The following is a 144,179-nucleotide window of genomic DNA, read 5'->3' on the forward strand; positions in this document are numbered from 1 at the left end:
TAACTTTTATTTAGTCTGAGTAAAGGATTAATCCTTTTAGATAGATTAAATAAAAGTTATATCTTAGTTTATTTCCACACTTTTTTCTGATACCTGGGAAAGCTGGGTATTTTGTGTGCTCCTGCACAGTTGTCCTTTGTAGGTAGTACCACACAGCCCCCCTATAGATCGCAACCCCTCCCCCTTCCAGTATAGATAGCGCCACTGTAGCTCCCTGAAGGAGCGGAATCCCTGTGTGGCCGGGGATTTCACTCCTGGAGCGCTGCTTGATGCCTCTGTCCATATATGGACAGTGACATCAGGGAAAACTCCTGAAGCGGAATCCCCGGTCACAGCGTTGCAGACGCTATGACCGTCGCTTCCACTCCAGGAGAAGCTCCTGTCGTCTGTGTCCATGACGTCATTGGCTTCTCCTGGAGTGGAATCCCCGGTCATAGTCTGCAATGCTGTGACCGGGGATTCCGCTTCAGGAGTTTCCCCTGATGTCACTGTCCATATATGGACAGAAACATCAAGCAGCGCTCCAGGAGCGGAATCCCCGGCCACACGGGGATCAGGGAGCTCCTTCAGGGAGCTACAGTGGCGCTAGTAGACGGCAGAGCAGGGAGCTATCTCCCTGCTCTGCTATAGTGCCGTCGCTACCGCTATAGCAGCGGCTGCTAGCGGCGCCACCGCCCTCATGCTCGGTGTCACCGCTAGCAGCCGCTATGGCTGCTACAGCGGTAGCGACTGCCACTAAGTGAAGAAGCGCCCTGGTGGAAAGGCAGTTAGTGTGTGTATCCCCGCTGGTAGTTGCAACGGCGCGGGGATACACACCCGCTGGCGCCCCTCTTGCCGTGTGGTAGCTGGCGCCCTGTGCGACCGCACTGGTCGAACATAGCTAAGGCCGGCCATGAAAGCCGGCACCATTATGAAGACCGGCCGCACTGCAGGAAAGGTCTCTCTTATAGGCCGGGGCCTCCCCTCGCACAGAGTGTGCGTGCGTCCGCGCAGTGTGTGTGTGTAGAAGAGCAGTGTCCTATTTTTGTGCAGCGGAGTGCAAAGGGCGCCGCTGATCCTTCATAGCTGCTTATCAGCTGTTTTGAAGAATTAGCGGCGAGCAACACACAAATCCCCCCCAAACACGCAACTGCGCCACACACAATCCCTCGTTTTTTTTACGCAAAACGTGTAAAACTAACTGCTCACTTTCCCATTGATGTAAATGTGAAGCTTAATCAAGCGTTTGACGTGTTAGACACATTTTGTGTGCGCTTTTTGGCGCATAATTAGGACTCACATTGACTATGGGAACATTTGGCACGTTTTACGTGCAAAGGAATTGACTCGACACTTCTTACACAATGCGTTTTTTAAAACGCGTGTGTAAAAATGTATGTTATATGTACTAACAGCGCACTTTACCAATTATGTAAATAAAGCGTGATCAAGAGTTTTTTGATGCGCCCAAAAAAAACACGTCAAATACACGTGGTGTGAACCTGTCAATTGAAAAGTCATTCACTTCACTTTCATCATTCTTGGGGTATGTGCACACGTAGTTTTCAGCCATTTTTCAGGCCGTGAACGCCTCGAAAAGCAGCTAAAAAAAAAAGCCTACAAATATCTGCCCATTGATTTCAATGGGAAATATGGCGTTCTGTTCCAATGGGGCATTTCTTTGCCTCATTTCCAAAAAACGTCACGTAAAAAGACGCCCGCGAAGAAGTCCATGTCACTTCTTGAGCCGTTTTTGAAGCCTTTTTCATGGACTATAGAAAGATGCCAGAGTTTGATTAAACAGCTGAAAATCAGGAGCGGTTTTCCCTTGAAAAGAGCTCCATATTTTCAGACTTTTTAGTAAGCGTGTGAACATACCCTTAGCTTTTTGCTGTGTCCTATAGCATCTACAAGCTGCATTGTACAATCACTCCCAAAATGGCAGCCAGACAATGCTTAGCAATTTGAAGCCTTTTCCTGGCTTGTAGCCAAAAAGAGTGAGGGGGGCATTTACAGCAGCTGTGAGTCAGCTTGCTTTACCTGGTTCACCTTGCTGTAATTCTGAGAAGTGCTCCCTCTGGCGGCCAACATAGGAAAACATGTCAAATTATTTTTTAATTTTTAATACATCCTACCATGTGGAGGAAAAAAAAACCCTTAAATAAAAATAGGTAACTTACTTAAAAAAATAATAATTTCTCATTCTCGACACAATCCCTTTAATTCCTGTGAAACGCCTAAAGGGTTCAAATAATTTCTGAATGCAGTTTTGAATACTTTGAGGGGTGCAATTTTCAAAATGGGGTGATTTATGGGGACTTTCTAATATATAAGGCCCTCGAAGACACTTCACAACTGAACTGGTCCCTGAAAAAATAGCCTTTTGTGAAATTTTCTTGAAAATGTGAGAAATTACTGCTAAAGTTCTAAGACTTGTAACGTCCTAGAAAAATGAAACTATGCAAACATAGACATATGGGAAATGTTAACCAGTATCTATTTTGTGCGGTATTACTGTTTTACAAGTAGATACATTTAAATTTAGAAAAATGCCAAGTCTTGCAAATTATCGAAAATGTGAATTTTTTTCACAAATATTGCATTTTTTCACTAACAAAGTACATTAAGTCACGAGAAACCAGTCTCAGAATCGCTTGGATAGGTTAGAGCAATCCAGATTTGAAAAAAATCGTGTCCAAGGCCAAAAACAGGCCGGGTCCTAAGGCCTCGTGCACACTTTCGACACGGTTTTCATGGCCGTTTTTGACGGATCCGTGTGTTCGTTTTATCGGCCGTGCGCACTCAGTGTTTGTTTCCGTGCGCCGAGCATGGTACTGTCCAGGGTGCTGAAAGAGTTAATGGGCTGCACTAATCGGCGGTAACCCTTTCAGCACCCTGGACAGTACCACGGTCGGCACTTGGAAAATACAATTTTAACGTAATAAAAAAAAAATTCACTTACTTTCCTCCTGTCCGGCCTCCAGCGATGACGTTTCATCCATGTCGCCGCTGCAGCCAATCACAGGCTGTAGTGGCGGTCACACGTCAGGATGAGGTCAGAAGGCCGGCCTCCAGGGATGACGCTTCATCCCACGTGACCGCATCTGCAGTCAATCACAGGCTGCCGCATCATTCTGGAAGGTCAGACTGGAGGAAGAAGAGGGACTCGTCACCAAGACAACGACCGGGTAAGTATGAACGGATTTTAATTTTATTTTTAATCAGCAGCCCCTTTTCTCTATCAGTGATTGATAGAGACAAGTGGCTGCCGATTAGTGTAATATTGGTTATGTTTTACTGCCCGCCCGGCCGTTGCTAGGCAACGGCTCAGTCACACACGGTCGGCACACGAATGCCGTCCGTGTGCCTTCAATTTTTTTTGATGGTCCCATTGACTTGCCTGGGCTTCACGGTCACGGAATCCAGGACCAAAGTAGGACATGCGCTACTTTGTATCGGAACGGAGCAACGGCCCGTCAAACTGAAGTGTGCATGGCCCCATTGAAATGAATGGGTCAGTGTGCTAGCCATCAGAAAAACAGCTAGCACCCTGAAGGAAAAAACTGAAGTGGGCATGGGGCCTAAAGGGGTTAATGCTCATGACCGGTTCCCTGTAAACATGTCGTCATGCAGCAGCCCAGTCACATTCTGCCAAAGGATCTAGAAATTATCCAGGAAGGCAATATGTGACATTCACAATTCGAAGCGCTCAGACAAAACTATTTTAATGTCCAGGAGGTGATGTTCTAATGTAGAACGGACAGACCCCAGATACATTAGGGTACGATCACACTGCTTATTTTCGGGCCGTAAAATGCCTAAAAATAAGCAGAACGCCTCCAAACATCTGCCCCTTGATTTCAATGGGAAAACGGCGTTCTGTTCCGACGGGCTGTTTTTCAAAACGGCCACGAAAGAGTGCAGGTCACTTCTTGGGATGTGTTTGGAGCAGTTTTTCATAAACTATTGAAAACCGCTCCACAAACGCTGCGAAAAATGCCACGGCTCAAATAAAGTCTGAAAATCAGGAGCTGTTTTCCCTTGAAAACTGCTCAGTGTTTTCAGACTAAGGCCTCATGCACACGACCGTAGCCGTGTGCACGGCCGTGATTTTCGGGTCAGCCGCGGGCCGCCCGCAAATCGTACGACATGTACATGGCCGCCGTCATTGTTTTCAATGAGCCCCGGCCGCAGAAGATGTCCGTAATAGGACATGCCCGTTCTTTCTGCAGCGCGGGTTCCCGGGCCATGCACGGACCGTAAAAACTACGGCCATGTGCATGGCCCCATAGAAAAGAATGGGGCCGCAATTCTCCCGTGGATTTTCGGGGGAATTGCGGCCGTAAAAACACGTTCGTGCGCATGGGGCCTTTGAGTTTGCGTGTGAACATACCCTTAGAGGTAATGGACCCATTCTGACATGCGGTTTTTTCCCCCACAAACCATCAGTCAGTGATTTAAAAAAAGAAAATCGTAGCATTTTTGTCTGCAGGAATGGCCCATAGCCAATGGGTCTATCTTAAAAGCCGACCATATGAATGGTTACATGGAGACACTTGAGAAGTGAAACCAGGAAGTAGAGCCAGAGCAGTGTGAGATTATATATATATATATATATAAACAAAAAACCCACAACATTGACATTGCAACACCAAGGACAGGCCGTAAGGTTATGCAAATTGGGGAAGCAGCAGGTATTGCCAAGAACTGCAAATTTTCAAGCACCTCGTTCGAACCTGGCATGTGGGAGGAGCATAAAATCCAGATTGAAAGCGTTTTTTGGTCACACAAAACATTAAAGAGAATGGATCAAGTGGTGTGAGATGATTGTGTGATGCCCCCATGATTGTGGACATGCCAGTTACTACCACTTCTTGCAAATTGAGAGGGACAGAATCCTTACTGAGAACTTTGTTTATCACTCCAGCAAAAATAGCTACGCACCTAGGCCTAGATGTCCGCAGTGTTCAATGTGGTGTCCTGGAGGCAGGGAGAACAAGAGGTCTGCGGAGCTGAACCTCTGCAGAGACAGATAGTCTGGTTGGAAGAATGGTGTACTGCAAGTGAAATTGGACTTCACATCAAAAGCCTAGGGCGGCAACCAGTGTCAAACACAAATCAGAAGGCGTTTGCACAATATTGGGCTACGAGCCAGACATCCAGCTACAGGTTTTCCATAGACCACACTCCACGATTCTCAAAAGGATATCATGGTGCACAGCAAGACTGCAATGGCGGTCTATCCTTCTCAGCGTTAAGTCATGCTTAGGTCTTGGACATGATAGCCGGAGACTGGTCTGGAGACCACAGGCAACGTCATGAAGGGGCCTTCAACAGGGAATGTCACACTGGTACTACTCATGGGATTATGGAGTCTGGTGGCATAGAGGATGGATTTAGGGTACTGTGGATTAAGGGTACCATGGGCCACAGGCACTTAAAGTAGAAGCACCTGTCGCAATGCCCCCTGTGGATATTGCCCCAACACTGTCAACTGGAAAAAAAAAAAAAAAAGTTCCTGTGCCGTCCTCCTGCGACGCCAGACTAATCAGAGACCATTTGACATCATCCAGCGTAACTGTGCAGTCAGCATGATGTCATCACTGAGTCATTACTAGAGCCCCGAATAGGGAGGGGGACAGAGTTAGTCTCGACAGCGCTACAGTAAGCAAATGTATCTGCATCCTAAGCACTTGGGACCTCTCACCCAATTGTATCCACTTCACCCCGATTCTCTGAACTGGCCGAGACCAATAGCCAGTTCGGGAGAACTCTACCCGTGTGGCATAATGTACGGTAGCCAGACCCCTCTAGTCTGTTTGCAGTACACCAACAGCTCATGTTACATTTGGTTGTGGCACCAGTGGTACGGCCATTTCCCCAAAGTGCCCCAGAAGCAGGTTTTTCTACAGGGACAACGCCAGGCCGCGTGTTGCTTGTGCTCTGAGCAGCCTGAACGTTTGACCATGGCATGAATCACTGGACTTGTCTCCATCGAGCAGGTCATTGGTTGGCAATTGCAAAAGTAGCTGCCAGCAGCCAATCTTGATGGGAAGACTGGCATGTGGTGCATCTGAGTAATGTTATGCCACGATAGACAACCATTAATAATCGGATAGATCGCACATCAAGACTTGTATTTCTGCATGTGGCGCTCTATACGCAATAAACCAAAATGTTTGGAAGATTTTCCATTTTTTTTTCATTATTTGCATATCATCGACAGGTCTTGATCCTGTGATTTCCACAATTCCAAAAAGTTTCCTTTGTGGTGTTGCAATTTCAACATTGAAGAGTTCATATGGTCTAAGACAGCATGACGACATCTATTCAACTACAGCTGTTAAGTCAACCAAGCCTTGCCCAGATATGTAGTTACCCGAGCAACCGGAGGCAGACTGGTTTCTAGTCAAGATGGGAAGACGGAAGCTGGACTATTGTCTTTAGACCACCATTTTTTTTCTGGAGGGGGGAGGTGGGGGTTGGGAAGGTGAAGTTTTCACGCACGCACACACGTGTGTGAGTGGTGTGTCCCTGTATCATTCATCAGGTGCCATTTCTTCAGACAGGGAAGTTCTCACTAGTGAGAGGTATGGGGTTCAGACCAGACTCTGATGGCGATGACTGCAGCTGCTCCTCGCGGCAGGATCTCACACACCGTTCTAAAGCCGTCAGGTTGCAAATCACTTCTCTACAGCCGACACTATGGCGGGCTCATGCAGGCTCAGAACAAACACTTTGAAAGGAACAAGGTTCAGTATGAGTTTTTTTTATTGGAAATATTACAACATATAAAACCTACTTATTAGATTTCCACAAATACAAAGTGGATAAAACGCAGTACAGTGAATAAAAGTTGATGGTCTGTAATAAAAACATTTTATCAAAACCGCTCCAGTTCAGTTAAAAAGCCAGACAAGGCCACAAGAGGCGCCGAACCGAGCGGATGTCTGCAGTGCACAGATGTAAAATAAAATAAAGGATGGACTTAGAAGTGCGGTAGAGGTAGCAATCCGGAGGAGTTAATCCATCTCCATCTTCTCCTGCTTTACAGATTCTGCAACAGGAAACAAATGGTTAAGTCTGTACAAGTTGTGTAGTCTTGATTAGGCTTCACATTGTGTTCACAGCTCCTATGCAGAGCGATGTCTCCCACGTTCAGAGTCCAACTCTGCATTTATATCTCCTATATATGTAGATCTTAGTACATACCCGTTTCTTTCTCTTTGAGCCTTGCCAAGACGCACGCCTTGAGCTCCAAACCAATTGCCTTGGACAGCGGCGGTGGTACAGCATTACCAACCTGAAAATCCACAATAAAAAGCGGAGGATTATTTATTTATTTTTTTTAAACAGTTTGTTATGCGATTAAGAACAAGTAGATGATTGTAGACTTACCTGTCTGTGTTTGTCCAAGACGTTGCCAAACAGTCTGTAGGTGTCTGGGAAGCCCTGGGACCGGGCACACTCTCGTACACTTACCACACGATGCTGCTCTGGGTGAAGGACACGGCCCTGAGGGAAGTGGATCAGAGTTTATTGATTTGCACAGAACTCTGGGGTCAACCCACTGAAGCCAGAATGAACAATGACCCCAAGTTATATACTGTCTTATGCAACTTTCAAATATACTCTGTGCATCAATGCCTCATTCTAAAACCTCTGCTTGCCATTAGTGAATGGGAACATTTCGGTTGAGCCCAATTATAGAATTGCCTAGACTTGATACAAGTGTAAGAATAAACTGGGTCTAGGTTTTCAGGCTCTAAATTTAAACTGAAGCGTTCTAGCCGCCTGACCGCAAAAAGAGCTAGAAGCCAAAGCAGCACTCCCATCAGTCACACAGAACCGTGAAGCATTGCTGTGCAGGGAAGTAAACAGCTCTATTGACCTGTATAGGGCTGTTGTAGTTCTGGCTGGGGCTCTGCTGTGCAGGGGAAAAAAAAAATAAAAAAATCAGAACTGGTTAAGCTCTGCGGGAGGCACTTAAAACACATACCTGTTTACCCATGGGCTCAGGGTTAGTGACTGTTGTGCTGAAGAAGCCGTCCCATTCCAGCCTGCCATACAAGCCTGCCCAGTGATTGTGCCTGTTTCCAGTGTGTGGCAGGCACCAGGGAATGAGTGTGTTGAACTGGCGGTCCGCAGGGTCACATTGTTTACCTGAAAAGAGCGCACGTCAGTCAAGAGTTAAAAATAAATATTGTGGAAAGGCTGACTGGGCACGTGAATACCTTCAGCACAGGAGCAGACACCCCTCAGAGCTCCAGTACTGCTGCGTCCATTCTTCTTGTCACTGTGAGAATACCGTAGCTTGCGGGTGTTTGTGCCATCAGATAAGCGAACCTCAAAATTAGGTAGATCTCGCCAATCTGAGCCGGGTGCGAGGGGTATGTGTCTCATTCTGGCAGCTACCAGGGCGCTCATATCCTGAAAAAAAACCAAGAAACTGACTAAGTGTCCTGCTACAGAAGGTTTAGCTCAAATCGCTTACACTATAGAATAAAGGAGTCAGCAGTTCATTAGCTCGGAGGAGTAAAATTTTGAAGTCAGACTGGCAGAGAAGTCTAACCCAGTGGCCCATCCATAAGAGATGTTCAGGATGGCAAATAGTTCCGAATTCTGACTTAGAAGACTGGTTAGCAAAACCGTTGAGGCTTCAGGGGGTATTTGGAAGTGCTCAGGTTTTGGCTGGAGGTACTGTATGCTTTAAAGAGAAAATCACTCACCTTACATATGTGATCCCTGAGAATTGGCTGATATTGTGAGCCACGAATCTGCCTCTGGAACCACGACTGAGGCTCGCCATTATAGGAAATCTCAAGTGCAGCCGCACCATTGCGGATCTCAGGCAGGTCAGACATTGTATCCCGCACGGTGATTGTTCTGAAGAGGCTGACGTTTGTCCTGTATATCAAAATGCATTATGTATATATGTAGTTACAGGAGGGTAAAAAGAGAGACTTAAAGCCTTTATGTAAACCTTACCAGACACCATATATTCACCTTGTGATATTGCTCACATATTTCTTCTCATCCACCACGACACTCAGCTGGCAGGCGCGGGGTGCAAACACATGCAAGGGCTCAGGGAACATGGGTAACTTCTCTCCTGGGGCAGCGGCAAGGACGATGGCTCTTCTACGAGTCTGCGCCACACCGTACTGACCAGCCTGTAGAAACAAGACGCAGATATATTTAAGGTGGAAATTCTCAAAGCTCCAGAGTCAACTCATTTGTTAATATATTGAAGATGCCAGCATATTTTTAATTGCAGCCTCAAGAGCCCCTTGTGGCAGCATAACCAGACACCAACGCAGTAATGATCGCTCATCCCCCATACTTTACTGATCATAGCTCCTTGTGAAAGGAGTAAGGCTATGTTCACACTGCTTGTTTCCAGCAGTTTTTGGGCTGTAAACGCTCCGAAAAACAGAAGCTGGATGCCTCCAAGCGTCTGCCCATTGAAAGGTCTGCACGTAAAAAGGGCATGTCACTTGAGCGGTTTTTCATTGTGTCCATAGATCGCTTCAATAACAGCTGCAAAAAAAGATTTGATGCTTAAATTAAAACTGCTGAAAATCAGAGGCCGTTTTCCCTTGAAATCCACTCTGTACTTTACAGCAGTTTCATTTAGCGTGTGAACATACCCTTAGTGTTGATCAATGAGCCGTATGGTTGATCAGCGCACGGTTACAGCCAAAATTGGCCGGTCTAAAAGGACTCTTGGTCTGTAACTGTCCATTCATGAGTAACGGAGTTTGTGAAAACGGTATACAAATTCTATCAAGTTACTACTATATCAGCTCTACATGACAAGCCATGTATAATTAAGCAGAGCACTAGATCTGAAAGCTTTGTAAATAAGCTACACCAAAGTGGATTTTACCTGAAGCACGCCAAAGGTACACTGGTATCCCATGCGGACAAGACAGCGCAAGGTTAGTTTCAGCACCATAGAACTCTTGAATGACACAAAGTTCCTCACATTTTCCAGCAGAAAGTATTTGGGCCGGTAATAGTCACAGTAACTGAAACAAAAAATAAATAGGCTTATGCTAAAGGTAAAAGAGGCAGGTGTTCAATGGCCGGGTGCATGAATCCGATCCCGTGTACCATTACGGACTGCACAAGTCAACTAGAGTACGCAGCACTGATGCAAAAAGCTACATTCACCCGCTGTCAAAAGGCTACGTGTATGCAGCTTCCTGCCAGTAGAGGGCACAATGCTTACCTGAGATAAGAAACCACCAGAGAGTTCTTGAACTTGGAGTAAGTTCTGGAGTTAAACCGGTTCATCCCACTGAAGCCTTGACAGGGTGGGCCGCCGCACAACATTTCTACATCGCCCTTCTGAGGCAGCCGCTGGCCCAGAGAGTTGGTCTTCTCCCCCGACATGACCAGCTTCAGCAGAACGTTACAGTCTTCTGTAAACACGGTTGTCCCTGGATTGTTCAGCCTGAAGGCTTGTGCAGCCGGGTCCCACATCTCTATGGCCCATTTAGTCTCACATATTCCTGAGATTACAAGTGAAGTGTTAATACAAGTCAGAATGGAGACAGTCGAGCGGTAAAATCTAAGGGGACATTCTGGGGTCTTTACCTGCTTGATGGAAGCCTTCAGAGAGACCACCGCAGCCCGAGAACACATCCAGAGTGTGAAGTTTAGGTACATGATCCCCTGGCTGTCTGTCATCTTCAGACCGTGCAGAGGACTTTCCCTTTCCTGCATTATAAGAGGTGGGTTTATTAGACAGAAGTAACTATTTTAGTTATGCCACATACCATGTGTCGGGTCTTACCTTTCCCTTTGCCTTTCCCCTTTCCTTTGTTCATAGAACTACGGGCATGGTTGGGTGGATCTTCAAAGCTTTTCGTTTTTGCATTATATGCCTGAAACAAGAATGAAATAAAAAGGGTCAGTCCAGCACTATTTCTACAGGTTACCTTCAGATAAGCTACATTTTTAGTGCAATTCTCTAGAAGGCTCCAACTTTGGTGAATATCTAGTTTGTTGTGCAACTACAACTCCCAGCATGCAGATAGTACTAGTTACACAACAGCTGGGGAGACATTATATGCGACTGGCATGCGTTTCATGCACTTGCAAAGCATTCTTTTTTTTTTTTTAAAGTGAAATGGATGCCCAAAATCACACGGATGTGCATCCGTGTATTGTTTTTAACACGCCTATTGACTTCAATGGGTCACCAATAGGACATGCAGTGAGTGTCACGCAACGGACTCTCGCTGCGTGAAAACTCCTGCATGTGTGAATAGCCCCATGAATACAAACTGGGCTGTGTGTGATTTCCATGCACAGCACATTGACAAGATTCACGTTCGTGTGAGTGGGCCCTAAAGGCAGAGTTCACACACAACCACCACTGCTGTTTTATCAGGGAGGTAAAGCCTGCAACAAATAGCGATTCAATCACACAAATTTTTTTAAAATATTATTAAAAAAAAAAATTAATTACCCCTGGGCGTTGTCAGACGACTTCCCCTGCCCTCCACCTAGGCCGGCCTCTCGGCAGGTTTCATCCCATGCGTCTGCTGCAGCCAATCGCAGGCCGCAGTCATCTCAGGAGGCCATACTGCACTCAGAGGTGTGCATTGTCATGACACCCAGGGGTGATTAGCTTTTTTTCCAAGCCCTTTTTCAATGGTTAAAACCACTTGAAAACATGACCCACAATTCAGTATTTTGGCGGTATTCCCTGCAGGCTCTAGGTCAGATACGTGGCACACTGTCACAGCATATCTGACCCATGGGAACGCTGCCCAAGTCCTCTCCAAGTAGTGTTTAGTTTCCTGGTATAAATACATCGAATGTCAGTGCCGTGTGTAAAGCCCCTGTGACTTTCCTACACACAGGTACGGGTCTGAGGCACTGCGTGCAACCACTTTCATGGCCTAATTAGTAAAACCTAGACCAGGCCTAAAGGAACATTAAGCAGGAGTCTGCACCACCACTTGTCTGGCCTAGTTTCCATCTACAGAGCCCAGAAAGTGCACACAAGAATATTCATTTACCTCCAGGAAGTAGAACCTGTCCGCAGCCCCAGAAGAATATTCCGGAATAGGCTCATTCAGATCTTCACCATATTCCACGGTACATCGTCCCTGAACGTCTTTGAATTCCACCGATGCCTCCTCATCACTCCAGTACAATAAGTTGATGTCTGCATGGTAACTTGCCTTCAGGCCCCTATGAGTATTTTCAGGCCTACAATAGACATTGATGAAATTGCTTTAGGCATAGGATAGAAAATACAATTGGCCTCAACTGTCCAAAGCGACCAAACCAAGCTCTGCTGTCATTCCTTAAACTGAAAGCCGAGCTCTGGGCCAGAAAGCCAGCTCTCCCATTAGCCCTTTCCAATTAGAGCCACCTGAGCCTTATAAAACACCAGTATGTCATACCTGTAGAACTTGTACACCCGCAGCTTGATATCCGCTTCATTGGGTTTGCCATTACTTCTTTTGTTGCAGTAGATTTCCTTGATGCGGCCTAGTCGGTATGGTTCTGGGGCATCCAAATTGCTGCCCTTGATGTAGTCCGAGGATTTACGGTAATTCTCAGGGTAGAGATCTTCATCCACGTCATCTCTCTTGTGAGATCTTTTCACAGGACTGCTCAGTTTGACACTAGAAAGGATGGAAGTGAACATTAAAAAAGGTGTTGCCATGACAGCACTAGAGAAAAAAATAAATTCTCCATGTAAAAGAATTCTAATTATTTTTAATGCTTCTAGTTAAAAGGATTCCCATGTTAACCAAGTTTGTTTATTTTTAGGAAAATTTTAAAGCCCAATTCCCTCAGATCATGAGCATTTTGGCTCCACGTTGAGATTACTGCAGGACATACATCATTTTGACATCCATATTACCTCAGTTGAGCCAAAATGTTGAACAAATCCCAATGTGCCCCCATACAAATGCTGCACGATTTACATTTTACCTTTATAGCACCATCATATGCCACAGCACGGTAAGGAAGTCACTCTAAATTACCCATATTTTAGGAGCGTGGAAGCCAACAGGGAGAAAATACAAACTCCATGCAGACCTGGTCCTTGGTTGGATTTTTAACCCAGGACCCCTGCAAGGCAACCCAAATTATAGGCATTGCAAACAGTTTGTTATTGTCCCAATGTAGGCGATGTAGCAAGCAGAGCTGTGGACTGAAAGTCCCCCTAAAGTGCTCCATGAGAATGGTGCCCATGTACAAAAAGTACCCCATTCATTTCTATGGAGCTGTAATAGCTGTCCCAGAAGTCCCATGGAAATCAATAGCACACTGATTGAGCACGTGCTCCATGAAAATGGAGTGCTTTGGGCCCAGCCCCCATCGCTGGGGGTCCTGGTCGTTGAACCCCCAGAAAGCAAACATGAATCCCATAGAAAACCCGTTTAAGATTGTATTTCCTATACAGACCTATGGGTCTCCATGGTAACACTAGCCTTATCCAAAAGCCATACTTCCTTCTGCCCCTACATTTGCTAGGTTAAGTAAGTAACTGACAAATAGAAGGAAATAAGACTGGTGACAATGGAGCTGGTCCAATACAGCAGACCGGTCTGCATAGGAACGAGACAATTACTAGATGTCCAAATATACATTTTAAAAAGTTGTTTTTTTTATGACCCATTTGTGAATGACTGGTAACATTAGTACTTGGAGTCTCATACCTAAAGTTGAAAGCATCCGGGAGGAGTAGGACTCCGTCACCAATCTTGTATTGCACCCCGTTCTTTGTGGCCAGGCTGTAGCAAACTTTTCCATCAAAATCTTCAGCAATGTCAAAAACCCTGGGCATCTCCCTCTGCCTTATTTCTGCCAGCCTGGCACAGCTGGTGCAGAACCTGTGAAAATGTACAGAAATAAAAAATGAGTAGCTTGAAGTATCGGATGCGGATTTATCAAAGGAACTTTAACCGATTTAAAACAAACTTACTTGTACTTATTGTCCTCGGTGGGTTGCACCTTCGGAGGAGTCTCAAAACGAGCGTACTCTGGATCATACCACAACTGGTAGAAGTAGGACTTGCCATCATCTTCCACCACTTTGTCATCCTTTTCCAGACCACCCTAAGTGGACGAGAAAACAAGAGTTAAATACATACATGCAGCCGTCTATAAAGTCTATGCACAGTAGATTGTGTTCTGTCCATTGCTCACCTCCATGAACCAGTTCTCTGACGGAGCTTTGTAGACCACAGTAACCTTGCCATGAATGTATGACAACTGCATGTCTTCACATTCGTCCACAAGGAAAAGTTCTAAAGGATCAGATGTGGCTCCCAGAGCAGTGTCTGTGCCCAGGCAGAACCAGTGGGCATGGAACATTGGGCCATTGGCATCTTCCCACATTGATGTAATCCTGAAAACACAAAATCCGGTGTAAAGCTTTAACAGAGTTGCTGTAATGTAATATACAGTGGCCCTCACTAGGATCTTATATCCCAAAGATCTGTTTTCTACTGGTGGTAATAGTTATTGTTGCAGCCCCAAGGGTCTTATTCGGAAACAAATACAAATTGACTGCCGAAAGAATCTTTGGGCAACTTAACACAAGCACAAAAAGGTATTTCATGCGTTTCTCTTTAACCCCTTAGTGACCACCAATATGCCTTTTCACCGCGGTCACTAAGGGGCCTTAGGCTAGGCCGCCACGTCCTGCACAGGTGTCCTGTGCAGGCTGGAGTGGGTGCTCGGCTGTCTGACAGCTGGGCTCCTGCTCCAACGGTAACGATCGACGTTTACGGCGAGCGCTGCAGTTTAACCCATTAAGTGCTGTGGTAAAATAAAAATAAATTAGTTCAAGTGTTTATTGTCCAAAAATAGTAAAAAACCACCACAAAAAAAAAAAAAAACTACACATATGGGGCATAGTTGTAACCGTACCAACCCAAAGGGGAAACAGGTTACTTAACCAGCATGGTGAACGTAAACTTAAAATGCATGGAACGGTGGAATTGCTGTTTTCCACCCCCCGCCCAAGAGAGAAAAAAGTAAAAAAATAAAAGTACACTAAAAAGATGCAGTAAAACACAAAAACAAGACCGTATACAGCAGTGTCGACAAAAAAAAAAAAAAGTTTGGTCAATAAAGCCTAAAATAGGCTGGTCACTAATGGGTTAAAATTTTTAGTGCAAGATGCCATTTGGTCAACCCCAGACAAGTAGTTTGCATATTATGATTGGATGTCCAGTTTTAGATAAACACTGTACAAACCTTGCCAGATACAGAGGTTCTGTAGGATTATCAGGACTCACAGATACACAGTCACCGACTTCAAGGATCTCATCATCAATGGACACTTTCAGATAATATTCTTTCTTCCCTTCAACCTTAAAATAGAGAAGCGTTACACGAAGCCTGTCACGAGACAACGTCACAGATCTAGATGAAGGTCCCGCCTCATTACCTTCACAGGGTCCCCACGCCAAGAGATTCTATTCTTTTTCTCCTGCTTCTTCTTGCGGCCCTGGAGAATCTTCTTAGGAGAAGGCATTTCAGGAACATTGTCATCCACCTCCTCATCTTCATCAGCCTCCTTAACAGCCAAATTTGGACACCTAACAAAGGGTCAGTGTAAAGTTAAGCTCTATTGAAGTAGTTCACCATTTAAAGGGCAAGAGATCAAATATATATATATTTATTTTTTTTATATTTTAGATCTTTACCTCCTCTGAAGACAAGCCTGCTTATTGCGGCCACCGCCTCCAAACTTCACCATGTCTTGGCAAGCTTTACATTTGCCACACTCCGGCTGCTGGCACACCTGTGTAGAGAAACACCTGGGTTAGGAAACGCCAGAACTAGATTTAGGAATACAGTCCATACTACCAAGCTCTACACAGCCTGCTCCTACCTCACACACTCCACAACGCCTGCGCTTAGAGTTTTCCATCTCGTCGTTGTTTTCAATCTGTTCTGAGAAGAAAGTGTCAAAGATCTGGTACACCAGTCTGGTGGTGGTGGCCTTCGTTGGTCCTTTATCCTTGACAATTTTTGTGGGATGTCTGATCGCTTGTCTCCTCGCAGCTCGTCTAATCAAAATAAAAAGGGCTTAGAGGTTATGTGCACTTTCGCACCCTTTTACGTCAAATACATCTGAACTATGAGGCCGCTTTGCAAATGGTTTTGCCATTGCGTATACAGCTCCTATGCTGGCCTAGGTCACCATGGCTTCATGCTCCACACAAACTGGTTTTATACCTTCTAAAAAAGGAAACCCACTTAATGTTACAAGGAAGCTCATTGCAGGATATGCCAATCTCACATCTTAAGTAGAAAGATCCATCACCCACCTCTTTCCCAGAGTGACACCAGCCAGTTTGATCAGATCTCTCATGCAAGGTGTAATAATGACAGGCTGTTCATCGCTGTCAGCAGCATCATCGTAGCTCTCCACCTGCTCCACCACAAACTGCGCATGCCGGAGGAGAGAGTCTTCAGTGAAGCGGTTGAAGTTCAGGCCTGCCGGAGGAACGGTGGTCTGAAAAGACAAGGTGGAGAGAACATTGCACCCTGGTTGAGCTGACTGATAAACCTGTAAAAGCCTTAGTTCCTCAACTCACCTCAACCTTGTTCAGGAGATCTTCATAGCTAACATCTGGATTGTTCTGAAGAAACTCAACCACTATTTTACTCATATAGATCTTCTCTTGCATCAATGCAAAGATTATACTGTACTCGTCACTGGGGTCCATAAGGAAGTAATCGGCAAAAGCTGCAGAGAACATGTTAAAATATAAGACGGTAAATAGTTTTGTATGGCAAAGTTAGTGCCTGCCCACATCTGCCGTGGAGGCTCCTGTCAGGGGCCCCAATGAAAGACCTGCCTGAAAACAGCACAACATGCTGTGCTATTGTTGAATGGGTTTCACTCATGGCGTCCATGGTTTTACCATAAAGTCAATGGAACCAGCGCTACTGGTATTTGTTGTTCTGCTCCACTGAGTAGAACAAAAACACTGATGCAGGTGTGAACATGCCCTTAGTAGAGGTAGAAAGGGGAATAACTTACCAGTGGTAAACCCAATCAAAGCTTTTTCTCCGCCATCAAAGCCAGTAATCCACCATGCATTAATAGGTCCAAGCTTCTTTGCCCTTACACCACCTATTGGTCAAAGGAGAAATAAAAAGATCTCACGTCATAAGTTTGTAAAATGATGGCTGTCTTTTTTGGGGGGGGGGGGGGGGTGTTTATTTGCAGCACTGGTGCTACAGACACAAACCCGGGCCTAATCCAGCACCTGTAGGTTCTACACCGACAGACATAATGCACTGCAATACAGAATGTAAGGATCAGTTCACATGGCAGATTTTGCCTGGCATTGGCAGGAAGACTTCTCCTCCCATTCACTTCAATGGGAGATTCGAGACGGAATCCGCACGAAAATCGGGCAGGACGCTTCCCTCCCCCACTAGCAGGTAACAGAAGCCTCTAGCTCCCATTGAAACTAATGGGAGGTGGAATTTTGCAGCAGAATCAACTCAAGATTCTGCTGTGTGAACATACCTTAAGCAATCAAATGTTGTCCAGTTACCTAGGAGATAGACCTATATAAAATCTACAGTTTTAAAGTGACTGAGGGACCACTCACCATCCAGAGAGGGATTGTCATCATATATCGGCTTTACGACACCACTGAAGTAAAGTTCAACGTTCTTCTCTATCAAGCCAGAGTCAAAAGGACAAAGATGTCCCTTCTTGTCATAAACACTAAAGAAAGAAACTTAGGCTTCAGATCTGTACTGTATGGGGAATGGTTCGTTTTACATGCAAACATCCTGAAGCAGCCATGTTCAAGAGAACCGACCTGAACCAGGTAACCTTGTGCTGTGGTAGATCCTCATAGCTCTCAAACCCATCTTCATTGGCATCAAACAGTGACAGCCGCTCATCTGTTAACATTTCTGGTTCCTCCAGCTGGAAGGGAGATAAAAACAGATTTTTCTGTATTCTTATTTTCAGGATTAAGAATTTATCATTTTGGGTAACGAAGTTAAACATACAATCTAATAAGGAGTCTCAGAATAACTAAGCTACATGCACATGTTGTGAAATTTAATGCAGAAAACCCACATCTAATTAAGGTTGCGCGATGCAGCGATACTATTTCGATGCCGTGCAGCCTGAAGCTGTTAGGCTGGGTTCACAGGAGCACATTAACGTCCGTAATGGACAGAACGTATTTCGGCCGGAAGTCCCGGACCGAACACAGTGCAGGGAGCCGGGCTCCTGGCATCATAGTTATGTACGATGCTAGGAGTCCCTGCCTCTCTGCAGGACAACTGTCCCGTACTGTAATCATGTTTTCAGTACGGGACAGTAGTTCCACGGAGAGGCAGGGACTCCTAGCATCGTACATAACTGATGCTAGGAGCCCGGCTCCCTGCACCGAGTTCGGTCCGGGACTTCCGCCCGAAATACATCCGTCCATTACGGACGTTAATGTGCTCGTGTGAACCCAGCCTTAAATAGCGTTAATTCATGTATTTCAATACAAAGCTGTGCGACTGCACAGCTTCGTATTGTAACACATGAATGTAGTCAGCTGGGCTGCGGCTGTGTAACAAAACAATTGCCCCGCTCCTGACAAGGGTGCGCGCGCGGTCTGCATGAACATGGTGTGCGCACTGCAAGACAACCCCCATGTTCTAAATAGAAGGTAGGTGCAGAACAGTAAGTCTGGACCTCACATGGATAAATAGGCTGCCAGCCTCCAGGAATCAGACTTGTGGATCCCTCAAATATAGACAATTCAAAAGGAGGGGCAGCACTCCAGATAGGTCTAAAAAAATGGTTTTTATTCACCCATATGTGAACTCCCATGTTCTGTCTTCAGTGCCAGCGCTCCTTAGCGCAGCACCAGCCGCATCCCATCACGGATCATGTGCATACACGCTTGTCAGAAGCTATAATGTCTATTACACAGCTGCAGTCCTGCTAGAACAGCAGAGAAACCGGTTCTCTGCCGCTATTACCTTGAATGCTGCGATCAAAGCTGACTGCAGCATTCAAGGGGAACATAAGGGGAGGGGTGCCCCTTGGATCACATCACAGGGAATCCCTGTGACATGATCGAGGGACATACCATATATGGGCAGACAGCCCAGGGTCCATTGAATGACCACAGGGCTGCCTGACCATATTTCCTGTTAGGACATACTGAGGTATGTATTAACTTCCTGTGCACCATTAAAAAAAAAATAAACAATTAAATAGAAGTCAATACACATTCTGTATTGACAAAACTAATAACCTGCACTGCTCATTTGTGTACGCTGTTACATTGATAAGTGAAAGATTTTATTTAAGGCACGAGGTATTATGAATTTTGAACCTTCATGTGCCTCACATTAAGTAGTTGACCCAATGTTGTCCATTCAGGCTGAGAAAGATGGGATTACTATTAAGCCTTATTTACACAAACGTGTCAGCTTTGTGCGCGCAAAAGTTCAGTATGACGTGTTATTGGTGCATGGCTGTGTGTTTCACGCAGCCGGCATCATTATGACTGTTTACAAACAATAGCACGTGGTGCTTTTCTGTATTAATTTTTACTATGGTTGCGCGAATCACACGCGGCACCTGGAAGTGCTTCCGGGCGTGATTTGCACGCACCCATTGACTTCAATGGGTGCGTGCTGCAGGCAACATGGGCAAGTGTAGGACATGTCGCGAGTTTTACGCAGCGCACATAAGCTGCGTGAAATTCACTGACCGTCTGAACGGCCCCATTCACATACATAGGTCCGTGCGACGCGTGTGAAAATCACGTGTAGCACGGACGTATAACACGTTCGTGTGAATGAGGCCTTAATATGAGGCACATGGTGGTTCTAAATTCACCACACATCGGAACATGGAAGTTTACATTTTTGGCTAAGTATCGTTTTGGTATCGAGTCGCAGTACTACACAGAGTCCAAATTCTAGTATTGTGACAACCCTACACCCAATAGTGTGTTTTGAGGTGGTTTAAGTTTCGATGTGGAAATTGGTGAGTTTTTATGCTGCAGATTGTGGTTCGAGAAAAACAAAAAAAACTTTCCACCTGCAAATTGTAAGATAAATTGACGTGCTGCAGTTTGAAAGATGCACCATAGGTCAATTTACGAGCAGAAAATAAAAAAAACCCCCAAAAAAAAACGCAAAGTGTAGAGGATATTTCTTGAAATCCCATTTAGTTTGCTGGTATTATTACGCTTCCACAAGCGATACGCTTATTGTGCATTTCACCTAAAACCGCAGCTCAGGACCATCACACCCGAGTACTAGGACACAACAAATTATAGCAAACTCTATTTAAGGCTTCTGTTAGAACAAGAGGCAGCTTTATCCATACAAAAAGAATTTACTGAGCCGTAAGGTTAGCAGGGCATGTGATACATCACACGTCACTTACAGCATCATCTGGATCACCCTGGAAGTACTTGAGATCGGGGTCATCTAGATACTGTCTGCAGTCCATGCACTTAGGAGGTGGTGTCTGTAAAGAGAAAAGTCCTGTAATGAAGGTACAAATCCTGCTCTTTAGATCTGCAGCGTCAGATGCGAGGCCGGCATTTACCTTTGGTGTCTGAACGGTTTTGGACTTTTGAGCTTCCGGTTTGACAGGTCTTTATATATATATATATAAAAAAAAAAAAAAAAAAAAAAAAAAAAGTGTTAAACAACCAAATTATAGGGTGCTCATGCAGGAGACATTACAGAACCCCTACACCTTCACCCTCAGTATACCAAGGTAAGTTGTCAGTCATCCTTACCCATCTTCCTCGGTTTCTACTTTTAACCTCTTCTCCACTTGCTCCTAAAATGTAAAAAAAAAAAAAAAAAAAAAAAAATGAAGTACACGACTTAAGTCAAAAAGCCGAGCACAGGCTGGCCTACGTTTTAGATACCTGAAGAAATGGCCAATGCCAAGGAATAGATTTAGGTTTCTGAACCTATAAACTGCTCTTGACTATCATATGGTTGCTTCAAGAAATACAGAGAGCTGCCTAGTGCACCAATTATACCTGAAGTGTTCCCATAAAAAGTCATTCTAGTCTCAAATCACCTCTTCTGCCGGCTCTTCTTGGGACACTTCATTTTCTGTTTTCACATCACCATTGACATCTTTAGACTTGCGCTTCCCTGGACTGTATAAGGGGGGGGGGGGGGGGGGGGGAGAAAGAAAAAAAAAAAGTATATATTATATATGAAATTTTAACTCTAGTTGTGTCAGAAGTATTGTTATAAGGGGCATTTTGCCAATTGATATACATGAACCATGTAATTTTTTGTTTAACAAATGGAGGTCCCATGGAGCATTGCCACATTGAGAGAATTAGGACGTCCTCCACTTCACAACTATAGTAGGGTGCAGAGTCCCAAGGGACGTGGGCCTCAACGCTACTTGTAAGTATTTCTATGGAGACCCAAAATAACTTCCTATAGCACAGATCAGACCTGTCAAAATCCTTCTCCACCAATAGAATTTCCCCATACTAACCCTTTAGTGAACATAGACAGGATAGTTGGCTGTTTGCCTCCATTTTTTGCGGATCGTGCACGAGCAGTCGACTCTGCAGGGGAAAGAAAATGAAAAATTAAACATACAAAAAAGTAAATCAAATAGAAAGTTCACTACACAAGCAGATGTGGCCAGGATGTTACAATAAAGAGGAAATCATTCAACATTGAGGGGAAAACCAGTCTCTTCCAGAACTTCCCATTACAAGGTAAGCAGCTCTGAAGGCCTTCTGGTCAGCAACTCACTTTTGTTTTCTCCGTTGGTCTTGCTCTTCCTTCCCCGGCGACCTTTAGACCCAGGAGTACTCGCTTCCTCCATCTCCACATCTTCCTCATCGCTGCCACAAGTGCCATTTGGAGAGCAGCCATTAGTCTCACTGTGCCCAGTGCCATTTTCAATGCCCATTTCTTTCCCAAGCAGGGCCTTCACCTTTCTTAAATAACCGTCCTGGAAATGGAAGAGGAGAATCTAGATCAACAGGTTACACGTTTAAATTTGTCAACTGATCGCTGCCCTGTTTACGCAGGCAATGATCAGCAGCGGGCATTCATACAAACGCTTGCCCAAACAGCTTGTGCAAATGAGTCTTTAAAAACAGAGGCTGAACCAAGTTTAGCATGTACGTTGAGAACGCTCCCAGCAAACACGCTAAACGTATACATAGGGCTCTACTAACATGACAGAAGCAAAAAAGTAACACTTCGCTTACATCAGGTGGGTAAACATTTTTTTTTTTTAGTTGAATGCATGCGACCCCAGCCCCTGATAAGCTTTTAAAGGGTAAGATTATAGTTTATGGTGATGGATGCCCTAACAGTGGCATCAATTACAGCCAATACTTCACATAGCCTGGAAAAAAACATAAAATCTCCCAACATCTAACGCAGGCCATTTAACATGTGAATTAGGCATAAAGGATCAACATACCACTCAGAGGCTCGACCAGCAGAAACCGCAATAATAGCGCCTATATTAAAGCAAATAATGCCCTACCTCGGACAGCTCCTCTTTGTTCAGCTTGGCTTCCAGGTCGGTCAGCTTGTCCTTCACATCGGCTTCCAGGTACTCCAGCACCAGACTCAGCTTCTGCTCCAAACATTCCTATAAAGGAGGTCAAGAAAGAAGCGTGTGGGCCAATGTTATACGTACACCAGGATACAAGAAGACACTAGACATGGAGATGCTGCCACAATAGCCTCCTAAAGAGGTTCGAGGCCACTACTACCGCCATTGGCTGCATCTTATTGCAGATGACAGGCATTAGTTAACAGCTGCGATACCAGATATGGACATGAGTGATGCCACTCAAAAAAAAAAACAGACTTGAGTGTTTGGCGCATCAGTCGTTTTATACAGGACGTCAGGGCCGACTAGCGATTGTTTATCCTCCTGTCTCCACTGGAAGGAGGTGGTAAAGAGAACGTGCCGACACTGGTCTCCATCAAAAGTGCTAGGCCAGGTCATGTCTTCCATTGTGAGGTTATCGTAGGACGTTGCATCCTCCGTTACAGGATTGTTTCTATAGGCCGCGGTCATGCTTCCAAACGCCAGAGTGTGAACTAGACCTACGAGTTAATTCCCCTCTAATCCTAAACTAATACAGCTGTGACCCTGCTAAATACCTCGATGCAAGTCTTACCTTCTCAGACCGCCCGTCTTGTTCTGTATCCAAATCCTTCAGCCTGGACAATAGAGAAACAAGAACTCAGGACAAGATATAGAACATGCAAGTGAATGTCTTATTTCAGATCTTATTATGCAATGTAAAGTGATTAAGACACTAAAAAAAAAAAAAAAAAAAAAAAAAAAAAAAAAAAAATCACAGCAACCAAGGCTCTGTCCACATCTGAACTATCTTGACAGAAATCACGGAGCACCAATTTATCCATCAAAATAATTAAAACCACAATAGATCCCAGTAGAAGTCATCGGGGTACATTGATCCATCTAACAATGTGGACCAGCCATAGCGCCAGTTAACAGAAAAGCTGACACTATAGTGAACAGAGCCATAAACCAACACAAGCCCTGCTCATTAAGGGGTTGTATGTGAGGAAACCATGGCTACCTTTTGCCTAAAAACAGTATCCCATCTGTCTACAGGTCGTGTGTGGTATTGAAGCTCGGTCAGATTCATAGAGCTTTTAGATGCAATACACGAACAGGCGCGGTGCAGATTGTGAATGCAGCCAGATTTTCCTAATCCGGTACAAGCCATTGAAAGGGATTGCCCTGAACATTTAGAAAACGGGCTGCAGACATAAGTAATAATCACCCGGTAAAGCCTCCGCCAACTCCAGCACTGCTGCGCCAGTGGTCTCCGCTAGTCTAACTTTTACAGGAAGAGATTACATTCAGTTCCATCCATGTCACCGCAGCAGCCAATCACTGGCATTAGTGATGACGCGCTGTTACCAGCATCACCGCTAAGGCCAGTAGTTCGCTACTGTGGTCACATGGGACAAATCATCGCAGGAGAGGCTGGCAGCACAGAACAGCTGGGGGGGGGGGCTGGCACGTGTCGCTACAGGAGGTGTGATATTTTGTTTTAAACGGGAAATATGGCTTTTATTTGTGGAGACGCGGTGAACGCACAGAGCAAGTCAATTTCTGCATAGAAATAACCTGAACAAGAGTGATGATTTGCTACACAGGTAAAACGTAAGGACAGTAGATAAGTAGAGTCCAGCCGTTGGCTTGGAAGATTATCTAGACCGTATACAATCGTAGCAAACTGGAAGATGGGAGAAGTATTAGGCCGGGTTCCCATGTAGCGTAAAAACTGCGGAACATCCGCAACAGAATTCTGTGCTGAAATTCCACAGCAGCAAAGTGGATGATATTTCAAAAATATCACCCACACTGAAAAAAAAAAAAAAAAACACAAAACAAAAACGCAGCGTAAATGTTGATATAACGTGCGGGGGGGGGCATGGCGCGCAACGGGAGCAGTCGCATGACTTAGGAGCTCCGCTGTGGTCCCGTGCTATACTGATCCTGCTAGCATCCTTATCATTCCCTTGCCTTCACCATTACGTCCCGGAGATCCAGGCAGCAGTCGGGTGGTAGGAGCGGTGTTATGGGCCCCACGAGAGGCCAAACGGCCACGGAAAAGCTGCAGAGCTTCGCCCGGGGAGAAACCCAAGATGGCGGCCGTGCTTTCCTGCAGCAGCGTTCAAAGGGCAGTGAGACACCTGGAGCGGTGGTGGAGGAGACGGAACCTACCCAGTCTGAGGTGATGAATAAACGCCTGGCAGCCATATCAGCATGCAAGACCTCGCTAACCGGTAAGATGGGGGTGAAAATTGATATTGGCCTCATCAGGCAGGATATGCAGGCCTTGAGAGAACGTGTGACGCATGTGGAAGATAGACTGTCGGGGGTGGAAGACAGGACGGCGGCCATGCCACGTGCTATTTCTGACCTGGAATCCATGACTGAGCTTTTAATACAGAAAAATGACGACCTGGAAAATAGGTTGCGCCGAAATAATATTCGGATAATTGGAATGCCTGAGAAGTCGGAGGGTCAAGATCCGGGCGAATTTATATCTAAATGGATGAAAGATATTGCAAGACGCACCTTACTCGCAGGCTTTTGCGGTGGAAAGGGCACACAGGGCGTCTGCAAGACCGCCCCCGCCTGGGGCCCATCCGAGGCCAATGCTGGCCCGTCTGCTTAATTGTAACGACAGGGATATGATCCTGTGTCAAGCCCGCCGACTATAAGGGATTACATACAATGGCGTTGCTATCTCCATATTTCCAGATTTTTCTGCTGATCTACAGAAACGTAGAGCTACGTTTATGGCTGTGAAAAGGCAGCTACGAGATCTTAATATACCATACTCCATGGCGTATCCTGCATGGCTGCGGGTAGTGGAAAACGACCGCTCTTTTTCAATTCACCGGTGGAGGCAGACTGGGTGAGAGGAAGGAGATCGCCCCACCGCGTGCGAGTGCTTTGGCCGGCGAGAATGGAACGTACCGGAATTTAAAGTTGCCGTTGGATTACCTCCTGTATTGTACCAGATGTACGCCGATGCACCTGGTTTGTTTTATTGCGCCCAAGGAAGGCTGCCGCTGTTATGGTGCACCCAGGTTGGAGGATATACCCTGCAGTTTGATCGTTCTGGAGGCCTTGAAAGGGTTATTCTCATCTATATTGGATGGACTGCCAGGATCTGTCTTTCGGGGAGGAGAGAACCAATCCGGTCTCACCTTGCTTGAGGAACTTATCCTGTACAGGGAAGGAGTGAGTCGGCTAGTGTGAAGAATGGGCCTCAGCTGAGGGAACTCGGGACTGTACTTGGTACCTGCCCGATACGCACTTTGTGGTTGATTACTGCCGATTTACGGCTTATACTGATGTTTGATTTATAGCTATTCTCTGCAAGTTTTGGAAGGGGCTCATGATGTAATGTGTTATGTAGGGCTGCAGATAGGGAAGAATACTCTAATGCTACCTAATGGCACGGGGCCTTCCCCGTTACTCTTTAGTGCCACAAGGGGGGCATGTTTCGGCAATGGCCTATGTGTCATCTAGCATTGCCGATGCAGTTCACCGTTTATGTGTTAGTTCTGTCGCTCCTGTTTTCAATGCCGTATGTAGGCAGAATTATACTCATTTATGAATGCAAATGTCTAAGGGATTGCATAGTACAACAAGGTGTGATAAAGGTCACTAGAGACCATATATTTGTCCTATCCGGTAGTCGGGAGACAACCTCTCTCCGATGTAGACTTCGTTTCCGATACCGATAATGACGTCTATACCGATCACGTCATGGAACGTACTGGGGTTGGGCACTCCGCGGAAAAGGGCGGCCATGTTTGCATGTGTCTGTAAATTTCATCCTTCCATTATATGTCTGCAAGAGACGCACTTAGTCCCAGATAAAGTGAGGTTATTACACAGGCCATGGTTCCAATGGTCTTGTCACACCTTTCATCCGTCTTATTCCCGGGGGGTCTCTGTACTGGTTCACAAATCTCTACGGTGGGAAGTGGTCAAACTTAATGTGGATAAAAAGGGCAGATGTGTTTATACATGCATACATTGAAACTATACCCTTTGTATTACTGGGATTATATGTTCCGCCCCCGGCAAATGTACAGATTTTACATGCAGCGGCTGCATTTGCTGCTGCATATCCGCAGGCTACGGTATTGGGTATGGGGGACCTCAATATGGTTTTGGATCCCAGTCGTGATAGATTCAGGGGGGATGCAGACTCTGGCTCTGCGCCAGTGGCCCCGTCATTGAGCCTGCTGTTTCGGGAAATGGGATGGATGGATATATTCAGGTGTAGGCATCCAAATGCAAAAGTATACTCATGTCACTCTCTTGGTAGAAACTGTCCCGTATAGATTATATCTTCGGGAATGCCCTAATGGTCCCTATGGTAACTGGTATATCTTATGAGACTAGAGGGGTATCGGACCATTCTCCGGTGGTAGCACGTTTCAATCTTCCAGGGCCCGTGAGACCTGGCAACTGGAAAATTCACCCATTTTGGCTTACCCTGATAGGGCCGCAAGATCGCATACCGGATCAATTGGAGGTTTTCCAAGACACTAATGGCTCGTGTGAGAATTTAAATATTTTGTGGGATACCCTAAAGGCCTATCTGAGAGGGTGCCTGCAATCTACAATATCTTATATAAAACGTGAAGCGGTGAGGGAAGAGGGTCAGTTGGAGCAGGAATGTAAAGCACTGGAGGACGGGTACATAGCGAACCCCTCGGAGGCAAATAAGAATGCATGGCTAACGGTGGGCCGCAGATATTTATTACTGTTACAAGAAAGAGCTGATAGGAAACTATTTTTTGCGAGACATACTTTGAATTGGGTAACCAATCTAGCAAATTGTTAGCTCATTTAATTCCCCACAACTCTCAAAGTTCAGCTATACTAAAGATTAAGGATGATCAGGGACGTGACTTGGATACTCCCAGAATAGCTGCCCGTTTCACTCAATTCTATAGGGACTTCTACTCCTCCCAGTCTGCATATGAATGGTCCGAGTGTATGACATGAATGACCTGAGCTTTCCGCAGCTTGATGAGGAAGGAAGGGACACGCTGGAACTAGACATTACGGGAGACTAGGTTATACAGGCGTTGAAGGATATGTCAGAGGGTAAGGCTTCTGGCCCGGACGGGGTTCCACTGGAGGTGTACCTTCGCTATTCTGACCAGCTCATTCCCCCGCTATGCTCCATGTATTCTCACGCTCTGAGGGAGGGTAAACTGCCGGACAGTTTCTATGACGCCACGATTGTAGTTTTGCTAAAACCTGACAAAGACCCTAGTGAGTGTAGTTCTTACCGTCCTCTCTCATTACTGAATCTTGATTACAAGCTACTCGAAGGTATGGCAACTAGATTGAATAAAGTAATATTACAAATCATCCATCCGGACCAGGCAGGCTTCATGCACGGGAGGTCAACTTCTGATAATATATGCAAGGTTCAAATTTTAGCTCAAATTGGTGAGGCACTAAAGGAGGACTGGGCTATGGCATCCCTTGATGCGGCCAAGGCCTTCGATTCCGTTGAGTGGGCATATTTGTTTGAAACGCTACAAAAGGTTTGGTTTTGGCCCGACTTTCATTAAATGGATAACAATTCTGTACAAAGATACGAGGGTGCAAATTTTGATTAATGGAATAATGTCCCCTTATTTTCATCTACGTAGAGGTACCAGGCAGGGGTGCCCTCTCCCCGCTATTGTTTGCAGTAGCTATTGAACCTTTGGCGATTCGCATCAGAACGCACCCAGAATATCAGGGTATAGGGTTGGGGGGGTAGGGAGGAGAGGATCAGCTTGTACGCGGATGATGTGATATTGTACATGTCATACCCGAGGGATACTCTGGGGCTAGCTATTGAAGTTCTGAACCAGTTTGGAAGGTTTTCTGGTCTACATATTAACTGGAACAAATCTTTTCATGCCTTTAAAGGGGGTGGGTGGGTTGGTTGGATGCGGAGTACGGATTACAGGTTGTGTCGTTATTCAAATATCTAGGCATTATTATAAACAGAGAACATAGGCAGGACCGAGCCACCAATATACTCCCTCTGCTGGAATACATTAGACTTAAATTTAGAGTGTGGGGTACCCTTCCATTGGCAGTGACGGGCCGAGTAAATTTAAAGAGGCTCTGTCACCAGATTTTGCAGCCCCTATCTGCTATTGCAGCAGATCGGCGCTGCAATGTAGATTACAGTAACGTTTTTATTTTTAAAAAACGAGCATTTTTGGCCAAGTTATGACCATTTTAGTATTTATGCAAATGAGGCTTGCAAAAGTCCAAGTGGGTGTGTTGAAAAGTAAAAGTACAACTGGGCGTGTATTATGTGCGTACATCGGGGCGTTTTTACTTCTTTTACTAGCTGGGCGTTGTGTATAGAAGTATCATCCACTTCTCTTCAGAACGCCCAGCTTCTGGCAGTGCAGATCTGTGACGTCACTCACAGGTCCTGCATCGTGTCGGCACCAGAGGCTACAGTTGATTCTGCAGCAGCATCAGCATTTGTAGGTAAGTAGCTACATCGACTTACCTGCAAACGCCGATGCTGCTGCAGAATCATCTGTAGCCTCTGGTGCCGATGTGTCCTCGCTCGTCTGACACGATGCAGGACCTGTGAGTGACGTCACAGCGTGATCTCTTGAGAACACGGCTGTGTCTGCACTGCCAGAAGCTGGGCGTTCTGAAGAGAAGTGGATGATACTTCTATACACAACGCCCAGCTAGTAAAAGTAGTAAACACGCCCCGATGTACGCACATAATACACGCCCAGTTGTACTTTTACTTTTCAACACACCCAGTTGTACTTTTACTTTAAACACGCCCACTTGGACTTTTGCAAGCCTCATTTGCATAAATACGAAAATGGTCATAACTTGGCCAAAAATGCTCGTTTTTTAAAAATAAAAACGTTACTGTAATCTACATTGCAGCGCCGATCTGCTGCAATAGCAGATAGGGGTTGCAAAATCTGGTGACAGAGCCTCTTTAATTAAAATGGTTATTCTTCCAAAATGTTTGTATGTCCTGGAGCACGCCGCCACACCAGTATATAAGGCCTTTTTTAAATCCCTTCATGCCTTATTCCCAGCTGTTATTTGGGGATCCAATAGATCCAAACATAGTTTGTCTACCCTGCAGAGACCTAAGCACATGGGAGGGGTGGCACTACCGGACCTGTACATGTACTATCTAGCCAGGCAGCTGAGGTACTTGCAGCTTTGGACCGGGCCCGTTACCAACACGGGAACAACACCTCGCTACGTATTTACAACACACACCTATGGCCAGTACTGGAAAGCTCTCCGGGAACCTACAAGGCAATTCTTCCCGTACATAGGGTGCCAATGCAGGCCTGGGTGGCTGCCAAACAAATTTACGCATATGCGGATATACAGGTGGACATGCCGCTGTGGGATAATCCCCTTCTTCCTCATCTATTGGAAGGGCAAGCCCCCCTTTCTGGAGCGGATTTGAGGAGCATAATATTGGGGATGTTTATGTTGACAATGCCTTTAAGTCCTTTACACAAATGCAAGAGGCCTTTCAAATCGTTGTGGGTATTCCACATTGAATTCAATGGGGATGCAAAACCCGCAACAGAGAGCCAAGTATTGCAACTTTTGCATTGTTTTCACATAGATTCCGCAAAAAATAAAAAGTCTGTTTCTTTGTCCAGTCTACAGGGATGATGTTGCATCCCATGTGACCCCTGCAGCCAATCAGGCCGTAGTAGCGGTCATGAGGGATGATTTGTCATACCAGAAGGCCGGCCTGGATGACGTTACATCCCATGTGACCGCCACTGCCGCCAATCACAGGCTTCAGTGGTCACATGGGCCACAGAGTCATCTATGGAGGCCGGGCAAAACTGCACGGGAGCGGCGTGTCGCCATAACAGCGGCCTAGGTAAGCATTAGCATTTTTTTTTACAAACGCTTTTTGCAGCGGAATAATCCATCTGAAAGACGCAACACGATGTGGTGCGATTATTCGGCACGGACTGTACTGCAGGTTCCAGGTATGACATGCGTGATTTTTATGCAATGTATCTGTCCTGTGGGAACCCAGCCTTAGGTTTGTGGAGGTTTTTAGCCTCAGGAAGTAAAAATGTTTCCACTCACTGACAGCAATCAGATCTTGAACAGTGAGTAATTGGAATACATTGAGTATTACAACTTATTAGTGATTACAGGGGTAGACGTTTCAGCAAATAAACGTAATTCTTTATATAATGAAACGTCCCGTCCCCCCAATATACTTTCTGCATCAACTCCTTAAAGTTGGAGATCTCTGCTTGTGGTCATTCAATAGGAATCGAATTGTTCACTTCCAATGGATAAAAATCAGTACAGGTCAGGTGACTGGCAGATTCTCATCTGTTACACAGCTGTGATCTGTACTGTACCGAGCAGTGCACCTGTGTGACCATCACCGCTTTATATCATCTGGATGCAAACAATGAAGATTCTTATGACAAACAGAGATCTTAACCCCTTTAGGACACAGATGATTTTTTTCAAATCGGACATGTCATTTTATGTGGTAATTACTCCGGAATGCTTTTGCCTATCCAAGCGATTCTGAGATGGTTTTCTCGTGACACATTGTACTTTATGTTAGTAAAAAAAAAATGGTCGATAAATTCAATATTTGTGAAAAACCTTCACATAGCAAAATGTGCATTTTTCTAAAATTTAAATACCACACAAAATAGTTACTAGATAACATCCCCCATATGTCTACTTTGTTTGCATAATTTTTAATTTTTATTTTTCTAGGACATTACAACCAAATATGCAACTCCGCTCTCTACTCACTGAACTCTCAACAAGGCTCAAAACTTTAGCAGCAATGTCTCATATTTTCAAGAAAATTTCAATAGGCCATTTTTTCAGGGACCAGTTCAGAAGTGGCTTTGAGGGCCTTCTATATTAGAAAGTCCCCATAAATAACCCCATTTTGAACTGCACCCCTCAAAGTATTCAAAACCACATTTAGAAAGTATTACCCTTTAGGCGTTTCACAGGAATTAAGGCAAAGTAGAGGTGAAATGTACAAATAATTTTTTGTCGAAATTAATTTGTAATAAAAAAAAAATCTGTAACAGAAAGTTTTACCAGAGAAACGCAACTCAATATTTATTGCCCAGATTCTGCAGATTTTAGAAATATCCAACATGTGGCCCTAGTGTCCTAATACACAGGCCTCAGAATCAAAGGAGCACCTAGTGGATTTTGAGGCCTCCTTTTTTTAGGAATATATTTTAGGCACCATGTCAGGTTTGAGGAGGTCTTGTGGTGCCTAAACAGTGGAAACCCCCAAAATTGATCCCATTTTGGAAACTACACCCCTCAAGGCATTTTTATAGGGGTATAGTTAGCATTTTGACCCCACAGTTTATTTGCAGAATTTAGTGGAATTAGTCTGTGAAGATGATCATTTTTTTTTCTCTGGAAACCTAGAATTTTCTCATTTTTTACAAGGAATAAAGGAGAAAAAGCCGCCCAACATTTGTAAAGCAATTTGAGATTACGGCAATACCCCATATGTGGTTGTAAACTGATGTTTGGACCCACAGCAGGGCTCAGGAGTGAAGAAGTGCCTTTGAGCGCAGAATTTGCTGGATTGGTTTTCAGTGCCATGTCGGGTTTGAAATGCCCCGGAGGGACCAAAATAGTGGAAACCCCCCAAAAGTGACCCTATTTTGGAAACTACACCCCTCAAGGAATTTTTCTAGGGGTATAGTGAGCATTTTGACCCCACAGGATCTTTTTTTAGAGCCAAGGTGACCAAAAAAAAACAAAAAAACATTTTGGCGCTTTCAAATTCTTTTTTTCTTCGTGTTCACCGTGCGCAATAAATTCAGTTTTACTTTATTCTGCCGGTCGGTACGATTACGCCGATACCATATGTGTATCGTTTAAGTTTTGCAGCGTTTGCACAATAAAATTACATTTCTATAAAATAATTTCTTTTTTCTCACCATATTCTGAGCCGTAACTTTTTTATTTTTTCGTCAAAACAGCTGTGGGAGGTCTTGTTTTTTGCGGTACGGGTTGTAGTTTATTGGTAGTATTTTGGGGTAAACGCAACTTTTTGATCACTTTTTATTCTATATCTTGGGAGGGGAGGTGCCCAAAAAAAATTGTTTTCCGTTTATTTTGTTTGCAGCATTCACCGTGCGGAAAAAACATAGTTTCATAGTTTGGGTCGTTCTGAACACGGCGATACCAAATATGTGTACTTTTTTTTTTTTAACGTTTCCATCTTTTCCCTATAATAAATGACTTATTATAGGAAAACAAAAACTTTAATTTTTACACTTTTATAAAACATTTTTATTAACTTTACACTTTTTCTGACCTGCAGCTCTGATCGCTGCTAGAATACATTACATTACCTAGGTAGTGTAACGTATTCCAACTGTCAGTGTGACGTCACAGTCACTCTGACAGTTTGTCTACGAGGGCCAGTCAGAGGCTGATCCTCATAGGCTTGCATACATGGCAGACCCGGAGGCCGTTGCCTGGCCCCCGGGTGCCATCACAAGCATCAGCAGCCCCCACAATTGATGGGGGGCTGCTGATGGCAATCGAGCACCACATTTATCGGGTTAATTGCCAAAACCAGCGGCGATGAGCCGCTGATCGGCAACACTGGAGTTTCAGCTGTCGGGGACAGCTGACCTCCCAGTTCCTGATGCACACCTAGTCGCCGACAGTGTGCATCGGGAACGACAGTGACTTCCTGTCACTGACAGGAAGCCTATCAGGACCAGCCGAAGGTTGGTCCTGATGGGCTTCAGTCCATGGCAGACCCGGAAGCCATTGTTTGGCTTCCGTTTGCCACGCTAACTATCGGCAAACCCCGCGATTTTGGACTATGCTAGAACTCCCTAAAATTCGGTGATTGCAACCGACAGCTGACCTCCCAGTTTCCGGTGCACACCGTCGCCGACAGTGTGCACCGGAAAAAAAACTCAGTAACCGCAAGTCCTCGTGCGGGAAGTAACCTCCCGCAATGACGTACGGTTACTTACTCGTGCGGGTAGGGGTTAATGGTGAGGTGTTCATACAAAAAAGCCTATTGGAAAAAAAAAAAATGTATAACTACACGAACCTTTATTTGCTGAAACATAACACTTCTATCAGAGGTAAGGGTATGTTCAGACAGCAAACATGGAGCCGTTTAAGGGAAACCAGTCCCTGATTTTCAGCAGCGTTTTATGCATAAAGCGGTTCTTTTGTGGCAGTTTTTGGAGCGGTTTTGTATGGACGATGAAAAACGGCTCAAGGAGACGCGCACCTTTACGGGGCATTTTATTTTTTTACAGGCGCGTAAAAAACACCCTGTGGGAACGCAACACCGTTTTTCCCATTGAAAGCAATGGGCAGATGTTTGGAGGCGTTCAGCCACTATTTTCAGCAGTTTTTGGGGAGAGTTTACAGCCTGGAAAATGGGCCACGTGAACATACCCTAAATATATTGAGACCATCCCGATGGACGGGAGCTGCGGGTTATTCTGCCAGTACAATGTATGCCATGAAGAGATTACTAAACACGCGACTTTACTGAATTAAATGCATTAGGCTAACAGGGGACAGCGAGCTTAGTCCTTCCAGCGGTTGTGAAACTACAACTCCCAGTATGCCTGACAGCCAAAAGCTTTATTATTTCAGCTAAAAGCTGGCAAGACACGCTGGGAACTGTAGTTTCACAACAGCTAGAGAGCCGAAGGCTGCTGACCACTGGGTTAGGGCTGCGTGGCCAAATATCAATGTGCCGTGTTGCCTGCTTCATTGCTTGTGAAGCAGGCAGCACGGCACATTGATATTTGGCCACGTGGTGACCCGCAAGTTGGATTTCTTACGACTGCCACAGCAACATTCCCTTGTATTACTGGCAGGCAGCTCGATCTTCGGCCACGCAAACAGGGTCGCGGGAAAGACGTGTGTAGCCTTAGTAATAACGTTAGAGGGGTTGTCCACTACCAGACAACCGATGACCCATCCACCGCATAAGGTCATCAGTATATGATCAGTGGGGCTCAGACACCCAGACCCTGCACCGAACGTACATGCCGGAAGCAGATGGCAATTGAGTAATAGCAGATATGCAGTACGGCCGCTATGCAATATATGGAGCCAACTGCTTTCGGCTCCGTCCACTGCATACTGTGTAATAACATCCGATGCCCACGCGCAGCCGATAGGTGCGGTGTCGGACCCCACCGATCATATACTGACGACCTATCCGGTGGATAGGTCATAAGTCGTCCGGTAGTGGACAAGCCCTTTAATGTTCATGGCGTCAATATGATTGAGACATTTGATATTTTACATATAGGAAAACAGAACAGAGAGACGAGTTCTGTAATAAGGACAGCTATACGGCCTCCGGATATAAACAAGATTGTTTCCATCCACCGACAGCAGGCAGAGATCTTGAAAGTTGCACAACTTGCAATTAAGCTTCATTAGGACATTTCTAGAGCACTGAAATGACACGAACACTCAGGGACTGGCGTCCCCAATGTTAGATATTAATAAATACCCTATACCTTCTCTAGAGTCAGTGTACAAAGAATTAAAGGGGTCATCCGAGGACCAAAAATTGCATCCATATTTATAGTATATTAGGAGGGGACTTTTTTTTTTTACATAAAAATATGAATGCAAAGCCATCTTCAGTCCTCAGATAACCCCTTTAAGGTTCATGCTGGGACTTGTAGTTCCCAGTCACTGCATTATGAGCGGTCGCTAGACCTTATGGGAGGGACAGTGAGGCCTGAACCATCATCTAGTGTCAGGGGTTTGGTATACACAGCCCAAAAATACAAACGCTACAGAACCAGTTATGCTGAGACTTGTAGTCCTCTAACAGACCAATGCAAGTTGTGTGACTTGTAGCACAGTAGCGGTGTACAAGCAGGGGGGAGGGAGGACTACAACTCCCAGCATGCACATAAGTTATTTCACCACAGCTTCCACACCGCTCCATGGCATGACAAGGATAGCCATATACACAAGAGGGCATTGTGGTGGTGACGATGAAGGTATGCTGGGACTTGTAGTGCACCCAGGTTTGGAGAACACAAACACTTAATGATTCCCCCCAACATACTTGCCAGGACGGGCTGTGCTCTACAGATACTACCAACCCGGCAAGTAACAAGCTTTCTGTGACGTCGTACACAGACATGACGTCATGCGCCACTTACCGCTTCCTGACGTCAGCAGGCAGTGCGGGAGAAGAGGCCTGGGCAGGCATAATCCGGAGAACGCACGGACACTCCTAAAGAAAATGCGGAGGTAAAAACAAAACAGCACTAGATAAAATAGAGCGGGAAAAGCCGCCTTTCCCGCCAACAGAGGAGCCGTGCAAGGACGATAGCGCGCAGACAAGCCGCCAGAGAGCAATGCGGGCTACCGGAAGTTTGTGAACACCGCAAACCGATCACCGGAGACACCCAGAACACAGAGATACCCGGCAGCACGCTAGCTTTCCAGCTTTTCAAATGGCCCCGGGATCACGTGACCCCGCCCCCTTCCACTCTCCCGCGCTTTGTGTTTACGCGCGAAACCCGGCCGTGACGTCAGGTTTAAAGGTCAATGTGGCGGGAAGAGAACGCATGCGCATTGAAGGGTCGAACGTCCGGGGCCAAGGCGGAACGCCTCTCTGTTGACGTCACAGGTGGGTTGCCATGGTGCTGACAACTAGCTCCGCCTAAGCAGTGTGAAGGGAAATACCTGAGGAAGCGGTTGTTGCTTAGACTCTGTTCACACACAGCATATTCGTTTTATCGCAAAAGTTATCATTAACAACCCTGTTGGCTTTAACCCCTTGGGTGCCGAGCCTATTTTGTCTCTTAAGACCATAACTTCTTTTTTTTTTTACTTGACGTAGTTGTATAAGGGCTTGTTTTTTTTGCCGGACGAGTTGTAGTTTATTTTTAATGACTTTATTTTGGGGTATATTTAATTTCATTATTTTGTTCTGGTGGTGAATGAAAAAAAAATAAAAAATTCCGCCATTTTTTCCTAATATATATGCCAAACAGGGTCAGAGACCATTCGCCTGGGGATATGAATTACCGACTGAGTTTGCCCGGACAGTCAAGGAGCCACGAATATGAACTGCCGAGATTCCTGAAAGATGTTTCTCGGCCCAAGATATGATTGCGCTGCGTTCCTTCTGCAGTGTGGGACTCCGTGGCCCCTCCTGTACTTTTGTACCCTAGTGGTACCACGGATGTCACAGTATTACTGAAACTTAGCACTGGAGTGAAAAACCACATAACTGGCAAAATACACTAGAGTAAGGGCTTATTCACACGGTACAGTTTTTGAAGTCACCACCAGGAGTGTATTAAAAACAAGAGGAGAAATATAATCTTTGCTATATTCTATGCCTTCCTTTACGACAGGGGTTTCAAGCACACGGGCCGCATGTGGCCCCTGGGGCTGTCATCTGCGGCCTGCGGGACACAGAGCTGCTAGTACAGGCTCTGCTCCAGAACTCTGTGGAATTTCCTGACATCGCTGTCCATATATGGACAGTGTTGTCAGGGTCATCCCCAGAGCGGAGTACCAGGCGGAGCGCTAGTATAGGCTCAGCTCCGGGACTCTGGAATTCCCTGACATCTCTGTCCATATATGGACAGTGTTGTCAGGGTCTTCCCCAGAGCGGAGTCCCTGGCAGAGCGCTAGTATAGGCTCAGCTCCGGCACTCTGGACTTCCCTAACATCGCTGTTCATATATGGACAGTGTTGTCGGGGTCTTCCCCAGAGCGGAGTCCCGGGCAGAGCGCTAGTATAGGCTCAGCTCCGGAACTCTGTGGAATTCCCTGACATCGCTGTCCATATATGGACAGTGTTGTTAGGGTCTTCCCCAGAGCGGAGTACCGGACAGAGCACTAGTATAGGCTCAGCTCCGGGACTCTGGAATTCCCTGACATCGCTGTCCATATATGGACAGTGTTGTCGGGGTCTTCGCCAGAGCTGAGTCCTGGGCAGAGCGCTAGTATAGGCTCAGCTCCGGGACTCAGTGGAATTCCCTGACATCACTGTCCATATATGGACAGTGTTGTCAGGGTCTTCCCCAGAGTGGAGTCCCGGGCAGAGCGCTAGTATAGGCTCAGCTCCGGGACTCTGTGGAATTCCCTGACATCGCTGTCCATATATGGACAGTGTTGTCGGGGTCTTCCCCAGAGCGGAGTCCAGGGCATAGAGCGCTAGTATAGGCTCAGCTCCGGGACTCTGTGGAATTCCCTGACATCGCTGTCTATATATGGACAGTGTTGTCAGGGTCTTCCCCAGAGCGGAGTCCCGGGCAGAGCGCTAGTATAAGCTCCGGGACTCTGTGGTGTCCCCTGACATCGCTGTCCACATATGGACAGCGATATCTGGGGCTTCCCCAGAGCTGGAATCCCGGGCAGAGCGCTAGTATAGGCTCTGCTCCGGGACTCTGGGGAAGCTACTGACATCGCTGTCCATACATTGACAGTGATGTCAGGGGCTTCCCCAGAGCAGGAGTCTCAGTGATGTCAGGAGCACAGCTGGAGTCCCAGGAAGAGCCTACTAGCGCTCTGCCCGGGACTCCAGTTCTGGGGTTGCCCCTGACATCCATGTCCATATATGGACAGTGATGTCAGGAGCAGAGCTGGAATCCCGGGCAGAGTGCTAGAAGTGGCTCTGCTCCAAGACCCCAGCTCTGGGCAAGCCCCTGACATCACTGTCCATATATGGACAGTGATGTCAGTGGCTTCCCAAGAGTTCCGGCGCAGAGCCTATACTAGTGCTCCGGGACACGGGCTCTGGGGTTGCCCCTGATATCACATTCCGATCCAGGAGGATCCCTTGACGTCACTGTGGCAGCATCTTCGGAGGGCACTGGGGCAGCATCTACAGAGGGCACTGTGGCAGCATCTACGGAGGGCACTGTGGCAGCATCTACTGAGGGCACTGGTAGCACCTACAGAGGGCACTGTGGTAGCACCTACAGAGGGCACTGTGGCAGCATCTACTGAGGGCACTGGTATCACCTACAGAGGGCACTGTGGTAGCACCTACAGAGGGCACTGTGGTAGCACCTACAGAGGGCACTGTGGTAGCACCTACAGAGGGCACTGTGGTAGCACCTACAGAGGGCACTGTGGTAGCACCTACAGAGGGCACTGTGGTAGCATCTACAGAGGGCACTGTGGCAGCATCTACAGAGGGCACTGCGGGAGCATCTACAGAGGGTACTGTGGCAGATTCTAGAGAGGGCACTGTGGCAGCATCTACAGAGGGCACTGTGGCATTATCTATAAGTGGGTGTGTGGCATTATCTACAGAAGACACTGGCATTATCTAGGGGTGTGTTGCATTATCTACAGAGGGCACTGTGGCATTATCTACAGCGGACTCTGTGGCACTATCTACAGAGGACTCTGTGGCACGATCTAAAAAGGGGCTGCCCAATCTTGACATGTGTGTCTGCCAAACGCTGCCAACTGAGCCGCCGGACTGCATTTAGCGACACTTAAACTGGAAAACTGGATTGTTGAAATAAGCACGTGGAGAAATATCTCAAATTTTAAACCTAGCGGTATTATTATAGTGATGTAGTATTATTTGTATTATTATTATAGTAATGTAGTATTATAGTAGTGTAGTTTTATAGTAATGTAGTATTGTTATAGTAGTTCAAATAACGAATTGATTAACAATAATTTTTTATTGTATCAAATTTGAAAGTAATGCGGCCCGTCAACTTCCCATTTTTTCTATATGTGGCCCACTTACCCGGCCGAGTTTGAGACCCCTGCTTTACCAAAACTGCACTGTGTGAATAAGGCCTCCTTCATACACAGAATGTTTCTGCCAATTTAAACTGCATCAAAAAACGCTTCTAAAAACCGTAGCGGTATTAAAATATAACTTGTGTTTTTGGTGGCGTTTTTTTAGTTAGTGTCATTTTGTACATGCCTTTTTTCTGGCGTTTTTTAAGTCCTATAGAGAAGCATCAAAAGTCAGAATACCCACAGCGTGCTGCGTTTGGAATAAAACACAAAATTGATTAAAAAACACCACAAGCCAAAAACGCAGCGTATGTAGTCCATTTATGTTTTACTATAGACTTTACTGTAACATCTAGCCACGAAAAATGCAGCGACACTCTGGGAGTGAATCAATCCTAAGAGCCGTATGAGCTCATATTTTTAAATTTTCGTTATAACATTTGCAGGTAAGTAGCTACATCGACTTACCTGCAAACGTCGATGCTGCTGCAGAATCATCTGTAGCCTCTGGTGCCGACACGATGCAGGACCTGTGAGTGACGTCACAGATCTGCACTGCCAGAAGCTGGGCGTTGTGAAGAGAAGTGGATGATACTTCTCATCAGAACGCCCAGCTAGTAAAAGTAGTAAACACACCCCGATGTACGCACATAATACACGCCCAGTTGTACTTTTACTTTTCAACACACCCAGTTGTACTTTTGCAAGCCTCATTTGCATAAATACGAAAATGGTCATAACTTGGCCAAAAATGCTCGTTTTTTAAAAATAAAAACGTTACTGTAATCTACATTGCAGCGCCTATCTGCTGCAATAGCAGATAGGGGTTGCAAAATCTGGTGACAGAGCCTCTTTAAGGATGCAGCCACTTTTGGACCAAATGACAGAGCCTCATTTTTTAAATCTGACGTGTGTTAATATATTTGGTAATAACTCGGGAATGCTTTTACCTATCCAAGCGATTCTGTTTTCTCGTGACATATTGTACTTTATGTTAGTGAAAAAATGTGGTTGATAAATTCAATATTTTTGTGTGAAAAACACCAACATTTTTAGAAAATGTGCCAAAAATTAGCATTTTCTAAATTCAAATGTATCTGCTTGTAAGACAGATAGTAATACCACACAAAATAGTGACTAGTTAACATCCCCCATATGTCTACTTTATGTTTGCATCGTTTTCTGAACATTCTTTTATTTTTCTAGGACGTTACAAGGCTTAGAACTTTAGCTGCAATTTCTCACATTTTCAAGAAAATATCAAAAGCCCATTTTTTTAGGGAACAGTTCAGTTGTAAAGTGGCTTTGAGGGCCTTATATATTAGAAACCCCCCACTTTAAAAACTGCACCCCTAAAAGTATTAAAAACAGCATTCAGAAAGTTTTTTTTAACCCTTTAGGCACTTCACAGGAATTAAATCAAAGTGGAAGGAAAATTTGCAAATTTCATTTGTTTTTTGCAGAAATTCCATTTGAATCAATTTTTCCTGTAATACTGAAGGTTTTACCAGAGACATACAACTGAATATTTATTGCGCTGATTCTGCAGTTTTTAGAAATATCTCACATGTGGTCCTAGTGTGCTAATGGACTGAAACACAGGCCTCAGAAGCAAAGGAGCACCTAGTGGATTTTAGGGCCTTCCTTTTCTTAGATTATATTTCAGGCACCATGTCAGGTTAGAAGAGGTCTTGTGGTGCCGAAACAAAGGAAACATCCCCAAAAATACCCAATTTTGTAAACTACACCCCTTGAGGAATTCATCTAGGGGTGTAGTGAGCATTTTCACCCCACAGGTGTTTCATAGATTTCATTAGAATTGGGCAGTGAAAATGAAACATTACATTATTTTCCAATAAGATGTAGCTTTACCTCAACATTTTTAATTTTTCCAACAAATAAATGAGGAAAAGCACCCCAACATTTTTAAAGAAACTTCTCCAGAGTATGGAAATACCAAACATGTGGTCATAAACTGCTGTTTGGGCAAGCGGCAGGACTCGGAAAGGAAGGCATGCCATTTAGCTTTTGGAGCACTGATTTTGCTGGATTGATTTCTCTGCAACATGTCGCATTTGTAAAACTCCTAAGGTACCAGTACAGTGGAAAACCCCAAAAAGTGACTCCATTTGGGAAACTACACCACTTGAGGAATTCATCTAGGGGTGTAGTGAGCATTTTGACCCCACAGGTGTTTCATAGATTTCATTAGAATTGAGCAGTGAAAATGAAAAATTACATTATTTTCCAATAAGATGTAGCTTTACCTCAAAATTTTTAATTTTTCCAACAAGTAAATGAGGAAAAGCACCCCAACATTTGTAAAGCAACTTCTCCAGAGTACGGAAATACCAAGCGTGGTCATAAACTGCTGTTTGGGCAAGCGGTAGGACTCGGAAGAGAAGGCACGCCATTTAGCTTTTGGAGCGTTGATTTTGCTGGATTGATTTCTCTGCACCATGTCGCATTTGTAAAGCTCCTAAGGTACCAGTACAGTGAAAACCCCCCAAAAGTGACTCCATTTAGGAAACTACACCCGTTAAGGAATTCATCTAGGGGTGTAGTGACCATTTTGACCCCACAGGTGTTTCATACACTGGGCAGTAAAAAAATAAAATTTTGATTTTTTTTCAAAGAAAATGTTGCTTTAAGCCCCAAATTCATCATTTTCACAAGGGGTTAAAGGAGAAAAAGCACCCACAGTTTCTTACGCAATTTCTCCTGAATACGGCAATACCCCATTGTGGAGATAAACTGCTGTTTGAGCACGTGGCGGGGCTCAGAAGGTAAAGAGCACCATGCAACATCTGAGGCCTACTACGATGGCATTTACTGCCCTGTGTCATGAAAACAGAGGATCTGGGGTGTGAAAATATTAGAAACCCAGAAAAGTGACCCCATTTAGGAAACTAAACCCCTCAAAGAATTCATCTAGCGGTATAGTGAGAAGATTTAGATTGTAATGTAACACCTTTCAAGGTATTCATCTAGGGGTATAGTGAGAATTTTTAAATTGTGAAGTGACAACCCTCTAGGTATTCATCTAGGGGTATAATAAGAAATACTTTCATTTTAGTAACTAAGGAGGACAACCTGGAAAACCCGCAATGCAGGGAGAGGGAATGGCAGGTCCCACTACCAACCTACCCACCATTCCATAAAATCCAGCCCAAAAAATAAATCAAAGGCCTCAGCAAAAAAAGATTTGCTGAGACAACCAATCTCATCTGGATTTATTCCTCTCACCCAGATTTGCAACCTGGATGAGACAGACACTCCCTCGGGTCCTTGGTATAGTGAGAATTTGTAGTTTTGTTTTAGGTGTTTTTTAAAAAAAATTTAAATGATCAAATTTTAAATGGGGCTGGTCAGTAAAAAATGAATAATTGGTCATGGCCAATATGGGAGACAGAAAAGGTGAATGAAGAATAAATAAATTAAAAATCCAAGGAGGTATGGTAAATTTTGAAACATTGTTTCAAGCACAGGCCGGGATTTGTGGGACACGTCTCGCAATGGTATGTGGTGTCCTTACGAATGCCTCGCTTGGCGCACACATGGCATTTTTTGGGCGGCTTCTGTTTTTTTTCAGTGGGGGGGATTTCTGTGGGGAAATGCTGGCCGGGAATTATCCTGCTGACGGAAGAGCCGGATGAACTGCCCTCTCCTACCTGGTCATCAAATATCAGGGACTTGATGACCTTTTCCTGAAATTGCAGGAACGTATCCCCACTGCTGGCATATCTGCAGAGAACAAAGGCGTTATATAAAGCCATCTGTGTAAGATGCACAGACAGCTTTTTATACCATACCTTGGTCTTGCGCATGGCGCTGTATGGTTTTATGACCTGGTCAGACATGTCAACGCCACCCATATATTTGTTGTACTCCTGTACACAATATGGTTTGAGTGGTGGATCCACGTATGGGGACTAGGCTGCCTCTGCTGTCGTGAATGCTGGTCAGTATAAGGACGTCTCTTTTATCCTTATATTTCAGGAGGAGCAGATCGTCGCTGCAGACAGCTCTGCTCTCTCCTAATTTTAGGATCTGAGCCAGCAAAATTTTGGGGAGGCCCTTCTGATTTCTGCGGATTGTTCCGCACGCCAATGTGGATCTGGATGACAGAACTTTTAGCAATGGGACACTGTTATAAAAGTTGTCCAGGTAAAGATGATATCCTTTGCCAAGTAAAGGATGGATAAGATCCCATACGATCTTTTCACTAATTCCTAGGAAGGGGGGCATTCTGGGGGATCTATATGGGAGTCTTTCCCCTCATAAACCCTAAAAGAGTAGGTGTAACCGGTGGTACTTTCACATAGCTTGTAGAGTTTTATGCCGTACCGGGCTCTTTTATTGGGTAGATACTGCCTGAAGTGCAGTCTACCCTTGAAACTCACCAATGACTCATCCACCAAAATATTTTGTTGGGGGGTATAAGCTTGGGAAAAACTTTGGGAGTAGTTGACAATCAATGGTCTTATTTTATACAGCCTATCAAAATGTGGGTCCTGTGGGGGTGGGCAGTGACTATTGTCATTGTAATGCAGGAACTTTACGGTGGCTTCGAATCACATCCTTGTCATTACTGTGTGGTAAAGGGGGTTATTATATAAAATATTAGGGGACCAATAGTCTCTAATACTGGGCTTTTTTATGAGACCAAAACTTATAAAAATAAGCCCCAAAACTTCTTCAATCCCACTGCGTTTGTGGGGGTCCAATATTGGCCTCTCCCATAAAAAGAGTCGGGTTTCTGGGCGATAAGCTGTTCCGCATAGATGTTGGTCTGCTGGACCATTAAATCTAAAAGGGCGTCTGAAAAAAAAACTTTAAAATAATCAATGGGGCTGAAATCCGTAGTGTTAATTTGAATGCCGGAGGGGGCTGTAAATCCCGGCACCTGGGGGTTATAATTGTCTGCAGTTTCCCATGTTAGCTCAGGCAGAGCAGGTCCTACGGCTCTTCTGCGCCGATGGGGGGGGGGGGGGGGTGCAGACTCAGAGTCACTCGAACTGTGCTTCACCTTCACTTGCGCTGTCCGTATCGGAACACAGCATTTCAAATGCTTCCTCGGCTGTGAAGACTCTTTTTGTCATAATTTAGTTCAGCTACTAACTAACTAACAATTTTTTTGTAACTTTTCTTTTTAAATTTAAAATTATTATTTTTTTAACTTTTTTTAACAAAAAATAAACAGCGCTACTCTCAACTGAGGAATGAGAACAGACCAGCGACCCTGCTATATTCAAAGAGTAAGTGTACCCTACCTACCAGGGTGAAAACTAAATGAGACGTGGCATTGCTACCTAACAGGGAACTCGGTCAGTGGGCAATCTAGGAACACAGCAGGGTGATGGCGACCAGGTACTGCGACAGGTGATAGCTGGGCACAGATCACACAGCAGAAGGACACTGTGGGTGACTGAAATTATATAATTATATATTTTATAACCAGTGGGCACCAAAGGTGGTGATCACTGGTCAGTGGGCACAGTGGGCACAACAGGGGCAGATCGCAGTTTTTTTTTTTGTTTTTTTTAACAATTGTTCACTTTCCTCTTACTGGCTTCCAACTCTGACAAGCTCTCTGACAGAAATGAGCTTGTCAGAGCCGGAGATGCCGGCAAAACAAGTCTCCTGCGCTGTGATTTGCCTGTCAGTACTGACTGGCCAATCACAGCTCATGCCGGCATGGGACCACTCTGATAGGTCCTGTGCCGCGAGTCCTGCTCGGGAACTGTCTATGACAGTTGCAATCAGGACACTGTCACCATGTTTGTTGACATGGTGACAGTTTAAAGCTTGGGCGTAACTGTACGCCCTATTGCGGGAAATCACTTTGATTTCGGACGTACAGTCACGCCTAAAAGCGGGAAGGGGTTAAAAAAGCAAATGTATCTCGTCTCCTTCGATCTGTAAAGGCCACTCTGGAGTCTGATAAAGATTCAAAAGAGAAAACCAAAAAGGACAAGTTATTCTATTTCCCTATATCTAAAGACAAGGTTTTTTCCAGGTCATTCTGTCCTTACTGAGTGATTACAAAAAGAATGGGCCAAACCCCCTAAAAGGTTTGATCTAGGAGCAAGATTCAGATCTATCTATTGAGTGGATCCTCAATATGTTTCTCAGTGGGAAGCAGTACCACAACTAAACTTACCAGTGGCTAAACTTTCCAAAAAATCCATCTTCCCATCTGAGGATTCTGCCTTACTCCCTGATCCGATGGATAGGAAGGCTGATAGCTCTCTAAAAAAGACCTACCTAGCCTCAGCATCATCCTGTAAAGTGGCTTTCTCTTCTGTTTGTGTTGCCAGGTATCTAAGGATATGGCTAAGCCAACTTACACAAGACCTAAAAGATGCAGTGCCCAGGGAAGAAATACTAAAGTCACTTCCCTTAATGAAAAATGCAGGGATGCTCCATTGGATATTATCAGAATTTCCTCTAACTCTGGTGTCCGTCAACTCAGCCAGAAGAGCTTTATGGATAAAGTAGTGGAATGGGGATATGACTGCAAAATATAATTTCCATAACTTACCGTTCCAGTCAGATAGTGTGTTTGGTCCTCAATTACTTGATATTCTTAAAGCTCTTTCAGATGGGTCAGACTTTTCCCTCAAGCCAGAAAGCCTCTTAACAGTCCTAGGTTTTTTTCGTTACAAAAGAAAGTGATCACCAAGTTGCAATAGCAACCCTAGTTTCCAGAGTAAACAGGGCATGTATAGGCCAAGAGAAGACGCCAGTTTCAAAAAGAAACAAAATAATCCAAAAATTAATGACCTATGACGCCAGAAACCCGGGTCATTCCAGTGGGAGGAAGGTTAAAGAGGCTCTGTCACCAGATTTTGCAACCTCTATCTCCTATTGCAGCAGATCGGCGCTGCAATGTAGATAAGAGTAACGTTTTTTTGTTTTTTTTTAAACGAGCATTTTTGGCCAAGTTATGACCATTTTTATATTTATGCAAATGAGGCTTTCTAAAGTACAACTGGGTGTGTTTAAAGTTAAAGTACAAGTGTGCGTGTATTGTGTATGTACATCTGGGCGTGTATTGTGTATGTACATCTGGGCGTTTTATTTCTTTTACTAGCTGGGCGTTATGAATAGAAGTGTATGATGCTGACGAATCAGCATCATCCACTTCTCTTCGTCAACACCCAGCTTCTGGCAGTTCACAGACGCACAGCGTGTTCTCCAGAGATCACGCTGTGACGTCACTTCCTGCCCCAGGTCCTGCATCGTGTCGGACGAGCGAGGACACCGGCACCAGGCGACAGAGGCTACATCGACTTACCTGCAAACGCCGATGCTGCTGCAGAATCAACTGTATCCTCTGTCGCCTGGTGCCGATGTGTCCTCGCTCGTCTGACACGATGCAGGACCTGGGGCAGGAAGTGACGTCACAGCGTGATCTCTGGAGAACACGCTGTGTGTCTGTGCACTGCCAGAAGCTGGGTGGTAACGAAGAGAAGTGGATGATGCTGATTCGTCAGCATCATACACTTCTATTCACAACGCCCAGCTAGTAAAAAAAGTAAAAACGGGCAGATGTACATACACAATACACGCCCACTTGTACTTTAACTTTAAACACGCCCAGTTGTACTTTAGAAAGCCTCATTTGCATAAATATAAAAATGGTCATAACTTGGCCAAAAATGCTCTTTTAAAAAAAACAAAAACGTTACTCTTATCTACATTGCAGCGCCGATCTGCTGCAATAGGAGATAGGGGTTGCAAAATCTGGTGACAGAGCCTCTTTAAGTCATTTTGCATCCGTATGGTTAAAAACCTCTTCAGACGCATTGTTGTCCTCTACAGTAGATGTAAGATAATCCCTGGAGTTTAGACTCTTCCCCCTGACAGGTTCTTTTTCAACCAAGCAAATCCTTTTATTCTTCAGCTAGTCCAAAGGTGCATTGGAACTAGACAAGTGAGCATTAGAACTAGTACCATCCAATCAAAACATGGCACGAGTGTACTCCAGAATTTTTCAGTACCAAAGCCAGACAACAGGTGGCGTTTGATTATACCGTGTTTCCCCGAAAGTAAGACAGTGTCTTACTTTCTTTTTATCCCCAAAATCCCCACTATGTCTTACTTTCGGGGTATGTCTTATATTGCGTTGCGTTGCTCGATTTTCTAGATAGTCACTGTTCATGGTGCTGAAAGAGTTAAACTGTTTCAGCACCATGGACAGTGACTTCCGATCCCAATAAACATGAACCTGTCAAAAAAAAAGAAGTTCTGACTTACCGATAACTCCCGGCGTCTTCCTCCAGTCTGACCTCCCGGGATGACAATTCAGGCCAAGTGACAGCTCCAGCCAATCACAGGCCAAGCACAGCCTGCAGCGGTCACATGGACTGGCGCGTCATCCAGGGAGGTGGGGCCCGATGTCGAGAGGCGCGTCACCAAGGACGCGTCACCAAGGCAACGGCCGGGAAGTTCTCGGTAAGTACGAACTTTTTCTTTTTTTCACGGCATTCACTGTCGAGGGTGCTGAAAGAGTTAGCTCTTTCAGCACCTTGGACAGTGACGGGCGGCGACTAGACTCATCTCTATGATGGCGGCTGCGCGAAAATCACGCAGCCGCGCATCAGAAATACCCCCGTGTTTCCCCGAAAGTAAGACATATGTCTTACTTTCGGGGTACGGCTTATATTAGCCGACCCCCCTGAAACCCCCGATACGTCTTACAATCGGGGGTGTCTTACTATCGGGGAAACACGGTAGATCTCACTAACCTGAACAAATTTCTAGCCAAGAAGAAATTCTAAATGGAGAATATTCGATCTGTAAGTAATATTCTATAGGACAGTTACATGGCATCTGTCGATCTAACAGATGCATTATTCCATGTTCCCATACTACAGAAACATTATACACTCTAGGAGAACATGGGTTTCTCATAAACCGAAAAATCGCTACTGTCCCCGATCCAGGAGATAAAATTTCTAGGCTTTGTAATAAACTTATCTTATGACAATAAAGCTGTCCACAGTACGGAGAGAGAAAATTTTAGCATCAATTTCTCATCTCATTCTCACTCGCAAGGTCACCATTCGTTCTGCCATGAAAGTCCTGGGTCTACTAACATCCTCAATAGATTACGTCCCGTGGGCCAAAGCTCACATGAGAGTCTTGCAGCAGAATATCCTGTCATCTTGGAACAAGATCCCAATTCATTTGGACAAGTTCATATTCTTGGAATCCCTCACCAAAATAGAGCTGAGATGGTGGCTAAAACTTCATATTCTCTCAGCCGGGAAGTCCCTAGTGTATCAATCTCAAACGGTGATCACTATGGATGCCTCCTTCTCGGGCTGGGGTGCCCATGTAGGGGAACTTTGGAGGAAACGGTCTTGGTCTCGTCATGAGAAGACTCTGCCGTCCAATCTCAGAGATCTCAGAGCAACAAAATTATAGCTAATTAATTTCCAATCCATTCTAAAAAAATCTAAGTATTTTATTACAAACAGGCAACCTGGCATCTATTACATAAAAAACATCAGGGGGGCACCAGGAGTTGTCAACTGTCCAGAGAATGCAGGAGCATCATGAAATGGTCGGAATGCAACCTCTTAACCATCACAGCTATTCATATACAAGGTTCTCTCAATTTGAAGGCGGATTGGCTGAGTTGCAACCCTCTATATCCAGGCGAATGGTGTCTACACCCAAAAATTTTCAGTTTAACCCCTTAAGGACACAGCCTGTTTTGGCCTTTAGGACAAGGCCGAATTTTTCAAATCTGACGTGTTAATTTATGTGGTAATAACTTTGGAATGCTTTTAGCTATCCAAGCGATTTTGAGATTGTTTTCTCATGACATATTGTACTTTATGTTAGTTTAAAAAAATTGGTCGATAAATTTAATATTTATTTGTGAAAAACACCAACATTTAGAGAAAATTTGCAAAAATGTATCTGCTTGCAAAACAGATAGTAATACCACACATAATAGTTACTAGTTAACATTTCCTATATGTCTACTTTATATTTGCATTGTATTTTTAACATTCTTTTATTTTTCTAGGACGTTACAAGGCTTAGAACTTTATCAGAAATTTCTCACATTTTCAAGAAAATTTCAAAAGCCTATTTTTGTATGGACCAGTTCAGTTCTGAAGTGGCTTTGAGGGGCCTATATATTAGAAAGTCCTCATAAATCACCCCATTTTAAAAACTGCACCCCTCAAAGTATTTAAAACAGCATTTAGAAAGTTTCTTAACCCTTTAGGTGTTTCACAGGAATTAAAGCAAAGTAGTGGTGAAATTTACAAATTAAATTTTTTGGGCTGAAATTAATATGTAATACATTTTTTCTGTACTACCGAAGGTTTTACCAGAGAAACGCAAATCAATATTTATTGCCCAAATTCTGCAATTTTTAGAAATATCACATATGTGGCCATAGTGCGGTAATGGACTGAACTACAGACCTCAGAAGCAAAGAAGCACCTAGTGGATTTTGGGGCCTCCTTTTTATTACAATATATTTTAGGCACCATGTCAGGGTTGGAGAGGTCTTGTAATGCCAAAACAGTAGAAACCCCCCAAAAGTGACCCCATTTTGGAAACTACGCCCTCAATGAATTTTTATAGGGGTATAGTGAGCATTTTGACCCCACAGGTTTAATGCTGAATTTATTTGAATTGGGCCGTGAAAATGAAAATGTAATTTTTTTCCGAAAAACATAGAAGTTTTTAATTTTTACAAGGAATAAAGGACAAAAAGCACCCCAACATTTGTAAAGCATATTCTCCCGATTACAGGAATACCCCAAATGTGGTAATAACTTTCTGTTTGGACCTACTGCAGTTGTCAGAAGGTCAGGAGAGCCATTTGGATTTTGGAGCGCAGATTTTTCTGGAATGGTTTTTGGGTGCCATGTCACATTTGCAACACCATGGAGGGACCAAAACAGTGTAAACCGCCCAAAAGTGACCCCATTTTGGAAACCACCCCTCAAGGAATTTTTCTAGGTGTATAGTGAGCATTTTGACCCCACAGGTTTTATGCTGAATTTATTTGAATTAGGCCGTGAAAATCAAAATCTATTTTTTTTTCTGAAAAAACAGACATTTTTAATTTTTACAGGGAATAAAGGAGAAAAAGCACCCCAACACTTATAAAGCAAATTCTCCCGATTACAGGAATACCCCATATGTGGTAATAAATTGCTGTTTGGACCCACAGCAGGGATTAGAAGGTGAGGAGTGCCATTTGGGTTTTGCACAGATGGTTTTTGGGTACTATGTCACATTTGCAGGGACCCTGATGTATCAGTCCAGTGGAAACCCCAAAGAAGTGGGGTTTCCATTTTGGAAACTACACCCTCAAGGAATTTATTCATGGTTGTAGCTGGTAGTTTGAGCCTACATTTTGTTGGAGGAATTGATGCATAACCGGTGTAAAATTACAATTTAGATATATTTTTTCTCACAAATGTGTCATTTATAGGACATTTTTCTTCGTATCCAGTACATAACACTAAGGAAATGTACCCCATTGTTTATTTAGCTGTTTCTCTTGTTCAAAATTACCCCCACTTAGGCAGAAATCTGATGATTGTCAACATGGTAAGGCCCAAAAGCAAAGGAATACCCTGTAGTTTTCAGAATATAGCTTCCACTTACGGAGGATTTCAGCTGACAGAACAATGTAACACCTCCAGAAGTGACCCCATTTTTAAAATCAGATCCTGAAAGTATTCATTTAGTGATTATGTTGACCATATATTTTTAGCTGGAATTATGGGAAAGCATAAAACTGAAATGCCTTGTGGCTTTTTGGGCCTAGTGAGATAAATTCCAGGCACAATATTCTGAAGTGACAGAGCAGAAAACACCGTCCTCCAGTATTCATCTAGGGGTATAATGAAATTGTTTGTTTTATTTGAGGTATAATTCCAATTTTTAAATGGGCACTAATGTAATGGAAATAGGGATAATATATCTGTACGTCTATATGAAAAGAGCAAAAGGAGGTTTTAGTGTTCCGAATCTGACGTTCTATCACCATGCTGCCATACTAGACCAACTCAAAGAATGGTGGCTCCCTCATTCTGATAAGAAATGGGTAGACATAGAAAAAGCTTCCCTAGGAGTAGATAACTTAAAAAATATATTGTACTCAAAAGCCATTAAACATAGGCCAGAACACGGCTCCACATCTACAGTACGGGCTACTTTACAAATTTGGAACAATTTTACTAAATATAAACAAAATAAAGAAAATCCCATTCCAAATCTTGAATGACTTTCTTCCAGATCTAGACATAAACAGCTGGATAAACGCAGGCTTAACATAGATGATCTATATGTGGAAAATAATCTCTGTTGCTTCTCTGACTTATCATTCAGATACAAACTAGATAAAACTCAATTCTACAAATTTCTACAAATGAGAACGATTATGAGAGAAATTCCATATCCATTCCTCTCCCTACCTATGCCGGCTTCTATGTACTTAAATAACCAATTAAAAACAATTACACGTTTTATCAGATTGGTTCCCAATCACTTACTTTTGAAAATCAAATACATATATCTAAATGGCATAGAGATCTGAACGGCCAATTTTCAAGAGACCAGTGGTTAAGAGCGTTCTCCATCTCTCTTAAAGAGGCTCTGTCACCAGATTTTGCAGCCCCTATCTGCTATTGAAGCAGATCGGCGCTGCAATGTAGATTACAGTAACGTTTTTATTTTTAAAAAACGAGCATTTTTGGCCAAGTTATGACCATTTTTGTAGTTATGCAAATGAGGCTTGCAAAAGTCCAAGTGGGTGTGTTTAAAAGTAAAAGTCCAAGTGGGCGTGTATTATGTGCGTACATCGGGGCGTTTTTAATACTTTTACTAGCTGGGCGTTCTGATGAGATGTAACATCCACTTCTCTTCAGAACGCCCAGCTTCTGGCAGATCACGCTGTGACGTCACTCACAGGTCCTGCATCGTGTCAGACGAGCGAGGACACATCGGCACCAGAGGCTTCAGTTGATTCTGCAGCAGCATCGGCGTTTGCAGGTAAGTCGATGTAGCTACTTACCTGCAAATGCTGATGCTGCTGCAGAATCATCTGTAGCCTCTGGTGCCGATATGTCCTCGCTCGTCTGACACGATGCAGGACCTGTGAGTGACGTCACAGCGTGATCTCTCGAGAACACGGCTGTGTCTGCACTGCCAGAAGCTGGGCGTTGTGAAGAGAAGTGGATGATACTTCTCGTCAGAGCGCCCAGCTAGTAAAAGTATTAAAAACGCCCCGATGTACGCACATAATACACGCGCACTTGGACTTTTACTTTAAACACACCCACTTGGACTTTTGCAAGCCTCATTTGCATAACTACAAAAATGGTCATAACTTGGCCAAAAATGCTCGTTTTTTAAAAATAAAAACGTTACTGTAATCTACATTGCAGCGCCGATCTGCTGCAATAGCAGATAGGGGTTGCAAAATCTGGTGACAGAGCCTCTTTAAATCCTCTTCCTGTACTAATCATCAAGAATTATATTATAAAATATTCTATAGATGGTATCTCACTCCGTATAAACTTTCCAGAATATATAGTGATGCATCTCCCCAATGTTGGAGAGGTTGTAACCATTTGGGATCCATACTTCACATATTTTGGGAATGTCCTTTATTATTAACCTTTTGGCAATCTATTAGCGCACTACTAAATGAGATTACAACTCAAAATATCAACCTCACGCCGGAACTTGGGTTACTACGGCTTGGAATTGATGTTATTCCCAAACAATTCCAAACTGTATTATGTCATATTTTAATATCTGCCACATCAGCTGTAGCGTTCAGATGGAAAACATGTAACGTCCCGACCATCACAGACATCATTAAAAAAGTCAATACAATACGCAACATTTTTTGTAGGGCCGTCTCTTTTTTTCAGTGGGGGGAATTTCGGCTGGGAAGTGCTGTCCCGGTACAACTCTTTTGGCCTGACTTCCATGGGATGTGCTTGCACCCTCTTCTGCCCGGTCTTCGTCCAGTGATTGCTTTATTACCTGTTCTTGATATTCAAGATACCGGGCATTTTTTCCTGTCTTGCGGTATAATATAAAGGAATTACACAGTGCTGTTTGAATTAAGTGCACTGCAACGTTTTTACCAGACGCGTGACTTGCGCATCGCGTTGTATGGCTGTAATAATTGGTCAGCCGGGTCCACCCCTCCCATGTGCTGGCTGTATTCTTGTATGCACACAGGCTTGAGGGCTGTGGCGTTACCTCCTCTTACAGGAAGAGGGGTGCTGCTGTCCGCATGAATAGACGTGGGGATGAAGACGTCTTTTTTGTCCCTAAACTTAGTCAGCATAATGTTTACATTACACAGGGACCTGCTTTCGCCAGTTCTCAATTTTTGATCCACCAGATTTTGGGGAGGCCTCTTTCATTCCTCCTTACTGTACCACAGGCCACTGTCCCTTTTTCAAACAGACACTTGAAAAGAGGGATGCTGGTATAAAAATTGTCTATGTATAGGTGATACCCTTTACTTAGCAGGGGGTATAAAATGTCCCAGACAATTTTGGCACTTATGTTGAGGCTGGTGGGGCATTCTGGTGGACAGATCTGGGAATCTTTTCCCTCGTAGATACGGAATCTGTGAGTGTACCCACTTTCACTCTCACAGAGCTTGTCAATTTTGATTCTGTATCTTGCACGTTTACTTGGCAAATATTGCCGGAATCCCAACCTCCCCTTGAACAACACAAGGGACTCGTCGATGGCAATCATTTTTTGTAGGGTGTATGCCTCTGAAAATTTCTCATTAAAATGAGTCAGTAGTGGCCTAATTTCGAATAGTCTGTCGTGGGTAGGAACACCAGGGGCAGGGCACTGGCTGTTATCGGTGCAATGCAGAAATGTTAACAGCGCTTCAAACCGTGTTCTCATCATTCCTGCCCTGTACGTTGGCATATCATATAATACATCAGTGGACCAATAGGACCGTATGGTGGGGTTTTTAATAAGCCATATTCAGAAAAAGCCCCCAAAACTTTCACATTTCTGCGGAATCAGTGGGATGCCACATCTGGCTTCTTGCATAGTAAGAGGTGGGGTGACTTGCCAGAAATTGTGATGAGTACAAATTGGTTTGTGTAACCATCAGGTTCACTAACTCTTCTGTGAAAAAGATTTAAAAAAAATCCAGTTTGCTGTACCCGGTGGTGTCAATTTTTATTTCCGAGGCATAAATTAAAGGGTTATTCCCAAGTTGAGTCTTTTTTTTATTTATTTTTTCTTAATACATCCTAAGCATAAATAAAAATATAAATATATTGCTCTAAAAAAAAATTTTAATAATCATTCCCTAAGGCCTCATGCACACGACCGTATTTTTTCCCACCCGTAAATACTGGCGTAAATACGGGTCCGGTGTCACACGTATTCCACCCGTATTTACGAGCACGTTTTTGGCGGCAAAATAGCACTGCACTAATCGGCAGCCCCTTCTCTCTATCAGTGCAGGATAGAGAGAAGGGACAGCCTTTTCTGTAATAAAAGTTAAAGAAATTCATACTTACCCGGCCGTTGTCTTGGTGACGCGTCCCTCTCTTCACATCCAGCCCGACATCCCTGGGTGACGCGGCAGTCCATGTGACCGCTGCAGCCTGTGATTGACCTGTGATTGGCTGCAGCGGTCACATGGCCTGAAACGTCATCCAGGACGTCGGGCCGGATGTCGAGAGAGACGCGTCACCAAGGCAACGGGCGGGAGACCGGACTGGAGGAAGCAGGAAGTTGTCGGTAAGTATGAACGTCTTTTATTTTTTACAGGTTTTTATTCTGATCGGTAGTCACTGTCCAGGGTGCTGAAAGAGTTACTGCCGATCAGTTAACTCTTTCAGCTCCCTGGACAGTGACTATTTACTGACGTCGCTTAGCAACGCTGCCGTAATGACGGGTGCACACATGTAGCCACCCGTCATTACGGGAGCTCCATAGACTTCTATGGACTGTCCGTGCCGTTATTACGGCCTGAAATAGGACATGTTCTATCTTTTTCAACGGCACGGGCACCTTCCCGTGAGAAAACGGGAAGGCACCCGTCGCCAATAGAAGTCTATGAGCCCGTTATTACGGGTCGTAATCACGACCCGTAATAACGGGAGTTTTTACGGTCGTGTGCATGAGGCCTGACTCCCTTTTTCCTCAACTAGATAATGCAGCTAGTGCTGGTTATATTTTCTAAAAGCTCTGTTAGTGCGCGCTCCCGACGTCGTTAGATGCTACCCCCCCTCCCTTCCCATTGGGACTCCTATGAGTGTAGTTTCCAACACAACACTCTAACCAGGAATTCCTGTCCTGGAGGAGCCCCCGACTGTAGGGTCCGTGGTGTAGTCTGCACATAAATCAACTGTACGAGACAGCGTCCTGCTCTGTCTCCTGTCGGCAGTACAGCAGCCCGCCCTTATACACTGACACACTGATACAGCGGTGGCTTCCTTACAGCAGATGAGAGCACAGGAGACCGAGCAGGACGCTGTCTCATACAGCTGATTTATGTGCAACTTACACCACGGACAGCGGCCAGTCCATGCTGCATAAGTATGTAACGCACAATGTTACATACCAGTCCTGATAAGGGCTCAGCTCGGCTGGCCTTTAGTGATGTGCCGAGTACAGGACGGCTCCAGGGCTACTGCGCATGCCTGGGGCCGTCCTATAGACTTGAATAGAACCCCAGAGGTGGTCGGGCAGGGAGCTACTGCACATGCTCTAGCATGCTCGTTCCCGAGATCCCGGCCACCCTCACTGCAAAATAAAGATGTAGAACAGCGCAGGCGCGGCCACCGCTAGAGGAAAGCAGTGGTGGCCGGATCCCTAGGCAACGAGCAATAAACAAAGAGGGGCTGTCAGTAAGATGGAGCCAGGATATCTTGCAAAGTACAGCATTTAAAAAAAAAAGAAGGTATTTACAAAAATTTCTAATTTTAGGTTGTTAATCTTTACAGCTATATTTGTCAAGATGGGAACATCCCTTTAATTCTGGAATTTGGCGAGAAAACATATTTGGGGGCACCCAATTGGAGTCACTTGACTGACTATCACTCTGTCTACTCCACCTTTGTGGGGGTTCTTCACTATCAGTTGATGAGGACATTATTAGGAAATGTTCCTCATCATCACTGGCGGTATCTGTGTCTGAACACAGCATGGTGTAGGCCTCCTCCACGGGGTACATCTGTTTAGCCATACTAGAATAGGCACGTTTTATATTTCTGACTAGAAAAACACTTGAAAACTCAGCACAAAAAACCTACCTAAATTATTATACTAAATGCATATAACTTGCAATACAACTACCTATATTTTTTTATGACAAAACAAAAACAGCGCATGAAACGTCAGCGCACGGTGGGAGATAACACAACTTTACAGACCTAAACTAACCGAACCTAATCTACTATACTAGACCTAACCTACTGTAATATATATATATACCTAGAAAAAAGAATATACATATTGTAAAGGATCTGCCAGGCACAGCTTCGGGGTTAACGCCCATAGGTAATCAGTCTGCACCTGCTTCTATGTCTGTGAGACTGACTCCATCTTCCACCACTCAGGGTGGCAGGCTTAGGAGTGGGAGAGCCTATCACAGCCTGGCCAGACTCAGCTAGCTCCCGCCCTCTGTCTATTTATACCTGCCTTTCCTGTTCCTCCTTGCTTGTGATTCTTCTCATTTGGTTTCCTGGCCCTGCTGCAGCTTCTTGTACTATTGTCCTTGCTTCTTATTGACCCCGGCTTGCTGACTACTCTCCTGCTCTGCGTTTGGCACCTCGTACACTCCTGGTTTGACTCGGCTTGTTCACTTCTCTTGTTGCTCACGGTGTTGCCGTGGGCAACTGCCCTTTCTCCCCCTAGCTCTGTGTACCCTTGTCTGTTTGTCTGTCGTGCACTTATTGAGCGTAGGGACCGTCGCCCAGTTGTACCCCGTCGCCTAGGGCGGGTCGTTGCAAGTAGGCAGGGACTGAGTGGTGGGTAGATTAGGGCTCACTTGTCTGTCTCCCCACCCCCGTCATTACACATATTAACACAACTATCTATTTTTCTTTTTTTTTCTTTTTAACAGGACAAACAAACTGACAGCTCCTAAACATCTCCCCAAAGGTCAAGGAGCAGTTCAGGGGCATTATAGAGGTCTCTAGGGAGTTTATTTCTGATTTTGACACTGGGACACGCTAAATTATAGCTGTTCTCTCCGATCTCCTCACAACTGTGACAGGAATGAGGAGATCGGAGCTGCGGAAGGTGTTTTTTTTTTCACATTTTGGCTGTGATTGGTCAGTCTGGACCGACTGCCACTCTGCCTGCTCCGCCTTTGTGGGGGTTCTTCACTATCACTTGATGTGTGCTGTGACCGTTTAACTGCAGGACGAGAATGTTCCTCCTAATGCGGCAAGCACCCGCTGCTCACGACGAGTATTCTCGTCCTGTGTTGGCAAGAGGTTAATCTCTTAGAATGGGGTCTCATGGGACAACAAGAAGACATTGAAATTCTGCTCCCTCTCCCGAAAGGGCAATTCCATGTCTATAGACGGTCTACCGATCACCTGGTCCAACATGTTGATTTATGTGTGTCCCGTCCCCCTGTATCACTCATACAGAAGGTCCTCAGAAAGATTCTGGACGAACAAGCAGAAGCAACAGCAGTGGTTCCTTTCTGGCCACGTCGGGTTTGGTTTTGGAGACTTCCAGCCCGGCAAGATCTTCTCATCCAGAAAGGGTTCTTTCATCTGCAAGTACAACATTTTCTCTTAACTGCTTGGAGACTGAGCGGGAAACCCTGATACAATCAGGTCTATCCAACAACATGATCAAAACAGTCCTGTCAGTCAGAAAACAAGCCACAATTTCTGTATATAACAGAATCTGAAGAACATACAAGGAATGATTTTCCTCTAAGGCCGGGTTCACACACCCTATTTACGGACGTAATTCGGGCGTTTTAGCCTCGAATTACGTCCGAAAATACGGCTCCAAAGCGTCGGCAAACATCTGCCCTTTCATTTGAATGGGCTTTACGATGTTATGTGCCGACGGTCATTTTTTTTACGCGCCGCTGTCAAAAGACGCCCACGTCAAAGTCACTTCTTGAGACGTAATTGGAGCCATTTTCCATTGACTCCATGGAAAAACAGCTCCAATTATGTCTGTAATAGACGCTGCGAAAAGCGCCTGCACGTGCCAATACGTCTGAAATTACGGCGCTGTTTTCTCCTGAAAACAGCTCCGTAATTTCAGCCGTAATCGACGCTGCCGTGTGAACATACCCTAACAATGTTATACCTGATGTTCTTGCCTCTCTACTTCAATTTCTTCAAGAAGGCTAAGACAAAGCCCTCAAATACAAAACCTTGAAGGTCCATTTCACGACGATAAATGCCCAACTTGAATCAAAATTCTCAAACCAAAGCCTTCAGGAATCTCAATCCTGTTTCACATAACCCATTACCTTGATGGGATTTGCCTCTCGCTCTTCAAGCATTGACAGCCTCTCCATTTGAACCTATTTCAGAAGCAAGACTCAAACATATCTCTTTTAAAGCTTTATTCCTTTAGAATTAGTCAGTTACAAGCTCTATCATGCAGGGAAACATACCTCCATATTGTTCAAGATTGCATTACACTGCGTACACTTCCAGGTTTTGTCCCCAAGGTCCCCTATACTGCCAATATTGCACAAGAGATCTGTCTACCTGTCTTCTTTCCAAATCTAAAAAATGAAAATCAAGTAACCTTACACACTCTGGAGCAAACCAAAAATTTTAGGAAAACACAATCTTTATTTTTACAATTCCACGGTAATGCTAAAGGACAAAAAGCCAGTAAAGCCACTTTGTCTGGGTGTATCAAAGACACTATTAGGGAGTATTACTCTCTCGTGGATCAAACATCTCCTATAAATGTTAGAGCACACTCAACTTGATCCACTAGAAGTGTACCTGTAAAGATAAAAATATTTTTGACATGTGTTCCTTTTAACATAGAAAACTTTTCAATATATTATATTTATCTTACTGCAAGCGTTAGCCTGCTATGCTGTTGTCTTCTTCCCTGTCTTGCTGCTCCTCCGTCTCTTGTCTCTTCTACTTCGGCAGTCCCCGCTCGTTGTCAATTGGTATCCGTAGACAGCAACATCAGACACTGGCTACGGATTCTATGCAGAACAGAGGCTGAGGGGGAGGCACCACGTTGACGTGCGCTCTGCCTGGGACTCCTGCTCTGCTCCTAACATTATTATATATACACACAACAGTGTTATTGTGATGTCAGGTGCACATATCAAAAGGTAACCCTTAAACTGGTGCTGTTCCCTTTTGGCAAATCAATCAACTAAATTCTAGTGTTTGCGTTACCGGCCATGGGGAGGGCGCCACGGGTGCCCTCATGCCCGGTGTCGCTTCTAGCAGCCGCTATGCCTGCTACAGGGGTAGCGAAGCCACTGAGTGAAGAAGAGCACGGGCGGAAAGGCGGCTGCTGAGTCGCTGGGCCTGGGCGCTTCCGAAACAAGCAGGGGAATGGAGCCAGCGCAGCGCCCCCTTCTACATGCTGGAGTGATGCGCCCTGTGCAATGGCACAGGTCACACACCCCTAAGGCTGGCCCTGGGTGCCACACACAGCCCGCTGCCCCCCTTGTAGATAGCGCCACACACATCCCCTTGTATATAACGCCACACTCCCCCCCACTTTTAAATAGCGCCACACTCCCCCCTGGTACTTAGCGCCACACTGTAAACAGAGCAGAGAGCGGTAGCCTACCGCTACCACTCTCCACTCTGCCTGACGTGACTCACCGGAGGAGCCGAGGAGGTCATGCGGCGCAGTTCCTTCTGACTAGGGTCGGTGACAGCCTGGGAGTGGACCAGTCCAGTCACCTGACCTGAGTCACCTGACCTCATGTCACTGACGTGAGGTCAGGTGACAGGACTGGTCCACTTCCGGGCCGTCACAGACCCCAGTCAGAATGCTGCCACATGAACTCCTGGCTCTTCCTAACGCTGATCGCTGCTTCAGGTGCCCTACATACAGGGTGCCTATCAGCAGCGATCAGCTGCTATGCGGCGCCCCACCCTTCCCTACCACCTAGATGTGCCCGGGGCACATGCCCCAACTGCCCCCCCTAGCTACTCCCCTGATGTGGCTGTCGCTAGCACTTGGGCCCTCTCCGGTGCTAGCGACGCCACCGCGGATGAGGGGGCCCACTGTAATGATGATCTGCCACTGATTGCAGCACTTGTCTGTCTTTACTCTTGCCATGCAGAAGCCGTCCGTATAGATACTATATGCTGGGGAGAGATTGCAGCAGTAGATTCTGTGACCTTATTAGCTGAGCACGAGTTAAAAGCAAAGCATCCTGGGATATAAGGGCACAAGCTCTGGCTTCAATTTCCTTGGCTGTCACAATCAGGAAGTGCCTGCCCATTTCAATATGCAGCAAGAGAAGATTTTACTTTTACTGTCTGACATGTATTATGGCTGGATCTCGGGCTAGGAAGTAGCTATCTGCATAATATAGGTATTGTTGGAATTGTTTTGAAAGGCTCTATTCAGCTGTGCAAAAAATTATTTTTAGGCAATGTCATTGGAGGTACGCTTTAAGCTTCCTGGGCAGAGTTCGGTAGTGTACCCCTGGACCAAATATGCAGAGCAGCTACCCGGTCTTCACGATCAGCATTTATCCGGCACTACAGATTATACATATCTGCCAATTATGCTAGAAAAGGCGACTGGAACTCCTATCCAATAAAATTGCTTTACAAATCTCAATGGTGTGCTGCCGACGCACGATAAGGAAAGCTAAAATTTGCTTACCGAAATTTTAATTTCCTGGAGTCCGGAGGCAGCACAACTTCCCTCCCTTATAAATAAATCATATCGCTACTTATCATACTTTGTGGTGGGTGTTCCTGTGCCTCTGTATAGGCGAATCACTGGCTAATTACTTATCAATCATTATTGCTTATTAATCTGTTTCTTCTAATTGTATCCAGGGAATAAAATATCTCAATGGTGTGCTGCCTCTGGACTCCAGGAAATGAAAATTTCCGTAAGCAAATTTTAGCTATAATACTGCCCCCTACATACAAGAATATAACTACTATAATACTTCCCCCTATATACAAGAATATAATTACTATAATACTACCCCTATATACAAGAATATAACTACTATAATACTGCCACCTATGTACAAGAATATAACTACTATAATACTACCCCCTATATACAAGAATATAACTACTATAATACTTCCCCCTATGTACAAGAATATAACTACTATAATACTACCCCCTATATACAAGAATATAACTACTATAATACTTCCCCCTATGTACAAGAATATAACTACTATAATACTGCCCCATATGTACAAGAATATAACTACTATAATACTGCTCCCTATGTACAATATAACTACTATAATACTGCCCCCAATATACAAGAATATAACTACTATAATACTGCTCCTATATACAAGAATATAACTACTATAATACTGCTCCCTATATACAAGAATATAACTACTATAATACTGCCCCCTATATACAAGAATATAACTACTATAATACTGCCCCCTATGTACAAGAATATAACTACTATAACACTGTGCCTTTATATACAAGAATATAACTACTATAATACTGCCCCTATATACAAGAATATAACTACTACAATACTGCCCCCTATATACAAGAATATAACTACTATAACACTGTGCCTTTATATACAAGAATATAACTACTACAATACTGACCCATGGATAAGAATACAATAAGAATAGTACTGCCCTGTTTTTCCTAGCATTTTAGAGGAAATGTCCATAGCCCTGTGTCACGATCTGTGGGTATGTGGACATACTAGGCCGCACCGCCGTAGTGGGGTAGCAGCTGGCCAAACAACAGTGTACCAAGTCTATACAAAGTCCAAGCACAAGGGTACCTGTAATAGTCCAGACAGTAGCAGCGGCTAGGCACAGATGGTATTTAGACGGCAGGTGATGCAAAACGTGGCAGGAGGTACCAGGCGTGGCAGATGACATCAGACGTGCTGTAAGACAGCAGGCATAGCAGATGGCACAACACAACTCCAACACTAGAGAGGGCACAGGAACAAGTACAGCACGGGATACAGAATACAAGTAGCAGGGCACGGGAACACTGGGATCAGGATACGACTAAGGGACTATTTGCAAGACTAACATAGGAATACAAACAACGCTCAGACAAGGAGTCAAAGGGCAGGGCCCCTTTTATAGTCCAGGCTGATTAGGGCTAATTAGTAACATATTTTCACACACCCTACGGGACACTGCAGAGTGGAGCGGAAGTGAGTGCTAGCGTCTCCTAGGGACGAAATGCCGACCAGCTCCCGCCGTCGAGGGGTAAGTAACAACAACGGTCCGCGGCCGTGGACGTTACACCCTGTATGGACTTGTCAAGTGTATGTTGACTGTAGAGGCCACATCTATACAGACAAGAAGAATGTGAATGAAGAAAAGCATCATCAGTCTGTCTGCAGATAAAATATTTGGATCTTGCTATTTATTGCCTTGCCCACTAGGGGGTGCTCTTGAACAAGAATTGATATTAGGACTGTATTTGGTTATGGAAATATCATTATCTTCAACGCTTATTAGATTAACAGGCGATCAGGATGCAGCAGAGAATAAGTAATACAACTAATAACATTCCCTGGTAACACAGGACATTTAATACAAAAACAAGAATGATTTATTTTGAGAAATGCTATTACTTTGTCATTGTTAGAATTTAAAGAATTCCGGCTGTGTTATATTACATCGAATAGTACCTATTATTGGAAAAAATATATATAAAAAAATGTACACAATACAAAATAAGAAAGGTACAAGACGTCCGTTAGCCTGAAGAATAATTTTTTTCTTTGCTCCACCTTATTGTGGCAATGTACCTCAGTGTATACAGGCATCTACTTAATACTCTTCTTTTTCATACTGTTGATTTTTAGTTCCTTGCAGTTTATAATCATTCAATCCGTGATATGATGAGAATCTGCTGTTCAATTAATGACATCCTGGTGAGCTTGTGTTTATACACAGCAGCCACTCTAAATAAGCAGAGCTGCAGTGTAAAGCACAGGGAAATAGAATTGGCCAGAGACTCTAGAGAGACAGAAGGTAGATTTTAGTTTACCTCAGACTCCCTATTCTTTTAAAAGTTAAATTACCCAAGAAATATGTGCGTCATACACATATTCACAGAAGGTCATTCATTACAGGTTGTGTTAGCCCATCAATTAGGTAAAAGAATTACTGAATCCTGTTTCTGCACCCATAGGTCATGTTTTTTTTTTTCTGTCCATGACAGGGACAGGCGGGGAGGGGGGAGAGACTAATAACCAGGTCATGATGGTAACTAGATAATCGGCTATAGTGTTGCCTGCCATACATGTATTAAACAGCTGGGTGCTTAACAGAAAGCATCTGGCTCCATCATCACACAGCGGAAATGCTGCTCACATGTTACTTCTGACCAGCAGAGGGTGCGTAGGGGGAGCACGCTGAAGTTGATTACATGTGACAAGGGGAGACCCTATCCTGTCCACTGGGGAACAGGGGCCTGATGTGACTAATGGGGAAGGAGGGGCCAGCTATGATTACTGGGAGATGGGGGGGCACTCTTATAACTACTTGGGAAAGAAGGGCCCTGCTATGACCCTTAGGGAAAGGGGTGAGGCCCTGCTGTGACCACTGGTGGGAAAAGGGAGTGGCCTTGGCTGTGACCACTGGGAAAAGGGAAAGAAGCCCTTCTATAACCATTGGGGTTTGTTAGGACCTTACTTTTACCACTGGGAGAAGGGGGTTCAGGTTTTGTGTAAATAGAGCTTAGTCACCAATAATAAAAAGGTTGGCAACTTTCTCAAGTAATGTATGTTCAAATACCCCATCATTTTTAAGATCTCTGTTATATAAGTTCTAATCTTTAATAAGATATAGATAAAAAGAAACTTCCTAAAAACTGCATTGTGGTTCTAAGGGCTTATTCACACGGACGGCATGTATTTTATTGGGGCCGTTCAGACAGTCGTTGTTTTAACGGACCGTGTGAAGGGTCCGTTGAAAAATAGAACATGTCCTATATTCTTATGTTTTCACGGATCCCTCAATAGACTCAAGTCTATGAGGGATCCGTGAAAACGTGTCCCGCACGGGTGCAACTCGAGTTTGTACTCGGTCGTGTGAATAAGCCCTTAGTGGTTAATCTGCATCCTGTGGACTGTGCAGATCACCGCTGTGGAAGTGTGAATGTAGATATCCTCTGGGTTAACTATTTGCAAAGATATTTAGACAGAAGTTCCAGAGTATTGCACACTTTGTATTAGCTATAAGCCGTGTTATGAGTACCACGCGTTATTTTAGTTGATCTGTCATCCAGGCTGGGGGAGGCCGCCTGCTGCGGGCTTCAATGGGATTCCTGGACAGGAAGTCTGCTGTGTGTAGGCAAATACCTACTCCACCCCCACATTCACGTCTTGTACTCAAACACCCACAGTTCTGATAAAACCCTAAAAATATTTACGTGCATAATCATGCAATTTATCAGCCACTATTTCTTTATGACAACTGCTTACAAACTGTTTACTTTTGTAACATATCATAGAGACAGAACGGAGAGCTGCTTTAGTGTACTGGGCCAGTCCATGCTTTATGTGTAATGTAATGCCAGTCTTGGCGATCAGTGGATCACTGGGCCAGCTTCTATTTAAGGGTATGTGCACACGAGGGCATTACGTCCGTAATTGACGGACGTATTTCGGCCGAAAGTACCGGACCGAACACAGTGCAGGGAGCCGGGCTCCTAGCATCATAGTTATGTACGATGCTAGGAGTCCCTGCCTCGCTGCAGGACAACTGTCCCGTACTGAAAACATGATTACAGTACGGGACAGTTGTCCCGCAGCGAGGCAGGGACTCCTAGCATCGTACATAACTATGATGCTAGGAGCACGGCTCCCTGCACTGTGTTCGGTCCGGTACTTTCGGCCGAAATACGTCCGTCAATTACGGACGTAATGCCCTCGTGTGCACATACCCTAAAGGGTTTGTCTCGTTTAGGAAACCCATTTTCATATAAGGAAATCTATTAGGGGTGCCATGATCAGGAGCCCCATCTTTTGGCCATATTGGAGAGTAGTTACAAGGAGCGTCTCTGGAGGAACTGTTCTGTCCTGCATTACACAGACAACCCATTGATTTTAATGAGAACTGTGTAATGCTTAATTTCTCCTGTGGTGGCGCTTCAGGGAAATTGAACACTTACTGCCAGGTTTCCCTTCAGATTACATCTGGGGGTTTTAGCACTAGAACACTTTGTGATCAGCTAATTATCAAGAGATCATTCTAACAACTAAGGATTGTGCAAAGCAGAAAGCCCCGTTAAGAATCGTTAGTCTTTGAAGGGTAACTAAACGTTCAACAAACTTCTGAGATGTCATAGTGACATCGGAAGTTTTGATTGGATGGGCGTCCGAGCACTGAGACCCCCACAAATCGCTAAAACGAAGCTGCAGAAGCGCTCTTGTGAGCGCTGTGTCATTTAGTTTCTGTTCGACTTTTTATGGAAAGTCGATGTAGCGGTGTACGGGCTCATAGACTTTCTTTTGATTCCATACACCGCTATATTGATTTCCGGAAAAAGCGGAACAGAAACAAAGCAGCTCAGTGCTCACACGAGCGCTTCTGCCGCTTCGTTTTAGCGATTAGTGGGCGTCTCAGTGCTCGGACCCACACCAATCCAAACTTCTGACATGTCACTATGACATGTCAGAAGTTTGTTGAGCGTTTAGTTACACTTTAAGTAAGTTTCAGGGCTGACATTGGAGGCCCAGGGCACATCTTTTCTCTGGGAAATGAAGCAGCAACCTCACAGTGGAGAGGACTCTCAGCAAGTCCTTGTACAAATGAATGATGAATGGACGGGGAGGTTTGTGGACCCGATTTTTTTTATTTTTTATTTTTTCCAGGGCCCCATTTTTTTTTTTTTTTAATCGGCCTTGTTGAGTGATTAATATTCATCCTCTAGGCTAAAATTATAATGAATTATAGGTTGTCTAATTTTTGGTACTTATAGCAGTGAATGGTAGTATAATCTTGTTTGAGGTACCTTCCCATGATCCGATAGTTCACCCCTACTGCACAACTTTGTGGGGGCCATGGTATACACCCTAACCCCGCACAATAGGCATCATCCCTATGTCATGATCTCCAGAGTCGTCACCAATTAGCGGCAAGTGAAGGAATTTGTGGAACCAGGAGGACCATAGTCAGAGGAAAGACGAGAGTCTGGTAGAAGGCATTGCCACTGGCAGAGGCAGTGGAGCCATAATTGAGGAACCATAGCCATGAGTTTCGAGCGTTGTTAACCACCGAAGGCCCAATGAACAATCCAAGACATAGGACAAGCCAAATGCAGGAAATGGAAGGTGGATGGACCAAAGAGACAAGACTAGAATCAGGACGGAAGAACATGACCATGTACTAGGAACAGCAGAAGAGCAGAAGGCTAGGACCAACACTGAAGTTTAGGCAAAAGTTGACACAGCAACACAACATGGTGGAAGAAGAAGAAGACCTGTAGTCTGTACCGTAGTGGTGATCACGGAATCACAGGTCTCCTGTAGACACCGTTTGCTGGTCGGCTGCTGTGATTGCCACTGGGCCAAGGAAAAGTGAATATTTTTGGTGGGGAAAATATGCTCTTAACTGGTTTGGTGAAATTTTGGTTTTGTACTGACCTCTTAGCCTGGTTGGAATGATTTTGATGTCTATATAATTCCCACCATCGATGGTTTGTCAAATGACTCGGGGCATGGAGCCATGAAACTGATTTACGTCGGAGTCTGGCCCATTCTGTGGACAGTGCTGAAGCTGTAATTCATCTGAAGGAGATCTGTCAGCTGACTAGTCCTAATGAAGTCATGATTGTCTAGTTCTATATTCTATATTTCCTGTCATTTTAACTCAGTGGTGAACTGTATTTTTTTAGTTCTCTAAATCCATCAACACTCTAACAATACAGTAGCGCATGGCGCTTCTATGAAGATATGTAATATTGTTAAGAAGACAATACAATTTATTTTTAGAAGTTTTGCTTGTATCGATCCAATGTTATTTTTACAAATATATAATATACTGTAGATAATTGAATAAAAAAAAAAATAATTTTAGCAATTTTTTTTTTTTGTGAATTATTTATTTTACCATTTTCAAGTCAAAAGTATAGTAATCAGGAGTACAAAAAGAAGAAAGATAAAAGGGGGGGGGGGAAACAAAAATCATAATAATAACATATGCCAAATAGTAGACACGCAGGTCCAAAATGTTGCATCAATACAATCAGGCAAAATTCAGCAAATAAACAGCGAGGAGAGGGGAGGGAGAGGAAATTAAAAAAAAAAAAGATAAAGATTAGAAGTGAAGAGGGAGAGAAGAAGAAAAAAATAAATAAAATAAAAATAGGGGGGAGTATAATGTATGGGGGTTCTGCACGCACCTGGTCCGCTGCACGATTGAGGAGGTAGGAAATCTTTTCCTTAGGCGGTCATGATGGTCTTATATTCTGGGGTGTCTTGATAGACAATCCAATGGTGCTATGTGTTAGAGAAAATGTCATGTCGATTAATCAATTGAGAAGTGAGGTCCTCCATGCACTTAATTTTCTCAATCTTGAGAAACCAGAGTCGGAGAGAGGGGGCTCCGTGCTCTTCCACAAAACAGGTATACAAGCTCGTGCACAGTTAATCAAATATCTGAGAATAGACTTCTTGTATGATGGCAAAGGAATGTCACTTAAAGAGGCTCTGTCACCACATTATAAGTGGCCTATCTTGTACATTATGTGATCGGCGCTGTAATGTAGATTACAGCAGTGTTTTTTATTTAGAAAAACGATAATTTTTATGAGTTATGAACTATATTAGCTTTATGCTAATGAGTTTCTCAATGGACAACTGGGCGTGTTTTACTTTTTGACCAAGTGGGCGTTGTACAGAGGAGTGTATGACGCTGACCAATCAGTGACCAATCAGCATCATACACTTCTCCCCATTCCTTTACACAGCACATAGCAATATAGCTATATCGCTATGTGCAGCCACATATACAAACACTAACATTACTGCAGTGCCCTGACAGTGAATATACATTACCTCCAGCCAGGATGTGATGTCTATTCAGAATCCTGACACTTCGCTAACACAATCCCGACACTACAGCAAAGCAAGCGTAATCTCGTTTGAAATGACAATTTACAGCGTAATCTCGCGAGATTACTCTTGCTGTGCTGTAGTGTCGGGATTGTGTCAGGATTCTGAATAGACATCACGTCCTGGCTGGTGGTAATGTATATTCATTGTCGGGACACTGCAGTAACGTTAGTGTGTTTATGTGGCTGCACATAGCGATATAGCTATATCGCTATGTGCTGTGTAAATGAATGGAGAGAAGTGTATGACGCTGATTGGTCACTGATTGGTCAGCGTCATACACTTCTCTCCACAACGCCCACTTGGTCAAAAAGTAAAACACGCCCAGTTGTCCATTAAGAAACTCATTAGCATAAAGCTCATATAGGTTATAACTCCGACAAAAATGATCTTTTTTCTAAATAAAAAAAACACTGCTGTAATCTACATTACAGCGCTGATCACATCATGTACAATATAGGGCACTTATAATGTGGTGACATAGCCTCTTTAAATGAATCAGGAAAAAGGCGGGAGTAAAAGGTATGGTGTGGTCAGAGAAAGAGGAGGTAATTCTCCATACTCCCTGCCAGAAAGGAGACAACACTGAACACTGGACAGTCCCAAAAAGTATGTAGAAGGGTACCTTCAGCAGACTGGCATCTCCAACAGTGCGATGCGACATTAGGGAACATAACATGCAGTCTGGATGGAACATAGTACCATCGAGATAAAAGTTTGTATCCCGCTTCTTGGATGGGACTGGAGATTAACGATCCATGTGTTAGATCAGATATTCTTGTCAATTGGGAGTAAGAAAAAGACAAATTCAAATCATGCTCCCATTTGCCCATAAAAGGAGGTGGAGGTTGCGTCGGAGGGGACACCAACATGGCATAAATAGCAGACAAAGCATGTCAAACCGGCCCTTTTTCAGCGCAGAGGGTTTCCAATGGCGTGTAAGAGCGGGAGAGGGAGGTTGGGGATGGAAGGGAGACAAGGAAGTGATGAAGTTGATTCGCCCTCCAGAATCCCAATGGACAAGGGTCAGGTGTGGAAATAAGAGATTCCAGGGATGGCCAGGAATCCCCTACCAGAAAATGAGTAGCTTGATATCGGCCAGAGGACGCCCATCTCAGGAATACAGGATCCGACAAGCTCGGTGTAAAAGAAGGATGGCCTAATATTGGAAGTAAAGGGGAAGGATAGGGTAGAAGTTGATTCCCAATGGACTTTTTGAGTATCGCCAAGGTAGGGGAAATGGTGGGGTGAGATGGGGAGGGTAAGGAGATGTTAGGTAACCAGGGTAGGATGTGAAGAGGTGAGGAGCAAAAATGTGTTTCCAAATGTACCCATAATTTGGTATCTGCATTACGATGCCAGTCCACTAACTTATTAAGGTGAGGAGCTCTGTAGTAGGCATAAATATCGGGTAACCCAATTCCCCCCTGTCATTTAGTTCTATACAGTAACAATTTTGAGATTCTGGCTGGTTTGTTATTCCACACAAATTTGGAGAAGAGGGAGGCAAGGGCCTTGAAGAAAGAATGGGGAATATGAATAGGCAGGGCCTGTAACAGGTACAGTATCCTAGGGAGAACATTCATCTTCAATATTGAGCAGCGACCAAACCATGTAAAGGTACCATGAGTCCATCTATCGGGATCTTTCTTAAGACAATAGGCGAGGAAAGTTAGCTTGATAAAGTCCAGACACACGTGGGGTAAGGTGAACCCCCAGGTAAGGCAGGGTAGAGGAAGACCATTTGAATGGAAAGGAGGATGATAAGGATGTAAGGGCTGTGTGTGGCAAGGAAATATTGAGGGCTTCTGACTTCTATAGATTGATCCTGTAGTTAGATAAGGTCGTGTATTGAGAAAGTTCAGACGTAAGATTCGGAAGAGAGACTAACGGTCTGGATAGGAAAAATAAAAGGTCATCTGCGTAAGCAGCAATTTTATGTGAAGTGTCCCCGACTTGAACTCCCGTAATATCAACATTCTGCGCAATATTTCTAAGGAGGGGTTCTAACGTGAGGATTAAAATAAGCGGGGATAGGGGACATCCCTGGCGAGTACCATTCAGGATAAGGAGGTAGTCAGAAGGAACCCCATTGATACTAACTGCCGCTGAGGGGTGTGAGTACAAACTACCAATCCACCGAAGCATGTTGGATCCAAGCCCTATGTGCTTCAAGGTCTGGGTAAGGAACCTCCAATCCAGCATTTTTATTTAACCGTGATCCCAGCAACAGTCTTTAGGCTTGCCAAATCTGTAATTATTGCATTTGTTTGTACATTTTGGAAAATCCGTCCATCCTCAAGAAGGTTAAACATTGGTGCAAACTGTATTTTTAGGGAGATGAACTTTTATTTTTATTTTCTAGCCACTAAGGATAGAACCTCAAGGGTGGACTAATAAAAAAAAAAAGTTAAAAAACGGTAAATAAAGTTTTATTTTACACCTTCCCTTTTCCCCGAAAGCAATGTAAAAAAAATCAAATTAAATAAACCTAACTGGTGTCGTCGCGTCCATACAAGTCAGAACTATTACCATATAACATTATATAGTACGTAGTATATTATAGGTTGAACGCCATAATAAAAATAAAAATGGCTGTGGCGGGAAAGGGTTAAGGACACATGCACACGTCTGCGCTGTATGGATCCGTTATAGAGCACTCATAGCCTGCTACTGAACCTTCACATGCCTCCAATTTAATATGAGGCACTGCTTCCAGGGGCAGAAAGGGCACCTCATGGAGGCACATACATGTGCACGCAGAGTTATGTCTTTTAACAAGCCCTGCAGCTGTGTGAGTAGCACATTATCAGGGCAGTATTTCTGCTTTTGGATGTAAACAAGAATTATTCTGTTCACTGATAGCAAGCAGAGAATGAGTAAATTAAACAAGGAATCGAAATACAAAAGTATATTCAAAAAGTTGCATATATTTACATGAACTGGAAAAGGTCTTTTAAGAGAAAATAAAGTTGCAAAAACGGATACTTATTTAAAATAATACCTTTTGTACAGCAACATTTCAGGACTGGATGCCCCAAACCCAAAAGACTTAAAGGGATTGTCGACTTTGGACAATCCTTTTTTTTGTTGGAACCGGTGCTCAGTTATAATCTTGAAAGGGGTTTTCCAGCCCCAAGAAATTGATGGCCTATCCACATGATAGGCCATCGATAGCTGATGGGTATGGGTCCGACTGTCGGGACACCCGCCAATCAGCTGTTTTGAAGGGGCCGCAGGGCTCGTACGAGCGCTGCTTCCCTGTCATTTCTAGTTGCTCTCTGTGAATCGTCGACACCAGGGTCTTAAAAGATCAGGGGCATAAGCCGCGAGACATAAATTTACCCCACCCAAAAAATTTATGTTTTTTTACATACAGTATATATCGGAGATAGCATATCTACAAGACTTAGGCTCCTATAGCTACACCGCTAGATAGAATTGGATGCATTGTCCCATCAGACAGTATCACACATGATAGGCTTAGATACATTGCCCCAGCAGAGAGAATCAGACATGATAAGATTAGATACAGGGCCCCAGCAGACAGTTTCACACATGATAGACTTAGGGCTCATTCAGACGAGCGTGATTCTCGTTCGTGTGCTGTGCGTTGAAACAAGCACAGCACACGGACCCACTGATTTCAATGGGGCTATTCACACATGCGTGAGTTTTCATACAGCGAATGTCCGTTACGTGAAACTGCATGTCTTATATTGGTGCGTTTTCACGCACCTAGTCGCCATTTGAAGTCAACGGAATCATGAAAACGATGGACAGCACACGGACGACATCCGTGTGCTGTCCGTGTTTCACAAATCAATTACATTGAAAAAAAAAGTGCTTGGAAGTGCGTGAAAAACACATGCCACACACGAGGCACACTGATGCAACAATGCAACGCACGCGGACAGAGTTACGTTAGACTTTTTTACACACGTAAATCTGTCACGCTCGTGTGAATGTAGCCTTAGATACAGCGCCCCAGCAGTAATTATCCTTGTACTAACCCCCAGGGGCAAATTTGCCATTTCTAGGGCACCAAGCAAAGTTATGTCTCGGGGCTCTAATTAAAGACACCTGTAGAGAGTTCCCCACACAATGCCCCCTGTATATAGTGTCACCCCCCTGTATGGTTCCACACAAAGTCCCCCTGCCATACATCTCCCTTGTAGACAGTGCCATGCAGTCCCCTGTAGGTTGTCCCACATACCCACCTTGTCTCAGCAAACAGTTTCATACATGATAGACTTAGATACATGGCCCCAGCAGACAGTATCACACATGATAGGCTTAGATACATGGCCCCAGCAGACAGTATCACACATAATAGGCTTAGATACAGTGCCCCAGCAGACAGTATCACACATGATAGACTTAGATACAGGGCCCCAGCAGTAAGTATCCTTGTACTAACATATGTCTACCCCCCCAAAAAAAAGTGTGTGTATGTATATGTATGTGTGTGTGTGTGTATATATATATATATATATATATATATATATATATATATATATACACTACCATTCAAAAGTTTAGGGTCACTTAGAAATTTCTTTATTTTTGAAAGAAAAGCACAGTTTTTTTCAATGAAGATAACATTAAATTAATCAGAAATACACTCTATACATTGTTAAAGTGCTAAATTACTATTCTAGCTGCAAACGTCTGGTTTTTAATGCAATACCTACATAGGTGTATAGAGGCCCATTTCCAGCAACCATCACTCCAGTGTTCTAATGGTACATTGTGTTAGAAGGCTAGATGATTAGAAAACACTTGACAACCCTTGGGCAATTATGTTAGCACCGCTGTAAACAGTTTTGCTGTTTAGAGGAGCTATAAAACTGACCTTCCTTTGAGTTAGTTGAGAATCTGGAGCATTACATTTGTGGGTTCGATTAAACTCTCAAAATGGCTAGAAAAAGAAAGCTTTCATGTGAAACTCGACAGTCTATTCCTGTTCTTTAGAAATGAAGGCATTCCATGCGAGAAATTGCCAAGAAACTGAAGATTTCCTACAACGGTGTGTACTACTCCCTTCAGAGGACAGCACACACAGGCTCTAACCAGAGTAGAAAGAGAAGTGGGAGGCCCCGCTGCACAACTGAGCAACAAGACAAGTACATTAGAGTCTCTAGTTTGAGAAATAGACGCCTCACAGGTCCTCAACTGGCAGCTTCATTAAATAGTACCCGCAAAACGCCAGTGTCAACATCTACAGTGAAGAGGCGACTCCGGGATGCTGGCCTTCAGGGCAGAGTGGCAAAGAAAAAGCCATATCTGAGACTGGCTAATAAAAGGAAAAGATTAATATGGGCAAAAGCACACAGACATTGGACAGAGGAAGATTGGAAAAAAGTGTTATGGACAGACGAATCGAAGTTTGAGGTGTTTGGATCACACAGAAGAACATTTGTGAGACGCAGAACAACTGAAAAGATGCTGGAAGAGTGCCTGACGCCATCTGTCAAGCATGGTGGAGGTAATGTGATGGTCTGGGGTTGCTTTGGTGCTGGTAAAGTGGGAGATTTGTACAAGGTAAAAGGGATTTTGAATAAGGAAGGCTATCACTCCATTTTGCAACGCCATGCCATACCCTGTGGACAGCGCTTGATTGGAGCCAATTTCATCCTACAACAGGACAATGACCCAAAGCACACCTCCAAATTATGCAAGAACTATTTAGGGAAGAAGCAGGCAGCTGGTATTCTATCTGTAATGGAGTGGCCAGCGCAGTCACCAGATCTCAACCCCATAGAGCTGTTGTGGGAGCAGCTTGACCGTATGGTACGCAAGAAGTGCCCATCAAGCCAATCCAACTTGTGGGAGAGGCTTCTGGAAGCATGGGGTGAAATTTCTCCCGATTACCTCAGCAAATTAACAGCTAGAATGCCAAAGGTCTGCAATGCTGTAATTGCTGCAAATGGAGCATTCTTTGACGAAAGCAAAGTTTGAAGGAGAAAATCATTATTTCTAACCTTGTCAATGTCTTGACTACATTTTCTAGTCATTTTGCAACTCATTTGATAAATATAAGTGTGAGTTTTCATAGAAAACACAAAATTGTCTGGGTGACCCCAAACTTTTGAACGGTAGTGTGTATATATATATATATATATATATATATATATGTGATAGCATATCTGTAGCACTACGACCCTATAGCTATAGATAGGATTAGATACAGTGGCTCAGCAGACAGTATCACACATGATAGGATTAGATATAGGGCCCAGCTCGCTGTCATTGCGGCTCCAGTGCTGGACCCAGGAAAGGTATGTATAAGAATTGTTTTGCCTTTTTATGTGTTACAAAGTTTTCTGTGTGTTTGTGTTTTTTAGAGGTTCAGTTGATGGACTACGTCGGATTCGAGGACTTCTTCAATGACGGCCTTTTTTATTCTCAATAAAATGGATAATGAAGGTTGTGTTGGTAGCGATGGTCGGGCACTGGGTCGGCTCCAAGAACAGTGGCCCTTCTTACCCTGGTAATGCTAGGCTGCTGCTATGTTGTATCTGGCAAGTTATGGAAAATGGGGAGGGGGTCGTTTTTTTCCAATTATTTATTTTAAAAAAATAACGTGGGGTCCCCCCCAATTTTCAGAACCAGCCAGATACAACATTGCAGTAGCAGCCTAGCATTACCAGGGTGGGAAGTGCCACTGTTTTTGGCCTTTACCAGCCTAATAATTCACCTCCGTGAATGAACCTGACGGGCCGTCAGGTTCATTCACCTCCTAACGGCCGAAGCCATGGATCATTGAGCGCTGGCCCGCGTCTCCTCCTTAGGAGACGCCAGCGCTCACTTCCGCTTCACTCGTCCGGGTCCCGTAGGGTGCGCGCGCATGCTCGTGCCCGCTCTTAAAGGGCCAGCGCGTGCACCTGAGTCAAAAGTATCATATTAGCCCATGAGCACCCTGGACTATAAGAAGGGACCAGCCCCTTCCTGCATTGCCTGAGCGTTGTTGTCGTTACCTATGTTTGTCTCTGCAAATGGTCCCTTAGTGTTTCCTATTTCCCAGTGTTCCCGTTCCTGCTTTCTGTATCCTGTGTCCCGTGCTATTCAGAACCAAGTGCCGTATAGAGTTGGAGTCGTGCTGCGCTGAGTACTATGCCTGTCCTGTTATACCATGCCTGGTGTCTGCCTACTGCCAAAGTCTCATCCGAGCCTGTCTTGCAGCTGTCCGAAGTTGCCACAGGTACACCTATTGAACTATAGACTTTGACCTGTGTCCTGTTGGCCAGCTGCCATACCATTAAGGCGGTACGGCATAGTGGGTCCAAGCACCCAACGTGACACCCCGTGCCCGACCATCGCAACAGATGGTCAGGTACTGGATCGTACCTGGCTCTTCCCAGTACCCCTGCTGGCGGTGGGTACCAGGGTAATAATTTGGGTTAGTGTTAGCCTCTGCATCGGCTAACACTAAGCCCCGCCTTAGTAATGGATGCTGTCAATTAGCCAGCGGCCATTACTTAGGCTGTAGTAATAAAGTTTAAAAGAAAATACAAAGACATAGATTTATTCAAATACAAAACCCACACACAACCCTCATTATCCATTTTATTAAAAATAAAAAAAGCCGTCATCGAAGTAGTCCTCAAATCCAACGTAGTCCAACAACCAAACCTGTAAAAAACACAAACACAAAAATAATCCATTAGTAACACATGTGGTAGGCTTAGATACAGGGCCCATGTGTGATGCGGTCTGTTAGACCCTGTATCTAAGCCTACCACGAGGCAGGCTTATATACAGGACCCCAGCAGAAAGTAATGTTACACTTACCCTCCTCTTCGGCTCCAGGTGCAGCGGATGTCCTGACATCATGTAGCTTTGTGATGTCATCCGCTGCCCACAGCTTTGTGACGTCATGACGCGAGAAGACGTCAGGACTTACGCTGCGCTCGGGAAGGAAGATGGGAAAGTATGTGCCGTTACTGTAGTAACAGGGGCCCGTGTATTTTATTACATAGGCCCCAGTTACTATAGTAACTTTTATAGATGCGATGCGGGCGGCCGCGGCAAGGTCGCAGTTGCGACTGCTGCGACCCAGATGTGGCAGTCGCTGGGGCACCGGGCCAAAGATCCAGGGCTTGGGCTCCAAAGGCCTGGTGCTAGTGACTTCCCTGGTCGACACGGAAGTAGCGGCGATTCACAGGTATTGCTACTTGGTTTTCCATTGACTTCAATGGGAGAATTCAATATTGTGGACCGCCGCTGCTGCTGTGTCAGCGATTCAGTGTGAGCCAGTAAGGGAAATAAAGGGGAAACGTGGGTCGTTGTCATGCTGAAAGGTGAAATTCCTCTTTATCTCCAGCTTTTTAGCATGGGCCTGCAGGTTTTGTGCCAATATTGACTGATATTTGGAACTGTTCGTAATTCCCTCCACCTTGACTAAAGCCCCAGTTCCAGCTGCAAAAAAACAGCCCCAAAGCATAATGCTGCCTCTGCTATGCTTCACTGTGGGTATGATGATCTTTTGGTGATGTGCAGTGTTGGCTTTGCGACAAACATACCTTTTGGAATTATGGCCAAAACGTTCAACCATGGTCTCATCAGACCACAACACATTTTCCCACATAAGGTAGACGTAGGTCTTTGCAAAACATAGCCGGGCTTGGACGTTTTTCTTTGTTAGAAAAGGCTTCCGTCTTGCCATCCTACCCCACAGTCCAGAACATATGAATAATATGGGAGATTGTTGTCATATGCACTACACAACCAGTACCTGCCAGAAAGTCCTGCAGCTTCTTTAACCCCTTCACGATTGACATATGGCTATATACGTGCTAACTGCCGATGCCCCGTGCAGTTCGCACGTGTATAGATGAGTGCAGTGCTGCTTCAGTGTGAGCAGCGATGCACTCTCATGTCGGCAGGGGCTTTAAGAGTCCCGGAATACACCCCCCACTGTAGATAGTGCCACCCACAACCCCCTGTAGGTAGTGCAAAAGCCTCTGTAGATAGCGCCACCTAAGCTCCCTCCAGCATCGGAATCCCCGACCAACACTCTGGCTAGTGATTCCGCTACTGGAGAAGCCACTGGTGTCTCTATCCATATATGGAAAATGATTTCAGCGTCTCTCTCTAGGAGCGGAATCCCCGGTGTCAGATCGCTCTGTGCCGGGGATTCCGCTACTGGAGAAGCCCCGGGTGTCACTATCCATATATGGACAGTGACGTCAGGGGCTACTCCTGGAGCGGAATCCCAGCTCTGGCAGGGGATTCTGCTTTTAGAGTTAACCCCTAACGTCACTCTCCATATATGGACAGAGACATCAGGGGCTTTCTGTAGGAGCGGAATCTTCGACCAGAGGGATTTCGCTCCTACAGGGAGCTACAGTGGTGCTATTTACAGGAAGGGGGTACCATTTACGGGGGTGTAGTGCTATCTGCAGGGAGGATGTTGCTAAATACAGGGGGATCTTGCTATCTACAGGACAGGTGGCGCTACGTACAGGAGGGTGGCGCTATTTACAGGGGGTGGCACTATCTACAGGGGGTGTGGTGCTATCTACATAGGCACTGTGGCATTATAGTGGCACACCCTACAGGGGAGACTGTGGCACTATCTACATGGGCACTGTGTGTGGCACTATGTGGGCATTATCTACAGGGAGAACTTTGGCACTATGTGGGCACTGTGGCACTATTTACAGTGGGCACTATCTATGTGGGCACTGGCAATATCTATGTGGACAATGTGGCACTATCTACAGTGGTATTGCATCACTATCTACATGGGCACTGTGGTGTTTTCGGGGGGTTGGGACAAAAAACCCCTAACAATTAAAATTCATCCATTTTTTTTAACATAAAAAATGGATGGCAAATGGCGGGTAAAACGGTCAGACGGCCGGGAAATGGATTCATATTTTGAGACACATTGATGCAAAACAGCCATGAAAAACTGACAGTTGATCCGTTGTTGACTGCCATTTTTTTCACAGTCGTGTGTATATAGCATTCTTCACTCTCCCCTCACAGTGATCCATGGTGACGGTGGGAGAAGAGGACTAATTGTTACAGAGCTCTACAGTTTATGTGTGTATATATATATATGTATATAGATAGATAGATAGATGATAGATAGATAGATAGATAGATAGATAAAAAAAATTACAAAAAAGTGTTTTTTTTCTCATTTTTTTAGATTTGTCTGCTCATAATAAAAATTTAAAAACACTGAATTAATTAAACTAATCTAGTGTAATGACAGGGATAGGGAAACAGACAAGTGAGCCCTAATCTACCCGCCACTCAGTCCCTGCCTACTTGCAACGACCCGCCCTAGGCGACGGGGTACAACTGGGCGACGGTCCCTACACTCAGTAAGTGCATGACAGACAACAGATAAGGAAACACAGAACAAAGGGAAACGGGGCAGTCGCCCACGGCAACACCGTGAGCAACAAGAGTAGTAAACGAGCCGAGTCAAACCAGGAGAGTACGAGGTGCCAAACGCAGAGCAGGAGAGTAGTGAACGAGCCCAGTCAAACCAGGAGTGTACGAGGTACCAAACGCAGAGCAGAAGAGTAGTCAGTAAGCCAGGGTCAATACGAAGCAGGGACAAGTAGTTCAAGAAGCTGCAGCAGGGCCAGGAAACCAACAGAGAAGAGCCACAAGCAAGGAGGAACAGGAAAGGCAGGTATAAATAGACGGAGGGCGGGAGCTAGCTCCGTCTTGCCAGGCTGTGATAGGCTCTCCCACTCCTAAGCCTGCCATCCTGAGTGGTGGAAGATGGAGTCAGTCTGACAGACATAGAAGCAGGTGCAGACTGATTACCTATGGGCGTGGATACAGAAGCTGTGCCTGGCAGATCCTTAACAGTACCCCCCCTTTTATGAGGGGCCACCAGGACCCTTTCTAGATGGACCTGGTTTATTGGGGAAACGAAGGTGGAACCTCCTGACCAATACCCCAGCGTGAACATCCCGGCGGGGTACCCAAGTCCTCTCCTCAGGCCCGTATCCTCTCCAATGGACCAGGTACTGGAGGGAGCCTTGGACCATCTTGCTGTCCACAATCTTGGCCACCTCGAATTCTACCCCCTCAGGGGTGAGAATGGGGACAGGAGGTTTCCTCGAGGAAGCCAAGGACGGGGAGCAGCGTTTAAGGAGGGAGGCATGAAACACGTCGTGTGCTCGAAAAGATGGGGGCAACTCCAGTCGGAAGGAGACAGGATTGAGGACTTCAATGACCTTGTACGGCCCTATAAACCGGGGAGCAAACTTCTTGGACGGGACTTTAAGGCGCAAGTTCTTAGACGATAGCCACACCAGATCCCCGACCATAAACAAGGGGTTAGCAGAACATCATCTATCTGCCTGAGTTTTTTGTATGCTCTGGGACGCCTCTAGGTTCTTCTGAACCTGGGCCCAAACTGCACAGTTCCCGATGAACGACCTCTACCTCTGGATTGTTGGAACTGCCAGGTGAAACGGAGGAGAACCGTGGATTAAACCCAAAATTACAGAAAAAGGGGGAGACCCCTGACGAGTTACTGACCCGGTTATTAAGGGAAAATTCGACGAGGGGAATGAATGAGACCCAATTATATTGACAGTCAGAGATAAAACACCTTAAATATTGTTCTAGAGACTGATTAGTCCTCTCAGTTTGGCCATTAGTTTCAGGATGGAAGGCAGAGGAGAAGGACAGATCAATCTCCAACTTTTTACAGATGGCTCTCCAAAACAAAGAAACAAATTGTACCCCTCTGTCAGAAACAATATTGACAGGGACCCCATGGAGACGCAGGATGTGTTTGACAAACAAGGTAGCTAACGTCTTAGCATTGGGTAGTTTTTTGAGGGGCACAAAGTGGCACACCTTACTGAAGCGGTCTACTACAACCCACACCACCGACTTGCCTTGAGATGGAGGCAAATCGGTGATAAAATCCATGGAGATATGGGTCCAAGGTCTCTGGGGAATGGGCAAAGAACGTAGTAAGCCCGCTGGTCGAGACCTGGGAGTCTTGGACCTAGCACAAACCTCACAAGCGGCGACGTAGGCCTTAACGTCTTTAGGCAACCCAGGCCACCAATAGTTTCTGTCAATGAGGTGCTTGGTACCCAGGATGCCTGGATGACCAGATAGTGCGGAGTCATGATTTTCCCTAAGTACCCTTAGCCGGAATTGCGGGGGAACAAACAGCTTGTTCTCAGGAAGGTTCCCGGGAGCTGAACCTTGATCAGCCGCAATTTCGGAGACTAAATCAGAATCAATAGAGGAAATTATTATACCTGGAGGCAAAATACAAGCAGGATCTTCCTCCGAAGGAGGGCTGGCCATGAAGCTACGCGACAGTGCATCAGCCTTAATATTTTTAGACCCAGCCCTATAGGTAACCAAAAAATTGAATCTGGTAAAAAATAACGCCCATCGAGCTTGTCTCGGGTTTAGCCTCCAGGCAGATTCTAGGAAAACCAGATTCTTGTGCTCGGTAAGGACCGTTACCTGGTGCCTAGCCCCCTCCAGGAAGTGGCGCCACTCTTCAAATGCCCATTTAATTGCTAAGGGTTCGCGGTTGCCAATATCATAGTTACTCTCAGTGGGCGAAAACTTCCTGGAGAAGTAGGCACAGGGACGGAGATGGGTGAGGGACCTGGTACCCTGGGACAAGTCATCCCCCACTCCCACCTCGGACGCGTCAACCTCCACGATAAATGGCTCCATTTGGTTGGGCTGAACCAACACCGGGGCCGAGATAAAGCACTTCTTAAGGACCTCAAAAGCCTGGACAGCCTCAGGAGGCCAGCGGAGGAGATCAGCACCCTTGCGAGTGAGGTCCGTAAGAGGCTTAGCGATGACCGAGAAGTTAGCAATAAATCTCCTGTAATAATTAGCGAACGCCAAGAAGCACTGTAACGCCTTCAGAGAGGCAGGTTGGACCCCTTCCGCCACAGCCTGGACCTTGGCGGGGTCCATGCGGAATTCATGAGGAGTGAGGATTTGACCCAAAAATTGTATCTCCTGCACCCCAAACACACATTTTTCGGTCTTCGCAAACAGTTTGTTTTCCCGAAGGACCTGGAGCACCTTCCTGACATGCATAATGTGGGAGGACCAGTCCTTGGAAAACACAAGTATATCATCAAGGTACACTACAAGAAATACCCCCAGGTAATCTCTTAAAATCTAATTTATGAAATTCTGGAAGACCGCGGGAGCATTACACAACCCAAAGGGGATGACGAGGTATTCGAAATGACCTTCGGGCGTGTTAAACGCAGTCTTCCACTCATCCCCCTCTTTGATGCGGATAAGGTTATACGCCCCCCGTAGATCAAACTTAGAGAACCATTGGGCCCCCTGAACCTGATTAAAGAGATCAGGAATCAAAGGAAGGGGATATTGGTTGTTCCTTACAGTGATCTTATTCAAGTTATGGTAGTCAATGCATGGCCTAAGACCACCATCCTTCTTCCCTACGAAGAAGAAGCCAGCACCTACCGGAGAAGTAGAGGAGCGAATGTAACCCTTGGCCAGGCATTCCTGGATATACTCTCTCATGGCTTCACGTTCGGGACAAGAGAGATTAAATATCCTACCCTTAGGGAGCTTAGCTCCTGGTGCCAAATCGATAGCACAATCGTATTCTCTATGAGGAGGTAACACTTCGTAGGCCTCCTTAGAGAAAACATCAGCGAAGTCCTGAACAAACTCAGGTAGCATGTTCACCTCCTCAGGGGGAGAAATAGAATTAACAGAAAAACATGACGTCAAGCATTCATTACCCCATTTGGTAAGATCCCCAGTATTCCAGTCAAACGTGGGATTATGCAACTGCAACCAGGGAAGGCCTAAAACCAAATCGGACGATAATCCCTGCATCAACAATACAGAGCACTGCTCCAAATGCATGGAGCCAACAAGGAGTTCAAAAACAGGGGTATGCTGTGTAAAATAACCATTAGCAAGAGGAGTGGAGTCGATACCCACTACCGGGACAGGTTTAGGCAAATCAATCAAAGGCATAGCTAGAGACATAGCAAATTCCACAGACATGATATTAGCAGACGACCCTGTACCCACAAAGGCACTGCCGGTAGCAGACCTACCACCAAAAGAGACCTGAAAGGGAAGCAAGATTTTATTACGTTTCATATTTACGGGAAATACCTGTGCGCCCAAGTGACCTCCCAGATGAACACTTAGGCGCGGAAGTTTTCCGGCTGCTTATTCTTACTCCTAGGACAGGTGTTCACTTGATGCTTGTCATCCCCACAATAGAAGCAGAGACCATTCTTCCTGCGGAACTCTCTACGTTGTTGGGGGGACACGGAGGCCCCGACTTGCATAGGTACCTCCGAGTCTTCCGTGGAAGAACGAAGCAACGGAACCTCGGGAGGCATCATGGGGGAGTCAGAGGAGAAAACACATAAACGTTGACGTTGTTGTTCCCTGAGACGTCGGTCAAGTCGTACCGCTAAAGCCATAACCTGGTCTAGGGAGTCAGAAGAGGGATAGCCAACTAGCAGGTCTTTCAGGGCGTTCGACAGACCCAACCTAAACTGGCACCTTAAGGCAGGGTCATTCCACCGAGAGGCTACGTACCACTTCCTAAAGTCAGAGCAATACTCCTCAACAGGTCTCTTACCCTGACGTAAGGTCACCAGCTGACTCTCGGCAAAGGCAGTCCTGTCAGTCTCGTCATAAATGAGTCCGAGAGCAGAAAAGAAAAGATCAACGGAGGAAATTTCAGGGGCATCAGGAGCCAAGGAGAAGGCCCATTCTTGGGGCCCTTCCTGGAGCCGGGACATAATTATACCCACCCGCTGGCTCTCAGAACCTGAGGAATGGGGCTTTATACGAAAATAGAGCCTACAACTCTCCCGAAAGGAGAGAAAAGTCTTCCGGTCCCCTGAGAACCGGTCAGGCAACTTGAGGTGGGGTTCAAGAGGTGAGGTGAGGGGCACTACCATGGTAGCATCTGGCTGGTTGACCCTCTGAGCCAGGGCCTGGACCTGTAGGGAGAGACCCTGCATTTGCTGAACCAGGGTCTCAAGGGGGTCCATAGTGGTGTGAGGGTCCAGGGTAGAGTAGGTATATGGGCTTGTGATTATGTAATGACAGGGAGAGGGGAAACAGACAAGTGAGCCCTAATCTACCCGCCACTCAGTCCCTGCCTACTTGCAACGACCCGCCCTAGGCGACGGGGTACAACTGGGCGACGGTCCCTACACTCAGTAAGTGCACGACAGACAACAGATAAGGAAACACAGAACAAAGGGAAACGGGGCAGTCGCCCACGGCAACACCGTGAGCAACAAGAGTAGTAAACGAGCCGAGTCAAACCAGGAGAGTACGAGGTGCCTAACGCAGAGCAGGAGAGTAGTGAACGAGCCCAGTCAAACCAGGAGTGTACGAGGTACCAAACGCAGAGCAGAAGAGTAGTCAGTAAGCCAGGGTCAATACGAAGCAGGGACAAGTAGTTCAAGAAGCTGCAGCAGGGCCAGGAAACCAACAGAGAAGAGCCACAAGCAAGGAGGAACAGGAAAGGCAGGTATAAATAGACGGAGGGCGGGAGCTAGCTCCGTCTAGCCAGGCTGTGATAGGCTCTCCCACTCCTAAGCCTGCCATCCTGAGTGGTGGAAGATGGAGTCAGTCTCACAGACATAGAAGCAGGTGCAGACTGATTACCTATGGGCGTGGATACAGAAGCTGTGCCTGGCAGATCCTTAACATCTAGCCTCATAAGTCTTGTGAAAAACAAAGTAAAAATAGTTGTGATATTCAAAGCGCTTCCAAAGATATTATCGTATAAAGAAGTGCATATCAAAGATGGAAAATTTGACCTGGACACAGGGGCATCAATGACCCTTGGTCATGAAAGGGTTAATGTTGCTGTAGGCCTCTTGGTAGCCCCCTGGACCAAGTTTCGTCTTGTCTTTTCATCAAGTATTGAGGGATGTTCAGTTCTTGGTAATGTCACTGTTGTGCCAAATGTGATCCACTTCTTCATGACTGCCTTCACTGTGTTTCATAGTATATCTAATGCCTTGGAAATTCCTTGGTACCCTTCTCCTGACTGATGCCTTTCAACAATCAGATCCCTTTGATGTGTTGTAAGCTCTTTACGGACCATGCATTTTTCTGTAACATGCAACAAAGAAAATGTCAGGAAAGTCCTAATAGATCAGCTGAACTTTATATGGAGTTACTCAGAATCACTTTAAATAATGGCAGCTGTGTACTGACTACTATTTAACATGAGTTTAAATGTGATTGGCTAATTCTGAACGCAACCACATCCCCAATTATAAGAGGGTGTTCACACTTATGCAACCACATTATTGTAGTTTTGTTATTTTTATTTTACCTCTCTAAATGATTTCAGTTTGTTTTTCAATGGAATTGTACAGATTATGGGTCACATTAAATGTGGAAAAAGTTCTGAAATGATTCATCTTGTACAGTTTTTTTTTTTTATTTGACAAAAACCTTGCATTTTAACAGGGGTGTGTAGACTTTTTATATCCACTCTATGTGATCGATAGAGAAAGGAGAGCAGGATTCTTGTCTTCTATATGTGCTGTGTATAGAAGATATGATAGCCGTTCGGCTCCACTCACTAGCTTAGGAAAAACAGAGAATTCGAGATAGATCCTCCAGGGGGGAAACTGCTAAAAAAAATAGTGATATTCCTCATGTACACACGTGACAGCTTATTCTGAAAAGTCACATGAAAAGTTAGGTACGCTTTAATCTTTATATAAATCAATGGACTGTCAGTGTAATGCAGGACATGCATGGTTCTCCAAAGAGAGAGAGACACTCTTTGTAGTCACTGTGACTAATTAATGATGGGTCTCCCCTCTATTAACTCTGAATTTCCCTTTAGTGTGTTTGAACATGCGTTTTCTTAACCTGACAACATCTCTAGAAATTGAGCTGAAGACCTGACTAATCTGAGACAGACTGGTTGCAAGGGGCGTGCGGACTGACAGCCACATTGACAGAAAAGTATTTTTTAGGCTGTGTATCTCTAGCAACAAGGCTGTCAGACATGGTTTAGCTCTCTTTCTACAGTATTTCCACTCCCCGCTGTAAATGTACAGTGATAGCAGCTAAGCCTTCATTCTCAGAGCCTTACTTTTAAAGGACATGTACTGCATTACACAGACAAGCCCTTGATTTGACTGTGTAATGCTTAATTTCCCCTGTGGTGGCACTGCAGGGAAATTTAGCACTTACTGCCAGGTTTCCGCACACATTACAGCCGATCACTGGGGTTTACAGAAGGAAACACTTTGTGATCGGCTTATTGTCAAGGAACCCTTCTAACATGTAGGAATTATCCAAATTGGACAACCCCTTTAATATGTAATTGAGAGTATATAGAATTTTTTTTTTTCTGCTAATTTCAGTATTTATTGAGAACTGATCTTTGCATTGAAATGCTGCCTTTAGCGTTGTTTCATTTTCAAAGAGTTGAAAACTTTCCGAGTGACTATCAGTTTACATAGGAGAGTGAACAGGTTAATGAACCCTATCTTCTGCGACCTTGCCTCTTCCGTGAACACGCTTTGGTAAAACTCACTGTGAACACCTGGGACATCAGCGTATGCAGGGTCTCTTATTTTTCCTTTTCTTGATTTATATGCACAACATACTGAATAATAATTAAGGAAATCCAAGAAACGCTACCTAGGTACTTATAATGTGCAGACAATTTTAACCAATGCTGCCAGTCTTGGCTGAACTAGTGGGTAATATTTCATATAGTAGTGGCATTGTAGCTTTTGTGTATTTTAAAGTGATAGCTTCATGGTCATGTAGTATGGATAACAGGGCTGGACAAATCCCAGCAGCCAATGAGCCTAGAAATTTGTAGTGGCACTTAAAGGGGAATTCCAGCCTAAAAGAGTTAAAGAGGTTGTCTCATGAAGACAACCCATTTATATGCCCTATGGACAGCAGTCAACTCTGGTGGACTTGAGCTATTTATGTATAACATGTGCAATGTAATACTACATTGTCTGACTAAGCGCAGCTTCCGCTGGTAAAATCAGCTTTTTACCCAGGAGCCAGACCTGTGGCGATCAGCTGATCGCTAGGGTGGCTCTAATCTAAAAGGGGCTATTCCTTCAAGGGGTATTCCCAAGAAGTCATTGTTCTACCACATTTGTGCAGTAATTAATATTTTCAAAAACAATCCATTGTCAAAAATATACTTGTAAAGAGTAATCACCCCTGAAAGTCCCACACAGTGCGATCATGCACAGTTCAGCTGCGCATCCCCCGTGTGACCTGTGCACCTGGGAAATGTCGTTTTCAATGCTGAAGCGGGCAGTCATGTGATCTGAAGTGCTAGACCGCCCATTCTTTTCTTGTTCCATTGCAAGGGTGACAGAACCGCAGGGGTAATTGAGGATTGAAAGGGAGGATACAAATGAGTAGCACAGTCAGTGTGGATTTTCACTGTTTTGCATGATTCTGGGAGTTTTTAAAAAAAACAACTTGCTATAACCCCTTTAAGATTTAAAGGGACATTCCATCCAAAAAGATTGATGTTTGATAGGTGAGGGTCCTAGAATACCCAAGCTATAAGTACAACAGGGGTACTCTCATCCCCTATTTTGTACTAGAAGTCAACTAGCGGTGAACGCTGAGAGGAGGAAATTATGTGGAGAACTCTCCATTATACTGTATGAGAGTTACAGAAACAGCTGCGAAAGCTTGCCTAACAGACATTTCCTATGGATATGCCATATATGCCATCTTTGACTGGCATACCCCTTTACTTTTCTGAGAGGAGAGTTTGCTAGCAATTTAGCAAACTGGTAGCAAATTAAAGTACCTGGATTATCTAAACAACATGGATTATACAGATATACTGTAGTAAACTATGTGGACAGGAGAGTGTTTAGTAGCGCTGATATACGTAGCTCACAGAGGTTTGTCTAGACTGGATACAATTTGTAATGTCGGGGTAGGGAGACAGACAGGTGAGCCCTAATCTACCCGCCACTCAGTCCCTGCCTACTTGCACGGCCCGTCCTAGGCGACGGCGTACAACTGGGCGACGGTCCCTACGCTCAATAAGCTCACGACAGACAAACAGACAAGGGTACACAGAAGCTAAGGGAAATGGGGCAGTTGCCCATGGCAACACCGTGAGCAACAAGAATAGTGAACGAGCCGAGTCAAACCAGGAGTGTACGAGGTACCAAACGCAGAGCAGGAGAGTAGTCAGTAAAGCCAGGGTCAATATGAAGCAGAGGTCAATGGTATTAGCAGGAACAGCAGAGCCAGGAAACAAGACAGAATCACAGGCAAAGGAAGAGCAGGAAATGAAGGTATAACTAGACCGAGGGCGGGAGCTAGCTCCGTCTGGCCAGGCTGTGATAGGTTCTCCCACTCCTCAGCCTACCAGCCTGAGTGGTAGCAGATCGAGTCACTCTATCAGACCTAGGAGCAGATGCAGACTGATTAACCACAGGCATCGACACAGAAGCTGTGTCTGGCAAATCCTTTACAGTACCCCCCCCCCTTTTAAGAGGGGCCACTGGACCCTTCCTAGGTGGACCTGGCTTATTGGGGAACCGAAGATGGAACCTCCTGAGCAATACCCCAGCGTGAACATCCCGGGCGGGTACCCAAGTCCTCTCCTCAGGCCCGTATCCTCTCCAATGGACCAGGTACCGGAGGGAGCCTTGGACCATCCTGCTGTCCACAATCTTGGCCACCTCGAATTCTACCCCTTCAGGGGTGAGAACAGGGATCGGAGGTTTCCTCAAGGTAGCCAAGGACGAGGAGCAGCGTTTCAGGAGGGAGGCATGAAACACGTTGTGTATTTGAAAAGACGGGGGTAACTCCAGCCGGAAGGAGACAGGGTTAAGGACCTCAATGACCTTGTACGGCCCTATATACCAGGAGTAAATTTTTGGGACGGAACTTTAAGACGCAAATTTTTTGAAGACAGCCACACCAGATCCCCGACCACAAACAAGGGGTTAGCAGAACGTCTTCTATCTGCCTGAGTCTTTTGTATGCTCTGGGACGTCTCTAGGTTCTTCTGAACCTGGGCCCAGACTGTGCACAGTTCCCGATGAACTACATCTACCTCGGGATTGTTGGAACCACCAGGTGAAACGGAGGAGAACTGTGGATTAAACCCAAAATTACAGAAAAAGGGGGAGACCCCTGACGAGTTACTGACCCGGTTATTAAGGGAATATTCGGCGAGAGTCAGCTGGTGACCTTACGTCAGGGTAAGAGACCCGTTGAAGAGTACTGTTCTGACTTTAGGAAGTGGTGTGTAGCTTCTCGCTCGAATGACCATGTCTTGAGGTGCCAGTTTAGATTGGGTCTGTCGAATGCCCTGAAAGACCTGTTAGTTAGCTATCCCTCTTCTGACTCTCTAGATCAGGTTATGGCTTTAGCGGTACGTCTTGACCGACGTCTCAGGGAACGACGACTTGAACGTTTTTGTGCCTTCTCCTCTGGCTCCCCCATGATGGCTCCCGAGGTTCCGTTGCTTCGTTCTTCCACGGAAAACTCGGATGAACCAATGCAACTCGGGGCCTCCGTGTCTCCCCAACAACGTAGAGAGCTCCGCAGGAAAAAAGGTCTTTGCTTCTACTGTGGGGATGACAAGCATCAAGTGAACGACTGTCCTAGGAGTAAGAATACTCCAGCCGGAAAACTTCCACGCCTAAGTGACCATCAGGGAGGTCGCTTGGGCGCACAGGTATTTCCCGTAAATATGAAACCTAATAAGATCTTGCTTCCCTTTCAGGTCTCTTTTGAGGGTAGGTCTGCCACCAGCAGTGGCTTTGTGGATTCAGGGTCTTCTGCTAATATGTCTGTGGAATTTGCTATGTCTCCAGCTATGCCATTGATTGATTTGCCTAAACCTGTCCCGGTAGTGGGTATCGATTCCACCCCACTTGCTAATGGTTATTTTACGCAGCATACCCCTGTTTTTGAACTCATTGTTTGCTCCATTCATTTGGAACAGTGTTCTGTACTGGTGATGCAGGGATTATCGTCCGATTTGGTTTTAGGCCCTCCCTGGTTGCAGATGCATAATCCCACGTTTAACTGGAGTACTGGGGATCTTACTAAATGGGGTAATGAATGCATGACGTCCTGTTTTTCTGTTAATTTTATTTCTCTCCCTGAGGAGGTGAACACTCTACCTGAGTTTATTCAGGACTTCGCTGATGTTTTTTCTAAAAAGGCTTCCGAAGTGTTACCTCCTCATAGAGAATACGATTGCGCAATCGATTTGGTACCAGGAGCTAAGCTCCCTAAGGGTAGGATATTTAATCTCTCTTGTCCCAAACGTGACGCCATGAGAGAATATATCCAGGAAAGCCTGGCCAAGGGTTACATTCGCCCCTCTACTTCTCCGGTAGGTGCTGGCTTCTTCTTCGTAGGGAAGAAGGATGGTGGTCTTAGGCCGTGCATCGATTACCGAAACTTGAATAAGGTCACGGTAAGGAACCAGTATCCCCTTCCTTTGATTCCTGATCTCTTCAATCAGGTTCAGGGAGCCCAATAGTTCTCTAAGTTTGATCTTCGGGGGGCTTATAACCTTATCCGAGTCAGAGAAGGGGATGAGTGGAAGACTGCGTTTAACACGCCGGAAGGTCATTTCGAATACCTCGTCATGCCCTTTGGGTTGTGTAATGCTCCCGCGGTCTTCCAGAATTTCATAAATGAGATTTTAAGAGACTACCTGGGGGTATTTCTTGTAGTGTACCTTGATGACATACTTGTGTTTTCCAAGGACTGGTCCTCCCACATTGAGCATGTCAGGAAGGTGCTCCAGGCCCTTCGGGAAAACAAACTCTTTGCTAAATACGAAAAATGTGTGTTTGGGGTACAGGAGTTACCATTTTTTGGTCAAATCCTCACTCCTAATGAATTCCGCATGGACCCTGCCAAGGTTCAGGCTGTGGCTGAATGGGTCCAACATGCCTCCCCGAAGGCGTTACAGTGCTTCCTGGGGTTTGCTAATTATTACAGGAGATTTATTGCTAACTTCTCGGTCACTGGAAAGCCTGTTACGGATCTTACTCGCAAAGGTGCTGATCTCCTCCACTGGCTTCCGGAGGCGGTCCAGGCTTTTGAGATCCTTAAGAAGTGCTTTATCTTCCCCAGTGCTGATTCAGCCTAACCAAATGGAGCCATTCATCATGGAGGTTGACGCCTCCGAGGTGGGAGTGGGTGCTGTCTTGTCCCAGGGTACCAAGTCTCTCACCCATCTCCGTCCCTGTGCCTACTTTTCCAGGAAGTTCTCCCTCACTGAGAGTAACTATGACGTTGGCAACCGCGAACTCTTAGCCATTAAATGGGCATTTGAAGAGTGGCGCCACTTCTTGGAGGGGGCTAGGCACCAGGTAACGGTCCTTACTGACCACAAGAATCTGGTTTTCCTAGAATCTGCCCGGAGGCTAAACCCGAGACAAGCTCGATGGGCGTTGTTTTTTACTAGATTCAATTTTGTGGTCACCTATAGGGCTGGGTCTAAAAATATTAAAGCTGATGCACTGTCGGGTAGCTTCATGGCCAGCCCTCCTTCGGAGGAAGATCCTGCTTGTGTTTTGCCCCCAGGTATAATCATATCCTCTGTTGATTCTGACTTAGTCTCCGAAATTGCGACTGATCAAGGTTCAGCTCCCGGGAACCTTCCTAAGAACAAGCTGTTTGTTCCCCTGCAATTCCGGCTAAGGGTACTCAGGGAAAATCATGACTCTGCACTATCTGGCCATCCAGGCATCCTGGGTACCAAGCACCTCATTGCTAGAAACTATTGGTGGCCTGGGTTGCCTAAAGACGTTAAGGTCTACGTTGCCACTTGTGAAATTTGTGCTAGGTCCAAGACTCCCAGGTCCCGACCAGCGGGCTTACTATGTTCTTTGCCCATTCCCCAGAGACTTTGGACCCATATCTCCATGGATTTTATCACCGATCTGCCTCCATCTCAAGGCAAGTCGGTGGTGTGGGTTGTAGTAGACCGCTTCACTAAGATGTGCCACTTTGTGCCCCTCAAGAAACTACCCAATGCCAAGACGTTAGCTACCTTGTTTGTCAAACACATCCTGCGTCTCCATGGGGTTCCTGTCAATATTGTTTCTGACAGAGGGGTACAATTTGTTTCATTGTTTTGGAGAGCTTTCTGTAAAAAGTTGGAGATTGATCTGTCCTTCTCCTCGGCCTTCCATCCTGAAACGAATGGCCAAACTGAGAGGACTAATCAGTCTCTAGAACAATATTTAACGTGTTTTATCTCTGACTGTCAATATGATTGGGTCTCCTTCATTCCCCTCGCCGAATTTCCCCTTAATAACCGGGCCAGTAACTCATCAGGGGTCTCCCCCTTTTTCTGTAATTTTGGGTTTAATCCATGGTTCTCCTCCGTTTCACCTGGTGGTTCCAACAATCCCGAGTTAGATGTAGTTCATCGGGAACTGTGCACAGTCTGGGCCCAGGTTCAGAAGAACCTAGAGGCGTCCTAGAGCATACAAAAGACTCAGGCAGATAGAAGACGTTCTGCTAATCCCTTGTTTGTGGTCGGGGATCTGGTGTCGCTGTCTTCAAAAAATTTGCGTCTTAAAGTTCCGTCCAAAAAATTAGCTCCCCCGGTATATAGGGCCGTACAAGGTCATTGAGGTCCTTAACCCTTTCTCCTTCCGGCTGGAGTTACCCCCGTCTTTTCAAATACACGACGTGTTTCATGCGTCCCTCCTGAAACGCTGCTCCTCGTCCTTGGCTACCTCGAGGAAACCTCCGGTCCCTGTTCTCACCCCTGAAGGGGTAGAATTCGAGGTGGCCAAGATTGTGGACAGCAGGATGGTCCAAGGCTCCCTCCAGTACCTGGTCCATTGGAGAGGATACGGGCCTGAGGAGAGGACTTGGGTACCCGCCCGGGATGTTCACGCTGGGGTATTGCTCAGGAGGTTCCATCTTCGGTTCCCCAATAAGCCAGGTCCACCTAGGAAGGGTCCAGTGGCCCCTCTTAAAAGGGGGGGGTACTGTAAAGGATTTGCCAGACACAGCTTCTGTGTCGATGCCTGTGGTTAATCAGTCTGCATCTGCTCCTAGGTCTGATAGAGTGACTCGATCTGCTACCACTCAGGCTGGTAGGCTGAGGAGTGGGAGAACCTATCACAGCCTGGCCAGACGGAGCTAGCTCCCGCCCTCGGTCTAGTTATACCTTCATTTCCTGCTCTTCCTTTGCCTTTGATTCTGTCTTGTTTCCTGGCTCTGCTGTTCCTGCTAATACCATTGACCTCTGCTTCATATTGACCCTGGCTTTACTGACTACTCTCCTGCTCTGCGTTTGGTACCTCCCACTGAGTGGTACCTACCAGCCTTAGTGGTAGCAGATCGAGTCACTCTATCAGACCTAGGAGCAGATGCAGACTGATTAACCACGGGCGTCGACACAGAAGCTGTGTCTGGCAGATCCTTTACACAATTGTACCAAACCCTCAGCTGTGAGAAGTATTATGTTCATATTGGTATTTAGCATTTGGTGGTAAATTACAATGTTCCCATTCAACAACAGCAAGTAGAGAGCTTGAAAATAATAAGAGAAAGTTGTAATAACTTTCCATGATGTCAGTTATATGAGGCTGGAGAAGAACTTTAAGGATTATTGCTGTATCGTAAAGGAGACATTGGGTGAAGTATTTGTGTCAGCTGAAGCCCTTAGGATCTGACACTTACCATCATTTTGAGTAATATATGTCCCTGTGTAATTACACCCTCATGGCAGTATTAGGAAACTGAACATCACCCTCCGTCTTCCAGACCTTGGTAAAATGCTGTAAAACTGGTCTGACTTGTGTCACTGTCCTTCATGCAGTGCTGTCATTTCCTTGTAAACTCTCGAGGAGACACTTTATCACCTACTGCTGGCCTAGAGGTTGTGAAACACTATACTAACTAGTCTGTATCTTCCCTGACCTATACTCCGCGTCCTTTAGGTTTATAAACAGCCTGAAATAGTAAGAAAATGCGGAATTGCTTTATTGTGGAATTTGAAATTCCGAGACCTAAGCCAGCCTGAAGAAGTTTGTCGGGTCTCGAAACCAGTTGGTCGAGAATTTAACATTCTAAGGAACATTTGAAGAATGTTTATCCTGGTGTCCACTGTATCCTCATCTAAGCACCCGCTATACCTTGTGTTTTTCCTTTATCTTCTTGTTGATGCCTTTACCAGAATGAGCAATGACACCCGGTTCTATGTGAGAATATATTTGCCACCCTCTTTAGTGCATTTTGCGTTCCAGTATGAACGGATCAGAATATACAGCGACTGAAATGTGGAAGTTCTGCGATTAGCATGTTCAGAAAGCTTGGGTTCTTATGTGTCGATGCATGTCTATTAGTAAAAGCAGTTTCCTAATATTAATGGTCTTATCTCATCGTAGACAAACCCTTTAGGCTGGATTCACACGAGCATGTTCGGTCCGTAGAGGACGGAACGTATTTCTGCCGCAAGTCCCGGACCGAAAACACTGCAGGGAGCATCATAGTTATGTACGACGCTAGGAGTCCCTGCCTCTCCGTGAAACTACTGTCCTGTATTGAAAACATGATTACAGTACGGGAGAGTTGTCCTGCAGCGAGGCAGGGACTCCTAGCATCGTACATAACTATGATCCTAGGAGCCCGGCTCCCTGCAGTGTGTTCGGTCCGGGACTTGCGGCCGAAATACGTTCCGTCCTTTACGGACCGAACATGCTCGTGTGAATCCAGCCTTAATGTGGGAACCTACTTTGAGTTCCAAATGCAGGAAAAAGCAATTAAAATAAAGCAAAAAGCTGTCAGTACTTCCAGTATTATGTGCGGAGTGCATTCAGCGGAGGGCTGAGCAGGAAGTCTGTGAGGTGCAATTTCAGCCAATAGCTGCAGAGCACTGAGTGATGTCAGAGGAGGAGATTTTGGCAACTTCTGTACAGCCCAGTAACATGCAGCACTAATTGTTGTTGCTTTTAGTGTCAGGCAGGGCTGGCCTCAGGCTATATGGTGCCCTGTGTGGAATAGCCCTTTGGTGCCCCCCATTTGGTGCTTTTGTTTGCGCATTTGTCATGCCGAAAAATGCGTCAAAAATGCTTGGTTTAAGCGTCCCATTGACATCAGTTAGTCCATACGATGCGTTTTGTTTAAAAATGTTAAAAAAAGAAGAATCAGGTCAATTCTATGGCACGTAAAATCCGCCGAAAATGTGCCAAAAACGCACCTAATTTCTATAGTCAATGGGAGTTCTGATTCAATGGCAAAAAAACACGCCGAAGGCGTACAAAAAACGCAATGAATACGCGTCAAAAGCGCATGTAGTTTAAAAAGAACTTTATAAAAACACTGGTGTTTTTAAGGGTATGTGCACACACACAAAATAAAAACCGTCTGAAAATACAGAGCTGTTTTCAAGGGAAAACAGCTCCTAATTTTCAGCAATTTTTTTTATTCAATGTCGCGTTTTTCACTGCGTTTTTAACGGCCGTTTTTGGAGCTTTTTTTCTATAGAGTCTATGAAAAACGGCTCCAAAAACGGCTGAAGAAGCGACATGCACTTCTTTTTCGCGGCCATTTTTTTATGTGGCCGTTTTCCTATTGAAATCAATGGGCAGATGTTTGGATGCGTTCTGCTTCCAATTTTTCGGGCCGTTTACAGCCCGAAAAACGTCCGAAAACACTGACACGTTTACACGTTGTTATATTTTAGCACAGTGTGAACAAGGCCTATGTTTTGGTAAGGCTGTTTTCACATTACGTTCTGCCTGTTCATTTAACATATTTGGCCGAAAAGCTCCTGGCGCATACATTAAATGGACACAAAAAACATGCAGTATAATTTTTTTTACTGGACACCACTACATAAAATAGCGCAGTCCCACCCGAACTGAGGCTTTTTTAACCTTCATCAGGTGTATGGGGCTGTTTACCATACGTTCTGGGAGCTTTCCCGGTGCATACATTACACAGATGGGTAGGATGTAATGTGAAATTACCTTTAGGCTGAGTTCACATGGGGCGGATACGCTGCGTAAAAGAACGCAGCCTATCCGCCCTGTGTGCCACAGGGAATTTTGGGCGAAAAACTGCAGCACTTAGCCTCTCATCCCAGGAGACCGCTGCAGTGGTGGTCACATGGGATGATGCGTCATCCCAGGAGGCCGGCCCTCTGACATCATCCAGGCCGGCCTCCTGGGATGACGTTTCATCCATGTGACCACCGCTACAGCCTGTGATTGGCTTTAGCGGTCACATGAGATGAAGCATCATCCCAGGAGATAAAACACAGATTCCTAGGTAAGTATAATATATTGTTTGTTTTCTGAGTTGCGTTTTTTGCGGTTTGTTGCGGAATTTACCTCCCCATTGAATACAATGGGGAAAACCTGCAACAAATAAGGCACATTTACGCAACGTGTGAACTGGCCTATAGTCCGTTTACTCAAAGGCTATCTTTTGTATAACAGAAAAAAATATTAAAACTTCTGTTGGCAATATTGGTACTTTTTATTACTTCTTATTTAACTCACTGTGAAGGCCGTAAAAAAAAAAGTAAATAGCCAAAATCGCTGTTTTTTTGTTCACATTAGCTCTAAGAAAAATGTAATAAAAAATTATCAAAAAGTTGCATGTTCCAAAATATTGTACCAATAAAAGCTACAGCTCGTCCCACAAAAAATAAGCTCTCACACCACCCTATTGACGGAAAAATAAAAAATAAATATGGCTCTAGGAAGGCGGGTAGTGAAAAACGTAAATGAAAAAGCAAAAAATATCTCAGTCCTGAAATGGTTAAAATAAGAAAGCAGCCCATACTTACCCCTCTCTTCCCAGACGTTCCTGCGTTGGGGGCTCCCGTCACCTCTGTTCTCGGTTTGTATACAGAGCGGCTGCACTGGTGACACCACGTCGACAGTACATCACTGCTGCAGCTGCTCTGCATACAAAGAGTGATCAGAGGTGACGGGAGCCACCAGCGCAGGACCGTTTGGGAGGAGAAAGGTAAGTATAAGGCCTCATTCACACAACAGGGTTTCCCGGCCGGGTGCCGGCCGTTCATAAATCGTCCGGCACCTGGCTGCATTAGGAATAATAGACCCCTAATGGGGCTATTCACACGACCGATTTTTTGACGGCCGGGAAAACCGGCCGTCAAAAAATGGGACATGCTCTATTTTCAGCCGGGTACCCGGCCGGCCGGCTCCCATAGAAGTCTATGGGGCCGGGTAATACACGGCCATCACCGGAATGTGTCCCGAGTGATGGCCGTGTTTTCCGTAGCTTGCGCTCTATCTCCTCCTCCTCACAGCGCAGAGTGCATTTGAGGAGGAGGAGTTGATGCCATTCGGACGAATGGCTGTACACTGTACACTGTGTGGCAGGGCCGGGGTGTACAGCAGGTGGAGGGAGCACTGCGCTGGCTCCCTTCCCCTGCATGTTTTAAAAGCGCCCTGGCCCGGCCCACCTTCCATGGCGCCGCTAGCAGCTGCTGCGGCTGCTACTACTGTAGCGACGCCACTATAGCAGAGCAGGGAGGTATCTCCCCGCTCTGCTATGTGCTAGCCCCACTTTAGCTCCTTGAAGGAGCGGAATCCCCGTGTGTTCGGGGATTCCGCTCCTGGACAGAGCGCTTGATGTCTCTGTTCATATCTGGGCAGTGACATCAGGGGAATCTCCTGAAGCGGAATCCCCGAACACATGGGGATTCCCCTTCAGGAGTTGCCGCTGATGTCACTGTCCGGATCTGCCCGGCCCAGAACGGATGCAAAACTTTATGCAAACCGGCCGGGCAAAATGGCCGATTTTACCGGCCGACACTCGGGCTCGGGCGGGACCCGGTCGTGTGAACCCAGCCTAAGTTCTTTTTTATTTTAACTTCTCCTCTACTGCTTCAACAGAATTTATTTTTAACCCCTTTAACGTAATATGCACAGAGTCTAAAAAGGCAACAAATGGTAAATGTGCACTATGGAGCAACTGAACAATGTGCCCATCTGCCATTTATTAACAGTGTCGTTCAGTGCCACCTTGGTGCCCACTTTCCACTTATATCCCCTTTAGTTTCCTTATGTTCAGTCCCCCCTTGATGGATATTTGCCATTTACTGCCCCTTTAGCACCCTTTGTCACAGAAGAACACTAAATGGGCAATAAATGGCAAATGGGCATTGAAGGGGCACTGAACAGGACACTAAAGGGGCAATAAGTGGCAAATGGGCACCAAGGTGGCACTGAATACTCTGCCCATTTGCCATTTTTAGACCCCCATCAGTGTCCTCATACAACCAAAGCCCACAGTCTGACTGACCTGCTGGCCTTCTTACAGTGCACTGTGCCCACTGATGCTGCTGGAGCGGAGCCCTGGGGAAATAGCGGTTTAGGCCAGACGAGGAACGCATGGTAAGATAGTCTCCTCCCTGTCTTGCATCCTGAGTGATGTCTTCACGCCTGATCATCACTCAGGACGTAAGACGAGGAGGGGGAGCGGAGGAGCGGTAGTCGCGGAGAAGCCAGTATTGAGGTCAGTGAGTGACACCTGACCCGCTGGCGTCCCGAGCAGTAGCCGCAGCGCGGGAGAAATTCACCCGCTGGCGCCCCCTTATAGCATGGCGGCCGGCACCCTGTGCGACCGCACGGGTTGCACGTAGCTAAGGTTGCCCATGGTGTCAGGGACTTAGAGTATACCGAGAATCTTCCATTCGTGGGACCAGTGCGAAATATTTAATGGCCCTTGTATGATAAACAAGACGGTCTACTAAGGATTACCAGCATGGTCATGCTGTTTGGAGCTATATAACTATATAGCACATAAACTTACTGCACTGTGATTTAAATTGCCATGTTGATCGTGCTTTATGAAAATATAAGTGTTATTCACTTCACCTGAGGTATAGAGCTATATAGCATTTATCTTTCATGAAGAGTCATTATTATTCATGAGTTATGACATTACTGATAATGGTCATTTCTTTGCATTTATCATACCATTTGTAGCACTAATTTTCTCATATTGCTTTTAGCATGATTACCAGCATGGTTATGTTGTGTGAGCTATATGGCAAATAAACTTACTGTACTGTGATCTATATTGCTATGTTGATCGTGCTTTACGATAATATAAATGCCATTCACTTCACTTGAGGTGTATCTACATTTCATGAGGAGTCATTATTATTTATGATTTATGACATCATAATTGAGGTCATCTGGTTTTCTTTTAAAATTATTTTTATATGTCTATAGTATATACTTGGGAGGGGGGTTATTTTTGTATTGATGTATATTGTAAAGTAATAAAATAAAAATTTAACTATTTTGATAAAATAATTGTATGATATCAAGATCTCTTTTTTGGTTTATTAGATTTAGAAAGATCCCTATAGAAAAGATGAAAAATATTTGTGCTGTGTCTGTTACTAGATCACCCTGGGATGTATTCATAGAGGACACATGTGAGGAACCCTCCTGTGACCCGGCTATTTTGGCTAACATGCGGCCTGCCCTATCTCTTTCAAAAAAATTACTGTTTAGAGACGTTTCTCTGAGGCTATGTTCACACGCTTAACAAAAAACAGCTGAAAATACAGAACTGTTTTCAAGGGAAAAGAGCTCCTGATTTTCAGCCCTTTTTTAATCAAACTAGCGTTTTTTGCAGCGTTGTTTATGGACGTTTTTAGAGCTGTTTTTCTATTGAAAACGACTCCAAAAACAGCTCAAGAAGTGACATGCACTTCTTTTTACGGGGTGTCTTTTTACACGCCGTTTTTCGAAAATGAGGCGTAAAAAAACGCCCTGTCGGAACAGAGCGCCGTATTTCCAATTGAAATCAATGGGCAGATGTTTGTAGGCGTTCTGCTACCGATTTTTTTGCCGTTTTTCTGGACATTTATGGCCCGAAAAACGGCTGTAAATAGCCATATGAACATACCCTTATTCTCAGCTTCTGTCAGAAGGTGTACCTGTAAAGTCTCCCTAGCCTCGTTCCATGGTTTAGCTGTCTCCTCTGTGGGACACTGAATAAAAGCAGATTCCGCCTCATCTACCCTTTGTCTCATTGCCACCCCCAATCGTCTAGTTCTCAGCTTTCTCTGACTAATGGGTTTGATAAGTATCCCCCTAGTACAGTGAAGGAAATAAGTATTTGATCCCTTGCTGATTTTGTAAGTTTGCCCACTGTCAAAGACATAAACAGTCTAGAATTTTTAGGCTAGGTTAATTTTACCAGTGAGAGATAGATTATATTTAAAAAGAAACAGAAAATCACATTGTCAAAATTATATATATTTATTTGCATTGTGCACAGGGAAATAAGTATTTGATCCCTTTGGCAAACAAGACTTAATACTTGGTGGCAAAACCCTTGTTGGCAAGCACAGCAGTCAGACGTTTTTAGTAGTTGATGATGAGGTTTGCACACATGTTAGATGGAATTTTGGCCCACTCCTCTTTGCAGATCATCTGTAAATCATGAAGATTTCGAGGCTGTCGCTTGGCAACTCGGATCTTCACCTCCCTCCTTAAGTTTTTGATGTAATTAAGGTCTGGAGACTGGCTAGGCCACTCCATGACCTTAATGTGCTTCTTTTTGAGCCACTCCTTTGTTGCCTTGGCTGTATGTTTCGGGTCATTGTCGTGCTGGAAGACCCAGCCACGAGCCATTTTTAATGTCCTGGTGGAGGGAAGGAGGTTGTCACTCAGGATTTGACGGTACATGGCTCCATCCATTCTCCCATTGATGCGGTGAAGTAGTCCTGTGCCCTTAGCAGAGAAACACCCCCAAAACATAATGTTTCCACCTCCATGCTTGACAGTGGGGACGGTGTTCTTTGGGTCATAGGGAGCATTTCTCTTCCTCCAAACACGGCGAGTTGAGTTAATGCCAAAGAGCTAAATTTTAGTCTCATCTGACCACAGCACCTTCTCCCAATCACTCTCAGAATCATCCAGATGTTCATTTGCAATCTTCAGACGGGCCTGTACATGTGCCTTCTTGGGCAGGGGGACCTTGCGGGCACTGCAGGATTTTAATCCATTACGGCGTAATGTGTTACCAATGGTTTTCTTGGTGACTGTGGTCCCAGCTGCCTTGAGATCATTAACAAGTTCCCCCCGTGTAGTTTTCGGCTGAGCTCTCACCTTCCTCAGGATCAAGGATACCCCACGAGGTGAGATTTTGCATGGAGCCCCAGATCGATGTCGATTGACAGTCATTTTGTATGTCTTCCACTTTCTTACTATTGCACCAACAGTTGTCTCCTTCTCACCCAGCGTCTTACTTATGGTTTTGTAGCCCATTCCAGCCTTATGCAGGTCTATGATCTTGTCCCTGACATCCTTAGAAAGCTCTTTGGTCTTGCCCATGTTGTAGAGGTTAGAGTCAGACTGATTAATTGAGTCTGTGGACAGGAGTCTTTTATACAGGTGACCATGTAAGACAGCTGTCTTTAATGCAGGCACCAAGTTGATTTGGAGCGTGTAACTGGTCTGGAGGAGGCTGAACTCTTAATGGTTGGTAGGGGATCAAATACTTATTTCTCTGTGTACAATGCAAATAAATATATATAATTTTGACAATGTGATTTTCTTTTTTTTTTTTATATAATCTATCTCTCACTGGTAAAATTAACCTAGCCTAAAAATTCTAGACTGTTCATGACTTTGACAGTGGGCAAACTTACAAAATCAGCAAGGGATCAAATACTTATTTCCTCCACTGTAGATGCCTTCACAAGTAGATGCCTGTTACAAGAGGCTGTATTAACATTATAATAAAAAAAATCTGAAATATGACGCGAGATAATCTGGGGGAGGATGGGAAAAGGAAACTCACAGGGGAACCATTATGATTAATCACATTTTAAAACCAAATCCGGTCGCACATACGACTTATAGCTATTAGAACACCATCTACCCAAACGCATGATAGCCACTGAATCCAAGCCCAAGGCATCTGCTTCCGTGGCAGCGCCTATCCTAAATGAATGCATAACAAACTCGCCCGGTGGCAGCCCCAGGTATTTCAGCCCGGCCTTAAAAACCGCCTCAAATAGAAAACGCGACATTGCTGAACCATTCTGATGTATCAAGAATTGAGCCCCGGGCGCCCGGACAGACACAAATTCTTGAACCAACCTTACCGGACACTCCTGGCCCCCAATCTTCCTAATCGACAACCAAGCTCCCCTCCCTGCCGTATCTGTTTTTGACCTCCGAACGCAGACCCGGAGGGAATCCCCCAACACCACCACATCAGTTCCGAGAAGCCCACCGCTTGTGTTCACGCTGGGTGGAACCAGCTCACTAACCCGCAATGCGGCGAAGAAAGCCAAAGAAAAAGCCGCGCCAAACAATGAAACCTCATATTCATCCCGGCACACAAAACGGATAGAAGCCGACCCAGGAGCGCAAAGGATACCGGACGCCTCGTGTCCATGGAAAACGCCTCTTTTCTCCACCCTTTCAAAGACTGTCTAACCACAAATTCTTTTGTAACATCCCTACATCCCCACAATTTTAACATAAAGGCCACACCTGCTAAATGTTTTCCTGCAGTGGCCGCACTGCAACCCTCCTGACGTAATTGCACCAAACTTGAAAGGGTGATATCAAGGTGACAACCATCCTGTGATGGGAAATTACCCCCCGCAATCTCCAACCACCGATCCCACGCTCTGCAATGACTCTTCCAAGTCGTCGGCACCACAGAACCTCTCAACAGTCTCATAAGTTGTCCTCGACCAGGGCCCATAAGTGAAGGGGGGGGGGGACTCCCCTTCTGCCAAAGCTGCCGGGTGCAATTCCCGAAACCAGGACATCTGTGAACGAGACAAAGCATCGGCCATCACATTACGGACTCCCGGAACATGTTTTGCACGAAACCACACATTCAACTCCAAACATTTCAAAACCAACCATCGTAACAACGCTAATACTGGCAATGAACTAGACGACAAACCGTTCACCGAGTGCACCACCGCCATGTTGTCTGTCCAAAATACAATCCGCTTATTCACCATCACGCTACCCCACAACTCTATAGCAACTATAATAGGAAACAACTCCAATAACGTCAAATTACGTACCAAACCTAACTCCCCCCAATGCGAGGGCCAAGGGGATCTACACCAACTTCGGCCCAAAATTGCTCCAAAACCATCACTCCCAGCTGCATCCGTGAACAACTCCAAATCTATATTAGACAACTCAGCGTCCTGACAAACTGACCTCCCATTAAATGAACTCAAAAAATAATGCCATACACACAAATCCTTTTTCATCCAAGAAGTTACCCGGATGAAATGATCTGGTTTTGATATACCCCTAGTGGCTAATGACAAACGCCGAGAAAAAACACGACCCATAGGAATTATCCGACAGGCAAACACCAGTAAACCCAATAATGACTGTAACTGTTTTAACGTCACTTTTTTAGACCCCATGACTTGGTCAACCTGGGACACCAAACTTGCCAATTTGTCATCAGGCAAGCGAAAAATCATCTGTACTGTATCTATTTCAATACCTAAAAAGGACAAAACAGTTACCGGGCCTTCAGTCTTGTCTTCTGAAATGGGTACGCCAAAACGAGACATTACCTGTCGAAACACCCGTAGCAACGTGCTGCACAGCCCAGAGCCCCTGGGGCCCACAAAAAGAAAATCATTCAAATAATGAATGACCGAAGCAAAACCAGACTCCAAACGAACTACCCATTCTAGAAATGAAGCAAACATTTCAAAATAACTGCACGATATAGAACAACCCATGGGAAGGCACATATCAACATAAAAACCACCATCTAAACAACAACCCAGCAGGTGAAAACAGTCCGGATGAACCGGCAGCAACCGAAACGCCGCTTCAATGTCAGACTTAGCTAACAACGCGCCCTGTCCTGCCGCCTGCACCAACCTAACTGCAACATCGAAAGAAGTATACGAAACCGCCGCATCCGCTCTGGAGATCCCATCGTTAACCGATCCACCGCGGGGAAAGGAAAGGTGATGTATCAACCTAAACTTCCCCCGCTCCTTCTTTGGAACTAAGCCAAGTGGGGAAACTCGCAGGTTCGGATACGGCGGGTCGCAGAATGGACCTGCCATCCTCCCAAACTCAACTTCCTTAGCCAATTTTTGTCGCGCAACACCGACATTCTCATTGATCGACTTCAAGTTGTCAGCCAATGACAACGTTGCGGAATATTCAAAAGGAATCTCAAAACCATAGGAAAACCCACTAATGAGCACCTCTGCTTCCCGTCTCCTGTGGTACCGCTCTAACCATGGGCCCATCTCGAGAACGTTCACCGGCGTTCTCTGCTGCTCCGGAAGGAGGTGCCTTAGCCGGCTGCTTGCCTCTCCGGAAACACCTGAGCGCCCCCACAGATGGAGCATTCATGCCGGAATTTGCACGTGGCAAAGAACCGACAATGACCCTCGTTATAGAGCCAACAGGCTCCTGTGGGCCTCGCGGCCGCAGCTCCAGGGGTGGGGCCTGGCGCTGCGGCCGCACTGGGAAAGGGGCGTTGTTGTCTGCTCCCTTGCGCTAAGATTAGCTGCAACCAGACATCCGTTGCCTTTGTCGCCCAACTAATATCCGGCGACAAAGCCAAACGACGCCGAAACTCTTCGTCGTAACGCCACCAGGCTGCACCACCGTGCAGCCTGTGGGCGCTGAAAATTGTGTCAAAATAAACAAACAACTCGGCCCCTTTTTCAGGGTAACGCTGGCAAATAACATGAGCCAGTGTAGCATAACACTGTAACCAGTTGCCAAAAGTTTTTGCGACTTTTACTTTTTTATCTGAACCTCTCTCAAACACCCGCTCCTTATCGACAGTCACCTGCTCCACGGAGACCAAAGACCAAATATCCACAAATTCATTCCTCCAAATTTTGTCCTTGATCTCCGCTGACAAATGAGTCCCGAGAGGAGCGACCCCACAAAACAAAGAATCCCGAAACGCTAGACCAGCTAAATTATTTTCTCTCTCAGACGGGAGCCTAGCCCCCCCTGGTGGCACAGAGGGAACTGACGTTCCCTCATTCCCATTTAAACCAGCCACCACGGCTTTTAAAACAGAAATCAAATCCATACCAGATGCATTAGATTTATTAAGCCATGCGTCACTGCAGGCCAACTCACCGCTCCCAGAGGTCCCACCGACTCCAGAGGGTCCTACCGCCACTTGCCGCGGCACTGGAACCACGGCCTGAACCTCCTCCACCGACCCGGCGGGAGGAACAACCTGGGACAGCTGCTCGCGATCCACCGACAAGTGCCGCACCTCCCGGCGTCGACTGTGTCTCTGCGGCCGTGATGATCTCCGCGACGACCTCTTCCGCGACTCTGATGAGGCAGATGGCGCTGACGAGGAGGAGAATCCTTCGCTGGATGACGATGAAGACCGCCGACCATGCCTCCTCGAGCCACCCGATCTGCGACGTCTGCGATGGCCATGGCGGCGATGTCTCCCAGAACGACGTTTCCTCCCTCGCCTGGAACACTCCCTCACCGAACCTACAGGAGAAAAATGAGACAAGGCAGGAGAAGGGCAAACCGGACCAGACGTTCCCCTGATCCTACACTCACTAGCACAATCCCCACCCGGCCTCGCCCCCTGCTGGCAGGGGACCGGAGGAGACCGGGGGTGAGAAACAGCAGGCGCAGCAGAAGCCCCCGCCCCAGGGCTGGGCTGAGTGCTCACCGTTCGTTTCTTTGTGCCCGCCGCCATCTTCTTTTCATGTGCGCCGCCATCTTGCTTCCTGGCCGACCTGCGCCGACCCGGAAGTCCCGCCTCTGTTCTCTCCCCAACCATTTCTGGCTGCACAGAGAACAAAACGGGGAGCGATGACGTCAGCGCTGGCTGCCCGCGGGAACCGGAAGCAAGTCCCAGTTCCCGCGAACATGCCTCGTGGTAGGCAACCATGGCGGACCAGCTTTCTGGACCCGCCCTACTCACCCCACTGTCAACGACGTCGCCTGCCCCATCCGTACCAGCAACTGCAGCTCGAGGTAGGTTGTACCGTGCCTGTGCCGGTTTAACTGCAGCCCTCTTACTGCTATGGGGGGGGGACGCCAGCGCGACGCGTGGACGGGGGAGAGGGCGGCACTATGTCGCCCGACGAAGCGCCAGGTGAAATAGGCCTAGGTGAAATACTTGGACCAGCGCGCAACGGTGCAGCAGTCACCGCGGCCCGAACGGGGCTGGGGCTTAAGCGAACAGGGGGACGGATAACACGCTGCGGCCTACCTCGGGTAGCCGCTTCCGGCTGTTCCATGCCCCGATCCGATCCACTCCTCCTCCCATCCGACAACAGGGATTCCAGCCAGGCAGACCCCTCCAAGGCCACCCGCTGTGCCACCTGCCGTAAGAGATCCTCCGCCATCTGTACAGGAAAAACAACAGCTCTGCAACTTCCAGCTCTAACAGAGGATGTTTCTCTCGCTGCAGCTTGAAGGTAAGAGGGCTTTCTGCTCCAAACCCCAGCCTTATATCTCCTTAACCACGCCCCTCTTACCCCTTGCTCACCAATCCTGGTCCTGGGCATTATTTAAACGTTCCATCCTTCTTTAACCCCTCGCAGTCCCTGACACTCTCCCTAGGCGCTTCAGTGTCTGCAAAGATCAGGGAAACCTCTGATTTCCGCTGTTCAACATAGACATATTTGGTATCCCCCTAACCATAATGACCTGTACAAAAAATGTATAACACTGTTTTAGATTATTAAAACATTTTATTTTAAAATTTTATATTGTCAAAAGTGTTTTCTGTCTATATTTCCCCACCCCATATTATAATTTTTTAACAATTAAACGCCAAAATGTGTACCCCAAAATGGTGCCCTAACAAAGCATAACTTGTCCTTTAAAAAACAGGACCTCATACAGAGTAAAAGTTAAAAAGTTATGACAATCAGAATGTAGTAAGACAAAAAATTATTTGTGTCCAAACTATTCAGAAACTCTAGTAGAACTTGTCATTCAACGCTTGGAGGTTCAATTGCAGAACTCAGCTCTCTATGCACTGACTTCATGGTGAGCAGGTGATGGGCTTGTGTTTAAACACAGCAGCCAATCTCTAGAGGCAGAGCTGCAGTGGGAAAGGAGAGAGCAGCAGCCTGAACCAATCATGAGACAGGAGGCGGATATCAGACTACCTCAGGCTCCCTGTATAGAAAAAGGGGTATTCCTATTATAGACATATACATTTGACAGTTGCCGGTCTCACCTATGGGACATGCTCCTATCTCCAGAACGGGGGTCCCCGAACCCACATCCCGCAGTGATGCGACACTGCATCTAGGCGGAAAATGAATGGAGAGGTGGCCATATATGTTTCCGTTATGCCCATAGAAATGAATGGAGAGAGCCGCACACACATGTACTGCCACCTCTCCTTAAATCTCCGACCTGGATGCAGCGCCCATTAATGTCTATGATGTGAATAGCTCTTTAAAGGGGTTTTCTGGCCATAGGGCGTTTTTTTTTTATACTGATCTATCCGTAAAATAGGTCATCGGTATATTATCTGTGAGGGTCCAGCACCCGGAAGCACCGATCAGCCGTTCTGGCGGCCTCTGGCATCGGGAGTTAGGCCTCATTTACACGAGCGTATTATACGCGCGTGCGACGCGCGTGCTTTTCACGCGTGTCGTACGCACCTATAATAGTCTATGGGGCTGTTTAGACGATGCGTGAATTTTGCGCAGCGTGAGTGCGTTGCGTAAAACTCACGACATGTTCTATATTCTTGCGTTTTTCACGCAACACGCACCCATTGACTTCAATGGGTGCGTGAAAACAACGCATGCCACACTGACGGTCCTGCGTTGCATGCGCGAAAATCACGCAAGAGCTGTCAAACTCCTGAATGTAAACAGAAAAGCACCACGTGCTTTTCTGGTTACAAACATCCAAACGGAGTGTCAAATTAGAGATGAGCGCACCGAACTTCACCGGGTTCGGCCGAACTCGTTTTAACCGAACCCGGCAAAAAATGTTCGGGTACGCGACGTCAGGAGACAGTCACTGCCCACGGTGCTGAAAGACTTAAACTGTTTCAGCACCATGGACAGTGACTTTCGATCACAATATACATATACGTGTAAAAAAAAAAAAGAAGTTCTGACTTACCGATAACTCCCGGCTTCTTCCTCCAGTCCGACCTCCCGGGATGACAATTCAGGCCAAGTGACAGCTGCAGCCAATCACAGGCCAAGCACAGGCTGCAGCCAATCACAGGCTGCAGCGGTCTCATGGCCTGCCGCGTCATCCTGGGAGGTGGGGCCGGATGACAAGAGAGGGACGCGTCACCAAGGCAACGGCCGGGAGACTGGACTGGAGGAAGCAGGCAGTTCATGGTAAGTTTGAACGTCTTTTTTTATTCACAGGTTGGTGTATATTGTGATCGGCATTCACTGTCGAGGGTGCTGAAAGAGTTACTGCCGATCAGTTAGCTCTTTCAGCACCTTGGACAGTGACGGGCGTCGACTACCTCATCTCTATGATGGCGGCTGCGCGAAAATCACGCAGCCGCGCATCATACACGGATGACACACGGAGCTGTCAATTGCCTTTTGCGCACGCAAAACGCAGCGTTTTTTTGCGTGCGCAAAACGCACACGCTCGTGTAAATGAGGCCTTATACAGTGTTCGGAGCTAGAAGCAGAAGGCTCCGTACACTGTATAGTGGCCGTACTGCAGTACTGCAGCTCTGCTTCTATTCAAGTTAATAGGAGCAGAGCTGCACTAACCCATCATGGGCGCTATACAGTGTACGGAGCCTTCTGCTTCCGGCTCTGAACACTGTATAACTCCCGATGCGGGAGGGAGCCGGAACAGCAGATCGGTGCCAGTGTCGAACCCCCATTAATCATGTACTGATGACCTATCCTGTGGATAGGTCATCAGTATAGAAAACAGCCCAATGAACAGAAAACCCCCTTACAGTATCTACTCAAAAAATTGCTTCAAAGGCCTGCAAATAAGAAATATATTATTGAAAAGGCAGATCATATAAAATATAACTTGTAATCACTTCCAAAAATAAAAATAATAGAAAACATTTGGATGAAATGAATGCTTTTTGCAATGTAACCGTATAGCGCAATAAAAAACTATGGCGCAATGTAAAGTGGTACTATACATCTCTAGATGGGGTGTATAGGGAAGATCAACAACCGCTCCCAAATGGATCAAAAGAATGACTGATACAACTTGGGTTATATGTCACTTTAATACTGACCCTAAAGTGACCCTAATCCATGACCCTTATTTTCAAGTACAGTAATGGCCCGAAAGGGGCGGCCCGACACAGGAACCTCCTGTTATGCCCTAATACACCCTAAGAAATGTATCAAAGTAAAAAGTGACATACAGCACATAATGTAAGATCGGAGCTGCTGTATATAATCCAAATACAGATGCATAATGACCGACAGTTAACTCGCCCCGACGCATTTCCCCAAGGTTTTTGGGTCATCGAGGGCAATAACACAAAATGTTACATGTGGCAGTATATAACCCTGGAGAGTATATAACCCTGGAGATAGGTTCAACCTTCACAAGAAAAAACAAAATAATAAACTCAACTAAATATCAAAATAGACCCAGTCTAGTGTGGTGACTGTATCGCCTGCCGAAATTCTGCGAGTTATGCGTAAAGAGAAATAGAGACCTGACCCCCTAAAATATATGTATATATATATATATATATATATATATATATATATATATATATATTCTAGCCGGAGGTATAGTAATAGTGGAGAATTTAAATGTTTTGACATGCCCCCAAAAAATTCTCTCCGCATTGTTTGGCTTCAGATCAGCATATTTCATATCCAATAATTGCGTCTAATATCACGGCTAATGAGAATTCTTCCAGCAGCTAAGAGAAAAATGTCAATTTCATGTCCTTGCACGTTAAGACCAGTTGAAGCTCCTCGTGCGGTTTTCTCCATGATTAGGGACGAATAAAAACCATTCCCAAAACGAATGTTTTCAGATATGAATCATGACGGTAAATAGCTGACATTCTACTTCTCACCTGACCCCGGCTTCTTGTATAAATCAGTGGTTTACAAAGCATATATGGGTGCATATAATAATATTACAGGTGATTTTCCCACTTTTGTCTTCCCTACACCAGCTCCCTTTTTATATGATTTTGTTTTTCATAACCAAGGAGTGCCGTCCCCGCTCCGATCAGAACCCCCCTCCCCGATTAGTCCCCCCCAGTTCAGATATATATAAAAAGGCCCTTACTCACCGCTACTCCGTCTTCTGTTACCCACGGGGGGGGGGGGGCCCGCCTTGGATGTCCTCATCCTGCGTTATCAGGCCCGGTCCGTGCTGTGGCACAGACAAAGTTCTGACACTGGGCAGCGACAAGGTGTTGTATGCCACACAGCATACAATGTTTAGTATCAGGAAGCTGTGTGCTGCGTCACATACAACATCCTGATGCTGCCCGGCATCAGGACCTTGTATGCGGCGCGGCACAAACCACCTGCAGTGGAGAGGACCCAGGACAGGCCCCCTTCCCCTCTGATCGGGCTTTCAACCCCTGCAACCGCGATTGTTACACTTCCAATAATATTGGCTCTTCGTAGCCCATATTATCCTAAGATGTGGGATTCATTTTTCTTGATAAATTTAATAAAAGAGTTTGAAAAGAAAATAATACCACCATGAAGTGTCGAAATAATACTGCCGTACAGTACTTGCATAATAGTGCCATACAATGCGCAAACAATAAAGACACTTGGCGCCTAAATAATACTATAACTAGGGTCATAATAAATGTGGAAGATGTTCCACCAAGGATTGGACCATGCCTGTTGAGCACTGGGTGGTGGAGGCCCTGGGTAAAGTGCAAGGATCATGTATTAGGAGACGACCAGAGAGCAGTGAGCAGAGATGTGGAGGAATGTATGATCAGTATGGAAACCCTTAATCCAGACACAGAGAACTAAAGGAAGGTGTCGACTCAGGGACTTATATTATATTTGGGGCTGCCATTTTATTTTAGGGGTTGGAGTTCTTTTTTACCCCTTAACGGACCGGCCTATTTTGGGCCTTCAGCATCAAGCAATTTTTTTAATCGACATATTCCAAGAGCTCTAACTTTTTTATTTTTCGATTGACAAAGCGGCATGACGCCATTTTTTACAGGGCAAGTTGTAGTTTTTCTTGGTACCATTTTGCTTAAATAAAATGTATTGATTAAAATGTATTATTTTTTGGGGGCGATGGAGAAGAAACTGCTATTCCGCCTTTGTTTTTTGTGTTTTGTTTTTTTTACACCATCTGCTGTGCGGTATAAATATCATGTTAAATTTATTCTATAGGTTGGTACAATTATAAGGACTGCAAATATATATCGTTTTTTTAATGTAGTTGTTTTTTTAATGTTTTACTACTTTTGGATAAAAACATTTTTTATGGGGAAAAAATAATAATTTTCGTCACCTCATTGCGAGAGCCATAACTTTTTTTTATTTTTGTGTCAACTAAGGGTATGTGCACACACACTAATTACGTCCGTAATTGACGGACGTATTTCGGCCGCAAGTACCAGACCGAACACAGTGCAGGGAGCCGGGCTCCTAGCATCATACTTATGTACGATGCTAGGAGTCCCTGCCTCTCCGTGCACATACCCTAAGCCATATGGGGGCTTTTTTTGCAGGATGGGTTGTAGTTTTTTTTGCCACAATTTTGGGGTAAATTTTACATTTATTATTTGACTTTTATTGGGAATGGGAAAAACATAAATTCTATCGATTGTTTTTTGCATTTTTATTTTCACACCATTGCAATGTGGTTTAAATAACGTTCTTTCTAAGGATTGTTACAATTGCGGCGGTACCATATATAATTATTTTTTTTACATAAAGTATTTTTTGTTAAATAAAAAATAGTTTTTTTTATTTTTTAAGGGGAACTTAATTTTCCTTTTTTTTTGTTATATATTCGGTATTCCAAGGCATTATTGACATTTCAGTACAACACTGAGGGTATGTTCACACGGCCTATTTACGGACGTAATTCGGGCGTTTTTGCCCCGAATTACGTCCGGAAATAGCGCCTCCATAGCGCTGACAAACATCTGCCCATTGAAAGCAATGGGCAGACGTTTGTCTGTTCACACGAGGCGTAATTTAAGCGCCGCTGTCAAACATCCCCGTAATTTCAGCCGTTACGGACGCCCTCGTGTGAACATACCCTGACAGGTAAACTAGGAGGGTATGTTCACACGAGGGCGTCCGTTACGGCTGAAATTACGGGGATGTTTCAGCCTGAAAACATCCCCGTACTTTCAGCCGTACCGGCATGTGCAGGCGCTTGAACGCCGCGTCCATTACGGACGTAATTGGCGCTGCTATTCATTGAAGTCAATGAATAACAGCTCCAATTACGGCCAAAGAAGTGACAGGTCACTTCTTTGACGCGGGCCTCTATTTACGCGCCGTCATTTGACAGCGGCGCGTAAATTACGCCTCGTGTGAACAAACGTCTGCCCATTGCTTTCAATGGGCAGATGTTTGTCAGCGCTATTGAGGCGCTATTTTCGGACGTAATTTGGGGCAAAAACGCCCGAATTACGTCCGTAAATAGGCCGTGTGAACGTACCCTGAGGCTAAATCCCTGGCTTTCTTTTGCAGTAAGTACACCGCAATTAAAACGTAATGGTACGTTGGTGCGAGGTAACTTTCGCACTGACTGATCTGCACCAACTAGTTTGCTTGTTCATGTCATATTGAGTCTGTATTTGCTTTTCGAAAGGTCAAGGATATAGAAGGACACATTCTGGAACTGAATACACATTCTGGAACTGAAAAGCCTCCATTCCACTCATGAAACTCGCAGGAAAATTCCCGATTCTAACCATAAATTGAAAGATAAATTGTATCTTACCATCAACCTCGTTTTCTCTACTCTGCAGTGATACCATCCTAGACAATATTCAACATGCCCGGCTACAGGATGAGCCGCCACAGTTTGTGCAGTTTGTTTAGACTTGACCGTGAGTCACTCTTGCAGGTTGAGAGCTTGGGAATGTTTTTTCTTTTTTCCTTCGGGGCTTCAATTTTAGGAGGAGAAAAATGGCTTCCAGATAGATAGATCGGATACACACAATGCTGACTCACTGCAAATATTTTGTGCTGCACCAGCATTCTGGAAAATGCTGCAAAGTGTTGGTTATAATACAAAGAAGTTGATTTTCAGGACCAGGACACCATGGTTTTTGCATGTTCTCTTCATGTTTGTGCCTCTTTCATCATACTAATTGGTTAAATAAGCTTCCAGTATAATTGTTCTAGTTTTTATTTGCCTGAAATGAGTCAGAACGTAGACAGTACCTTCAATACTCTCCAGCGGAGAAGGCCAAAAACATGACTGTATCGCTACTGACCTTCCTGAAATCATTCACACTACTATGTTTTACACATTGGTTTTATAATATATTGTTTTTGTATGTGAGTTAAAGGGGGCTGAGTCCAAATCCTTCTCACAGCTGCAATTGTATCCAGTCTAGACAATCCTCTGTGAGCTAAATAAATTCAATTCCGGGTTTATACATTTTCCTGCACTGATACATTGTAACAAACTATGATGACAGGAGTGGGATTTGTATCAGGCCCAATGCACACGACCGTAAAAATCTCCATAATCGCGGACCGTTATACGACCAACAATTGCGGACCCGCCCGGTTCTATTGGTCGCAGATACCTTTCCGTGTTCCGGGAATTATGGAGCATGTCCTACTTTTACGTTTTTATGGGCCGTGCTCCCATACTTTGCAAGGCCCCGGTCGTCGGCGGCCGGCCGTGTCCGCAATCACGGGCTGTGATTACGGGCACGGCCGTATGCATGAGGCCTTACTCATGTATTTTGTATTTGGCTCTCACAGAGGATTGTCTAGACTGGATACAATTGTAATCCTCAGCACATGTGCAAAATGTGAGTCAGGTCTTCTGTACTCGAGAGAGCCCTACTCACGGAGCCTGTATGAAGGTACATGGAGTCTCTTTAGCTCTGTACTACAGATTCTTAGGCACTGTTCCACTGTATGGTGCCTCCGTGTGGTGCCATATAACAGAGATGCTCTCTAGAAAGGGAGAATACCTCTGTGATACGGCATCCAATGGGAGATGCCATGTTGTTTTTTCTGTTATTTTTTGCGATTCCAAAAAACACCCAACCAGAGCCAAAGTGGGCCGGCTCTTTCCTAGCACCATTGTTGCTGCTTTGTTCTAATTATTGAATATACTCTTTTAACAATATACTTGTCGTATGAATTCAGTCGAGTTTCCCTGTCGATACTCCTCAGGCATCCTTTGCCAGTCCTAGGTTTACAATACAATCTAGTGTTATGACATCCACTGTGACGTCAAGTGATCGCAGCATAGAGTCACAACATGCCTTAGTGGCCGCATCCTCCAAACAGTATGCCACAATTGGCCACAGGGACGTCGTGTCCCTATAGTCTTTTATAAACTTGGAACTGGCACAGGAAGACCAAAAGAGGGCAGCGGGGGAACCCTACTAAATTTTTTTTACTTGTGCATCACCCAAGTTGGACTATGCTACCTCCATGGACCGGCTTCCTTTTTACCTCCACAGCTTTACTCCATTAGTTCAGTGACATACATAAGATTTTCAGTCTTGACCCAGAGAGCTTTGACCACTAATTGAATGAATCGTTTCCACATTATTCCTGGCATTCTGCAATTCAGAGCAGTCGAGTTTCAGTTCAGTAAGAAGAGGTAAAAGGCCAGAGGGTTATTTAGCATTGTAAACAGAAATTGCAAAATCCCTCTTCTAAATGAATTAAATGTCCTGTATTTTTAGATTCTAGCCACGGCCGACAATGAAGACCCTACCACTACGTCAATCACTTAATCTGTAACTAAATACAACTACTAAGCAATGTGCTGTCCAAGTCAGATAAGCTCCCAGCTGGACAACAGTTCTTATTAGGAATATGACGTAATAAGTTGGGTAAGATGTTTATTGACTCGTCGTTACATTACCGCACTTGTTCCCACATCTCGACGTCTCTGGAACAAAAAGTCTTTCTGCTTTCTAAATTTAAAGGAACATTGAGATGACTATTCATATACACAAATTTGGAAGTCAATGGCATGAAGGCAGGACAGAGTGTTCCATGGAAAATGAGATACTATCAGTGGTGCCTTCTATGGAGCAGCTCTACATTTACCCACAATGGTCAGTGATTTGCCATCAGTCATGGACCAAGTATTGTAGAGTTTTCACATTACTCTGGGAGCCATTTTGTTGTCGGGTCCAACAATGAAAGCTTTTATAGATACCAATAAACAACTACCCAAAAAGTTAGGCACCAGTATACAATTTCTAGGAGGAAGAAAAGGAACACAACACTGTATCTTGTCCCACTAGCAACAACAATAGATTTGGTTTAGAGGGTTCAATACTTTGCTATTGAACCCCATGATTACTAGTTATGCCTCATTTCTTGGTCTTATGCTTTGGTTAGCTTAGCTTCTGTACCAGTGACTTCTGGCTTGTTTGATTCATCATTTCGTCTATGGCTTGCCAAACCAAATAAATAATCACTGCACCTTGTCTTTACTCTTCCTGGTCCTGGGTCTTTCCTTGGTCCCATCTACCTGTTTACATATCACATTCTCTTTGTAGAGCAAACCTGAGAGCCTCAATCTATTGGTTGTATGCCACCAAGGCCGTTCCTCCATGTGGGGTAAGACCCCATGCACACGGTTGTGCCCGTAATCACGACCGCAGACAACCACCACATTTGCGGGTTGTGCTCCCATATAAAGTATGGGAGCATGGTCTGTGAAAAGCAAAAGAATGTCCTATCTTTTGCGGTACACTTCTACGGTCCAGACTCCTTCCCGTGAATATACACAATGGTATCCATGGTCAATGGAAGTGAATGGGTCCACAATTACGGACGATTTTTACGGTCGTGTGCATGGGGCCTAACCTGGTAAAATCCAACCTTCTATTTACGCTTAAAAGAGCCTCCCGGCTACTAACAGACACATAATACCTATGTGAATGTCCACCTTTTAACACTGTGTTGTTTTTAGGTCCAACCGTCAGTGCTAATATAATACCCAAAAAATGTCTGAACCAGAACAGTTATGAAGACCAAATAGTCCAAAACAGTTCTTTATTTTATAATATAATATAATACCTCCCCGCTCTGCTATAGTGGCGTCGCTACGGCAGTAGCAGCCGCAGCAGCTGCTGCTACTAGCGGCGCCATCGAAGGTGTCGCCGAGCCAGGAAAACAAGCAGGGGACGGGAGCCAGCGCAGTGCTCCCTTCCACCTGCTGTACACCCCGGCCCTGCCACACAGTGTACAGCCATTTGTCAGAATGGCATCAACTCCTCCTCCTCACATGCACTCTGCGCTGTGAGGAGGAGGAGATAGAGCGCAAGCGCCGGGAAACCCGGCCATCACTCGGAACACATTCCGGTGATGGCCATGTAATACCCGGCCCCATAGACTTCTATGGGAGCCGGGCGGCCGGGTACCCGGGCGAAGATAGAGCATGTCCTATTTTTTGACGGCCGGGATATCCCGGCCGTCAAAAAATCGGTCGTGTGAATAGCCCCATTGGGGTCTATTATTCCTAATGCAGCCGGGTGCCGGCCGATTTATGAACGGCCGGCACCCGGCCGGGAAACCCTGCCGTGTGAATGAGGCCTTACATTACTAGTGTCCTGATAATGAATACACATGAAATCCAGCCTGGATGTCATGTGTACTCAGAATTCTGACACTTCTGACTCTTTTTTTGTGAGATTCCGGCAAGTGAAAGCAAATCTCGTTTAGCTCCGTGATCTCGCGAGATTTCGTATCCGTTGCTGGAATCTCACAAAAAAGAGTCAGAAGTGTCAGGATTCTGAGTACACATGACGTCCAGGCTGGATTTCATGTGTATTCATTATCAGGACACTGTAGTAATGTTAGGGTTTGTGTATGAGGCTGCACATAGCGATATATCTATATCGCTAGTGCAGTGTAAATGAATGGAGAGGAGTGCATGATGCCGATCGGTCAGCATCATGCACTCCTCTGTACAACGCCCACTTGGTCGAAAGTAAAAGTACGCCCACTCGGGCATTAAGAAAGCTCATTAGCATAAACCAAAATCGCTCCTAACGTTGTGAAAAAGGATCGGTTTTTTAAATAAAAAGCATTAGGCCTCATGCACACGACCGTGTTTTTGCGGCGGCAATTCCCCCGAAAATCCACGGGAGAATTGCGGCCCCATTCTTTTCTATGGGGCCGTGCACACGACCGTAGTTTTTGCGGTCCGTGCACGGCCCGGACCGCAGAAAGAACGGGCATGTCTTATTACGGCCCTGTTCTGCAGTCCGGGCTCATTGAAAACAATAGCCGCGGCCCCACGATTTGCGGGCGGCCTGCGGCTGACAGTCCGCTGACAGTCCGCAGCCGGCCGACCCGAAAATCACGGCCGTGCACACGGCTACGGTCGTGTGCATGAGGCCTTACTGTCACCTACATTACAGCGCCCATCTCCTTATATAGGAGACAGGGCACTTATAATGTGGTGACAGAGTCTCTTTAATAATAACATTGAAATCTAACACTCGCCTTCTCAGATTTTCGAAAAAATAAAATAATTTTGGCTGAAGTCTTCCCAGACCTCCCCATACTTTTTCATGCCATTGATGCATAGGGATCAATACTATTTTCAGTCCTGGATGATTAATCAATATTAATCAGTGGAAAATGAAGAAAACTTCAGAGAATTACAGGCCAGGTAGGTTTGTGGTTAAAGGGAATGTGTTGCCAGAAAAACATGTGTTTTTTTTTTTAATTGAAACATTTAGTGTGTAGGTGATTAAACATTGTTCAAATTTTTTTTATTTTTTTCACGAGTCAGGAAATATTATAAATTAGATTCTAATTTATAATATTTCCCATTGCTGGTCACTAGATGGAGCTATTCCCAAAATTGCAGCATTGCAAAATTGGGTAAAAAGCCCTCGCTCTAGTGAGCTCTCAGCATCCCCCCCTCCTTTATCCTGGCTAGTGCCGGGATAAACGAGGGGTTTGAACGGTCTAACCTCCTACACTGTGTGTCGCCATTTTTTGAGCTAACACACAGTGTAGAAGGTTAACATACAATAGTAAACGTACACAAACACGAACATACATTGAAATCTCTTACCTGCTCCTGCCGCCGCGGCTCCCTCCGGCCCGTCCGCTCCGTCTGCTGCCGCTGGTCCAAGTGCACAAGTCCGGAAGCCGCGACCGGAAGTAGTAATCTTACTGTCCGGCCGCGACTTCCGGTCCACAGGAAAATGGCGCCGGACGGCGCCAATTTCAAATTGGACTGTGTGGGAGCGGCGCATGCGCAGTTCCCACACAGACGGCGTACACAGAAGTGGATGGGACGGGAGCCGTTCGCAGTCCCTATGGGACTGTGGCTGCCGTATTCCATGTCTGTATGTGTCGTTAATCGACACATACAGAAATGGAACAAAAAATGGCAGCCCCCATAGGGAAGAAAAAGTGTAAAAATAAGAAAAAGTAAAACACAAACACACAAATAAATATAAACGTTTTTAATAAAGCACTAACATCTTTAACATATGAAAAATAAATTTGTGATGACACTGTTCCTTTAAGCATTTCTGGGAATTCGCTTTCAGAGTATCAGATTTGGAAATAGAGTTACTAATGAACTCAGAGTACTAAGGAAATGCTCGCTTGGACATCTAAATTAAGTCTGACTTTTTTTTTTTGTTCATGAGACATGTCGAAGCATCTAAAGCCTGCTCACACAGTGCAGTCTTGATACAGTTTTTGTATTTTTTGTTTGTATAGTTTGGTTGATACCTTTTTGTTGAAAGTGACCTCCCCTCCCCCGACAGTAAGCTTATCACAGGTTGTCCCATTAACGGGCCCCCAGTGAACAATTGTAACTTTTGGGGTAACCTGGCAGAAAGTGCTCAATTCCCCTGCAGCACCACTATAGGGAAAATACTTCCATGTGTTTCCGTGTACAATTTGAAGCGCACATAAACAACTGTTTCCTTCTTATGTCAAAACTTCTAGAGAGAATTCCCTAAAAACTATAATAATAAAAATAAAATGTTCTGGACATCAGCTACCCCAAAACATCACCTGTAAAGGAGATACAATGTGAAATTCAGATATTACTAAGGACAATCATACAGTTAAACTTGTATGACCGATGTCACATTAATACTAAAGAAAGAACAGAAAATTTAGTAGCAAAAAATTATAACAAAAAAAATACTCTTAAAGGCATAGCCTTATACACTATTAGGGAATTCTGAGTTAATAGAAAGGGGTTCATCATTCATAACCCTCATCTATTAGTCAGAGCAGAAAGCTGCTACAAAGAACAACTCACTCTCTGAAGGATCCAGCGTGCCATGCATTACAAAGGCAGCTCTTTGGTTTCAATGAGGACTGTGTAATTCTTTACTTTTCCTGCAGTGGCGCTGCAGGGGAATTGAACACTTGTTCTGCACAGATTACAGCTGATTGCTGGGGTCCAAACCTAGGGCAATCTATGGCCAGTTTATTTGTCTTGTGGGGTACTTCTATCAAAAAGGGATTGTTTAGGCTGACAACCCCTTAAAGAGTTGTACATATTTGTGTTGAAAAACTTGTACAAACTAGGAGAACTGTTCCTGGAAACAGCATAGAATGGCTATTAGGAAGGGTCAGAACATAGTGAACTTTTTGATTTTGTCATGTTGAAGCAAAAACGATGTGATAGTTAGCCAAATGGGTCCTCTTTCAATTTTTAGGAGTTTTTTTTCTTCTGGAAATATCAAAGTTCAACAAAAATGGGACCAAAATGGGACCAAGACTTTTCGCAAGACAGATATGGGACCAAAACTAACATCACACATGAATGGCCTTTATTATTGATGGTCATGCTGTAGATCCATCCCAAAAATGTCCTCTGTGAGCCTTGGATGAGATTGTGGTATCAGATACTTGTTGGGAAGCAATAGCATAGTACTAAGTACAACTAGCAGTTATTATATTGTAATAACATGTATGGTCATTTTTTCCCCAAAAATGAATGCCCAGTGGGGACTAGCAGTTCCCATAGACTTTAGACTGTCAGCAGAGCTCACCATAAACAGCAGGATACACAGACAAGAAATTAAAGGGGTTTTCCCATCAGGGACATTTATGACATACCCACACCTGCCTCTAGAATGGCCCCCTAGACCTTGTTCTACTTTTTTCTCCTGCAGCTGCCTCCCGCTGAGCTACGTTGTTTTCGTAACTCCCATAGTAGTGAATGGCAGTTACGGAAACAGCGTAGCATGCGAGCTACGCTGTTTCCGTAACTACCATTCAGTTCTTACGGACACAGCGTGGCTCAGCGAGGGGGGGCCCCGTTCTAGAGATAGGTGGGGGTCCCAGAAGTGGATGTGTCATAAATGTCCCTGTTGAAAAAACCCCTTTAAAGGGGCTTTCTGATAACTAATATTGGTGCCATATTGATAGGATATTCCATTACTTTATGATCATTCGGGGTCTAATTGCTGGGACCCTACTGGTACCTAGAACCTACGGGGCCCTCTGGCTTTTACAACTATATAACTCCCAACCAGGCGCTGTGTCTGATATGGCAATACAGCTCTATTAACCTGAATGGGGCTGTGTTGCAGTTCCTACACAGCTCTAGGCCAGTGGGGGCTCTACACGCTATGGCTCCTTCATTCTAGGGATTGTTGGCAATCAGATAGTGATCGCACATATAATATTACTTGTCGGAACACCCTTATAATATCCAAGCCCTTCTTAAAAAAGGAAAAAAGCTACAGCTGAGTGGCTACCAAGTGGTTTGTGATCATTCATTAACTATAGCTATGTAGAAGGAGCACGTTTTTCTCATAGATAAGGAGATAACATATATAGTACTTGTGAAGGACAAATGGAGTGGAGTTTATAGTTTGCAATTCCATTCAAAAGTAGAATATATTCCAGGGTCTTAACACCAAGGAATGACACCAACTTGGTAGAGAAGAATATCAAGTGTCATAAATCCTCTTAAAATCACACAATACAGGGCATGTGACATTGCCCAGTGGGTCACCTGAGTTTCTGTGTGTCGCTACGAGAAGTTGATTTCAGCTTTGTTGCTTTGGCCGGTGGCTAATTTATTAAAAAAATCTAAAAGTAGCTAGTGATATTAGATGAGTGTAATAAAACACCCAAAGTATCACCCCCTTTACAATCATTACTAGGACTAAGAGCATTTAGCTCCAATTTTATGAGTGCCGTTTTTTTGTGTGACGTAATTCTTCTGAACCGTAACCCCTGTAATACCGAAGGCCTTTCCAAATTTCACAAGAACATAATTGTACTTTCGGAATGTTCCGGAATATTTTCTTGGCATTTTTATTTCTTCCTGTTACAATGGGTCTTTGTGATGGTACCAATTTGGAACCATTAGTGTTTCACTTTTTTACGCTGAGGGGTTGTACGCTTTAGACAATTCCAATTAGTCAGAAGGTTATTCTTACAATAAGCAGGTCACAGGGTGTCCTATTGCTGGAATCTCCATCGATCAGCTACAAACTGTAAGGGAAACCGTCAACAAGTGTTCAATTCCTCTACAGCACCACCACAGGGGAAATTAAGCATTACACCGTTCTTGTGGAATTTAATAAACTGTTACTGTTTTACATGGATGTGTTGCGTCCTCCAGGGGGAGATACGATCTTTGTAGCCACTCCTAGCTCTGGCTATTATATGAGGGTTCTGAACAGGGGGTCGTCCACTATTAACGTAGAATTTCCTAATATATTTAAAACTGGGTTTCCAAAACCAGACAATTCCTTTAAGTTAGGGGAAGGATGACAAAATTAGCAAACGATGGTCATTTCCCTTTATACTATATTATACACCATGTAATCCTCTTAGGGCATGACCACACGTGGCGGATTTCCTCCGCAACTGTCCGCATCAATGCCGCACAGAATCTGCGTTGCAGATTCTGCTGCGGATCTGCACAAAATGTGCAGAAAATTGATGCGGACTGGCCGCTGCGGACTGCAGGAAAAGTGCTTCTCATCTCCCTATTCAGTGCAGGATAGAGAGAAGGGACAGCACTTTCCCTAGTGAAAGTCAAAGAAATTCATACTTACCGCCCGTTGTCTTGGTGACGCGTCCCTCTTTCGGCATCCAGCCCGACCTCCCTGGATGACGCTCCAGTCCATGTGACCGCTGCAGCCTGTGCTTGGCCTGTGATTGGCTGCAGCCGTCACTTACACTGAAACGTCATCCTGGGAGGCCGGACTGGAGACAGACGCAGGGAGTTCTCGGTAAGTATGAACTTATATTTTTTTTTACAGATACATGTATATTGAGATCGGTAGTCACTGTCCCGGGTGCAGAAACAGTTACTGCCGATCGCTTAACTCTTTCAGCACCCTGGACAGTGACTATTTACAGACGTCTCCTAGCAACGCTCCCGTCATTACGGGAGCCCCATTGACTTCCTCAGTCTGGCTGTAGACCTAGAAATACATAGGTCCAGCCAGAATGAAGAAATGTCATGGTAGTAAAAACAATACGCTCCGCAGCACACATAAGATCTGCGGACTTCATTGCGGAATTTTGACTCTCCATTGAAGTCAATGGAGAAATTCCGCCATGAGTCCGCAACCAGTCCGCCACTGCTCCGCAACAGACAGAGCATGCTGCGGACACCAAATTCCGCTCCGCAGCCTATGCTCCGCAGCGGAATTTTACGCCTAGTCTAAACGAACACTGCTAAATTAAAGTGTAAGTCAATGGACAAACGGCACCGCTGCGGATTAACGCTGCGGAGTGTCCGCAGCGGAATTTCAGTGAAATTCCGCCACGTGTGAACCCGCCCATACTCTTCCATACATAGCAGAACTAAATGTGGTATCCAACATCTAATACAGTTAAATCCAAGGTATCATGGGTCTACAGCACTTATGTCCAAACTCATTTTTGGTTGGCATAGAGGCAGACAGATCTTATGTTGACTTATTTTTTGTGGCTGACTTACCTTTCTTTGTGATTTGTGACCTTCATGCTTTGGGCTAATTTACATTCCATAGCTGGGAAGGGGTTAAAAGGAGTTTGTTATTCAGGTCTGTTAGTAATGGTGGGGAGGAGGACATAGGACAATCTATCATTCAAAAAGGAGGGTGGTTGTCACCAGTTCTAGAAGAAACAGTAGATGAATGAGGCTGAGCTGCAATACCAGACACAGCCCATGGACAAGAGTGGTGCTCTGTCTGGAAGAAAGCAGCCATGTTTTTCGAATCTTAGACAACCCCTTTAAATGGGCTTTCCTGTTTCTGAAAATAAAGCTTATTATTGATAAGTATGCAAGATCTCTGCTTGCATTCGTTGAATGGGAACTTTCATTGTTTACTTCCAGGGAATGAAAATCTGTTTTGGTCATGTGGTGATCCGTCAGGTGCACAGCTCATAGTAAAGGGATCTCTAACTGTACTGTAACGAACCCTGCACCTTTGTGATCATCAACTTGCCAGGACAGATTTTCAAACCCTGGAAGTAGACAATGAAGCGTCACATTTAATGACTGCCAGCAGAGATCTTGAAAATTCTGATGGATTGATATAGAAAGTATATAAAAAAAACAGTCACTTTTAATTATACATTGAATAAAGCTAGAAATCCCCCCCAAATTTTTTTTTACTTTTTTTCTTGTAAAAATTATAAAATCACAACAAAACATTGTTAAAAAAAAGCACAATGTTTTAATATACATTCAAAATATTGTAACAAACATACATCAGCAAAATTGCACCATGGGAAAGATATTACATTTATACAAAAACTTGTAGTGTCTATAAATGGAGGAGGTTGAACATAAACTCTATATGTCAGAACGTGCGATACGTAATTCAGACAGATTTTCAGCTCGTTGTATTCGCAGTCCCTTAACTCTTGTGCTGGAAGCCTGATGTACCTAAAAGTCAGAAAAGCTCTAGTACCATTCATGGACGAAGCCATGAAATACTGGAAATGTTTGTACCGTTCGTAATGCTGACATAAACTTATATATTAATGTACATATATACAAATAAACACAAAAGCAATAAAAAAAAAAAAGAAGCAGACTTAAATAGTTGTATATGAAGTAAACCGTTTGGGGAAACTGATTCACTGTGTGTGTTATATCTAGTGCAGATGCTAAGTAGGCGGGGCATGACACAGGACTTCTCCGATTGGTGTTTTTTGCATCCTTATTTTATGCTCCGCCCCCTCAGGCCCTGCACTAGGCATAGCACAGGGTATTAAATTTACCTGTAGAGTTACTTTAAAGTGGTTGGCTCATCATGATAATAATACAATCCACTTCTACTATAAATCATGCTACAATGTTACCCAGCGATGGTATTTGATAATAGCCTTGTCCGCATGTAAATCTGTGTCTACAAAGTATTATTAATACCTGTAAGCGTATGTGCTGAGGCAGGAATAGAACCTGAGCCCATAGGGGTTGTGGTGATGTAACCGCACAGCATGTGACGTCATATAGATGAGTTTTACCTGCGATTGCACTGTATACATGCGGCCATGTATATTATCAAGCGCCATAATCAGGTAACATTGCAAGATGGGGTATATTAGTAAGTGGACTTATCTGTTATTAACAGAACTTTAAAAAAAAAACTAGCCAACCCCCTTAAAGGGGTTCTCGGCTTTGGACAATCCCTATTTACTAGAAGGGTCTCTTGACTATAAGCTGATTCCAAAGTGTCCCCCTCCTGCTGAGCCCATCAGTAATCAGTTGTTATCTGTGGGGAAACCTAACCGTGTTCAATTTCTCTGCAGCGCCACCACAGGGGAAATTAGGCATTACGCAGTTCTCATTTAAATCAATAGGTTGTCTGTGAAATGCAGGACAGGACAGGTCCTCCAGACTGAGAGAAGCACTTTATAACTACTCTCCATTCTGGCAAAGAGATGAGGATCCCGAATGGAGAATTCAGAATTACATATTCGGGTATATGAAACTGGGTTTGTAAACTGGACAACCCCTTTAACTACATTTGTTTTAGGGGCTATTGAGGATTAGTGGGGGTTGTTCATTGCTGTTTTTTGGTCTGTTCCTCCTTTTTACTGTCATATGTTCCAATTTTGAAACGAAAATAGAATTGGATACATTTTTTTTTAATGGAACATATGTTAGCATATGAGAGGACAGACCAGATCTAGTCTTCATTATCCCTGGGTGACAACTGGTAGAAGTTTTTGAGAAGCTTTCAAGTATTGTCCATGAAACTGATCGGACAACTGCAGTGCCTTGTACGTCAGCCCAGCTGTCAGCTAAGGATTAGGTACTAGATGGAAGAAGCCATGTCATTAGAATTAGGGAGAGGGGCGTTATATTGGAAACTACAGTACAGCATATCGATGGAACTAGCCTTTAAAGCAGAAGTCCCCAACCTATGTTTTCTCGAGAGCCGCATTCAACGATACCAGGTGGTGTGGAGCTATCTTTAAAAAAAATGTCTATAAATAAGCTTGACCAAACTCATATCACTGTAAAAGGGGTTTATACGATTATGGAAAAAGGGTCTACTTTGTTCCAGAACAGTACCCGTCTGGGGTTATTTTTGGTGTTGTAGCTCAGTCCCATTCATTTGCGGTGCAATACCAGACAAAGCCTCATGTTTAAAAGTGGCACTGTTTCTGGAAAAAAAAAAAATATCACAGACTTTTTGGCTAATCTCATACAACTATAACTACTTACTACCAAAAACGAATAAATACATATACAACGTCCAAGCAGAAAACCTTCGCAGTGATATTGTATTGCACCAAAGTCTAGTTTGACAGTATTGGCCATACTGGCAACACTGACCCAAAATCCGAGTATCAGTGGTATGGTTCTTAGCCTGCTGTCAACTTCCATTTGGGTTCTGACCCAGGTGCCAAGGTATCTATGGTGGCATTTGTGCATGATAGTATCTGTAACTAAGAGCTACATGCGAATCCTAAGTCACTGGTTTGGGAACACTGCTTTAAAGGAATTGCTATATACAGAGCTGTATTGGTTGGCTTTGCTGGCTTGGCACAATCCCCACCTCTACTATGGACTACTATTTGGATTCAGATTATTTTACTTTTTATTTTTGAAAACCCACATTTACCCTATTTATTCTATGACTAAATTGACGTCACAGTACTTGGTAAAGTATTTTTAATAAATCATATACACAGTATATAATTCACATTTCTATTGCACTGTAGCCTATAGCTTAGACATTGAAACAATGAATATATATATATATAGTAGGTGTGTATTTTTTAACTGGTCCTTTGTTGTCAGTTACATAGTTTCTGACATGTCCACCATTGCAGCCATTAATATTGCTCCAGTGCATCGAAAATTACAAATAAAGCCGCTTTCCAAATAGTGCTGACTAAGGCCCCCTGCACATGACCGTGCCCGTAATCACGGTCAGTAATTACGGGCATGACCGGCCACGGACAGCCACCCGTATTGCGGGCCGTGCTCCCATATAAAGTATGGGAGCACGGTCCGTAAAAAGCAAAAAATAGGACGTGTCCTATTATTTGCGGAGCCTTTCTACGGCACGGACACCTTCCCGTAAATATACGGAAAGGTGTCTGTCGGCCATAGAAATAAATGGGTCCGTAATTACTGATGAAAACTACGGTCGTGTGCATGGGGCCTTAAAGAATCCTTCCACTTTATGTATATAGCTCCTAGGTTGAGAAGCCCCCTCCCATTGCCCCCTCTATAGTCTGTAGATTAGTAAGAAGAGGAGGCAGAGGAGGTTGAATAACACATGACTGCAGGATCAAACTGGTAGTGTGTAGTCATGGAGACACATAGGTCTGCATAGGAGCTGTATACACAAAACGGTTGAAGATTTTTAATCGAGACTATTTGCAAAGTTGTTTCCGTTTTTTTATTGTTGATGCATGAGCGCAATTAAAATGATCTTTATTCTAAATGACCTGAATAACAAATATTTAGGCGCTTGCAGCCCATAGTAACAAAGTAGCTTAGACAGGAAAAAACACATTCTCTCTTGTGGGAAAGACTTCTAAGGGCTTATTCAGACGAAAGTAAAATACGTGCGTGCAACGCGCGTGATTTTCACGTGCGTTGCCCGTAGCTATATTAGTCAATGGGGCCGTGCAGACATGGCAGCGTTTTTTGCGCAGCGTTGCTCCGTTGCAAAAAACTCACGACATGTCCGTTGATTCAGCGTTTTCAACGCATCACGCACCCATTGAAGTCAATGGGTGCGTGAAAACCACGCATGTCGCACGGAAGCACTTCCGTGCGAACTGCGTGTTTGCGCAACAGCTGTCAAAAGGATGAATGTAAACCGAAAAGCACCACGTGCTTTTCTGTTTCCGAACATCCAAACGGAGTGTCTTTGCGATTAGCGAAGCCGGACAAGCGAACCGAACTTCACCGGGTTCGGCCGAACTCGATTTGGCCGAACCCGGCAAAAAAATTATCGGTACGCGACCTCAGGAGATAGTCACTGTCCATGGTGCAGAAAGAGTTAAACTGTTTCAGCACCATGGACAGTGACTACCGATCCCAATAAACATGAACCTGTAAAAAAAAAACGAAGTTCTGACTTACCGATAACTCCCGGCTTCTTCCTCCAGTCTGACCTCCCGGGATGACAATTCAGTCCAAGTGACAGCTCCAGCCAATCACAGGCCAAGCACAGCCTGCAGCGGTCACATAGACTGGCGCGTCATCCAGGGAGGTGGGGCCCGATGTCGAGAGGCGCGTCACCAAGGACGCGTCACCAAGGCAACGGCCGGGAAGTTCTCGGTAAGTACGAACTTTTTCTTTTTTTCACGGCATTCACTGTCGAGGGTGCTGAAAGAGTTAGCTCTTTCAGCACCTTGGACAGTGACGGGCGTCGACTAGACTCATCTCTATGATGGCGGCTGCGCGAAAATCACGCAGCCGCGCATCAGACACGGATGACACACGCAGCTGTCAAATGGTGTTTGCGCGCGCAAAACGCCGCGTTGTTTGCGCGCGCAAAAACGCAACGCTCGTGTGAATCCAGCCTAATACTGTATTCATACTCTATGGGAGAAAGCAGTAACCATCCTAGTTACATGTCATACAATCTCAGTAAAGCCAAGGATGGACATATCAAATGTGCAACCTGTGCCGCCGGGAGCCCATTATGTGGGGTGGGGGGGGGGGGCACTGCCACCCTAAAAGCAGCTTCTTACTGTCGGTTAGATTGCATATAAGGGACTGAGCTGACAATGGCTCAAAATTCTTGGTAGATTGTTAGATACACGTAAGTGGGGCTCTATGATGGGCCTATATACCTTTCTTGCATGGAGGCCCTCTTCTGTCTATGTCCGCGCCAGAGTGAAGCTGCTCATCTGGGCCGGCAACACAACCAGGCAAACCTGGCCAGATGTTAGGGCTCAGGGGTGCATGGTAATTTTGTTAAACATGTTCTAAGCTTATAAAGCGGCTGGTGGCGTAGACAGGGAGTCCACTATGACTCTGTCATCCAAAGGCCCACACATACCTGGAGCTGGCACTACTGCTCGAATACTGGTCAATTTGCCCCTATCTGGAAGCGATATAATATTTTTCACTATAGAGATGCTATAGGGGCAAGTTATCTTCAAGAATAAGAATGTACTTATCCATGGAAATTCATTCCAGTTTCTCAATTAGGCTAGGGATACACAATAACCAATGGGTACCGGGCCCCTTCAGACTTTTTTTTTCCATAGGGATACATTGAGATTGCGGTAATCCTGTGATTTCACCGCTAGTCGTGCGTAACTTAAAACCTTAAGCAAAACTGAGTTATGCTATAAGTGATTTAGACTCCTACACGACCTTTTCTGCAGATTTCGTTGAGCAGTGCCGTATAGCCCTGGAGATACTAAGTGAGGATGGTTACTAATTTTGACCTAGTCTCCAAGGTTTAGAACATATTAAAAGGAATCATAATCATAATAATCCTGTTATTTGATGTATGTTGACATTAAGACTTTTTTCACTTCCATTTCCTGCTGGGATGAGAAAGTTCCCACAGGATGTCTATGAGTGCGGTTCTGTTTTATGTCTGTCCATAACAAACAGAGAATCTTTATTGGTGTGACCAGACTTAGAATTAACAAATATTGTCAAAATGGGAATTTTAGTGGCTTTGTTTTATATTAAAAGAGGTTGTATGAGAGAAGATAAAAAGGTCTGCTTTTTTTTTTTTTTAGAAACAGTGCCACTCTTGTCCAGAGGCTGTGTCTGGTATTGCAGCTCAGCTACATTAACTTGAATAAGGATCAGCTGTAGGACTAGACACACCCATGGACCAGGGTGGTGCTGTTTCTAAAAAACACAAGACTGCCTAAACAGTGCAATAAAATCCATTACAGGTCATTGTTTTAATTTCTGATGACATCATCATTTTAATGACTGCCTGATTCCTTCAAGATAACTAACCCTATCTCCAGATGATAAGACAGTAATATAATGAAAAATGTGCTGAAAAGAGTCTTGCTGTATGGTCTTAAAGGACGGGAGAAATTCCCATTCTCGGGGGGAGGAAATAGAAAATGGGTATATTAAAAAAATTAGGGAAATTTCTAAATTGATACAATTTAAAAAAATGCATATATGGTTAGAGAAGTCTATATACGCTCCATACAGGCCCAACACCATTTTTCCTATGATTTGAAACAATACTGTAAATTCTCCAAAAAAAAATGCCAACTAGTGGTCTTATTCTGTCAAAAGTCTTGAGTGAACAATTAATTTTTTTTTTATTTTTTTTTTCTGACCAGTTTTTTTTGCGGGGGGACCTATTATTGTTTGCAGAAACAGATATAAGCAATTATTGTTTCAGATTTTAAGTGCAGTATAAATTATAATTACATAGCTATGATAAATTTATTACATTTTCTGATAGTTTATAGGGTTATGGAATTTCCTGCTTAAAAGATACAGGGTAGAGGGGATTATTTTCTGATATTAGTGTGCAACATGGTCTTAGTTTTTTCTTTTTTTTACTTTTTAATTTTGTAATTAAAAATGTGAAAATGTGATTCACTCACTACCTTATAACAACATTCATTGCATATGACTTGCTAGTCTTTTTGTGCACCTATTTTTGGAGTGTAAAATCACCCTTTCGATTGCACAGAGAAAACTATAATTGCTTTTCTTGTCCATGTCTACATATATTTTCACATTCGGTTGTGCCACACTAATTGTTTTACTTCAACTGCAAATATAAGTCAGAGTGCTAAGTTATTTCAAGAGCTTTTCACTTAAAGGACTGAGCTCCAGAAACCTGGAAGGATAAAGTGTTTCAAGCCCAAAATGAAAAGAAATGCAGAGAGACATCATCGATATACCTTCCCATATCTGGTACTCTCGTTAATAGATCATAACCTAATAACCACCATTTTTACTTCAAGATATCATGGTCCTTCAGTCCAGAAAGCATTTAGAATTTGTAAGGATCCTAATCACACAAACGTATTGCAATCCTTTATGACAGGTGACGTGGGAAAATAGTGTTTTTGTGTGCAACGTTCTAAGGAGCTAGAACTACGTAAATGGAGCATGCATTTATCAGCATTTCTGGTCTTTCGCACATAGTTCCAACAACAAAGCACCCTCAGAAATTCCCTTCTCATTTCTTTGCTCCTCAGAGTGTAGATGATAGGGTTCAATGCCGAATTCAAGGTGGCCACCCCAAAGAAGTAGTCAGCTTTGTAGAGAATGTGACAGGATTTCACTTTACAAGACACATCCATAAGGAGAATAGTGAAAGCTGGAAGCCAGCAGATAATAAAAACTCCAAGGACTATTGTGACTGTTTTTAAGAGGGCAAGAGTCTGTGGTGCTGCTATCTCCGCATGGCTTGACTTTACAATGCAATATATACGGACATATAAAATGACAATGGAGATAAGTATAATAGTGAAGATAGTAACTACGAACAAAATGTACTTTTTGGCATAGAGAGGGAAGACGGTGGAACACTCGTCCAAGTTTCCAATGCAGTTCCATCCAATGATGGGTAAACCTCCGATGACCATTGAAATAACCCAACAAGCTCCTATCAGGATGATCATCCTACAGTTCCTGTCCCTGCTGTAGACTTTGACTTTAATGATAGCCACATGTCTTTCAATGGCTATAGCCAACAAACTAAAGACGGAAGCAGCTAGCGTTGTGAAGGCTGTGCCCTCACGGATAAACCAAGCCACAGGAGTCAGCGTGAAGGTGGCTTTACCAGATAGAAGAATATTTGCAATATAGGCACATCCGGTGAGAAGATCCGAAAATGCCAAATTTCCGATAAAAAAAAACATGGCAGAGTGGAACTTCTTATTCCGCCAAACTGAAATAAGGACAAGTATGTTCTCCAGGATAATGACACAGCAAATGATGATGAAGATCACGGAGATGACCTCTCGAGAAGAGCTGTCTTTTTTAACCCCTTTAGTATAGTTATAATGTTCATAGATCTTGGACACATTCAGGTATTGCCTATAGATGCTCATCCTGGCTGTTTTGGTGGCCTAAAGTTGGTCAATTGTTCTGCAAAGGATCAATGCTGGGACAGCAGAAGAACACTGTTTAGTCCATTCTCTGCTTTTCCTAGATATATCTTCTCTTCTGTGATCTAAAATTACATGTAAAATACAATAATGAGTATTGAATAAGTACAGCACAGTAGTAAAGGGAAATACAGAACTGAAATACCAAGAGCCCTATACAACTAGAAAGTTGGACCCTTTCCCCCAAGCAACCTGACCCTTTGTAACCTGAAATGTTAAAATCTTAAAATGAACACATTATAATTAAGCTATAATACATCTGCGTGGGTTTTTCTAATTGATATGTATGTAAAGAAATATGATTAAGTCGTGAATTCTGATATTTAGATCCCACTGTACAGAGATGGGTGGCGCTACATAGGCACTGCTCGTCATTTAGATCACAGTTTCCCAACCTTTTCGGACTTGCAGCAAAAAAATTATTTCCTCAGGACACCCCTACCAAAAATTGTTTAGAGAAAGACAGAAAATGGCTAAAAACAAGCACTACACTCTTAGGGCTCATGCACATGACCGTCACCATGTGCACGGCCGTGATTTTCGGGTCGGCCGGCAGCGGACTGTCAGCCGCGAGCCGCCCGCAAACCGCGGGCCATGAACATGGCCGCGGCCATTATTTTCAATGAGCCCGACCCGCAGAACACGGCCGTAATAAGACAAGTCCGTTCTTTCTGCGGTGTGGGCTCCAGGGCCATGCACGGACCGTAAAAACTACGGTCGTGTGCACGGCCCCATAGAAATGAATGGAGCCGCAATTCTCCCATGGATTTTCGGGGGAACTGCGGCCGCAAAAGCACGTTCGTGTGCATGGGGCCTTATGGTATGTTCACACAGCATTTTTTGTAAGGCAGAAAAAAATCTGCGTTTCAGGCGGATTTTGAATTGACAGCATTATCTGACTTTTTCTTTTTTGTGTGTTTTGCCTGCGTTTTTTTAAGCCTTTGTATCTAATGCAAATGACGCAGGCAAAAGAGCTACATACGAGCGCCGCAGGTTTTTTCTGCCTCCTATTAATTTCAATTGCAGGTCAGAGGTGGAAACCACTTGAAGACCATCAGCCCACACTCACAGTAAAATTACCATCAGCCCCCCACTCACAGTAAAATGACCATCAGCCCCCCCACTCACAGTAAAATGACCATCAGCCCCCCCACTCACAGTAAAATGACGATCAGCCCCCACTCACTGTAAAATGACCATCAGACCCCACTCACAGTAAAATGACGATCAGCCTGCCACTCACAGTAAAATGACCATCAGCCCCCCACTCACAGTAAAATGACCATCAGCCCCCCACTCACAGTGAAATGACCATCAGCCTCCCACTCACAGTAAAATGACCGTCAGCCCCACACTCACAGTAAAACAACCATCAGACCAGCACTCACAGTAAAATCACCATCAGCCCCCACTCACAGTAAAATGACCATCAGCCCACCACTCACAGTAAAATGACCATCAGCCCACCACTCACTAAAATGACCATCAGCCCCCCACTCACAGATTTCCACTGTAGATAGTGCCACACAGCCCACTGTAAGAAATGCCACACAGCCCCTGTAAGTATTGCTACACAGCCCCCTTGTAGGTAGTGACACACAGCCCCCTTGTAGGTAGTGCCCCAAAGCCCCCTTGTAGATGACATCCCCCTTCATGGACGGAGTGCTCGATGTCTCTGTCCATATATGGACAGTGACATTAGGGGCAACTCCTGAAGCGGAATCCCCGTCCACAACGTGGCCGATGCTGTGACCGGGGATTCCACTCCAGGAGAAGCCCCTGACGTCTGTCCATTTATGGACAGAGACATCAAGCGCTCCATCCAGGAGCAGAATCCAGTGCCACAGAGGGATTCTGCTTCTTCAGGGAGCTACAGTGCATTATGTACAGGAAGAGGGGGTGGGGAGTGCTATCTACAAGGGTGCTGCAAAAAATCTTCTCCTCCTCACACGCACTTCGCGCTGTGAGGAGGAGGAGGAGAGAAAGCACGGCTGTGGCAGTGGTTCAGAGGAGTATCGGGTCACCCCTGGAGTGTTCTCACGGCACCCTGGTTGGGAACCACTGATTTAGATTGTAAGCTCTTATGTGCATGGAATTCTTTACGATTGTATCATTGTATGCTCAATTGTTTTTACTTCCCCAATTGTAAAGCGCAGCAGAATATGTTGGCACTATGCAAAGAGAGATATAAAGATTATTATTATTATTATCTCCCTCAGACCGCTCCTGAGGCAGAGGAAGTTACATGTGAGTGGCCATGGAAGAGCTGTCACTAGAGGGCATTTGCCACTGTTACTGGCAATGTTTTGGGGCACACTAATGCTGGCACTGTTTGATTGCATAGTATGACTGGCACTATCTGTCTGCCACTGTAATTCATTACAAGCAAGATGCAGTTCATGTTATTCAATCAGTAATTGAATAGTCTGCAGGTTCTGCAGCAGCTGAGCTTTGTATTATAAGGATTTATGTACCTTCTACTATACATTATTAAAGTGGTATTCCCGAATCAGACATTAATGGCAGGATATGCCATAAATGTCTGATAGATGCGGGTCCCAGCTTTGAGACTGGCACCTATATCGAGAACGGGGGTCAACCAACTCCCATGTTCCCTGGCCTCTCTAGTAGTCTCTGTCTGGAATCGGCATCTTGTGACTGCCGCACCAGGCAACATGGGAGTTAGGTGACCCCTGTTCTCAATATAGGTGCGGGTCTCATAGCTGGGACCCGCATTTATCAGACATTTATGGCATATCATGTGGATATGCCATAAAAGTTAAAGTTGGAAATACCCCTTTAAGAATATTAGAAGCCACTTGTAAAAAATGAGTCTGCCTGTGGCCTTGTGCTTTTATATTGTCATTGAACTCCTTGCTCACGTGTAATATTTTCAGAATTTACAGAAAGAAGGTATATTATCCCATATAGAATTAAAAGGGTTGTTTAGGATTAGAAAAAAAAAAATCCACTTTTTTTTTTAGAAACAGCGCCACTCCTGTCCACAGGTTGTGTCTGGTATTACAGCTCAACTTTTTTCAAGCGAATGTAATGGAGCTACTCTACCAGACACAACCATAGAAAAGAAGCAGACTCTCTATATCTAATCCTGGACAACCTTTTTAATGTTTTATCCAGACCCCTGTCTGCAACAGAGACAGATATTGGAAATGCGGTATAGCCAACACGTAGGCGGTGGAACTCATCGTATTCACATCTGTCCATTTATTCCACTGTTCTAGGAAGGAATGGTCCGCTTAGCAACAAGAAGCTTGTGCTGTCACAATGGTTATTGCAAATATGACATTCATTAGAAATGAAGCCACGAGCTACAAAACATAAAATAACTGAACACAACTAAGTTAAATTCTTGAAATGCCAACATATTATATTACTTTATATTTAATAGTGTATAATAAATATGTCCAAAACTCTGTGCTGACTAATTTCATAATTATCTTTATAGGGGTGAGGCTCTATTTTTCTGTTAAGGACCGCCAAATCCCCAACTTCTCGTCAGACAGACATAGGCCCAGACTTACTAAGAGTGGCGTTTCATACGCCAGTTCCTAGACTGAAGCTTGTCGGAGTATGATACAACAAATTTATTAAGAGGCACACTCCATTCTACAAAGCCCCGCCCACTTCTTTTAAAATGTGTCAAAAGCGGTGTAAAAGGCAAAAAAGTTGCAAATGTTTGAACAAAACGTGTATGCCAAAATTTGCGGCTTTTAATCCGCTACTAAAGTGGTGTTAACCACTTAATACATTCCCCCAATAAAGTTACATAATAACATTAAAGCTGCCTCTAAATACCACTAGAGGGAGCTCATTAAAGACAGATTTTTACAGCTATTGTAAAAGCAACAGGGACAAGCGCCAGTCCCTGCTGACATCATTGAACCTCCAATGGAGAAAAGCCTATGAGATATAGGGAGAGGTTATATGGAGTAATAGGAGGAGATATAGGGAGAGGTTATATGGAGTAATAGGAGGAGATGTAGGGAGAGGTTATATGGAGTAATAGGAGGAGATATAGGGAGAGGTTATATGGAGTAATAGGAGGAGATATAGGGAGAGGATATATGGAGTAATAGGAGAAGATATAGGGAGAGGTTATATGGAGTAATAGGAGGAGATAAAGGGAGAGGTTATATGTAGTAATAGGAGGAGATATAGGGAGAGGTTATATGTAGTAATAGGAGGAGAAATAGGGGAGATTATATGGAGTAATAGAAGGAGATATAGGGAGAGGATATATGGAGTAATAGGAGGACATATAGGGAGAGGTTATATGTAGTAATAGGAGGAGATATAGGGAGAGGATATATGGAGTAATAGGAGGAGATATAGGGAGAGGTTATATGTAGTAATAGGAGGAGATATAGGAGATGTTATATGTAGTAATAGGAGGAGATATAGGGAGATGTTATATGTAGTAATAGGAGGAGATATAAGGAGAGGATATATGGAGTAATAGGAGGAGATATAGGGAGATGTTATATGAAGTAATAGGAGGAGATATAGGGAGAGGATTTATGGAGTAATAGGAGGAGATATAGGGAGAGGTTATATGTAGTAATAGGAGGAGATATAAGGAGAGGATATATGTAGTAATAGGAGATATAGGGAGATGATATATGGAGTAATAGGAGGAGATATAGGGAGAGGTTAGATTGAGTAATAGGAGGAGATATAGGGAGAGGTTATATGGAATAATAGGAGGAGATATAGGGAGAGGTTATATGGAGTAATAGAAGGAGATATAGGGAGAGGTTATATGGAGTAATAGAAGGAGATATAGGGAGAGGATTTATGGAGTAATAGGAGGCGATATAGGGAGAGGTTATATGTAGTAATGGAGATATAGGGAGATGATATATGGAGTAATAGGAGGAGATATAGGGAGAGGTTATATGTAGTAATGGAGATATAGGGAGAAGATATATGGAGTAATAGGAGGAGATATAGGAGATGTTATATGGAGTAATAGGAGGAGATATAGGGAGAGGTTATATGGAGTAATAGGAGGAGATATAGGGAGAGGTTATATGTAGTAATAGGAGGAGATATAGGGAGAGGTTATATGTAGTAATAGGAGGAGATATAGGGAGAGGATATATGTAGTAATAGGAGGAGATATAGGGAGAGGATATATGGAGTAATAGGAGGAGATATAGGGAGAGGTTATATGGAGTAATAGGAGGAGATATAGGGAGAGGTTATATGGAGTAATAGGAGGAGATATAGGGAGAGGTTATATGTAGTAATAGGAGGAGATATAGGGAGAGGTTATATGTAGTAATAGGAGGAGATATAGGGAGATTATATGGAGTAATAGGAGGAGATATAGGGAGATGTTATATGGAGTAATAGGAGGAGATATAGGGAGAGGTTATATGTAATAATAGGAGGAGATATAGGGAGATGTTATATGTAGTAATAGGAGGAGATATAGGGAGATGTTACATGTAGTAATAGGAGGAGATGTAGGGAGATGTTATATGGAGTAATAGCAGGAGATATAGGGAGAGGTTATATGGAGTAATAGGAGGAGATATAGGGAGAGGTTATATGTAGTAATAGGAGGAGATATAGGGAGATTATATGGAGTAATAGGAGGAGATATAGGGAGATGTTATATGGAGTAATAGGAGGAGATATAGGGAGAGGTTATATGTAATAATAGGAGGAGATATAGGGAGATGTTATATGTAGTAATAGGAGGAGATATAGGGAGATGTTATATGTAGTAATAGGAGGAGATATAGGGAGAGGTTATATGGAGTAATAAGAGGAGATATAAGGAGAGTTTATATGGAGTAATAGGATGAGATATAGGTAGAGGTTATATGGCATAATAGGAGGAGATATAGGGAGAGGTTATATGGAGTAATAGGAGGAGATATAGGGAGAGGTTATATGGAGTAATAGGAGGAGATATAGCAAGATGTTATATGGAGTAATAGGAGGAGATATAGGGAGAGGTTATATGTAGTAATAGGAGGAGATATAGGGAGATGTTATATTAAGTAATAGGAGGAGATATAGGGAGATGCTATATGGAGTAATAGGAGGAGATATAGGGAGAGGTTATATGGAGTAATAGAAGGAGATATAGGGAGAGGTTATGTGGAGTAATAGGAGGAGATATAGGGAGAGGTTATATGGAGTAATAGGAGGAGATATAGGGAGATGTTATATGGAGTAATAGGAGGAGATATAGGGAGAGGTTATATGGAGTAATAGAAGGAGATATAGGGAGATGTTATATGGAGTAATAGGAGGAGATATAGGGAGAGGTTATATGGAGTAATAGAAGGAGATATAGGGAGATGTTATATGGAGTAATAGGAGGAGATATAGGGAGAGGTTATATGGAGTAATAGGAGGAGATATAGGGAGAGGTTATATGGAGTAATAGGAGGAGATATAGGGAGAGGTTATATGGAGTAATAGGAGGAGATATAGGGAGATGTTATATGGAGTAATAGGAGGAGATATAGGGAGATGTTATATGGAGTAATAGGAGGAGATATAGGGAGAGGTTATATGGAGTAATAGGAGGAGATATAGGGAGATGTTATATGGAGTAATAGGAGGAGATCTAGGGAGAGGTTATATGGAGTAATAGGAGGAGATATAGGGAGATGTTATATGGAGTAATAGGAGGAGATATAGGGAGATGTTATATGGAGTAATAGGAAAAGATATAGGGAGAGGATATATGGAGTAACAGGAGGAGATATAGGGAGAAGTTATATGTAGTAATAGGGGTAGATATAGGTAGAGGTTATATTGAGTAATAGGAGAAGATATATAGAGAGGTTATATGGAGTAATAGGAGGAGATATATGGAGTAGTAATAATAGGAGGAGATATATGGAGTAGTAATAACAGGAGGAGATATATGGAGTAGTAATAATAGGAGGAGATATATGGAGCAGTAATAATAGGAGGAGATATATGGAGTAGTAATAATAGGAGAAAATATATGGAGTAGTAATAATAGGAGGAGATATATGGAGTGGTAATACTAGGAGGAGATATATAGAGTAGTAATAATAGGAGGAGATATATGGAGTAGTAATAATAGGAGGAGATATATGGAGTAGTAATAATAGGAGGAGATATATGGAGTAGTAATAAAAGGAGGAGATATATGGAGTAGTAATAATAGGAGGAGATATATGGAGTAGTAATAATAGGAGATATATGGAGTAGTAATAATAGGAGGAGATATATGGAGTAGTAATAATAGGAGGAGATATATGGAGTAGTAATAATAGGAGATATATGGAGCAGTAATAATAGGAGGAGATATATGGAGTGGTAATAATAGGAGGAGATATATGGAGTGGTAATAATAGGAGGAGATATATGGAGTAGTAATAATAGGAGGAGATATATGGAGTGGTAATAATAGGAGGAGATATATGGAGTAGTAATAATAGGAGATATATGGAGTAGTAATAATAGGAGGAGATATATGGAGTAGTAATAATAGGAGGAGATATATGGAGTAGTAATAATAGGAGATATATGGAGCAGTAATAATAGGAGGAGATATATGGAGTGGTAATAATAGGAGGAGATATATGGAGTGGTAATAATAGGAGGAGATATATGGAGTGGTAATAATAGGAGGAGATATATGGAGTGGTAATAATAGGAGGAGATATATGGAGTAGTAATAATAGGAGGAGATATATGGGGTAGTAATAATAGGAGGAGATATATGGAGTAGTAATAATAGGAGGAGATATATGGAGCAGTAATAATAGGAGGAGATATATGGAGTAGTAATAATAGGAGGAGATATATGGAGCGGTAATAATAGGAGGAGATATATGGAGTGGTAATAATAGGAGGAGATATATGGAGTAGTAATAATAGGAGGAGATATATGGAGCAGTAATAATAGGAGGAGATATATGGAGCAGTAATAATAGGAGGAGATATATGGAATAGTAATAATAGGAGGAGATATATGGAGTAGTAATAATAGGAGGAGATATATGGAGTAGTAATAATAGGAGGAGATATATGGAGTAGTAATAATAGGAGGAGATATATGGAGTAGTAATAATAGGAGGAGATATATGGATTAGTAATAATAGGAGATATATGGAGTAGTAATAATAGGAGGAGATATATGGAGTAGTAATAATAGGAGGAGATATATGGAGTAGTAATAATAGGAGATATATGGAGCAGTAATAATAGGAGGAGATATATGGAGTGGTAATAATAGGAGGAGATATATGGAGTGGTAATAATAGGAGGAGATATATGGAGTAGTAATAATAGGAGGAGATATATGGAGTGGTAATAATAGGAGGAGATATATGGAGTAGTAATAATAGGAGGAGATATATGGGGTAGTAATAATAGGAGGAGATATATGGAGCAGTAATAATAGGAGGAGATATATGGAGTAGTAATAATAGGAGATATATGGAATAGTAATAATAGGAGGAGATATATGGAGTAGTAATAATAGGAGGAGATATATGGAGTAGTAATAATAGGAGGAGATATATGGAGTAGTAATAATAGGAGGAGATATATGGAGTAGTAATAATAGGAGGAGATATATGGATTAGTAATGGTAGGAGGAGATATATGGAGTAGTAATAATAGGAGGAGATATATGGAGTAGTAATAATAGGAGGAGATATATGGAGTAGTAATAATAGGAGGAGATATATGGAGCAGTAATAATAGGAGGAGATATATGGAGTAGTAATAATAGGAGATATATGGAGTAGTAATAATAGGAGGAGATATATGGAGTAGTAATAATAGGAGGAGATATATGGAGTAGTAATAATAGGAGGAGATATATGGAGTAGTAATAATAGGAGGAGATATATGGATTAGTAATGGTAGGAGGAGATATATGGAGTAGTAATAATAGGAGGAGATATATGGAGTAGTAATAATAGGAGGAGATATATGGAGTAGTAATAATAGGAGGAGATATATGGAGTGGTAATAATAGGAGGAGATATATGGAGCGGTAATAATAGGAGGAGATATATGGAGTAGTAATAATAGGAGGAGATATATGGAGTGGTAATAATAGGAGGAGATATATGAAGCAGTAATAATAGGAGGAGATATATGGAGTAGTAATAATAGGAGGAGATATATGGAGTAGTAATAATAGGAGGAGATATATGGAGTAGTAATAATAGGAGGAGATATATGGAGTGGTAATAATAGGAGGAGATATATGGAGCGGTAATAATAGGAGGAGATATATGGAGCGGTAATAATAGGAGGAGATATATGGAGCGGTAATAATAGGAGGAGATATATGGAGCAGTAATAATAGGAGGAGATATATGGAGCAGTAATAACAGGAGGAGATATATGGAGTAGTAATAATAGGAGGAGATATATGGAGTAGTAATAATAGGAGGAGATATATGGATTAGAAATAATAGGAGGAGATATATGGAGCAGTAATAATAGGAGGAGATATATGGAGCAGTAATAATAGGAGGAGATATATGGAGTGGTAATAATAGGAGGAGATATATGGAGTGGTAATAATAGGAGGAGATATATGGATTAGTAATAGTAGGAGGAGATATATGGAGTAGTAATAATAGGAGGAGATATATGGAGTAGTAATAATAGGAGGAGATATATGGAGTAGTAATAATAGGATGAGATATATGGAGTAGTAATAATAGGATGAGATATATGGAGTAGTAATAATAGGAGGAGATATATGGAGCAGTAATAATAGGAGGAGATATATGGAGCAGTAATAATAGGAGGAGATATATGGAGTAGTAATAATAGGAGGAGATATATGGATTAGTAATAATAGGAGGAGATATATGGAGCAGTAATAATAGGAGGAGACATATGGAGCAGTAATAATAGGAGGAGATATATGGAGTAGTAATAATAGGATGAGATATATGGAGTAGTAATAATAGGAGGAGATATATGGAGCAGTAATAATAGGAGGAGATATATGGAGTATTAATAATAGGAGGAGATATATGGATTAGTAATAGTAGGAGGAGATATATGGAGTAGTAATAATAGGAGGAAATATATGGAGTAGTAATAATAGGATGAGATATATGGAGTAGTAATAATAGGAGGAGATATATGGAGCAGTAATAATAGGAGGAGATATATGGAGCAGTAATAATAGGAGGAGATATATGGAGTAGTAATAATAGGAGGAGATATATGGAGTAGTAATAATAGGATGAGATATATGGAGTAGTAATAATAGGAGGAGATATATGGATTAGTAATAGTAGGAGGAGATATATGGAGTAGTAATAATAGGAGGAGATATATGGAGTAGTAATAGTAGGAGGAGATATATGGAGTAGTAATAATAGGAGGAGATATATGGAGTAGTAATAATAGGAGATATATGGAATAGTAATAATAGGAGGAGATATATGGAGTAGTAATAATAGGAGGAGATATATGGAGTGGTAATAATAGGAGGAAATATATGGAGTAGTAATAATAGGAGATATATGGAGCAGTAATAATAGGAGGAGATATATGGAGTAGTAATAATAGGAGGAGATATATGGAGTAGTAATAATAGGAGGAGATATATGGACCAGTAATAATAGGAGGAGATATATGGAGTAGTAATAATAGGAGGAGATATATGGAGTAGTAATAATAGGAGGAGATATATGGAGTAGTAATAATAGGAGGAGATATATGGAGCAGTAATAATAGGAGGAGATATATGGAGCAGTAATAATAGGAGGAGATATATGGAGCGGTAATAATAGGAGGAGATATATGGAGCGGTAATAATAGGAGGAGATATATGGAGCAGTAATAATAGGAGGAGATATATGGAGCAGTAATAATAGGAGGAGATATATGGAGTAGTAATAATAGGAGGAGATATATGGAGTAGTAATAATAGGAGGAGATATATGGAGTAGTAATAATAGGAGGAGATATATGGAGTAGTAATAATAGGAGGAGATATATGAAGCAGTAATAATAGGAGGAGATATATGGAGCAGTAATAATAGGAGGAGATATATGGAGCAGTAATAATAGGAGGAGATATATGGAGCGGTAATAATAGGAGGAGATATATGGAGCAGTAATAATAGGAGGAGATATATGGAGCAGTAATAATAGGAGGAGATATATGGAGCGGTAATAATAGGAGGAGATATATGGAGTGGTAATAATAGGAGGAGATATATTGAGTAGTATTAATAGGAGGAGATATATGGAGTAGTAATGGTAGGAGGAGATATATGGAGTAGTAATAATAGGAGGAGATATATGGAGTGGTAATAATAGGAGGAGATATATGGAGTAGTAATAATAGGAGGAGATATATGGAGCAGTAATAATAGGAGGAGATATATGGAGCAGTAATAATAGGAGGAGAGATATGGAGCGGTAATAATAGGAGGAGATATATGGAGCAGTAATAATAGGAGGAGATATATGGAGCAGTAATAATAGGAGGAGATATATGGAGCAGTAATAATAGGAGGAGATATATGGAGCAGTAATAATAGGAGGAGATATATGGAGCAGTAATAATAGGAGGAGATATATGGAGCAGTAATAATAGGAGGAGATATATGGAGCAGTAATAATAGGAGGAGATATATGGAGTAGTAATAATAGGAGGAGATATATGGATTAGTAATAATAGGAGGAGATATATGGAGTAGTAATAATAGGAGGAGATATATGGAGTAGTAATAATAGGAGGAGATATATGGAGTAGTAATAATAGGAGGAGATATATGGAGTAGTAATAATAGGAGGAGATATATGGAGCAGTAATAATAGGAGGAGATATATGGAGCAGTAATAATAGGAGGAGATATATGGAGCAGTAATAATAGGAGGAGATATATGGAGTAGTAATAATAGGAGGAGATATATGGAGCAGTAATAATAGGAGGAGATATATGGAGCAGTAATAATAGGAGGAGATATATGGAGCAGTAATAATAGGAGGAGATATATGGAGTAGTAATAATAGGAGGAGATATATGGATTAGTAATAATAGGAGGAGATATATGGAGTGGTAATAATAGGAGGAGATATATGGAGCAGTAATAATAGGAGGAGATATATGGAGCAGTAATAATAGGAGGAGATATATGGAGCGGTAATAATAGGAGGAGATATATTGAGTAGTATTAATAGGAGGAGATATATGGACCAGTAATAGTAGGAGGAGATATATGGAGTAGTAATAATAGGAGGAGATATATGGAGCAGTAATAATAGGAGGAGATATATGGAGCAGTAATAATAGGAGGAGATATATGGAGCGGTAATAATAGGAGGAGATATATTGAGTAGTATTAATAGGAGGAGATATATGGAGCAGTAATAATAGGAGGAGATATATGGAGCAGTAATAATAGGAGGAGATATATGGAGCGGTAATAATAGGAGGAGATATATTGAGTAGTATTAATAGGAGGAGATATATGGACCAGTAATAGTAGGAGGAGATATATGGAGTAGTAATAATAGGAGGAGATATATGGAGCAGTAATAATAGGAGGAGATATATGGAGCAGTAATAATAGGAGGAGATATATGGAGCAGTAATAATAGGAGGAGATATATGGAGCAGTAATAATAGGAGGAGATATATGGAGCAGTAATAATAGGAGGAGATATATGGAGCGGTAATAATAGGAGGAGATATATTGAGTAGTATTAATAGGAGGAGATATATGGACCAGTAATAGTAGGAGGAGATATATGGAGTAGTAATAATAGGAGGAGATATATGGAGCAGTAATAATAGGATATTCACACAGAAGAAAAAGTATTATGTACATTGTCATTATAATGATTGGCAGGGTGACATACCTGGCAGCTTGTAAGATG

General features: G+C 44.2%; 2 protein-coding genes and 2 long non-coding RNA genes across 6 annotated transcripts in view; 2 read left to right on the plus strand and 2 right to left on the minus strand.

Moving 5' to 3' along the window:
* Nucleotides 1–6,732: 6,732 nt before the first annotated feature.
* On the minus strand, nucleotides 6,733–36,151 carry DNMT1 (DNA methyltransferase 1). Its single transcript, XM_075858959.1, has 35 exons — nucleotides 35,979–36,151; nucleotides 35,770–35,843; nucleotides 23,154–23,196; nucleotides 22,508–22,615; nucleotides 21,760–21,961; nucleotides 21,494–21,566; nucleotides 21,059–21,140; nucleotides 20,766–20,809; nucleotides 20,570–20,618; nucleotides 20,405–20,488; nucleotides 17,814–17,923; nucleotides 17,598–17,716; nucleotides 17,018–17,110; nucleotides 16,569–16,720; nucleotides 16,299–16,486; nucleotides 15,860–16,037; nucleotides 15,672–15,769; nucleotides 15,413–15,563; nucleotides 15,220–15,335; nucleotides 14,164–14,365; nucleotides 13,940–14,073; nucleotides 13,674–13,847; nucleotides 12,405–12,629; nucleotides 12,015–12,207; nucleotides 10,781–10,871; nucleotides 10,582–10,704; nucleotides 10,214–10,496; nucleotides 9,869–10,010; nucleotides 8,986–9,152; nucleotides 8,709–8,886; nucleotides 8,214–8,409; nucleotides 7,979–8,142; nucleotides 7,378–7,494; nucleotides 7,192–7,282; nucleotides 6,733–7,036 (listed from the first exon to the last, which is right to left on the minus strand). Exons 2-35 carry the CDS (start codon nucleotides 35,817–35,819, stop codon nucleotides 7,002–7,004), a joined length of 4,455 nt encoding a protein of 1,484 aa, XP_075715074.1. The 5' UTR covers nucleotides 35,820–35,843; nucleotides 35,979–36,151; the 3' UTR covers nucleotides 6,733–7,001.
* A 19,801-nt stretch (nucleotides 36,152–55,952) lies between these two features.
* Nucleotides 55,953–112,936, plus strand: LOC142750136 (uncharacterized). The gene is made up of 2 exons (XR_012882571.1): nucleotides 55,953–56,284; nucleotides 112,407–112,936. It is a non-coding gene; the product is annotated as an uncharacterized LOC142750136 (long non-coding RNA).
* Nucleotides 112,937–127,601: 14,665 nt separating this feature from the next.
* Nucleotides 127,602–144,179, minus strand: part of S1PR2 (sphingosine-1-phosphate receptor 2) — a 58,919-nt gene continuing 42,341 nt past the window's right edge. For all 3 annotated transcript variants that reach the window (XM_075858961.1, XM_075858962.1, XM_075858960.1), the window contains one exon: nucleotides 127,602–131,355. In XM_075858961.1, coding sequence (XP_075715076.1) covers nucleotides 130,190–131,233 — 1,044 coding nt within the window. In that variant the 5' untranslated portion in view covers nucleotides 131,234–131,355 and the 3' untranslated portion in view covers nucleotides 127,602–130,189. The remainder of the gene's footprint in view (nucleotides 131,356–144,179) is intronic.
* LOC142750135 (uncharacterized) overlaps nucleotides 133,254–144,179 on the plus strand; it is a 127,173-nt gene continuing 116,247 nt past the window's right edge. Inside the window, exon 1 of the long non-coding RNA XR_012882570.1 lies at nucleotides 133,254–133,363. This is a non-coding gene — a long non-coding RNA (uncharacterized LOC142750135). The remainder of the gene's footprint in view (nucleotides 133,364–144,179) is intronic.

Source organism: Rhinoderma darwinii, chromosome 3 (genome assembly GCF_050947455.1).
Source record: "Rhinoderma darwinii isolate aRhiDar2 chromosome 3, aRhiDar2.hap1, whole genome shotgun sequence".
Taxonomy (NCBI): domain Eukaryota; kingdom Metazoa; phylum Chordata; class Amphibia; order Anura; family Rhinodermatidae; genus Rhinoderma; species Rhinoderma darwinii.

Coding starts and splice junctions, on each gene's coding strand:
- DNMT1 (XM_075858959.1), bottom strand. CDS start 35,819: ATGCCTGCCCAGGCCTCTTCTCCCGCACTGCCTGCTGACGTCAGGAAG. Junction 20,810..21,058: donor AAGAAGAGCCGGCAGAAGAG/GTGATTTGAGAC, acceptor TTTACATTTTAG/GAGCAAGTGGAGAAGAGGTT. Junction 16,038..16,298: donor GGTGTCACTCTGGGAAAGAG/GTGGGTGATGGA, acceptor TATTTTGATTAG/ACGAGCTGCGAGGAGACAAG.